Source organism: Eschrichtius robustus, chromosome X (genome assembly GCF_028021215.1).
Source record: "Eschrichtius robustus isolate mEscRob2 chromosome X, mEscRob2.pri, whole genome shotgun sequence".
Lineage (NCBI taxonomy): Eukaryota > Metazoa > Chordata > Mammalia > Artiodactyla > Eschrichtiidae > Eschrichtius > Eschrichtius robustus.
In genome coordinates, this window is record NC_090845.1 from 50,990,571 (window position 1) to 51,112,466 (window position 121,896).

At 37.0% G+C, this 121,896-nt stretch overlaps 1 protein-coding gene across 4 annotated transcripts; it reads left to right on the top strand.

Annotated features, from left to right (window-relative positions):
* Positions 1 to 58,705: 58,705 nt before the first annotated feature.
* Positions 58,706 to 117,279, top strand: RRAGB (Ras related GTP binding B). Of its 4 annotated transcripts, none has more exons than XM_068533954.1 (11): positions 58,706 to 59,429; positions 60,255 to 60,288; positions 62,995 to 63,094; positions 67,456 to 67,539; positions 69,466 to 69,532; positions 103,146 to 103,368; positions 105,834 to 105,929; positions 108,085 to 108,207; positions 114,605 to 114,696; positions 115,760 to 115,875; positions 116,788 to 117,279. In XM_068533954.1, the coding sequence occupies exons 1-11, from the start codon at positions 59,338 to 59,340 to the stop codon at positions 116,883 to 116,885; spliced, it is 1,125 nt and encodes a 374-aa protein (XP_068390055.1). In that variant the 5' UTR covers positions 58,706 to 59,337; the 3' UTR covers positions 116,886 to 117,279. The 4 variants fall into 4 exon arrangements, with proteins under 4 accessions (XP_068390055.1, XP_068390057.1, XP_068390058.1 ...); XM_068533956.1 differs by having other exon boundaries at positions 58,706 to 58,820; XM_068533957.1 differs by lacking the exon at positions 108,085 to 108,207.
* Positions 117,280 to 121,896: the final 4,617 nt, after the last annotated feature.

A 121,896-nucleotide genomic window follows, 5' to 3' on the forward strand; every position in this document is an offset into this window, starting at 1 on the left:
GATTGAGGAACCTATCTGACTGGTCAGGTACTTCAACAAGTCTGTGCTGTTTGGCCAGTCTTTACAACACTTTCACCTACTTACTACTCTCAATCATCTGGTTTAATTGAATGCAGTAACAGCATTTTTAAAACTCAATTGGAAAAATTGGTAGAGACCTTCCAAATACTTTGGCCAAAAGCATTGCCGTTGGTCTTTCTAAATCTTAGATCCATGCCTTTTGGAACTCATAAACTCTCACCCTTTGAGATAGTCACATGCTGCCCAATGCAGTTGCCTCCTGCCTCTTTTGACCCACAACTGATTAAAAGAGCTAGCCTCCAATATTGAAAAGGTACAATTACTTCTATTAAAAATAATCATGCTTTGGTAGATCAATCTTTTCACAGTACACTCTCAGGAGATGAAGACCTTTAGTATCATACCTTGTAAACTGGAGATATTGTTTATTGGAAAAGACACCTCCAGAAGGACTCTCTTCAACCTCACTGGAAAAACCTATATCAGGTACTTCTAACCAACCTCTGTGTCACCAAACTCCGGGGAATAGAGATGATACACCTAAAGATAGCACCAAACCTGATTATAACTTCCCGTCATCTGGTGACCTGAAAGTAAGTGTTTCCTGGAATTGAAGTAGATGACATCTGATTAGACAGCTTTCCTAAGATATCCAGCCAGGCCTGTTGGAAGTTTGTCACCAAATCTTTGATGATGACATAATGTTTCAGATGATCTCCAATGTCTATGATCTCGATAACATATGAGCTTTAGGTAAAAAGTGTCTGTGAGTTCTCCCTCCTACTCCTCCTTGTCACTCACATGTGACCTCAATAAGTTTCAATCTGTGCACTTTCCCTCTGCCATGGGACACTACACCCAGGGAAGTTCCTTCCTGGCATTGAGGGACAAAAAGCTGCTGAAACTGGAAAACCTGACTCTTGATCATTGATGCCTTCAGGGAACAACCTTGATCAGAGGGGGGAAATGTGAATATTAGTAAACAGAACTGTAATTAAAATAGAATCAGGAGGACAGAAGGGGGAGCTCTCACATCCTAGGACAATAGCAAAGTCCAACAGGAAGAAGAAGGATGTACTCTTCTTCCCTGGCAAGAGATTGTCATAACTCAACCAGTGAAAAGCCACTATACTTTGACCTCTCAATTCTTCCAATGGACTGTGTTTACTATAGTACTCTTTTCTCCCCCCAGTTCTTTAAAAGAGTTTTTCTCTCCTTGTCATGGCAAACTTTCACATGGCTAGCCATGGTTTCAGACTCTAAATTGTAATTCTTTGCTGATCCTGAATAAACCCATTTTTTGCTATAGAAATAACAGGCAGGCTCTTTGTTTTAGGTCAACAAAGTCCACTTTCTTTAGCTTGTTAAGGGATAAAATAGAGAGAAACAAGTTTAGCCCAATCATTATTCCTAAACATCTAGCAGAACTCTTACTATGTTCCCTTGAGTTCTTGCTTTTAAAGAGACTTGCTGAAGCAGTTAGTGGTTAACTGCCACAGTGGAACTTGCTTTCAAATGAGTGGGCTTCACCAAGGGAAAATTTTATATATATATACTTTTTATTTGTATTATTTTTGTTATAGTAAATCATACTAAATATATATTAAATTTATATAAATATATATAAATATTATATATACACACACATATATATGTGTGTGTATGTATGTATGAAGGTTTACTGGATTGGGGACAGAAACATTCTTTTGGCAATTATAATTTTTTTTAAATTCTGAAATGCTATCATTCGAACAGTAAATAGGCATATACAGTACAAAAATTCAAAAGGTCTGAAAGGATATATTAGTGAAAAGTTAGTTTTGAGCCATTTTTGATGGTTTATTTATAATTTATTCAATCTGTCAAAGGATAATTTTTGGAAAAAGGTAAAATCATGACTCTCATACAAATATAAAAATGAACAAGTGGTATTTTATTTTCCTCATTCAATGGGGAAACATGGCAGACGTTATAACCTGTTCAAAGGCAAAGTCAATATAACACAGATTCATATGGATTAAAGGAATGTTGAGGTGAATTATAAAAGGAGGCAAAGTGGTTTTCCAACTGGGAGGGGAGGTAGTTAAATCTGAACCTGAAGGTATTCAATTTACATATCTATTAGTTACCTACAATTTACAAAGATTTGCAAAATAGCTCAAAGGCAGCGAACATGGCTGGATTATAAACAACCCAAGGGCCTTCTATAAACAATGAATCATTTTTCACTGAAGCAGAAAATGTTTCTCAAAAGGTGTCACCCCTCTCTCTTTGATCAAAATAGTCTCAAAGAAAGATTATCTTTGCTCACAAAATAAGACTGATCTATCACATTAGATTTAGTCTAATTATTTACATAGCTGGAACAAGAATTGGTACTATACCACATAAGCTTTCTTAGATTTGCTTTGCTAAAATTACAGATTAGACTTTTTTAAAACTCTCCTGAGGCTAGAAAGCCAAACCAAGAACTCACTACAAGATTTCAACTGTAGTACCTATAAATTGGGGCAAATTCTTCTTTTCATGGTTCCCCAAATACTCTAAAACTTTCCTAGACTTGCCAGGAAGTGACCTTTCTTATGTGAAAAGCAGGGAACCATGTAAACCAGATGCCAGGCCAGTTTTCCAAAGAGAGCTTTGTAAGAATTGGCTCAATAAAGTCAACCTTAGATTCCTATAAGTATTTGATCATCTCTGATTATATAAACATCATTCTCAAATATGGCATTCTAGTCAATGTCTTGGTTACATAACCACTGTTTCCAATTATATACTAGTTACAAGGAAGACAGGTTCTTCTTGAACATAATATATATATATATATATATATATATATATATATATATATATATATATATATATATATATATATTATACATAATATACATAATATATACATATTATATATATAATATATATAATGTACATAATTATATTGCCATGAAAATAAGACTAGTCAATAATAATTTTCAAATTCTGGAGGAGTTAGGCAGAAAGAAAAAGATATCACTTACAAATGTTTTATTTCTGTTTATAAAAGTATAGTCTAATGAATTGCTATGGGTTATAAAAAGAAAAGGGAAAGGAGTTTCTTATATATCCAGAAGATAGAACATTAAATATCAACAATATTCCAAACAAAATCCAAAATTATTCCTCATCCCAATGTTAATTGAGTCCAATGCAGTAGATTATTCTTCTGATTGATCTTGGGTTTAGCATTCTCATGAACCCATCTGATTCTCTACTAGAATTCTGGAAATCCTGACATCCTCTGGAATAGTGTCAAAGTTACATAAGCAATGCTATCATAAGCCTGTGTTCTGAGACAGATTTTCTTTATTAAAGATAAAATACTCATCTGACTGGAAACATTTTTGGTGAAGCAACAGAATAATACAAAAACTTTTGTAGATGACAAAAAACTTGAAATGGCTGTGGTTAATTTATTACTGATAATTTTCAAAAATAAAAGGTCAGTTGCCAACTGAAATGGCAACTTGCTGTTTTCTTCAGAATGCAAAACAAAATAATAATGTCAATCCATAAGAAATTTAGTGAAATATCAAAAAACAAAATGAATTAACTTTTCAAAGAAAACAGTGGACATTCTTTTAATGTATAAAGATGGATGAACAATACAGACCATTCCACCCAATGATAGGACAGGACACATTTTTTTTCAAGTATCCATGGAACAGTCTCCAGAATAGACCATATGTTAGGCCACAGAACTAGTCTTAATGAATTTAAAAAGATTAACCTCATACAAAGTGTCTTTTGAGATTACAAGGGATTGCAACTAGAAATCAGTAGCAGAAGGAAAACTGAAAAACTCCACAATAAGTAGAAATTAATACATTCTTAAACAATCAATGGGGACTTCCCTGGTGGCGCAGTGGTTAAGAATCTGCCTGCCAATGCAGGGGACACGGGTTTGAGCCCTAGTCCAGGAAGATCCCACATGCTGCGGAGCAACTAAGCCTGTGCGCCACAACTACTGAGCCTGTGCCCTAGAGCTCATGAGCCACAACTACTGAGCCTGCATGCCACAACTACTGAAGCCCACACATATAGAGTCCGTGCTCCAGAACAAGAGAAGCCACCGCAATGAGAAGCCCATGCACCACAACAAAGAGTAGCCCCCACTCACCACAACTAGAGAAAAGCCTGTACACAGCAATGAAGAACCAACACAGCCAAAAACAAACAAACAAATAAACAAACAAATAAATAAATAAAACCAATCAATGGGTCAAAAAAGAAATCACAAGGGAATTTTAAAAATATATTGAAACAAATGAAAACAAAAGCACAACATACCAAAACCCATGGGATAGAGCAAAAGCAGTCTAAGAGGGGAATGTGCAGCTGTAAATGTTTATATAAAATAGAATAATAATCTCAAATTAATGATCAACATTTACACCTTAAGGAAATAAAGAAGAACAAGCTAAACTCAAAGCTAGAAAAAGAAAGGAAACAATAAAGATTATAGCAGAGACAAAATAGAGAATAGAAAAATATTAGAGAAAATAAACAAAACCCAAATACTTAACAAACTAAATATGGAAGGAAAATGCCTCAACATAATAAAAGCCATACACAAAAAGCTCACAGCTAACATCATACTCCATAGTGAAGGACTGAAATTTTCCCTCTAAGATAAAGAACAAGACAAGGATATCTGCTTTCACCACTTCTATTCAACATAGTACTGGAAGTCTTAGCCAGAGCAATTGGGCAAGCAAAAGAAATAAAAGTCATCCAAATTTGAAAGGAAGAAGTAAAAGTGTCTCTTTTCACACACTTGTATTACTTATATGGAGAAAACCCTAATGGCTCCACAAAAACAAATTTAAAAAATTGTTACAACTAACAAATGGATTTAGGAGAATTACAGGCCACAAAATCAACAAACAAAAATTATTGCATTTCTACACACTAACAATGAATAATCTGAAAAGGAAATTAAGGAAACTATTCCATTGAAAAAAAATCAAAAAGAATAAAAAACATAAAAATAAATTTAACCAGGGAGGCAAAAGACTTATACACTGAAAACTATAAAACATTGCTGAAAAACATTAAAGAAGATTCCAATATATAGAAGGATATCCTGTGTTCATGGACTGGAAGACATAATATTGTAAAGATAACATTACTATCTAATGCAATCTATGACTTCATTGTAAACCCTATCAAAATCCTAATGCTGTTCTTTCTGGAAATAGAAAATTTCATGCTAAAATTCATATGGAATCTCAAGGGAAACCAAATTACCAAAATAGTCTTGAAAAAGAAGAACAAAGATGGAAGTATCACACTTCCTGATTCCAACTCACTGCAAAGTTAAAGTAATCAAAATAGTGTAGTAGTGCCATAAAGAGAGGTACATAAGTCAACGTAACAGAGAGTCCATAAATAAACCCTGACATATATGGTCTAACGTTTTTTGACAAGGATGTGAAGAACATTCAATGAGGATTTTGTTCAAGATGGCAGAGTAGAAGGACATGCTCTCACTCCCTCCTGTGAGAGCACCGGAATCACAACTAACTGCTGAACAATCATTGACAGGAAGACACTGGACCTCACCAAAAAAGATACCCCACATCCAAAGACAAAGGAGAAGCCACAATGAGATGGTAGGAGGGGCTCAATCACAATAAAATCAAATCCCATAACTGCTGGGAGGGTGACGCTTAGACTGGAAAACACTTATACCACAGAAGTCCACCCACTGGAGAGAAGGTTCTGAACCCCATGTCAGGCTTCCCAACCTGGGGGTCCAGCAACTGGAATAGGAATTCCTAGAGAATCAGACTTTGAAGACTAGTGGAATTTGATTTCAGGACTTCAACAGGACTGGGGGAAACAGAGACTCCACGCTTGGAGGGCACACACAAAGTAGTTTGTGCATTGGGACCCAGGGGAAGGAGCAGTGACCCCATAGGAGACTGAACCAGACCTACTTGCTAGTGTTGGAAGGTCTTCTGCAGAGGCAGGGGGTGGCAGTGTCTCAGCATGAGGACAAGGACACTGGCAGCAGAAGCTCTGCAAAGTACTCCGTGGCGTGAGCACCCCCACAGTCCGCCACTAGCCCCACCAAAGAGCCAGGGTAGGCTCCAGTGTTGGGTCGCCTCAGGCAAAACAATCAACAGGGAGGGAATCCAGCCCTGCCCATCAGCAGACAAGCGGATTAAAGTTTTAGTGAGCTCTGCCCACCACAGCAACAGCCAGCTCAACCCACCACCAGTCCCTCCCATCAGGAAACTTGCTCAAGCCTCTTAGATAGACTCATCCACCAGAGGGCAGACAGCAGAAGCAAGAAGAACTACAATCCTGCAGCCTGTGGAACGAAAACCACATTCACAGAGAGATAGACAAAATGAAAAGGCAGAGGGCTATCTAGGAGATGAAGGAACAGGATAAAACCCCAGAAAAACAACTAAATGAAGTGGAGATAGGAAACCTTCCAGAAAAAGAATTCAGAATACTGATAGTGAAGATGATCCAGGACCTCGGAAAAAGAATGGAGGCAAAGATAGAGAAGATGCAAGAAATGTTTAACAAAGACCTAGAAGAACTAAAGAACAAACAAACAGAGATGAACAATACAATAACTGAAATGAAAAACACACTAGAAGGAATCACTACCAGAAAAACTGAGGCAGAAGAATGGATAAGTGACCTGGAAGACAGAATGGTGGAATTCTCTGCTGCAGAACTGAATAAAGAAAAAAGAATGAAAGAAATGAAGACAGCATAAGAGAACTCTGGAACAACATTAAAGGCAACAACATTTGCATTATAGGGGTCTCAGATGGAGAAGAGAGAGAGAAAGGACCTGAGAAAATATTTGAAAAGATTATAGTCGAAAACTTCCCTAACATGGGAAAGGAAAGAGCCACCAAGTCCAGGAAATGCAGAGTCCCATACAGGATAAACCCAAGGAGAAACACGCCGAGACACATAGAAATCAAATTGGCTAAAATTAAACACAAAGAAAAATTATTGAAAGCAGTAAGGGAAAAATGACAAATAACATACAAGGGAACTCCCATAAGGTTAACAGCTGATTTCTCAGCAGAAACTCTATGAGCCAGAAGGGAGTGGCATGACATACTTAAGTGATGTAAGGGAAGAACCTAAAACCAAGATTACTCTACCTGGCAAGGATCTTATTCAGATTCGATGGAGAAATCAAAAGCTTTACAGATAAACAAAAGCTAAGAGAATTCAGCACCACCAAACCAGCTCTACAACAAATGCTAAAGGAACTTCTCTAAGTAGGAAACACAAGAGAAGAAAAGGACCTACAAAAACAAACCCAAAACAATTAAGAAAATGGTCATAGGAATATACATATTGATAATTACCTTAAACGTGAATGAATTAAATGCTCCAACTAAAAGACACAGGCTTGCTGAATGGATACAAAAACAAGACACATATATATGCTGTCTACAAGAGACCCACGTCAGACCTAGGGACACATAAAGATGTAAAGTGAGGGGAAGGAAAAAGATATTCCCAGCAAATGGAAATCAAAAGAAAGCTGGAGTAGCAATACTCATATCAGATAAAATAGATTTCAAAATAAAGAATGTTACAAAAGACAAGGAAGGACACTACATAATGATCAAGGGATCAATCCAAGAAGAAGATATAACAGTTATAAATATATATGCACCCAACATAGGAACACCTCAATACATAAGGCAACTGCTAACAGCTATAAAAGAGGAAATCAACAGCAACAAATTATTAGTAGGGGATTTTAACACCTCACTTACACCAAGGGACAGATCATCCAAAAGGAAATACAAGCTTTAAATGACACAACAGACCAGATAGACTTAAGTGATATTTATAGGACATTCCATCCAAAAACAGCAGATTACACTTTCTTCTCAAGTGCACACAGAAAATTCTCCAGGATAGATCACATCTTGGGTCACAAATCAAGCCTCAGCAAATTTAAGAAAATTGAAATCATATGAAGCATCTTTTCTGACCACAATGCTATGAGATTAGAAATCAATTAGAGGGGAAAAAAACGTAAAAAACACAAACACATAGAGGCTAAACCTTACATTACTAAATAACCAAGAGATCACTGAAGAAATCAAAGAGGAAATCAAAAAATACCTAGAGACAAATGACAATGAAAACACGATGATCCAAAACCTATGGGATGCACCAAAAGCAGTTCTAAGCGGGAAGTTTATAGCAATACAATCCTACCTCAAAAAAAAAAAGAAAAATCTCAAATAAAAAATCTAAACTTACACCTAAAGGGACTAGAGAAAGAAGAACAAACAAAACCCAAAGTTAGTAGAAGAAAAGAAATAATAAAAATCAGAGCAGAAATAAATGAAATAGAAATGAAGAAAGCAATAGAAAAGATCAATAAAACTAAAAGTTGGTTTGTTGAGAAGATAAACAAAATTGATAAACCATTAGCCAGACTCATCTAGAAAAAGAGGGAAAGGACTCAAATCAATAAAATTAGAAATGAAAAAGGAGGTTATAGCAGACACCGCAGAAATAAAAAGCATCCTAAGAGACTACCACAAGCAACTCTATGCCAATAAAATGGACAACCTGGAAGAAATGGACAAATTCTCAGAATGGTATAGCTTTCCAAGACTGAACCAGAAAGAAATAGAAAATATGAACAGACCAATCACAAGTAATGAAATTGAAATTGTGATTAAAACATTCCAACAAACAAAAGTCCAGGACCAGATGGCTTCACAGGTGAATTCTATCAAACATTTAGAGAAGAGCTAACACCCATCCTTCTCAAAATCTTCCAAAAAATTGCAGAGGAAGGAACACTCCCAACCTCATTTTAAGAGGCCACCATCACCCTGAAAACAAAACCAGACAAAGACACTACAAATAAAGAAAATTACAGACCAATACCACTGATGAATATAGATGTAAATATCCTCAACAAAATTCTAGCAAACAGAATCCAAGAACACATTAAAAATATCATACACCATGATCAAGTGGGATTTATCCCAGGGATGCAAGGATTCTTCAATATATGCAAATAATCAATGTGATGCACCATCTTAACAAATGGAAGAATAAAAACCATAGGATCATCTCAATAGATGCAGGAAAAGCTTTTGACAAAATTCAACACCCATTTATGATAAAAACTCTCCAGAAAGTGGGCATAGAGGGAAAGCATTTCCCTCTAAGATCAGGAACAAGACAAGATGTCCACTCTCACCACTATTATTCAACATAGTTTTGAAAGTCATAGCCACAGCAATCAGAGATGGAAAAGAAGTAAAAGGAATACAAATTGGAAAAGAAGAAATAAAACGGTCACTGTTTGCAGATGACATGATATTATACATAGAGCATCCTAAAGATGCCACCAGAAAACTACTAGAGCTAATCAATGGATTTGGTAAAGTTGTAGGATACAAAATTAATGCACAGAAATCTCTTGCATTCCTATACACTAATGATGAAAAATCTGAAAGAGAAATTAAGGAAACACTCCCATTTAGCATTTCAAGAAAAGAATAAAATACCTAGGAATAAACCTACCTAAGGAGACAAAAGGTCTGTATGCAGAAAACTGTAAGACACTGATGAAAGAAATTAAAGATGATACAAACAGATGGAGAGATATACCATGTTCTTGGATTGGAAGAATCAATATTGTGAAAATGACTATACCATCCAAAGCAATCTACAGATTCAATGTAATCCCTATCAAATTACCAATGGCATTTTTTACAGAAATAGAACAAAAAATCTTAAAATTTGTATGGAGATACAAAAGACCGTGAACAGCCCAAACGGTCTTCAGGGAAAAACCAGAGCTGGAGGAATCAGACTCCCTGACTTCAGACTATACTACAAAGCTACAGTAACTGAGACAACATGGTACTGGCACAAAAACAGATATATAGATCAATGGAACAGGATAGAAAGCCCAGAGATAAACCCATGCACCTATGGTCAACTAATCTATGACAAAGGAGGCAAGGATATACAATGGAGAAAAGACAGTCTCTTCAATAAGTGGTGCTGGGAAAACTGGACAGCTACCTGTAAAAGAATGAAATTAGATCACTCCCTAACACCATACACAAAAATAAACTCAAGATGGATTAGAGACCTAAATGTAAGACTGGACACTGTGAAACGCTTAGAGGAAAACATAGGAAGAACACTCTTTGACATAAATCACAGCAAGATCTTTTTTGATCCACCTCCTAGAGTAATGGAAATAAAAACAATAATAAACAAATGGGACCTAATGAAACTTAAAAGCTTTTGCACAGCAAAGGAAACTACAAACAAGACGAAAAGACAACTCTCAGAATGGGAGAAAACATTTGCAAATGAATCAATGGACAAAGGATTAATCTCCAATATATATAAACAGCTCAGACAGCTCAGTATTTAAAAAAACAAACAACCCAATCCAAAAATGAGCAGAAGACCTAAATAGACATTTCTCCAAAGAAGACATACAGATGGCCAAGAAGCACATGAAAAGCTGCTCAACATCACTAATTATTAGAGAAATGCAAATCAAAGTTACAATGAGATACAACCTCACACCAGTTAGAATGAGCATCATCAGAAAATCTACAAACAACAAATGCTGGAGAGGGTGTGGAGAAAAGGGAACCCTCTTGCACTGTTGGTGGTAATGTAAATCGATACAGTCACTATGTTAAACAGTATGGAGTTTCCTTAAAAAACTAAAATAGAATTACCATATGACCCAGAAATCCCACTACTGGCCCTATGCCCAGAGAAAACCATAATTCAAAAAGACACATGCACCCCAATGTTCATTGCAGCACTATTTACAATAGCCAGGACATGGAAGCAAACTACATGCCCATCGACAGACAAATGGATAAAGATGTGTACACATATACAATGGAATATTACTCAGCCATAAAAAGGAACGACATTGGGTCATTTCTAGAGACATGGACGGATCTAGAGACTGTCATACAGAGTGAAGTAAGTCAGAAAGAGAAAATCAAATATTGTATATTAACGCATATATGTGGAACCTAGAAAAATGGTAGAGATGAACTGGTTTGCAGTGCAGAAATTGAGACACAGATGTAGAGAACAAACGTATGGACACCAAGGGGGGAAAGTGACGGGGGGTTGTTCGTGGTGTGATGAATTGGGAGATTGAATTGACATATATACACTAATATGTATAAAATGGATAATGAATAAGAACCTGCTATATAAAAAAATAAATTAAATAAAATTTAAAAGTTAAAATAAAATAAAGTCCAGGAGAAGAAAATTGGCTCTAGGTTGACCTTGAATGCTGATTGGCTGGGGAAGGCATCATGATGCACTAATAAAGCTAATTGAAATCTCTGGGGAAAAAAAAAAAAGCATTCAATGAGGAAAGAACAGTCTTTTCAACAAATGGTGATTGAAAAATTGGATATCCACATGCAAAAGAATGATGTTTTACCCTTACCTTACAACATATACAAAAATTAACTTCACCTAAGCATAAGACTTAAAATTGTAAAACTCTTAGAAGAAAACATAATGGAAATGTTTCATGGCATTGGATTTGTCAGTGATTTATTGGATATGACACCAAAAGCAAAGGCAAGAAGGAAAAAATTGATAAATTAGACTACATCAAAATTCAAAACTTTGGTACATCAAAGGGAACAATCAACACAGTGAAAAGGCACTCTATGGAATGAGAGAAAATATTTACACATCATATATCTGATTAAGGTTTAACATCAAGGATATATAAAGATCTTCTAGAACAACAACAAAAAAACTCAATTAAAAATGAGCAAAGGAGAGGGATATCAAGATGGCAAAGTAAAAGGATATAGAACTCGCCTCCCCCCACAAACACATCAAAAATACATCCATATGGGGAGCAATTCTCCCTGAAAACAAAATGGAGACTGGCAGAAAGATTCTTATACAACCAAGGCTACAGGAAAAATCCACATGTATCAGGGAAGGGAAGAGAAGTGATCAGGTCAGGACCTGTGCCCCTGGGAGGGGACACAGAAGAGGAGGGGGATTACATGGGCTCAGAGATCCTCCCTGGGGAGTGAGCAGTTTGAACCACATATTGGGTATCCCAGCCCTGGGATCACACCAGGAGGATGAGTTCCCTTAGCTAATTTGAAAACCAGTGGGACTGAAAACAGGGCTTTAAGAAACATAGACTCTGCTCATGAAGAGCACACACACGCTTGCTTACTCCTGAAACAAAGTAGAGAAAGCCAATTGAAATTGCCTGGGATTCTGGCTGGTTTCCTGCAAACACCCAAGCGTGCACCCCAGCCCCAGCCGAGCACCCACTCTGGCCCTGCTTCTTCCACAATGCAGCTCCACACTAGGTTGAGGGCTGTGGCAGCTAAAGAGAGTGAACAGTTGTAGGGCACAGAGATGGTTTGGACCTGGCATGACATCTGAACAGGGCAAGGGCAGCCATTGCTTGCACTCCTGAAGGCATCAGGTTGGGAGACATTCAGAAATCTGACTGGTGCAGGGACTAGAGCAGCCTGTGCATGACCCATGCCTAGTACCCACTCTGGCCTCTCTTACTATACAGTGCAACTCCACACTAGGGCAAGTGCTGTTGCAGCCAAGGGGAGTGCTCAGTTTGGGGGGACAGACTTGGGTTGGACATAGCAAGGCATCTGGATGGGGCAAGAGTGGTCATTGCTGGTGCTCATGGAGGCAGCAGATTAAGAGCAGTCCAGAACAATGAATGGTAATAGGAGAGCCACAGCCTGTGCCCCAACACATGACAAATGCCTGCTCCATTCCTGTTCACCTCTGGGGCAAGAGTGACATTGCTGGAAGCAGGGAGAGCAAACACTAAGGGGAATGGAGCCGGCTTGAACCCAAACTTCAAAGTTTCTACTCCAGCAACTTGGGAATGGCCCACACCACCAATATGGTGGTGTAGGTCACTGAGCAGAAGGGAGTGTCTAGCTCACACCTTGCTCTGGCTCTAGCCCCTTCACCTGCAGCCCCACCTCCTACCAAGGTGATAGCTGCCAGCACAAACTGGGAAAAGACATGACTCATACTTACATCAGATTCAGCTCTCTCACCAAGGCCACTGGGCACATGCAGACTGTATAGGGATGCTCCCACACAAGGACACCAATTCAAGATTTGGATAAGTAACTCTTTCACCTAATTTAACAGAGACAGAGAAAGTTAAGCAAAATAAGAAGACAGAGTAATTTGTTTCAAATGAAAGAACAAGAGAAAAACCCTGAAAAAACCACAAATGAAACAGAAACAATTAAACTGACAGAGCTCAAAACAATAGTAATAAGAGTGTTCACTTTTTTTAAATTTTATTTATTTATTTTTTATACAGCAGGTTCTTATTATTCATCCATTTTATACACATCAGTGTATACATGTCAATCCCAATCTCCCAATACATGACACCACCACTCCCCACCCCCACCGCTTTCCCCCCTTGGTGTCCATACGTTTTTTTCTCTACTTCTGTGTCTCAATTTCTGCTCTGCAAACCGGTTCATCTGTACCATGTTCTAGGTTCCACATATATGTGTTAATATACGATATTTGTTTTTCTCTTTCTGACTTACTTCACTCTGTATGACAGTCTCTAGATGCATCCACGTCTCAACAAATGACCCAATGTCGTTCCTTTATATGGCTGAGTAATATTCCATTGTATATATGTACCACATCTTCTTTAACCATTCGTCTGTTGATGGGCATTTAGGTTGCTTCCATGACCTGGCTATTGTAAACAGTGCTGCAATGAACATTGGGGTGCATGTGTCTTTTTGAGTAATGGTTTTCTCTGGGTATATGCCCAGTAGTGGGATTTCTGGGTCATATGGTAATTCTATTTTTAGTTTTTTAAGGAACCTCCATATGGTTCTCCATATTGGCTGTATCAGTTTACATTCCCACCAACAGTGCAAGAGGGTTCCCTTTTCCCCACACCCTCTCCACCATTTGTTGTTTGTAGATTTTCTGATGATACCCATTCTAACTGGTGTGAGGTGATACCTCACTGTAGTTTTGATTTGCATTTCTCTAACAATTGATGATGTTGAGCAGCTTTTCATGTGCCTCTTGGCCATCTGTATGTCTTCTTTGGAGAAATGTCTATTTAGGTGTTCTGCCCGTTTTTGGATTGGGTTGTTTGTTTTTTTAATTTTGAGCTGCATGTGCTTTATGTATTTTGGAGATTAATCCTTCATCCGTTGATTCATTTGCAAATATTTTCTCCCATTCTGAGGGTTGTCTTTTTGTCTTGTTTATGGTTTCCTTTGCTGTGACGAATGTTAACTTAATTAGGTAAGAGAATAGATGAACACAGTGAGAATATTAAAAAGGAACTAGAAAAAAATTATTTTAGCTTGCTTTTTCTGAGAATATATTTTACTTTTATACTAGGACAATCCAAACTGCAGGTTGATTGTCACTACTCTACTGAATGCTTTGACAGAACATTCCAGAACCACTCATACCAGGTACTGGTATTTTCCAGAGTAGTCAGTGGAAATAAACTTTGGATGTAAGCTTCCTTTTAACTTATTTAAATGATTTTAACATACCCACCCATAATATTACTAGATGAGAAAATGAAGATTTTGGTATTGTTTTATTTTCCTTAGTGGTTAAGAGCATTTAAAATAATAAATATTTGATTTGATATGAGTTTGAATTTCTAAACTTCTGAAAATCCTACTGTCTCAGAAGTTGAGACCTATTCAGTGTTCATATTATAGCTGGCTCTGAATAAAATGTTTAAAACCACCACAAAGTTCAGTTCAATATATATATTTCTGGAAAGGAAGCTTCAAAGCATTACTATTAATCCTAAAGAATACTCATTTATTCACTTTGCTGTGCAGCAGAAATTAACAAAACATTGTAAATCAACTATACTTCAATAAAATGTAAAAAAAAAAAACAACTAGAAAATATAAAAAAGAACCAGTCTGAACTGAAGAATATAACAGCTTAAATAAAAAACACAGTAGGAGAATTAACAGCAGACTATTTGATACAGAAGAACACATAAGTAACCTGAAAGAAAGATTGATAGAAATCACCTAATCAGAACAGCAAAAAGAAAAATAAATTTTAAAAAATGAGAAAAGTTAAAGCGACCTCTGAGACAACATCAAGCATAACAACATCTGTATAATAGGAGGCCCCAGAAGGAGAAGAGATAGAGAAAAGGGTTGAAAATGTATTAGATAAATTTATGGCTGAAACTTCCCAAACCTGAAGAAGGAAATGAATATCCAGGTACAGGAATTACAAAGAGTCCAAAAAAAGATGGCCACCAAGGCATATCATAATTAAAATAGCAAAAGTTAAATAGAGAATTCTAAAGGCAGCAAGAGGAAACCAAATAGGTATATTCAAGGGAACCCCCATAAGTTTATAAGTTGATTTTTCTGCAGAAACTTTGCAGACCGAAAGGTAGTGGTATGACATATTTAAGTACTGAAAGGGAAAACCCTACAATCTAGGTTATTGCACCCAGCAAGATTCTCATTTAGGATAGAAGGAGACATAAATCACCTCTCAGACAAGCACAAACTAAAAGAGTTAATCAATACTAAACCTACCAAAAAAAAAGAAATATTAAAGGGACTTCTCTAAATGGAAAAGAAAAGGCTACAACAAGAAGTAAGACTCCATAGAAAAGTTAAAATCCCAGTAGTAAAGGAAAAACATATAGTAAAAGCTGTGGATCAACTACTTAAATAAGAAAGTACAAGGATTATGAGACAAAAAATTATACAATCAACTATAACTACAATAAACAGTGAAGGGATAAACATGGAGTTGTAAAATATGACATTAAAAACACAAAACTGGGGAAAGGGAGTAAAAAATGTAGATGTTTTAGAATGTGTTTGAACTTGAATGACTACCAGTTTAAAATACATGAACCCCACGGTAACCAGAAATATAAAACCTAAAGTAGATACACAAAAACTACAGAGAAAGAAGGAAAATAATACCAATAAAAAAATCATTAAAACACAAGGGAAGAAACTAAAAGAAGAAGAAAAACACTGAAAAGATCTACAAAAACAACCAAAACACAAGTAACAAAATGAACCCCAATGTTCATTGCAGCACTATTTACAATAGCCAGGACATGGAAGCAACCTAAATATCCATTGACGGATGAATGTATAAAGAAGACATGGTACATATGTACAATGGAATATTACTCAGCCATAAAACAGAAAAAAAAATGCCACTTGCAGTGACATGGATGGACCTAGAGACTGTCATACTGAGTGAAGTTAAGTCAGACACAGAAAGACAAAACCATATAATATCACTTATATATGGAATCTAAAAACATGGTACAAATGAACTTATTTACAAAACAGAAATAGAGTCACAGATGTAGAAAACAAACTTATGGCTACCAAGGGGGAAGGGGGGAGGGATAAATTGGGAGATTGGGATTGACATATATACACTACTATATATAAAATAGATAACTAATAAGAACCTACAGTATAGCACAGGGAACTCTACTCAATACTCTGTAATGACCTATATGGGGAAAGAATATAAAAAAGAGTGGACATATGTATATGTATAACTGATTCACTTTCTGTATAGCAGAAACTAACACAACATTGTATATCCAATAAAAGTTAATTATACTCCAATAAAAATTAATATTTAAAAAAAGGCAATAAGTACATACCTATAAATAATCACTGTAAATTTCAATGGACTAAATGTTCCATTCAAAACACATAGGGTGGCAGATTAGATAAAAAATAAGATCCATCTACATATTGCTTACAAGAGACTCACTTCAGAGCTAAAAACACACACAGACTGAAAGTGAGGGGATGGAAAATGATATTTATGCAATTGGAAATGAAAAGAAGCTAGGGTAGCAATACTTAGACAAAATAGACTATAACAAAAGACAAAGAAAGGCATTATATAATGATGCAGTGATCAGTACAAGAAGAGGAAACAAAACTTGTTAATATATATGTACTGAATATAGGAGCACATAAATATATAAAATAAATATTAACAGACATAAAGGGAGAAATTGACAATAATACAATAATAGTAGGAAAAGTTAGCATCCCACTTACATAAATAGATCATAACAGACAGAAAATCAATTAGGAAACATTATCTTAAATGACATATTAGACCAGTTGAATTTAATAGATACTACTGGACATTCCATCCAAAAAACAGCAGAATATACATTCTTTTCAAGTGTCCATAGAACTTTCTCCAGGATAAATCACATGCAAGTCCACTAAACAAGTCTCAACAAATTTAAGAGAATAGAAATTAAATCAAGCTTGTTTTCTGCCCCCCAGTGTATGAAACTAGAAATCAATTACAGGAAGAAAACTGGGAAAAACACATACATGTGGAGACAAAGCAACATGTAACTAAAAAGCAATAAGTCACTGAAGAAATCAAAGAGAAAATCAGAAAATACCTGGGGACAAGTGAAAATGGAAACAAAACACACCAAAATCTATGAGAAGCAGCAAAAGCAGTTCTAAGAGGAAAAGCAGTTCTAAGAGGGAAGAGCAATACCGGCCTTCCTTAAGAAATAAGAAAAATCTCAAATAAACAACCTAAACTACCACCAAGAGTTAGAAAAAGAACAAACAAAGCCCAAAGTCAGCAGGAGAGAAACAATAAAGATCAGAGAGGAAATAAATAAAATAGAGATTTAAAAAATAGAAAATATCAATGAAACCAAAAACTGTTTTTTTGAAAAAATAAAAAATTGATAGGCCTTTAGCCAGGCTGATCAAGAAAAAGAGAGAAGAGAGCCCAATAAACAGAAAAGAATTGAAAGAGGAAAAATACCAATACCACAGAGATACAAAAAAATCATAAGAGAACACTACCAACAGTTATATGCCAACAAATTGTACAACCTAGAAGGAATGGATAAATTTGTAGGAAAATACAAACTTCCAAGACTGAATCAGGAAGAAATAGATAATTTGAACACACCTATCACTAGTAGCAAAATTGAATTTATAACCAAAAAAAAAGCTCCCATCAAACAAAATCCATGACTGGACAGCTTCACAGGGAAATTCTACCAAAAATATAAAGAAGAGACAATACTGCTCCTTTGCAAACTAATCCAAAAAATTGAAGAGGAGGGAACACTCTCAAATTTATTCTATGAAGCCACCATCACCCTGATACCAATACCATGCAAAGACACTACAAAAAAAAGAAAATTACAGACCAATATCTCTCATGAATATAGATAAAATATCCTCAGTAAAATATTAGTAAACCGAATTCAAAAATATGTGAAAAAAATCATACACCATAATCAAGTGTGCTTATTCCAGGGATACAAGGATTGGCCAATATCCAGAAATCAATCTGTGTGATAAACCACATTAACAAAAGGAAGGATAAAAATCACATGATCATCTCGGTAGACGTAAAAAAAAAATTGACAAAATTCAACATCCATTCATGATAAAAACGCTAATCAAAGATGATATAGTGTCCAGTCTCACATTTAGATCTTTGAGACTGGACACTATAAAACTCTTTGAAGAAAACATAGGTAGAACACTCTCTGACATAAATTGCAGCAATATATTTTTTGATCCATCTCCCAGAGTAATGTAAATAAAAACAAAAATAAACAAATTGGACTTAATTAAACTAAAAAATTTTTGCACAGCAAAGGAAACCATAAACCATACGAAAAGGCAACCCAGGAATTTACTGAGGAAATTACACAGCAACCTCCAGAGAACAAGCTGAGTTAAATTAAGATCTGAAATAATTAGGAATAAAACTTGTCCTACCTCTAGGTTCAGTCAATTCATTCCAGTTAAGTAAACATTTACAAATCAAGCATGACAAAAATTGTGTTAATTTCCAAAGGAGATTAATAATACCTGAAAGCTATTGAATGTTTATATATATTAATTCATTTAATCATTACTACAGCCCTATGAGAAAAGTTATATTCTCATTTTTTCTTTCTTCTTTGTCAAAATTTTAATAGTGGTAAAATACATATACATAAAATTTACCATCTTAACAATTTTAAAGTGTACAGTTCAGTAGAATTAAGTACATTTACATTGTGGTGCAACCATCACCACTGTCCATCTCTAGAACCATTTTTGCCTTGCAAAATTGAAACACTTTATCCATTAAATACTAACTCTCCAATAGCCCCACCCCTCAACCTGGCAACCACCATTTTACTTTCTGTATGAATATGGCTACTCTGGGTGCCTCATGTAAATGAAATAATAAGGTATTTGGTTTTTGTGACTGGCTTAATTCACTTGGCATACGTTCTCAAGTTTCACACATGTTGTAGTGTGTGTCAGAATTTCTTTCTTTTTTTAAAGGCTGAATAGTATTCCATTCTATGTATATACAATATTTTGTTTATCCATTCATTCATCAATGGACAATTGAGATGCTTCCATTTCTATATCTCTTCAAGACTGCTTTTAATTTTGGGGTGTAAGTACCCAGAAATCGAATTGCTAAATCATAAGACATTTCTATTTTTAATTTTTTAAAGAACCATAATACTGTTTTCCATAGTGGCTGCACCATTTTACATTCCTAATAAAAGTGCACAAGGTTTCCAATTTTTCCACATCCTCACCAATACCTGTTATTTCTGTCTCTCTCGTTTTTTGTTTTTTTTTTTTTTGATAGTAGCTTTCCTTATGAGTGTGAGGTAGTGTTTCAACTTGTTTTTTATTTACATTTTCCTAATGATTAGTGATGCTGAGCATCTTTTAATGTGCTTATTGTCCATTTGTATATCATCTTTGGGGAAATGTCTGTTCAAGTTCTTTCCCCTTTTTGTATGGGGGTGTTTTTTGTTGAGTTATATATTTTTGATATTAACTCTTTATCAGATATATGATTTGCACATATTTTCTCCCATTCCATGGGTTGCCTTTTTACTATGTTGATTGTCCCTTTTGATGCACAGAAGTTTTAAATCTTGAGGTAATTCAAGTTGCCTGTTTTTTTTTTTTTTCTTTTGTTGCCTGTGCTTCTGGTGTCATATCCAGTAAACAACTGTGAAATCCAATTTCATGAAGATTTCTCCTATGTTTTCTTCTAAAGGTTTTATAATTTTAGCTCTTACATATAGATGCTTGATCCATTTTTAGTTACCTTTTGCATATGGTGTAAGGTAAGGGTCCATGGTCATCATTTTGAATGTGGATACCCAGTTTTCCCAGCATCATTTGTTAAAAGGCTGTCTTTTCCCCTTTTAATACTCTTTGCATATGCTATGGGCTGAATTGTTTCCCCTCAAAATTCATATAAGTCCTAACACCCAGTACCTCAGAATGTGACTCTATTTGGAGATAGGGTCTTTAAAGAGGTAATTAAGTAAAATGAAGTCATTAAGGTGGTCCATAATCTAACAATGACAGATACCCTAATAAGAAGAGGAAATTAGGACACAGACAGACACAGAGGGAAGATATGTGGAGACACCAAAGGAAGACAGCCATCTACAAGTCAAGGAGAAAGACCTTACAAGAAAATAATCTTACTGGCATATTGATCTCAGACTTCTAGCCTCCAGAATTGCAAAAAAATAAATTTCTATTGCCTAAACCACCTAGTCTGTGGTACTTTGTAATGGCAGCTCTAGCAAGCTAATACAACACCCTTGTTGAGAATCATTTGATCGTATATCCAAGAGTTTATTTTCTGGGATGCCTATTGTATTCCATTGATCTATATGTTTGTTTTTCTGCCAATACAACACTATTTGAATAAATTTTGAAATCAGGAAGTGTGAAACCTACAACTTTGTTCTTCTTTTTCAAGATTATTTGGACTCTTCAAGGCTCCTTGAGATTCCATATAAATTTTAGGATAAATTTTTCTATTTCTGCAAAAATGCTTTTGGAATATTGTTAAGTATTTCATTGAACCAGTAGATCATTTGGGTAGGATTGATATCTTAACAATATTAAGTTTTCCAATCTGTAAATATGAGATGTCTTTCTATTTATTAGTTTTGTCTTTATTTTCTTTCAGCAACTTTTTGTAGTTTTTAGTGTACAAGTCTTTTACTTCCTTGCTTAAGTTTATTCCTAATAATTTTATTATTTTAATGCTATTATAAATGGAATTATTTTAACTTTTTTTTCAGATTGTTCACTGTTAGTATATACAAATGCAAATTTTTCTGAGTTAATTTTATATACTCCAACTTTGCTGAATTTGCTTATTAGTTCTAACAGTTTTTTGTGAAACTGTTCATGTTTTCTGCATATAAGATTATGTCATCTGTGAACGGAGATAACTTTACTTCATTCTTTCCAATTTGGAAGACTCAATTTATTTCTTTTCCTTGCCTAATTGCTCTGGATAGAACTTCCAGTAGTATGTTGGATAGGAGTGGTGAAAGCAGATATTCTCGCCTTGTTCCTGATCTTAGAGGAAAAGCTTTTAGTCTGTATTCTGTTATCTGTTGGATTTTTATATATGGCTTTTATTATGATGACATAGTTTCCTTCTATTCATAGTTTTAGTAGACTGCTTTTATTATGAAAGGGTGTTAAATTTTGTCAAATAGTTTTTCTACATCTATTAAGATGAATTTTCCCCTTCATTCTATTAATGTGGTATATTATATTGATTGACTTTCATGTGTTGAAACATTATTGCATTCCAGGAATAAATTGCATTTGGATATGAAGTATAATCCTTTTAATGTGCTGTTGAATTGTCTTTGCTAGTGTTTTGTTGAGGATTTTTGCATCAATATTCACCATAGATACTAGTTGGTAGTTTTCTTTTCTTGCAGTGTCTTTGTCTGGCTTAGGATCAGGGTAATTCTGGCCCCAAAGAATGAGTTTGGATTTTCAAAATTTTGAAAAAAATAACAATTTTTTTGGAAGAGGTTAGGAGAATTGGTGTTAATTCTTCTTTAACTATTTGGTAGAATTTACCAGTAAACCCATGTGGTTCTTGGCTTTTCTTTTTGGGGGAGGATTTTGATTACGGATTCAATGTCTTTACTAGTAATTGGTCTGTTCAGATTTTTCTATTTCTTCATGATTAAGTCTTGGTATGTTGTTGTTTCTAAAAATTTGACTATTTCATCTACATTATCTAATTTGCTTGCACACAATTATTCATAGCACTCTCTTATAATCATTTTTTGTTAAAATTGGTTGTAATGTTTACTCTTTCCTTGATGGTTTTAGTTATTTGTGTCTTGCCCCTTTGTTAGTCAATGCTGTTAAAGATTTGTCAATTTTATTGATCTTTTTGAAGAATCAACTCGATTTATTGATTTTCTTTATTGTTTTGTATTACTTATTTATTTATCACTGCTCTAATCTTTATTAATTCCTTCCTTCTGCTAATTTTGGGTGCAGTTTGTTCTTCTTTTCCTAGTTCCATAAGGTGTAAAGTTAGACTATTAATTTGAGATCTTTCTTTTCTTTTTTTTATAAATTTATTTTTTATTGATTTTTGGCTGTGTTGGGTCTTCATTGCTGTGCAGTCTTTCTCTAATTGTGGCAAGCGAGGGCTACTCTTCATTGTGGTGCATGGGCTTCTCATTGCAGTGGCTTCTCTTGTTGTGGAGCATGGGCTCTAGGTGTGCGGGCTTCAGTAGTTGTGGCACACGGGCTCAGTAGTTGTGGCTCATGGGCTCTAGAGCGCAGGCTCAGTAGTTGTGGTGCACAGGCTTAGTTGCTCCACGGCATGTGGGATCTTCCTGGACCAAGACTCTAACCCGTGTCCCCTGCATTGGCAGGCAGATTCTTAACCACTGCACCACCAGGGAAGCCTGAGATCTTTATTTTCTTAATGTAAACATTTGCAGCTATAAATTTCCCTCTTACCACTCTTTAGCTGCATTCCACAACTTTTGCTATATCTTGGTTTGGTTTTCATTTGTCTTAGAATATTTTCTAATTTCCTTGTGATTTCTTCTTTGGCCCATTGGTTGCTTAAGGGTATGTTAACATATTTGTGTATTTTCTAGTGTTCTTTTGCTATTGATTTCTAGTTTCATTCTATTATGAATGGAAAATATTATTTTTATGATTTTAATCTTTTAAAATTTATTAAACTTTTTTGTGGATGACCATATGGTCTATCCTGGAGAATGTTTCATATGTACTTGATTAAAATGTGCATTCTGTTCTTTTGGGGTGGAATGTTTTATATTTGTCTTCTATGTCCAAATGTCCTATTATAGTGTTGTTTCAGGCTGTAGTGTTTTTCATTGATTTTATTTCTGGTTCTTCTATACAATTTTGAAGGTGGAGTATGAAATCTCCTACTATCATTTGAGCTGTCTTTTTTTCCCCTTCAATCTATCAATCTTTGCCGTATATCATAGAGCCTCTGAAGCTGATGCATATATATTTATAATTGTTATATATTTGCTATTGTCTACATGTTTTCCCTACCACAAATTCATATGTTGAAATACTGACTCCCAAAGATGATGGTATTGGTAGTTAGGACCTTTAGGAGGTGCTTAAGTCATGAAGGTGAACCCATAACAAAAGGAATTATGTTTTTGCAAAAGAGACCCCACAGAACTCCCTAGCCCCTTCCATCATGTAAGGACACAGCTGGAGGAATCCATTTCTGTCCAGCAGCACAGATTTGTGAGGAGAGACGTCTGTGACTGGGGGAGAGAGAGGGAAGGGAAAGAAGTAGACAAGAATAACAAAGGTCATTGAAGGGACATGTTCCCTGCTGTCTGCGTTGGAATTTTAGCAGGAGGTTGGCCCATAGACCTCTGGGAGTACCCTCACTTGAGGATCCCCCTACCAGACTGTGGGAACCCACAAATCCCCAAATGCTAAGCCCACACCTCCCCCCACTCTGTCACCAGCATTTTCTATGCCAACTTTTTAATGTGCTTTCCTGAGTGTAGCCCCAGAGCAGGCACAGGAAAAGAGAAACCAAAACCTTGAGCTATAGCTCCACCTTCTGGAAAAAAGATAGGTTTCTAATTGCCATTTTGTTGAACTGTAAAATCAAAGTAAAAACTAAGAAAGGTGTGTGCTACAACAAATGTGATGTCAGAGGCACATCATATCAAACACTATGAAAAATCATGTTAATATGGTGTCACAAAAAGAAAATAATAATTCTCCAACAACCAAATCCAAAGATATGGAATATTTCAATCTAACTGATAAAGAATTCATAATACCTGTTGTGAAGTGATTCAACAATCTAAACAAAAACCCAGGAAGGCACTTAAAAAAAAACAACTTAGAAACAAAAGAAGGAGTTCTTAACCAAAAAGATTGAAATTTTTAAAATGAACCAGAGAAATTCTGGAACTGTAGAATTCAATGACTGAGATGAAAAATGCATGAGAGAGCTTAGGAAATAGGGCAGGTCAGATTGAAGAAAGAATTAGCAACTTGGAGGATAGGAATTTAGAAATTACTCAGATGAGGAGAGAGAACTAAGATTTTTTTTTTTAATGAAGAAGTCCTACAAGACCTATCAGATATGATGAGAAAAACAAATATAAGAATAATTGGTCTACCAGAAGAAGAGAAGGAGAAAGGAGCAGAGAGTGTATTTAGAGAAATAATAGCTGAAAACTTCCCAAACCTGGGGAAGGAATTGGACATACAAAGTTCAAGAAGCTAATAAAATGCCTATTACCTCAATGCAAAAAGACCTTCCCTAGATTGGTGATGTCAGCATGATGGAGGCATGAGTTGCTCCTTTTCCCTCCCATTTTATTTGCACCTAATTGGACATTTATAACTGAACAAAGGTGTTTCTGCACTGCATACTAGGACACAAGAGAGATCCATCCCTCCTTGCATCCAAATGTGAGTAGATTGGACCTTTAGGAGTCTGTGAAGCCAGTGGAGTTGCAGCAGCAACACTGGTGTGACAGTGATCACTCTAGCAGAAGAGGTAGAAAGTGAAAGGGGTCAGTGGAAGTATGTCCAGGCATAGGGGTTTCAACTGGAGGGTCCCACTGCTCTTCAGTAAAACCTGGATTTTTTGGGAGAGACATCCATGACTCAGGAGAGGGGAAAAAACGGGGGGAAAAGCAAAGAAAACTAAATTAACATATTTCCTGCTGTCTACCCATGATTCCAGTAAGACCTCTGGAACTCACCCACATGAGGATTCCCCTGCTGAGCTGTAGGCACACACAAAGCCTCAAGATCTAAGCACACACCTCATCCACTCTATTGCCAATCCTTTTTTGCTTCCCCTGCAAGCATATATGTGCACACTCCCTAATTTAGCAGCAAGTCAATTCCAGTAAGAGAAGCAAAAAACTTGAGCTCTAGCATCACCTTCTGCCAACTAATTGAATTGTTGGAAACTAAGATTTTTTAAAAGGCTTTAGATTTCGCATATAAGTGATATCATATGATATTTGTCTTTCTCTGTCTGACTTACTTCACTTCGTATGATAATGTCCAGGTCCATCCATGTTGCTGCAAATGGCATTATTTCATTCTTTTTAATGGCTGAGTAATATTCCATTGTGTATATGTACCACATCTTCTTTATCCATTCCTCTGTTGATGGACATTTAGGTTGCTCTCATGTCCTGGCTATTGTAAACAGAGCTGCAATGAACCTTGGGGTGCATATATCCTTTTGAACCATGCTTTTCTCTGGATATATGCCCAGGATAGGGATTGCTGGATCATGCAGTAGCACTATTTTTAGTTTCTTAAGGAACCTCCATATTGTTCTTTGTAGTGGCTCTATCAATTTACATTCCCACCAACAGTTTAGTAGGGTTCCTTTTTCTCCACACCCTCTCCAGCATTTATTGTTTGTAGACTTTTTGAAGATGGTCATTCTGACTGGTGAGAGGTGATATCTCATTTTAGTTTTGATTTGAATTTCTCTAATAATTAGTGATGTTGAGCATCTTTTCATGTGCCTCCTACCATCTGTATGTCTTGTTTGGAGAAATGTCTATTTAGGTTTTGTACCCATTCTTTGATTGAGTTGTTTGTTCTTTTGATATTGAGCAGCCTGAGCTGTTTGTAAATTTTGGAGACTAATTCCTTGTCTGCTACATCATTTGCAAAATTTTCTGTGATTCTGTGGGTTGTATTTTCGTTTTGTTTATGGTTTCCTTTGCTGTGTAAAAGCTTTTGAGTCCCATTTCTTTAAAATTTCCATTAATCTAAGAGATGGCTCAGGAAAGATATTGCTGCAGACATAGAGAATGGACTTGAGGGCACGGGGAGGGGGAAGGGTAAGCTGGGACGAAGTGAGAGAGTGGCATGGACATACATACACTACCAAATGTAAAATAGATAGCTAGTGGGAAGCAGCCACATAGCACAGGGAGATCAGCTCAGTGCTTTGTAACCACCTAGAGGGGTGGGATAGGGAGGGTGAGAGGGAGACGCAAGAGGGAGGAGATATTGGGATATATGCATATATATAGCTGATTCACTTTCTTATACAGCAGAGACTAACACACCATTGTAAAGCAATTATACTCCAATAAAGATGTTAAAAAAAAAAAAGATATTGCTGCAATTTATGTCAAAAAGTGTTCTGCCTGTGTTTTCCTCTAGGAGTCTTATAGTATCCGGTCTTACATTTAGGTCTTTAATACATTTTGAGTTTTAATTTTGTGTATGGTGTTAAAGAATGTTCTAATTTCATTTTCTTACATGTAGCTGTCCAGTCTTCCCAGCATCATTAATTGAAGAGGCATCTTTCCTCTATTGTATAGTTTTGCCTCCTTTGTTATAGATTAATTGACCATGGATGCGTGAGTTTACTTCTGGGCTTTCTATCCTATTCCATTCATCTATATTTCTGTTTTGTGCAAGTACCATACTGTTTTGATGACTGTAGCTTTGTAGTATAGTCTGAAGTCAGGGAACCTGATTCCTCCAGCTCCGTTTTTTTTTTTTTTTTTTTGTCTCAAGATTGTTTTGGCTATTCGGGGTCTTTTGTGTCTCCAGACAAATTTTAAGACTTTTTGTTCTAGTTCTGTGAAAAATGCCATTGGTAATTTGATAGGGTTCACACTGAATCTATAGATTGCCTTGGGCAGTATGGTCATTTTAACAATATTGATTTTTCCTACCCAAGAACATGCTATATCTTTCCATCAGTTTGTGTCATCTTCAATCTCTTTCATCAGCATCTTATAGTTTTTGGAATACAGGTCTTTTGTCTCCTTAGCTAGGTTTATTCCTAGGCATTTTGTTCTTTTCTTTTCTGGCTGCTGCACGTGGCTTGTGGGATCTTAGTTCCCAGACCTGGGATTGAACCCAGGCCCTCAGAAATGAAAGTGCAGGGTCTTAATCACTGGGCCACCAGGGAATTCCCTATTCTTTTTGATGCAATGGTAAATGGGATTGTTTCTTTAATTTCTCTTTCTGATTTTTTCATTGTTAGCATACAGAAATGCAACAGATTTCTGTGTATTAACTTTGTATCCTGCAACTTTACCCAATTCAATGATGAACTCTAACAGTTTTCTGGTAGCATCTTTAGGATTTTCTATGTATAGTATCATGTCATATGCAAACAGAGACTATTTTACTTCTTCTTTAGCAATTTGGATTCTTTTATTTCTTTTTCTTCTCTGATTGCCATGGCTAGGACTTCCAAAACTATTTTGAACAAAAGTGGTGAGATTGGACATCCTTGTCTTGTTCCTGATCTTAGAGGAAATGCTTTCCGTTTTTCACCATTGAGTATGATGTTAGCTGTAGGTTTGTTATATATGGCCTTTATTATGTTGAGGTATGTTCCCTCTATGCCCACTTTCTGGAGAGTTTTTATCATAAATGTGTGTTGAATTTTGTCAAAAGCTTTTTTCTGCATCTATTGAGATGATCATATGGTTTTTATTCTTCAATTTGCTGATGTGGTGTATCACACTGATTGATTTGGGGATATTGAAAAATCCTTACATCCCTGGGATAAATCCCTCTTGATCATGCTGTATGATCCTTTTAATGTATTGTTGGATTCATATTGCTAGTATTTTGTTGAGGATTTTTGTGTCTGTGTTCATCAGTGATATTGACTTGTAATTTTCTCTTTTTTGTGGTATCTTTGTCTGGTTTTGGTATCAGGGTGATGGTGGCCTCATAGAATTAATTTGGGAGTATTTCTTCCTCTGCAATTTTTTGGAATAATTTCAGAAGGATAGGTGTTAGCTCTTCTCTAAATGTTTGATTGAAGTTATTTACAAAACAGAAACAGACTCACAGACTTAGAGAACTTATGGTTGCGGGGGGGTGGGGTGGCGGAGGGGAAGGACAGATAGATTGGGAGTTTGGGGTTGACATGTACACACTGCTATATTTAAAATAGATAACCAACAAGGTCATAATATAGCACAGGGAATGCTGCTCAATATTCTGTAATAACCAAATGGGAAAAGAATTTGAAAAAGAATAGATACATGTACATGTATAATTGAATCACTTTGCTGTATGCCTGAAACTAACGCAACATTGTTAATCAATTATGCTCTGATAGAAAATAAAAATTAAAAAATGATAAAATAAAAAAAAAATTTTAAAGGCTTACCTAAATAAGAATGGCCTTTGTTACTTCAAATGCAGTGGGAGTGGCACAATGCATCAAACAGTATAAAAATCATCATAATACAGGTTCACAAAAAGAAAATGACAATTCTCTGGCAACCAAACCCAAATACACAGAATGTTACATATAACTAATAAGGAATTCAAATTACCTATCATGAAAAAATCCAGCGAGCTACAAGAAACATCAGAAAGGTAATTCAATAAACTCAGGAATAAAATTTATGAAGCGAAGGAATACCTTACCAAAGAGATTGAAATTCTAAATGAGAACCAAACAGAAATTCTGGAGCTGAAGAATTCAACAAATAATAAGACAAATGCATTAGAAAGTATTAGAAATAGAGCAGATCAAATGGAAGAGAAAATAGGTGAGCTCAAAAATAGGAACTTAGACATTACTCAGGTGGAAGAGGAGAGAGAACTAAGATTTTTAAAAAGTGAAAAAAAACTCTACAAGAGCTCTAAGACTCCATTTTAAAAAGGCCAAAATAAGATTAATGGGTAGACAGAAAGAGAAGAGAAGGAGAAGGGGTCAGAGAGTTTATTAAGAAATAATTGCTGAGAACTTCCCAAAACTGGGGAAGAAACTGGGTATAAAATTCATGAAACTAATAGAACTCCTTATTTTAGCAATGAAATAGACCTTCTGCAAGACAAAATATAATGAAACTGTCAAAATCAATGATAAAGAAAGATTTTTAAAGGTGACCAAGGTGGGGTGGGGGGAACCAGTAACCTACAAAGGAACCCCCATTAGGCTATAAGCAGATTTCTCAGCAGAAACTATACTAGCCAGGAGAGAGCAGAATGACACATTTCAAGTATTGAAAGATAAAAATTGTCAACCAAGAGCACTCTATCCAGCAAAGTTATTCTTCAGATATGAAGGAGAAATTAACGTTTTCCCAAACAAAGGAAGCCAAGGGAACTCACCACCACTAGAAATGACTTACAAGAAATGCAGAAAAGAGCTCTTTAAGCTGAAAAGTCAAAGGTATGCAAAACTCTGATTAAGGTGATAGACAGAATTAGAAAACTACCTCTAGTTTAGAATAGTATATTAAACAATTAATGCATAAAGGTTAAAGAGAAAGAACACACACATAACTATAACTACTACAATTTGGTAACAAATCCACAGCTTAAAAAGAGATAATTTGTGACATCAAAAACAAAGAGGGCAGTAGTAAAAGGGTGGAACATTTACAGGCAAATGAAGATAAATTGCTATCAGCATAAATAGAACTATTTTATCTATAAGATGTTTTATGTAAATCTCATGGTAACCACAAAGCAAAAATCTAGGACAGAGACACAAAATGTAAAAAAGAGGAGATTGAGCAATCCATCATGGAAAATTACCAACTTACAAAAATAGACAGAAGTAGAAGAAAAAAGTAATAATGGAGAGATAAAATAGCCAATCAAAAGGCACAGAGTGGCCTACTAGACTCAACTACATGCTGCCTACAGGAAGTGAGCTTCACTTCTAAAGATACATATAGGCTCAAATTGAAGGGATGAAAGATGATATTCCAAGCAAGTGGAAAGAAAAAGAGAGTGGGCATTGTCATACTTGTATAAGACAAAATAGACCTCAAGCCAAAAATGCTAATGAGTCAAAGAAGGACATTATATAATAATAAAGGGGTCAATCGTCAAGAAAATATAAATTCATAAATATATATGCTCCCAATACCTGAGCACCAAAATATACTAAGCTGATACAAACAGAACTTAAGGGAAATATAGACAACAGCATAATAATAGTAAGGGACTTTAATACTGCACTATTAGAAATGGATAGATCATCCAGAGAGAAAATCAACAAGAAAACATTGGAATTGTGTCATACTTTAGAACAAATATACTTAGCATATATGTACAGAACATTTCATCCAAATGAAGCAGAATTCACATTCTTCAAAAGTGCACACGGAACATACTCCAGGGTAGATTATATAATAGTGCATGCACACACACACACACACACACACACAGAGTTAGCAAATTTAAGAAGATGGAAATCATACCAACTATCTTTTCTGACCACAATGGTATGAAACTAGAAGTCAACATCAAGAGGAAAGTGACAAGGTCTATAAATATGTGGATACTAAACAACACACTTCAGAACTAATAATGGGTCAAAGAAAAAATCAAAAGGGAAATAAAAAGCTATTTTGAAATAAATTAAAATGTCAATATTACATATCAGATTATATGGGATGCAGAAAAACAGTTCTGGGAGGAGAATTTATAGAGATCAATGCTTATATTAAAACATTAGAAAGATATTAAGCCACCTAATTTTATACTTCAAGTAACTAGAAAAAAGAAGAACAAATTTGGCCCAAAGTTAGCAAAAGGAGGCAAATAATAAAGAACAGAACAGACATAAATGAAATAAAGACCAGAAAAAAATAGAAAGGATCAAAAAACTAAGAAGTGTTTCTGTAAAAAAAAATAATAATAAAATTGACAAATCTTTAGCTAGAATAACTAAGAAAATAAATAAATAAAATTAAAAATCAGGCAGAAGGCCTTATAACTGATATTACAGAAATACATAAGATGATAAGAGACCACTATGAACAATTATATGCCAAAAAATACAAAACCTAGAAGAAATGGATAGATTTGTAGAAACACACAACCTATCAAGACTGAATCAGGAAGAAATAGAAAACCTGAACAGACCAATAACAAGTAAAGAAATTGGATCAGTAATCAAAAACCCCCCAACACAGAAAACTCCAGGACCGGATGACTTCACTGGTGAATTCAACCAAACATTTAAAGAAAAATTAATACCAATCCTCCTCAAACTCTTCCAAAGTATCAAGGAGAAGGTAATATTTCCAAACTCACACTACAAAGCCAGCATTACATTGATACCAACACCAGATAAGGAAACCACAAGAAAAGAAAACTGTAGACCAATATACTTGATGAATATAGATGCAAAAATTCACAACAGACTATTAATCACCTGAATTCAAGAACTCATTAAAAGGATTATACACCATGACCAAGTGGGATTTATTCTTCAGATGCAAGGATAGTTCAACATATACAAATCAAAATGTAATATATCACATCAATAAATGTAAAGATTAAAATCACATGATAACCTCAATAGATGCATAAAAAGCATTTGACAAAATACAACATCCTTTCATGATAAAACCTTTAACAGATTGGGATAGAAGGAACATATCTCAACATAATAAAGACCATATATGACAAACCCACAGCTAACATGATACTCAATGGAGAAAAATTGAAAGCTTTACAACTAAGATCAGAAATAAGACAAGGATGCCCACTCTCACCACTCCTATTCAATATAGTGCCAAAATTATTAGCAAGAGCAATTAGGCAAGACAAAAGTATAAAGGCATCTAAACTGGAAAGGAAGAAGGAAAATTATCATTATTTGCTGATGATATGATCTTATATATATAAAAAAAACAAGAAGTTAATTTAAAAACTGTTGGAACTAATCAACAATTTCAGTAAATTGGCAGGGTACAAAATCAATATAGAGAAATCAGTTGCATTCTTTTATGCTAATGATGAACTATCTGAAAAGACCACCTACTGAATGGGAGAAGATATTTGCAAATGATATATCCGATAAGGTGTTAATATCCAAAATACACAAAGAATTCATACAACTCTACACAAAAAAACCAAACAACCTGATTGAAAAATGGGCAGAGGAGATGAATAGGCATTTTTCCAAGGAAGACATACAGATGGCCAACAGGTTTATTAAGATATACTCAACATCACAAATCATCAGGGAAATTCAAATCAAAACCACAATCAAATATCACCTCACCTGTCAGTATGGCTATTATCAAAAAGACAACAAATAATGAGTGTTGGCAAGGATGTGGGGAAAAGGGAACCCTCATGCGCTATGGTGGGAATGTAAATTGGTGTAGCCACCACGGAAAATGGTATAGAAATTCCTCAGAAATTAAAAACAGAACTACCATATGATCCAGCAATACCACTCCTGGGTATTTATCCGAAGAAAACAAAACGCTAATTAGAAAATATATGTGCACCCCAATGTTCATTACAGCATTATTTAAAATAACCAAAATATAGAAGCAACCTAAGTGCCCATCAATAGCTGAATGGATAAAGAAAATTATATGTGTGTGTGTGTGTGTGTGTGTGTGTGTGTGTGTGTGTGTATAATGGAATATTACTCAGCCATAAAAATAAATAAAATATTGACATTTGCAACAACATGAATGGGCCTAAATGGTATTTACGCTAAGTGAAATAAGTCAAGCAGAGAAAAACAAATGCTGTATAATTTCACTTATATTTGGAATCTAAAAATAACAAAACAAATGAACAAACATAACAAAACCATAAACAAGAGTCATAGATACAGAAAAGAAACAGGTGCTTGCCAGAGGGAATGGGGGTAGGGGGAGGAAAGGAATAGGTGAGAGAGATTAAGAACTACAAACTTCCAGTTGGAAATAAATGAATCACGGGTATGAAATGTACAGTGTGGGAAGATAGTCAATAACTAAGTAATATCTTTGCATAGTGACATATCATAACTAGACTTATCATGGTGATCAGTTTGAAATGTATAGAAATATCAAATCACTATTTTGTGTAACAGGAACTAACATAGTGCTGTAGGTCAATTATATTTCACAAACAAACTCATATAAAAAGAGATCAGAATTGTGGTTACCAGAGGCGAGAGAGGGAAGGGGGAATTGGATGAAGTCAGTCAAAAGGTACAAACTTCCATTTATAAGATAAATAAGTACTAACGATATAATGTACAACACGATAAATATAATTAACACTGTAGGTTATATGTGAAAGCTGTTAAGGGAATAAATCCTAAGAGTTCTCATCACAAGAAAAAAATTCTTTTCTATTTCTTTAAATTTGTACCTATATGAGATGATAGATGTTCACTAAACTTATTATGATAATTATTTCATGATGTATGTAAGTCAAATCATTATGCTGTACACCTTAAACTTATACAGTGTTTTATGTCAATTATATCTCAATAAAGCTGTAAGTAAAAAAAGTAACCCCTCCCCCCAAAAAAAACTTCATAGTGGTTGAAGACCCCATTTCTTCTTTAAGTCTGTGTTCTTTGGCCAGTTTTACAACACTTTCAGTCTGCTTACCACCCTCAAGCCTCTGGTTTAGTCAAACACACAGCATTATTAAGACTCAATTGGCAAAATTTGTAGAGGTCCTCCAAATACTTTGGCCAAAAGCATTGCCATTGGTCCTTCTAAATCTTAGATCCATGCATTTTGGAACTCATAAACTCTCACCCTTTGAAAGAGTCACATGATGCCCAATGCACTAGGCTCCTTCTTGTTTTGACCCACAACTGATAAAAGGAAAGCTACTCCAGTATTGCAAGGGCCTAATTGCTTCTATTAAAATTAACCATGTTTTGGTAGAGCAATCTTTTCACAGCATGCCGTTGGGAGATGAAGACCTTAAGCATCACATCTCGCAACTTGGAGATTTTATCTCCTGAAAAAGACACCTCCAGAACTTTCTTCTACCTCACTGGAGAGGTCCCTTTCAGGTATTGCTAATCAACCCTTGTGCTGCCAGTTCCAAGGAATGGACTCTTGGATTCATGTGACACATCTAAAGAAAGTACCAAACCCTGAATGGACATGCACATCATCTGGTGACCTGAAAGTAAAGATTTCCTGGAATTGAAGCAGAGGACATCTGATGAGACAGCTTTCCTAAGATATCTGGACCAAGCCTGTTGGAAGTTAGTCTGCCAAATCTTTGGTGATGACATATCACTACTGGTGATCTCCAATGTCTATGATCTTGCAAACATATGGACTTTAGATTAAAAGCGCCTGAAATTTCTCCCTCTTACCCCTCCTTGTTATTCGAATGTGATCTCTATAGATTTTCAATCTGTACTCATTCCTTCTGATGTGAGACACTGCACCCAGGAAAGGTCCTTTGCAGCACTGAGGGACAAAAAGCCACTGAAACTAGAAAACCTGACTCTTGATCAACAATGCTTTCAGAGAAAAATCTTGATCAAAAGGGAAAAATATAATAAACAGAAACCTCAATTGAACAGAGTCAGGAGACCAGAAGGGGGAGCTCTCTTGCCCTGCAACAATAGCAGAGGGCACAACAGAAAGAAGGAAAAACTCTTCTTTCCTGGCAAGGACTAAGCCAATGAAAAGCCAAGGACTTTTTGTTTACTAAAGCCCTCCCAACTTCCTTTCCCCCTCTATAAAAGCGTTCTCCTTCCCTTTCCATGGGGGGACCTGTACATGGCTCCTTATGTTGCAGACCCTGAATTACAATTCTCAGCTGATCCCAAATAAACCTATCTTTGTTGGAGAAATATCTGGCAGTCAACACTGCCAGTCCATTTCTTTTGATTGGGGAGTTTAATGCGCTTACAGGTAAAGTAATTACTGATAGGGAAGGACTTACTATTGCCATTTTGCTATTTCTTGAATTTCTTATAGCCTTTGTGTCCTTCATTTCCTCCCTTACTGCCTTCCTTTGCATTTAGTTGATTTTTGTAGTGACACATTTTGATTTTCTTTTCATTTCCTTTTCTGTATATTCTATAGATATTTTCTTTGTGGCTACCATGGAGATTACCGGAAATATCTTAAAATTACAATAATCCATTTTAAAGTGATAACAAGTTAATTTAAATCACATGAAAAATTCTACTTTTTATAGCTCTGTCCCCAACTTTATTTCATTGATGTATCAAGTTACATATTTATTTATTATATATCCTTTAACATAGATTTACAATTTTTTATGTTTTTGTCTTTTAATCCTATGAAGAATTAAAGGTGAAGTTACAAACCAAAATAATAATAATACAGGTTTCTATATTTTACATAAATTTACCTTTACCAGAGAACTTTATAGGTTCACATGGTTTCAATTTACTTTGTAATGTTCTTTTCTTCCACCTTGAAGGACTCTAGTTGTAGTGATCTCCCTCAACTTGGTTTACCTAAGAATGCTTTCATTTCTCCTTCACTTTTTTCCTCTTTTAAATAGATCTTTAGAACAGTTTTAGGTTCACAGCAAAATTGAGCAGAAGATATAGGGAGTTCCTATATACTCCCTCTCCCTACACATGTACAGCCACCCCCACTACCAACACCTCTCACCACTGTGGTGCATTTGTTAAAACTGATGAGCCAACATTGACACATCATTACCACCCAAAGTCCACAGTTTACATTAGGGTTCACTCTTGGTGTTGTGCATTCTACGAGTTTGGAAAAAATGTTTAATGACATGTTTCCACCACTATAGTATTACGCAGAATAGTTTCACTGCCCTAAAAGTCTTTTGTGCTCTGCCTATTCATCTCTCTGGCCCCCCAACTCCAGGAAACCACTGATCTTTTTACTGTTTTCATAGTTTTTACTTTTTCAGAGTTTCATATAGCTAGAATCATAAAATATGTAGCCTTTTAATAGACTTCTGTCGTTTAGTGATATGTATTTAAGATTTCTGTATGTTTTTTTCGTGGCTTGATAGCTCATTTCTTTTCAGTGTAGAATAACATTCTGTTATTTGGATGCACCACAGTTTATCTACTCACTTACTGAAGGACATCTTGGTTGCTTCTAAGTTTTGTCAGTCATGAAAAAGCTGCTATAAAAGTCTTTCTGCAGGTTTTTTGTGGACATAAGTTTTCAGCTCCACTGAGTGAATATCAACAAGTGCAATTGCTGGATCATATGGTAAGAGTATGTTTAGTGTTGTAAGAAACCACCAAATTGTCTTCCAGTGTGGCTGTACCATTCTGCATTCCTACCAGCAATGAATGAGAGTTCCTGTCATTCCAAATCTTTGTCAGCATTTACTGCTATACGTGACCTGGATATTGGTCTTTCTAATAGGTATGTAATGGTATCTCATTGTTTTAATTTGCATTTCTTTGATGACATATGGTGTGGAGAATCTTTTCACATGCTTATTTGCCATCTTTGTCTGTTTTCTGGTGAAGTGTTTCTTAAGGTCTTTGTCCCATTTTCTAATGAGGTTGTTTGTTATTGTTAAGTTTTAAGAGTTCTTTGTATATTTTGGGTAACAGTCCTTTATCAGATGTGTCTTTTGCAAATATTTGCTCCCAATCTGTGGTTTGTCTTCTAATTGCATTGACAATATAGTTTGCAGAAGGGAAGTTTTAAATTTTTAATGAAGTCCAGTTATCCATTATTTCTTTCATGGATCAAGTCATGTCATTGATACGTGTCTAAATACGTATCACCATACCCCAGGTCATCTAGGTTTTCTCTTATATTTTCTTCTAAGAGCTTTATAGTTTTCCGTTTTATATTAGGTTTATGATCAAACCATTCTGAGTTAATTTTTGTGAAGTGTTTAAGTGTTGTGTCTACATTTATTTTTCTGCTTCTGGATGTCCAATTTTCCAGCACCTTTTGTTGAAAAGACTGTCTTTGCCCCATGGTACAGCCTTTGCTCCTTTGTCAAAGATCAATTAACTATATATATGTGGGTCTTTTTCTGAGCTGTCTATTCTGTCCCATTGGTCTATTTGTCTCTTCTTTTTCTAATACCACACTCTCTTGATTACTGTGACTTTATAATCAGTCTTGAAGTTGGGTAGTGTCAGTGTTCCAACTTTGTTCTTCTCCAATATTATGCTTGTTATTATGGGTCTTTTATCTCTCCATGTTAACTTTAGAATCAGTTTGTTAATATCTGCAAAATAATTTGTTGGGATTTTGATTTGGATTGCATGGAATCTATAGATCAAGTTGGGAAGAACTGACATCTTGACAATACTGAGTTTTCTTATCTATGAACATGAAATATCTATACATGAATTTGGTTCTTTATCAGAATCTGAGGTTTTCCTCACATAGATATTGCACATTTTTAAAGATTTATACCTAAGTGTACAAAGTTTTTGGTGGTAATGTAAATAGTATTGTGTTTTTAATTTTTAAAAACACATTTGTTCATTGTTGGTATATTGGGAATCTATGGACTTTCTATATTACCCTTGTATCCTGCAACTTTGCTATAATTGCTTTTTAGTTCCAGTTGTTTTTCATTGATTCTTTCATATTTTCTACATAGATGATCAAGTCAACTGCAAACAAAGAAAGTTTTATTTATTCCTTCCAAATCTGTATGCATTGTATTTCCTTTTCTTGTCTTGTTGTATTAGCTAAGACTTCCATTATGATGGTAAAAAAGAGTAGTGAGAGGTGACATCCTTGCCTTGTTCCTGAACTTAGTAGGAAAGCTTGAAGTCTATCATCATTAAACTATTCTTAGTTTGCTTAGTTTTTATCATGAATCGGTGTTACATTTTGTCAAATGTTTTTTGTGCATTTATTGATGCTATCATGTGACTTTTCTTGTTTAGTCTGTTGATGTAATGGATTACTTTAATTAATTTCCAAATGTTGAACCAGACTTGTATACTGGGATGTATCACACTTGGTCATGCTGTATAATTCTTTTTATACATTATTGGATTTGATTTGGTAAATATTTGGGGGGGGATTTTTGCTCTGTGTTCATAAGAGCTATGGAAATAACAAAGAATAAGGTGGTATGGTATGATGGCTAAGAGCTCAGCACTGGTGTTAGGCCACCTGAGACAGAAACCTAACTTCTTCACCCACAAAAGAGGGGGGTAATCTATCTCACACTACAGATACCTAGATACAGCTTGTGTTAGTGCTGCTTAAACATGTCACATATTTAAGAGGGCATTTAACAATGACATAAAAGTCAGAGATCTTTATTCAATCAAGTGCCAGTTCTGAAGTAATTTCTATCTAATTTATCTATTACAAAAAATAGTTACTCTAGTGTATTCTCTGTGCTGATTATACTAGATGCCATGATTACTGCCATTTGTCTCACAAAAAAATTAAGCAGATGGTACTTACCCACCACAGTCCCACAGGTCCAATACCAACGCATTGGTCTATAGGTTTCTTTTCTTGTAATTTTTTATATGGTTTTGGTATTAAGGCAATGCTGGCCTCATAGAATAAACTAGGAAGTAGTCTCTCTTCTTTTATCTTCTGAGATTGTAGAAAATCGATACAATTTCTTTCTTAAATAATTGGTAGAATTCACCAGTGAATCCAACTGGGTCAGGTGCCTTCTCTTTTAGAAGTTAATTAAAATTCAATGTGTTTTATAGATATAGGCTATTTCAGGTTGTCTATTTCTTCTTGTGTGAGTTTTGGCAGATTTTGTCTTTCAAGGAATGGTCCCTTTCATCTAGGTTATCAAATATGTGGACATAGAGTTGTTCATAGTATTCCTGTATAATCTTTTTAATTTCCATGGAATCTGTAGTGATGTGCCTTCATTCATTTCTGATATTAGTAAATTTTTGTCATCTCTTTTTTTCTTAGTTAGCCTGGCTAGAAACTTATAATTTTATTGATCTTACAATTTTAAGATCAATAATTTTATTGACCAATTTTATTGGTTTTTTAAGAACCAGCTTTTCGTTTCATTGATTTTCTCTATTAATTTCCCATTTTAGATTTTATTGATTTCTGCTCTAATTTTCATTATTTCTTTTTTTGGCCTACTTAGGATTTAATTTACCATTCGTTTTTTAGTTTCCTAAGATGGAAGCTTATTAATTTTAGATCTTTCTTCTTTTGCAATATATGCATTTAACGTTACTATTTCCCTGTAAGCAATGCTTTCACTGCATTCATAAATTTTAGTAAACTATATTTTCATTTATTTAAAAGTATTTTAAAGTTTCTCTTAAAATTTATTTGACCCATATGTTATTTAGAAGTACATTGTTTAACCTCCAAGTATTTGGAGATTTTTCAAATATCTTTCTGCTATTGATTTCTATTTTGATTCCATTGTGGTCTCAGAGCATTCATTGTATGTTTTCAATTCCTTCAAATTTGTTAATGTGTGTTTTATGGACCCCAAAGTGGTCTATCGTAGCTTATGACCTATGTGCACTTGAGAAGAATGTGTACTCTGCTGTTGTTGGAGGTAGTCTATAGATGTTATGCCCAGTTGATTGGCACTGCTGTTGAGTTCAGCAATGTTCTCACTAATTTTCTGTCTGCTAGACCAATCCATTTCTGATAGAGCAGAGTTGAAGTTTCCAACTATAATAGTGGATTCATTTGTTTCTATTTGCACTTCTATCATTTTTTTTGCCTCACAGATTTTGATGCTCTGTAGTTAGGTGCATGCATATTAAGAATTGTTATGTATTCTTGGTGTATTGACGCTTTCATCATTATGTAATGCCTCTCTTTATCTCAGATAATTGTCCTTCCTCTGGAATCTGTCCTGTCTAAAATTAATATAGGTACTTTAGCTTTCTTTTTATTAATATTAGTATCTTATAACTTTCTCCATTCTTTACGATTAATCTATATGTGTCATTATATTTAAAGTGGGTGTCTTGTAAACAAGGTTCAGGACACGCTACCCCAAAATGAGGAACCTTGGAATATTGAATATTTTGACCTAAAGAAATTTGAGAAAACAAGAGAAGCAGGAATGTTACTCTATTATCAGAAAGACAACAAACAATAGGTGTTGGCAGAGACGTGGAAAACAGGAAACCCTCCTGCATTGTTGGTGGGAATGCAAATTGATTAGCCACTATGAAAACAGCATGTCTGTTCCTCAAAAATTAAAAATACAACTACCATATGATTCACCAATGCCACTTCTGGGTATTTCCCCAATGAAAACAGAAACACTAATTCAAAAAGATATATACAGCCATATGTTCATTGCAACATTATTTATAATAGCCAAGATATGGACACAACGTAAGTGTCCATCAAGAGATGAATGGATAAAGAACATGTGGCATATATGTACAATGGAATATTACTCAGCCATAGAAAAGAATGAACTTTCGCATTTGCAACAACATGGATGGATCTAGACTGTATTATGCTAAGTGAAATAATTCAGGCAAAGTCAAATACCATATGATTTCACCTATATGTAGAATCATAAAAAACAAAATAAATGAACAAACATAACAAAACAGAAATAGACTCATAGTTACAGAGAACAAACTGGTGGTTGCCAGAAAGGATGGGGTGGGGTATGAGTGAAATAGATGAAAGAGATTAAGAGGTACAAGCTTCTAGTTATAAAACAAACAAGTCATGGTAATGTACATCATAGGAAATGTAGTCAATAATATTGCAATAACTTTGTATAGTGACAGATATTTACTAGACTTATTGTGGTGATCATTCTGTAATGTTAAAAAGTATCAAATCGCTATGTTGTACTCATGAAACTAATACAATATTGTAAGTCAATTATGTTTCAATAAAAAAATTTAAAAATAAATAAGTAAATAAAAAATAAACAATTAATTAATTAAAATACTGAGGTCAAGACAGCAGAGGAGAAAGATGTGGAAATCACCTTCCTCCCCACAAATACATCAGAAATACATCTACATGTGGAACATCTCCTACAGAACACCTACTGAATGCTGGCAGAAGACCTCAGACTTCCCAAAAGGCAAGAAACTCCCCACGTACCTGGGTAGGGCAAAAGAAAAAAGGAAAAACAGAGACAAAAGAATAGGGACGGGACCAGCACCTCTGAGAGGGAGCTGTGAAGGAGGAAAAGTTTCCACACACTAGAAAGCTCCTTCACTGGCAGAGATGGTGGGGTGGGGGGGGAGATGGGGGGGTAGCAGGGGGGAAGCTTTGGAGTGACAGAAGAGAGCACAGCAACAGTGGTGCAGAGGGCAAATAAGAGAGATTCCCGCACAGAGGATCGTTGCCAACCAGCACTCACCACCCTGAGCGGCTTGTCTGCTCACCCACCGGGGCTGGTGGAGGATGAGAGCTGAGGCTCCGGCTTCAGAGGTCAGATTGCAGGGAGAAGACTGGGGCTGGCTGCGTGAACACAGCCTGAAGGGGGCTAGTGCACCACAGCTAGCTGGGAGGGAGTCTAGGAAAAAGTCTGGAACTGCCTAAGAGGCAAGAGACCATTGTTTTGGGGTGCCCGAGGAGAGGGGATTTGGAGCACCTCCTAAACGAGCTGCAGAGATGGGCGTGAGCTGCAGATATCAGGACGGAACCAGAGACGGGCATGAAACTCTAATGTGGCTGCTGCAGCCAACAAGAAGCCTGTGTGCAAGCACAGGTCACTATCCACACCTCTCCTCCTGGGAGCCTGTGCAGCCCGCCACTGCCAGGGTCCCGTGACCCAGGGACAACTTCCCCAGGAGAACACACAGCTTGCCTCAGGCTGGTGCAATGTCACACCAGTCTCTGCCGCCACAGGCTCACCACGCATTCCATACATCTCCACCTCCCCTCCCCGCCTCCCCTGAATTGAGTGAGCTAGAGCCCCCTAATCAGCTGCTACTTTAACCCCGTCCTGTGTGAGTGAAGAACAGATACCCTCAGGTGACTGACACGCAGAGGCAGGGCCAAATCGAAAGCTGAACCCCAGGAGCTGTGCCAACAAAGAAGAGAAAGGGAAATTACTCCCAGCAGCCTCAGGAGCAGCGGAATAAATCTCCACAATCAACTTGATGTACCCTGAATCTCTGGAATAAGAGAATAGAAAAAGAATCATCCCAAAATGAGGCGGTGGACTTTCTGTGATTTTTGTCTGTACAGCTTTGCTTTCACCACTTGTCCTAGGGTTCTGTCTGTACGTTTTTTTGTTTTTTGTTTTAATAGTTTTTAGAGCTTGTTATCATTGGTGGATTTGTTCTTTGGTTTGGTTGCTAGCTTCTTTCTTTTTCTTTTTTTTATTACTTCTTAATTTTTAATAATTTTTAATTTTTAAAAATAACTTTATTTTCTTTCTTTCTTTCTTTCCTTCTTTCTTTCTTTTATTCTCCCTTTTCTTCTCCGCTGTGTGGCTGACAGGGTCTTGATGCTCCGTCCGGGTGTCAAGCCTGTGCCTCTTAGGTGGGAGAGCTGAGTTCAGGACATTGGTCCACCAGCGACCTCCTGGCTCCCCATAATATCAGGCGTGAAAGCTCTCCCACAGATCTCCATCTCAACGCTAAGACCTAGCTCCACTCAATGACCAGCAAACTACAGTGCTGGACACCCTATGCCAAACAACTAGCAAGACAGGAACACAAACACACCCATTAGCAGAGAGGCTGCCTAAAATAATAATAAGGTCGCAGACACCCCAAAATACACCACCAGATGCAGTCCTGCCCACCAGAAAGACAAGACTCAGCCTCATCCACAAGAACACCTACACCAGTCCCCTCCCTCAGGAAGCCTACACAAAACACTGAAAAAACCTTGGCCACTTGGGGCAGAAACCAATAAAAACGGGGACTACAAACCAGCAGCATGTAAAAATAAGACCCCAAACACAGTAAGTGAAGCAAAATGAGAAGACAGAGAAATACACAACAGATGAAGGAGCAAGGTAAAAACCCACCAGACCAAACAAATGAGGAGGAAATATGCAGTCTACCTGAAAAATAATTCAGAGTAATGATAGTAAAGATGATCCAAAATCTTGGAAATAGAATGGAGAAAATACAAGAAACATTAAGCAAGGACATAGAAGAACTAAAGAGCAAACAAACAATGATGAACAACATGATAAATGAAATTAAAAATTCTCCAGAAGGAATCAATAGCAGAATAACTGAGTAAGAAGAAGGGATAAGTAACATGGAAGATAAAATAGTGGAAATAACTACCACAGAGTAGAATAAAGAAAAAAGAATGAAAAGAATTAAAAGAATTGAGGACAGTCTCAGAGCCCTCTGGGACAACATTAAACACACCAACATTCAAATTATAGAGGTCCCAGAAGAAGAGAAAATAAAGGAACTGAGAAAATATTTGAAGAGATTATAGTTGAAAACTTAACTAATATAGGAAAGGAAATGGTCAATCAAGTCCCGGAAGTGCAGAGAGTCCCATACAGGATAAATCCTAGGAGAAACACACCAAGACATATATTAATCAAACTATCAAAAATTAAACATAAAGGAAAAATATTAAAAGCAGCCAGGGAAAAGCAACAAATAACATACAAGGGAATCCCCATATGGTTAACAGCTGAATTTTCAGCAGAAGCTCTACAAGCCAGAAGGGAGTGGCTGGATATATTTAAAGTGATGAAAGGGAAAAACTGACAACCAAGATTACTCTACCCAGCAAGGATCTCATTCAGATTTGATGGAGAAATTAAAACCTTTACTGATAAACAAAAGCTAAGAGAATTCAGCACGACCAAACCAGCTTTACAACAAATGCTAAAGGAACTTCTCTAGGCAGGAAACACAAGAGAAGGAAAAGACCTACAAAAACGAAAAACAAATAAGAAAATGGTAATAGGAACATACATATCGATAACTACCTTAAATGTAAATGGATTAAATGCTGCAACCAAGAGACATAGAATGGCTGAATGTATACAAAAACAAGACCCATATATATGGTGTGTACAAGAGACCCACTTCAAACCTAGAGACACATACAGAGTGAATTGAGATGATGAAAAGATATTCCATGCAAATGGAAATCAAAAGAAAGCTGGAGTAGCAATTCTCATATCAGACGAAATAGACTTTAAAATAAAGATTATTACAAGAGACAAAGAAAGACACTACATAATGATAAAGGGATCAATCCAAGAAGAAGATGTAACAATTGTGAATATTGATGCACCCAATATAGGAGCACCTCAGTACATAAGGCAAATGCTAACAGCCATAAAAGGGGAAATCGACAGTAACACAATCATAGTAGGGGACTTTAACACCCCACTTTCACCAATGGACAGATCATCCAAAATTAAACTATATAAGGAAAAACAAGCTTTAAATGATACATTAAACAAGATGGACTTAATTGATATTTATAGGACATTCCAACCAAGAACAACAGAATACACTTCCTTCTCAAGTGCTCATGGAACATTCTCCAGGATAGATCATATCTTGGGTCACAAATCAACCCTTGGTAAATTTAACAAAATTGAAATTGTATCAAGTATCTTTTCTGACCACAACGCTATGAGACTAGATACCAATTACAGGAAAAAAATCTCTAAAAAATACAAACACATGGAATCTAAAGAATACACTACTAAATAAACAAAAGATCACTGAAGACAACAAAGAGGAGATTAAAGAATACCTAGAAAAAACGACAAGGCAAACATGATGACCCAAAACCTATGGGATGCAGCAAAAGCAGTTCTAAGAGGGAAGTTTATAGCAATAAAATCCTACCTCAAGAAACAAGAAACATCTCAAATAAACAACCTAAACTTACACCTAAAGCAATTAGAGAAAGAAGAACAAAAAAACCCCAAAGTTAGCAGAAGGGAAGAAATCATACAGGTCAGGTTAGAAATAAATGAAAAAGAAATGAAGGAAACAATAGCAAAGATCAATAAAACTAAAAGCTGCTTCTTTGAGAAGATAAAATTGATAAACCATTAGGCAGACTCATCTGGAAAAAAAAGGGAGAAGACTCAAATCAATAGAATTATAAACGAAAACTGAGAATTAACAACTGACACTGCAGAAATACAAAGGATCATGAGAGATTACTACAAGCAACTGTACGGCAATAAGATGGACAACCTTGAAGAAATGGACAAATTCTTAGAAAAGCACAACCTTCCGAGACTAAACCATGAAGAAACAGAAAATATAAACAGACCAATCACAAGCACTGAAATTGAAACTGTGATTAAAAATCTTCCAACAAAGACCCAGGGCCAGATGGCTTCCCAGGCTAATTCTATCAAACATTTAAAGAAGAGCAAACACCTATCCTTCTCAAACTCTTCCAAAATATAGCAGATGGAGCAACACTCCCCAACTCAATCTATGAAGACACCATCACCCTGATACCAAAACTAGACAACGATGTCACAAAGAAAGAAAATGACAGGCCAATATCACTGATGAACATAGATGCAAAATCCTGAACAAAATACTAGCAAACAGAATCCAACAGCACATTAAAAGGATCATATACCATGATCAAGTGGGGTTTATCCCAGGGATGCTAGGATTCTTTAATATACACAAATCAATCAATGTGATAAAACATATTGACAACTTGAAGGAGAAAAAACATATGATGACCTCAATAGATGCAGAAAAAGCTTTTGACAAAATTCAACACCCATTTAGCATAAAAACTCTCCAGAAAGTAGGAAAATAGAGAACTTACCTCAACATAATAAAGGCCATATATGACAAACCCACAGCCAACATCGTCCTCAATAGTGAAAAACTGAAGCCATTTCCACTAAGATCAGGAAAAACACAAGGTTGCCCACTGTCACCACTATTATTCAACATAGTTTTGGAAGTTCTAGCCACAGCAATCAGAGAAGAAAAAGAAATAAAATGAATACAAATTGGAAAAGAAGAAGTAAAACTGTCACTGTTTGCAGATGACCCGATACTATACATAGAGAATCCTAAAGATGCTACCAGAAAGCTGCTAGAGCTAATCAATGAATTTGGTAAAGTAGCAGGATACAAAATTAATGCACAGAAATCTCTTGCATTCCTATACACTAATGATGAAAAATCTGAAAGAGAAATTAAAGAAACACTCCCATTTACCATTGCAGCTAAAAGAATAAAATACCTAGGAATAAACCTACCTAAGGAGACAAAAGACCTGTATGCAGAAAACCACGACACTGATGAAAGAAATTAAAGATAATACAAATACTTGGAGAGATATAGCATGTTCTTGGATTGGAAGAATCAACATTGTGAAAATGACTATACTACCCAAAGCAATCTACAGATTCAATGCAATCACTATCAAATTACCAATGGCATTTTTCCTGGAACTAGAAAAAAATTTTTCACAATTTCTATGGAAACACAAAAGACCCCAAATAGTCAAAGAAATCTTGAGAAAGAAAAACAGAGCTGGAGGAATCAGGTTCCCAGACTTCAGACTATACTACAAAGCTACAGTAATCAAGACAGTATGGCACTAGCACTAAAACAGAAATATAGATCAATGCAACAAGACAGGAAGCCCAGAGATAAACCCACGCACATATGGTCACCTTATTTTTGAAAAAGGAGGCAAGAATATACAATGGAGAAAAGAGAGTCTCTTCAGTAAGTGGTCCTGGGAAAACTGGACAGCTACATGTAAAAGAATGAAATTAGAACACTCCCTAACACCATACACAAAAATAAACTCAAAATGGATTAAAGACCTAAATGTAAGGCCAGACACTATAAAACTCTTAGAGGAAAACATAGGCAGAACACTCTATGACATAAATCACAGCAAGATTCTTTTTGACCCACCTCCTGGAGAAATGGAACTAAAAACAAAAATAAACAAATTGGACCTAATGAAACTTAAAAGCTTTTGCACAGCAAAGGAAACCATAAAAAAGACGAAAATACAACCCTCAGAATGGGAGAAAATATTTCCAAATGAAACAAGTGACAAAGGATTAATCTGCAAAATATACAAGAGCTCATGCCCCTCAATATCAAAAAAACAAACAACCCAATCCAAGAATGGGCAGAAGACCTAAAGAGACATTTCTCCAAAGAAGATATACAGATTGCCAACAAACACATGAAAGGATGCTCAACATCACTAATCATTAGAGAAATGTAAATCAAAACTACAATGAGGTATCATGTCACACCAGTCAGAATGGCCGTCATCAAAAAATCTACAAACAATAAATGCTGGAGAGGGTGTGGAGAAAACGGAACTCTCTTGCACTGTTGTTGGGAATGTAAATTGATACAGCCACTATGGAGAACAGTATGAAAGTTCCTTAAAAACTAAAAATAGAGCTGCCAAAGGACCCAGCAATCCCACTACTGGGCATATACCCTGAGAAAACCATCATTCAAAAAGAGTCATGTACCACAGTGTTCATTGCAGCACTATTTACAATAGCTGGGACATGGAAGCAGCCTAAGTGTCCATTGAGAGATGAATGGATAAAGAAGGTGTGGCACATATATACAATGGCATATTACTCAGCCATAAGAAGAAATGAAATTGAGTTATTTGTAGTGAGGTGGATCGACCTAGTGTCTGTCATACAGAGTGAAGTAAGTCAGTAAGAGAAAAGCAAATACCGTATGGAATCTACAAAAAAAAACAAAAATAAAGTTCTGAAGAACCTAGGGGCAGGACAGGAATAAAGATGCAGAGATAGAGAATGGACTTGAGGACAAGGGGAGGGGGAATGGTAAGCTGGGACGAAGTGAGAGAGTGGCATGGATATATATACACTACCAAATGTAAAATAGATAGCTAGTGGGAAGCAGCCGCATAGCACAGGGAGATCAGCTCGGTGCTTTGTGACCACCTAGAGGGGTGGGATAGGGAGGGTGGGAGGGAGGGAGATGCAAGAGGGAAGAGATATGGGAACATATGTATATGTATAACTGATTCACTTTTTTATAAAGCAGAAACTAACACACCATTGTAAAGCAATATACTCCAATAAAGATATTAAGAAAAATAATGCTGAGGTCTAAGTGTTTCTTCGGGTACTTATTTCCTTATGAAATCTCCCGTGTCACATAAAACATATTAAATTTCATGCTTTTCCTTTGCTAGCCTGTAATTGTTAATTTAATATTCAGATCCAACCATGGTCCCTGAGAGGGTTAAGGAAAACCTTTTCCTCCCTATAACAACATGTACTTGGATCTTGTTTTTTGATCCATTCTGAAAACCTGTGTCTTCTTGCTTGATTTATATCATCAACTTTTATTTTTTTCAAAGGCACAAGAATGTATGAGATGTAACCTATTTATTTTAAATTGTGCAATTTTCTCTTTTTAAAATTTACTTATTTTATTTACTTTATTTTTAGCTGCATTGGGTCTTCGTTGTTGTACGCGGGCTTTCTCTAGTTGCAGTGAGCGGGGCTACTTTTTGTTGTGGTGCTCGGGCTTCTCATTGTGGTGGCTTCTTTTGTTGCGGAGCAGGGGCCCTAGGCATGCGGGCTTCAGTAGCTGTGGTGTGCAGGCTCAGTAGTTGTGGCTCACGGGCTCTAGAGTACAGACTCAGTAGTTGTGGTGCACAGGCTTAGTTGCTCCGTGGCATGTGGGATCTTCCCGGACCAGGGATCAAACCCATGTCCCCTGCATTGGCACGTGGATTATTAACCACTGCGCCACCAGGGAGGCCCTATGCCATCAACTTGAAAAATGATTATTGATTTACTGGATTAAGATCGACCATACTTTTTACTGTTTTCTACTTATTGTCCTTGTTCTTTTTTCCCATTTTTGTTTTCCACTCTTTTTCTGCCATTTGTGGTTTTAATTCATTCCATGTTCTCTCCTTTCTTTGCATATTAAGTTTATTTCTTTTAAAATGTATTTTAGTGGTGACCTAGATTTTGCAATATACTTTTACAACTAATCCAATTTCACTTTTAAATAACACTATACTACTTCACTGTATAGCAGTACAAGTAACTTATAATAACAAAATACTCCTAATTCTTTTCTTCCATTCTTTGTCTCATTGCTGTTATTCATTTCTTTTATATATGTTATAATCATCAAATATATTACTGCTATTATTATTTTGAAAAAAATGCTATCTAGCAAATCAGTTAGAGTAAGAAAAATAAACTCTCACTTATTCTATTTTTAATGTTCTTCCCTTCTTTATCTATATCTGAGTTCCTGAACTATATCATTTTCCTTCTCTTTGAAGATCTTCTTTTAACAATTCTTGCAAGGCAGATCTACTGGTCACAAATTTCCTCTGATTTTTGTTTGTCTCAAAAGTCTTTATTTCTCCTTCATTTTGAAGAATAATTTTGTAGGGTACAGAGTTCTAGGTTGGTAGGGTTTTTTCCCTCAACATTTGAACTATTTCACTCCACTCTCTTCTTGCTTGCAGGTTTCTGAGGAGATGTGAGTTGTAATTCTTATCAGTTATCTTCTATAGATAAGGTGTGGGGGGTTTCTTTGGCTTCTCTAGAGATTTCTTTCTTTATCCTTGATTTTTATGTAATTTTAAAATGATATACTTAGGAGTAGTCTTTTTTTTTTTTTTTCTTTTCTTGGCCTTTATCCTGCTTGGTGTTCTTTGAGCTTCCTGAATTTGTGAGTTGGTGTCTGACATGAAGTTAGGAAAAATTCTCAGTCGTTATTGCTTCAAATATTGCTTCCGCTTCTTTCTCTTTTTCTTCTCCTTCTGATATTCCCATTATGCATATATTACCCCTTTTGTAGTTATCCCACAGTCCTTGGATATTATTGTTATTCTTTTAGTCTTTTTTTCTCTTTGCTTTTCAGCTTTGGAAGTTTCTTTTTACATATCCTCCAGGTAAGAGATTCTTTCCTCAGCCATGTCTACTCTACTAATGAGTGCAAACAAGGCATTCTTCATTTCTGTTACAGTGCTTTTGATCTCAAGCATTTTTTTATTCTTCATTAAAAATTTCCATCTCTTTGCTTAGATCATGTATCTGTTATTGCATATTATCTATTTTTCCATTAGAGCTCTTAGTATACTAATCATAGTTATTTTAAATTCACAGTTGAGTAGTTCAAAAATTTCCCTCAGGTAGGCAAGGCACTGATAAAACTCCAGTAGGTTATGCTCCAGTAAAATAGATTCTCCTGATGAGAGGCCTTGTTAAGAAGAACATAAAGTTCTAGTTTATTTCAAAATGGTTACTTTTCCTCTCCCACTGCCAGTAGCAGGAGGTATTCACTGTGAGGACCTGGTAGAATTCCTGGGGATAAAACTCACAAAAATGTGGAGCCTCCCACTATGACTAGGCTGCTCTGGAGTTTTTAACTTTCAGATTTGTCCACACTGAGCCTCCAGCAAATTGTCAATTACAATTCAGGTTTTCCTACCTTGGTGGCAATTCCCACAGAGGTCTCTGTGTGGGTTTCTGCTCTGGAGAGTTATCATTCTCTGTATCCATCCATCTCTGTCTACAATTTTAATGGAAACAGTTTGCCCTGTGACTTCATTGTCTCTGATGAATCCAAGAAGTCTTGTAGGTTTTTCAGTTTGCTCAGCCTTTTACTTGTTGCTAGTATTGTGTAGCAATTCATAAGCTCCTTACATGCTGGGCAGGAAACCAGAAGTCCCTCCATTAGACTTTCATTCATCAAATATTTAAGTCTAGTTAACTGAAAGATTATTTCCTGATATTTCAAGCAAAGGAGTGGGAATGGGGAAGAAAGAGCTGCCCACAGGATGTAGGAATAAGCTCATGGGACTCTGGGCAGTAACAGTGAGCTATGGGAACAGAGGAAGAAGGGAAGGGTGGAGGAGAAGAAAGGCAGGGAAGTTATGAGGGACACTTTGGAATTGGAGACCCATGGGTGTGGTTGAGGATAAGGTGACTAGAATGAATTTAGGGAATAAAAGGAAACACATCTTATTGGATCTTAGGGGCTCTATATTACTTTTTCTTGCTGAGATGGATGGTTAAAAAAATATGGGGTGGTATCTGGACAGATGGAATGCTGATATGTTTGTATGTGTGTGTATAAGTGTGTATGAGTATAGTGAAGCTGAGGTGTTAGATATAAGCATCCGACAGATATAAGCATCCGACAGGCAGTGGTACCTGAAATAAAGGAATGTTTGTATCTCTAGTGTCTAACACAGTTTCTGGCACTGTTCAATAAATATTTGTTGCACGAACGCATGAATAACTCCACAGAGCTTAATCAACACCTTCGGAAAAGAACCTATAATAAAAAGTTTAAAAATTAACTTGACATAAATAAAAAGTAACTTTCATCTCCTATCTATGTAAGACTCTTTAATGAAAATGTAAAAATAAGCACCAATGATACCTGGGTGAAAACCAGAATCTTAACTTCTAGACCGTATAGGAATGCATTGTATCAACAGTCTTATTTATTCTCTGGAATCAACTCTTAATTTGGTTTAGTTCCTCAATCTTTTTCAAATCCCTTTCTTCCACTCCCATCCTCCTACGTCTATTCCTCTTCTTTCCTCTTCTCCTTTCTTCTCTCTTCCTTCCCTTTCCCCATCTCCCGACTTCTTCCCCTTTTCTTCTTCATCCCTTCTCCATTTCTTCACCTTTTCCACATGGAACTTGAGGGAGGTAGTGAGAAAGGGCAAAAGTGTGATGGTTTGGAGAAGGAAATGGAGACTAGCATCAGGGAGACAGTGACTTTCTATAAAAGAGTGGTTTAAGGGAGCAATGTGGCTGGTGAACCCTGGTGTTAGTAGGGGTTGAAGGATATATTGAAAGCTGCCTTTACATAACAAGCACATATTATTATATTGAATGCTTTTTGAAGGGTGAGATGACTGATGAAGATTATTCCACCCACTCCAAACTCCTTTGAAACTGCCACTGTAGGAAAATCACTTATGAGGCTATTGCAATTATCCAGGGCAGATATTATAACAGCTGGAACAAAAACAGCAGCAGTAAGTATAGGGAGGAGCATAGAGATTGTAGAAAATGGACTAACGAGAATTGCAGAAGTCTCAGCACATAACTCTGTCCAAACCCCTGCACCAAGAGACTTGCCAAGCCCCTAGGGTGACCCCCAATTCCCCATTGACCCCAACCCTACCCCCATTAAAAAGCCTGCTTGAGAAATCTCAACACTGCAAGGACAATTTACTGTTTGGTCCAGCCTGATGACAGGACCCTGACCTACTTTTTTTAGAGCATTTACTCAAAAGAGCTTACAACTGTGAATATGTATCCACTACAACTCAGAAGTGTCTTTCTCAAGGATCTGAGAGCCATTCCTTTGAAACGTAATCATCAGGAAGGATAGGTGAGGGAGATTAAGAGGTACAAACTTCCAGTTGCCAACAAATGAGTCATGGGTATGAAATGTACAGTGTGGGGAATATAGTCAATAACTATGTAAAATCTTTGTATGGTGACATACAAAGATTTGTATGGACTTCCCATGGAGATCATTTTAAAATGCATAGAAATAGCGAATCGCTATGTTGTGTAACAGAAACTAACATAGTGTTGTAGGTCAATTATACTTAAAAAACAGCAACCTAAATGTCCATTAATAGATGGATGGATAAAGAAGATGTGGTACATATATACAATGGAATATTACTCAGTCATTAAAAGGAATGAAATTGGGTCATTTATAGAGACGTGGATGGACCTGGAGACTGTCTTACAGAGTGAAGTAAGTCAGAAAGAGAAAAACAAATATCGTATATTAACGCATATATGTGGAATCTAGAAAAATGGCACAGATGAACCTATTTGCAAAGCAGAAATAGAGACACAGACGTAGAGAATAAACATATGGACACCAAGGGGGGAAAGGCAGGGTGGGATGAATTGGGAGATCAGGATTGACATATATACACTGCTATGTATAAAATAGATAACTAATGAGAACCTGCTGTATAGCACAGGGAACTCTACTCAGTGTTCTGTGGTGACCTAAATGGGAAGGAAATCCAAAAAGGAGGGGATATATGTATATGTATAGCTGATTCACTTCACTGTACAGCAGAAACTAACACAACATTGTAAAGCAACTATACCCCAACAAATAAATAAATAAAGTAAGTAAGTCAACTGATTAGGAATGGTAATTACATCTGCAAAACTCCCTTCAGAGCAACAACTGAAGATTCGTTTGACTGGGAGAAGCTGTGTGTGTGTGCACGCGTGCACACGTGCACACGGCTACTTTCATTCTTCAAACCATTGCAAAAGAATATTTTTTGAACTGTCCTTTATTCCCCATCCAGGCACATACTAGAAAGAATTCTTGGGAGCATAGTTTAGCCTAGAGAAATTGACACACTGCAAAGTCATTATCGACCCTCAATTTGGGATGTGTCTCTCCTATCTGTCCTGCATCTATCAATCTCCCTTCAGCTTCTGTTCTGAAGAGGATATACAGCCTCTTACTACCAAGTATATTTTGCTTCTTCCAGAGTACCAGCGATAGCAGGAATGTCATGAATTTGAAGGATAACAAGTGGTCAGAGATAGTAAGGAGCATACTGTGCATAGTTCTCAGTAATAAACAAAACAGAAAATGTTTAACATTTCATTTTGAGTGGGATCTTATATCTTACCTCTCTAAATTTATTCCCTGCCATGCTTGTTGCTTACTGTCTTGCTGCCAAACTGAAAGCACTTGTCTGTTTTCCACCTGTGGGAGGCCTTTGCCCATTCTATTCCCCTGGCCTGGCATGCTAGCTACAGAATTTCATAGGACTTTCTCCATTGGTTCATTCAGGTCTGATCTATGATCACATCCATGTTGGTCTCTCTTTATGCTTTCATACTACTTCATTGTTATTTATTTCTAGAACTAATTACTACTTTAAATTTCATTATATGTTGGCTTACTGCATTATTTTCTGCTCTCCCTCTACAATTAAAGCTCCTTGAAAGTGGGAGATGTCTCTCTTTAGTTCAACATTGTATGTCTAGCAATCAGAACTTTACTTAGCACTGTCAGTAGAATGTGCTTCATTCTGAGGTTTAGCTTAAATGAATGAGTGATTGAAAGTTCTCAAACATTAATGGAAGAATTCCTAGGCATTTATATATCTCAATATGGAATAGATAACTTAAAATTTTTCAATGAATAATATTTCACTAATGCTAATAAGACAACCAAAGGCAGTTTTTTTAATATTAAAAAGATGTTTCACAGCTCATTATATTTTGAGAAAGTTTTTTGAATATAGAATGATTATTTACTTATTATTGGGAATTTTTAGTATCCTAAATAGTAACTCTGAGTTGGAAAAATTCAGAGACCCAAGTTGGATCATAGTTCCATCACTTCTCAACTATGTGACTGTGAGCAAAATTAGCCTCAGGCTTTATTGTCTTTCAAGTGGGGATAATATTGGACACATTTTAATGAGGATTACTTGAGGTCCACATACAGTAAATCCTCAATGAATGCTATCTACCTATTCATTTCTTATCAATTGTAATATAGAAAATCTTCTAGATTTTCATAAAGAAGTTACATATAATCTTATTTAATAATTAGTATTTAGAACAGGCTGCCTATAAAATACGGATAACAGCATCCTTTCATTGCATTGAATATTTAATTTTAAATGATATGCCTAATTTTATTTTTTATTAAAACATTTTGCATGGCACAACCACGAGAATGGCTAAATTAAAAGAAATTTCAGAAAAAAAACAAGTGTCACTGCCAAATATCAAGAATATGAAGCTAACTAGATATTCACCCAGAGGCCATGTGTCCCATCTTGCTGTGATACTCTAGAGTGACACCTGTTGTTATGGTATAAGTAATAGCATCTCCTTTCATTCTCAAAAGTATATTGGTTTGGCTTGTGAATTTTATTGTTGCCTTAATTGAAATAAACAACATGAAGGTTGGGAAGAGAGACCTAACTATAGATATTTCAGAGATTAAAAAAAGATTAAAAGGATATTATGGACAATTGCATACCTGTGTATTAGAGAATTTAGATGAAATAGATATATTCATTTTAAAGCAATATGTTAAAATTGACAACTATATATATAAAACTTTATAAATGTAAGACCTATAACTATATATATAATGTATATTATATACACATATGTAATATATATAGTATATATATACAATTTGAATAGTTTTAAAAATCATTAGAGAAGTTGAATGTGTTAAACGTCTTCTGACAAAGAAAATACCTGAGATGGTAATATCCAAGAATAAATAATCCAATTTTAATATAATCCTCACAGAGAGAGAAAAAGAAATAATCTCTCAATCTTCATGAGGCAAACATAACTTTAATAATAACATTAGATAAGGATAATCTAAAACAACAAAAAAAGAGAAACTAAAAAAGCACCCTTACTTGAGAACATAGGTACAAAATCCTAAACAAAATATTGGCAAAGCAAATATAAATATTTTTCTTCATAAAAAATCCAAAGGGGTGATTTAATGGACATATATAACACATAACTCCCCCCAAATAGAAGAATACACATTGTTTTCAATAACAAATTGCTTATCTCCAGTCTAAGTCTTTCCTCTTAGATAAAATCTACAAATTAAACTCTTCATTAGAGTGATCTGATTAGATAAAACTGTAAGCCCATCAAATTCAAAATTTCCATAACTGCATTTATCAGACGATAATTAATAAATCTTTCTCACATCCTCTTTTTTCTTACATCAACCAGTTCACCAAGCAAGAACTCTTGAAGTCATCATAAAATACTTCTATCCCTAGGCCAGAGACTTCCAGTTGGTTACTGAGTCCTGCCAGTTCTATTGTTGACATGGCTCCATCTCCAGTGGTAATACCTCAGTAGGACCCTTGTTATTACCATGTAGACCAGCGTTCCCCAACCTTTTTGGCACCAGGCGTTGGGGACCCCTGATGTAGACCACTGCAGCCACCTTTGATGTCATCATCCTCTTACCCATTTTACCCAGTCTTGAAACTCCTGCAGATTTATCTCTTTAATATGTGAATCTGATCATTGCTGTCTACTTAAAACCTTTTTGTGTTTTTCTATCCCCTTCAGTATTAAAATCTAATGTCAACAGAATATTTAGTGGGTTTCTGGCCCCTGACTTCTAGATATGTTACCATATTCCTATACACTATGCTCTACTAATACTAAATTACTTGTAACACCTAAAAAATAGCATATTAATTTATGTTTCTTGCTTTTGCAAATGCTTCTTTTGCTTGTAATATTCTTTTTTCTTTCTTAAATGGTTGATCCATATTTTCTTCAAAGAAGCCAATCACAGGAATCATCTACTTCGAGATTCTTCCCAACTACTTTTTACGTTTCTCATGAAACCTCCTTTCCCCCTTTTCCATTCCTACTGTACTTATCACACTATAGTTTAATTTTCTTTTTATTTATTTTTTCCTATCTAGACTGAAAGCTCCTTGAAAGAAGGGATCATGGCTTGATCTCTGTGTTCACAGTGCCTAGCATATGCACTCAATGAAGATTTGTTGAATAAGTGACAAATGAATATAAAGAAGTAGAATATGAAAGCATATGTACTAGTATACATATGTACAGTCAAAATTTTGAAAGTGATTCTTTCTGTTTTGACTAAATATGAGATAATTTTTCCTTTTAGTACCCTCCTTAGTTTGTATTTTGAGAAATAATGTGTACATATGCAGTTCTTAAGGTGGAAAAATCATTAATATAAAAATTCACTGTTGAATGAGTTAAAACAAACAAACAAACTCAGCAAAAGAGATCAGATTTGTTGTTACAGAGACCAGGTGAGGCGGGAAGTGGGGGGGAGGAGGAATTGGATGAAGGCTGTCAAAACGTACAAACTTCCAGTTATAAGACAAGTAAGTACTAAGGATGTAATGTACAACATGATAAATATAATTAACACTGCTGTCATACTTGAAAGTTGTTAAGAGAGTAAATTTTAAGAGTTCTCATCAAAAGAAAATTTTTTTTCTATTTCTTTAATTTGGTATCTATATGAGATGAAGGATGTTCACTAAACTTATCGTGGTCATCATTTCATGCTGTATGTAAGTCAAATCATTACGCTGTACACCTTAAACTTATACAGTGTTGTGTGCCAATTACATCTAAATAAAACTGGAAGAAAAAAAAAAAATAAAATGACTTCCTGGTTTGGGACTCAGGGTCTTTCACCACACAGGGAAAATTAGAATAGGAGCTGGTTTGGGGTCGGGTGGTAGAGAGGAGAAAGAAGATTTAGCAAGTGATAGGGCTAAGGAATCATGGTCAGAATACAATGAATTTTTCTTGAGGCATATCAGTTGTGGTAAGAAAGGATCATATAGGAGGGTAAATGGGGACGTCTGGGGGCAAGACAGCACCCCATTTTTGTCCAGTTTCCCTTTCCTTCCTTCTTTCCTTCCTTCTCTCCCTCCAGTCCTTCTTTCCTTTCTTTTCAAGGAATATGTACATGTGGTTTAAATACATAAATATATGAATATATATATATCACATATATATGTGGTTTAAATATATATAAATATATATATATATATCACAAAAGGGAATAAGATGAAAAGCAACAGTCCCCTCACTTCCTATCTCCTGCCCCTCTCCAGAAGCAACCCCTTTAAACTACTTCAGCCGTTTTTTCTTGTAGTCTCTGTATCTAAATACAGTATGTATATGCCTACCAGTAGTCCTTCAATCATCAACTCTAGATTTTGTCTATTGACTTTTACTATGGTGTATGATAATTCATTTCCCTTTCAGTTTTTTTTTTTTTTAATTTATTTATTATTTATCTATTATTTATTTTTTTTGGCTGTGTTGGGTCTTCGTCTCTGTGCGAGGGCCTTCTCTAGTTGCGGCAAGTGGGGGCCACCCTTCATCACGGTGCGCGGGCCTCTCACTATCGCGGCCTCTCTTGCTGCGGAGCACAGGCTCCAGACACGCAGGCTCAGCAGCCGTGGCCCACGGGCCCAGCCGCTCCGCGGCATGCGGGATCCTCCCAGACCAGGGCTCGAACCCGCGTCCCCTGCACCAGCAGGCAGACTCTCAACCACTGCGCCACCAGGGAAGCCCTCCCTTTCAGTTTTAAAGTGGGGAGATAAGTCCTAAATTTCCTGATGAATCCCTGATTCCAGCAATAATTACTTTTATTGAGCACTACGTGAAAGACACAGTTGTAATCACTTTGGATGTATTAACTCATTTAATTACAAGCTCGGTTACAAGGACGGGGCTAATAACAAAAACAGGAAAACAAAGACTTAAAAAACAGCGAGAAAAAAAGACAATGCTAGGCCTTCCCCACTGAAAAACGTTAAGGGTGAATGAAATAGCAGTTAGAAAAAAAAAAAAAAAAAAAGGCCAGCTTTGAGGCACTAAAATTGCAACCGGCTCCTTTAATTCCCCGCGGCAGGCGGGGCGTGGCGCCAGATGGCCTACAATGAATGCCCCTTCAAACTGGCAGCGCCCTACCAAGCCTGTGGCTTTGTAAGAGCCCGGGCCACGTGACGGCGACAGGCGGCGCTCTGTCTTTCTCCGCGCAATCTCTATGGTATTCTTCTCAGCCCACCGCCCCTAGGGAAGCGGCAGTCACGTGACAAACTCCGGGTTTACGGCAGGTGTCCACGTGATTCTGGCCTGCAGTAGGGTGGCTGCGGTGAGGTACCTGCGCTCGTGAAGGGTGGGCGGTTAGGTTGTAGCCGCCGCAGCCTCCGGCGGACTCTCCCGAACGGCCAGGCTCGGGAAAAACGAGCCGACTGAGGCATTCATCGCTTAGTGCCTACGGCACGGGTCTGTTCTTTATGCCACCTCCGCCTTCCTCCTCCCCACCTCTTTGCGGGTGAAGTCCCCTTTGGGTTTCGAGACCTTGGGGCCTGAGGCCCAAACTCGAAACGAACCCCCCACCCATCCCTCTTTCCTTCTCATCCTCCATCTCTTCCTTTGCATCACCGAATCACTTAGCCGTTGAGCTGGCCAGCTCGGCGGTGCCTTGAGGCCAAGTTCGAGGCGGTAAAGGTAACGGTGGGGAAAGCAGCCCCCCAGTGGACAAAGGTGGAGGCAAGACTAGAGCAGGCCTAAGGGCCGCAGGCAACGAGAATAGGCGGCTGAGGGGGTGAACAGGAAAAAAAAAAAAAGAGTACTGCGGATTTAGAAGGGACTGGAAAGAACTTGTTGCACGATGGAAGAATCTGACTCTGAGAAAAAGATGGAGAAAGAGAATCTGGGGACGAGAATGGATCCTCCCATAGGGGAACCGGAAGGATCGCTTGGGTGGGTGAAGGGTATTAAGTCAAACCTGGAAGGGAGGGGGCAGGGGGGACGTTCTAACTGAAGAGAGTATTGTGAATTAGAATACCCCACCTATGATAAATTCTTTCGATTTACCAGTAAGGTTGCTTTTGGTGATTGGATAAACTAGCTAGAGGTCTGGTTGCTAACTGGGGAGAAACAATCCTTAGGACAGGCCTGATATCACTCCGGGGAGGGGGAAGTGTTCTAATTGAGGAGGCAGTTCTGAATTGGTTTGAATTGTCAATAAAGGAGATTTTACGTCATCATGTTGATGATAAGAAGACTAGGAAGAGGGTTGGCTTTTCCTGGGCAGAGATCAGTGGCTCAAGAGTGCTTTCTGTGCCAGTTTATACCTGAATTTGAGAATTTATATGCTTTGTGCCTGTGATGAGTGAAATATGACTTGGAAGGACAGCTGAAGGACTTAAGATTTTTAGAAATATGCTGACTTTGAAAAACAGGATATTCAAATATGACAATATTGTTTGATTTATTAAAGCATTTGTAAATATTGCTTTGGTAAATTTTTTAAGGTGATAAAAAATGGAATCTTGAATTTTAATGACTCATTTATATTCCTAAATAAAAATTCCTAGGAGCTATTTCCTGAGCACATAATTAGGGGAGAGGGAGCATAAACCCAGTTTTATAATTTAGGAAAATGAGGGCCTCTACCTAACTGAGGTCCCCCACACAGCTGTACTCAGCTGTTGTACTAAATGTGCTCTTTTGCACCTCTACGTTAATTCCAATTTCTAAGGCAACTGGATCATGGAAACTCTGTCTTTTGGTTTATATCTGCAGGTGGGTGCTACCAAATACAGCCATGAAGAAAAAGGTAAGACGTGTTAGGTACATCAAAAACATGAAGGTAAAGGTAAGAAGTTACTGTTCAGGAAGTATATTTGTGGTCATATATGCCATCTTTCCTTGACTGTTGTAGGAACCTTCTACATGCTCTCCCTGACTCTTGTCCCCTTCTTTGCTATCAGATTTAATTTTTCTAATATAGAAATCTAACTAAGTCATTCACATACTTAAGAACTTTTTGTAACTTCCTGAAGCCCATAGAATACAATCCAAAAGATTTCATCTCATAGAATGCCCTTTAAAAATCTATTCCTGACTAAACCATCAGCCATACCTTTGCACCCTATCATAGCCATGCAGAATCTGTTTTTCTCCAAGTTTACAAATTAATTTGCATTTTGTGCAAGCCATACACACACACTACACAGGCCTCTGCCTGCACATTTATGTTGAACCCAACTCAAATGTTATCACTATTAGGTTTCATGTGAGTTCTCCAAATGGAATTGAACACTCCTTCCCTTGTGCTCTTATGGTACCGTGCCCCACCTTGGGGTTTAAGAAGAATCGATAAGGGCACAGTTCTAGAGTAAGTTTCTGAATCTTTTGGGCTTTCAGTTTCTCCATTTATAAAATGGTGATAATAAGGTTACCTGTCTCATAGAATTATTATGAAGTTTTTAAACAAGCAAATGCAGGTAGAGCACTTAGATTAGTACTTAATACAGTTAGCCTTGATAAGTCTTTCATAAGCTATTAAAGTAAGATTTCTTAAACAACAAAAGCTCATAACAAAGAATGAAATATTGCCATTTGCAGCAATATGGATGGACCTAGAGAATATTATGCTCAGTCAAATAAGTCAGAGAAAGACAAATGCTATATGATATCACTTATATATGGAATCTAAAAAATAATACAAATGAATCTGTATACAAAATAGAAACAGACTCACAGACATAGAAAACAAACTAGTGGTTACAAAGGGGAGAGAGACAAATTAGAGGTATGAGAGTAACAGACACAAACTACTATACACAAAATACATAAGCAACAAAGATTTACTGTATAGCACAGGGAATTATACCCAGTATCTTGTAATAACCTATAATGGAATATAATCTGCAAAATGAATCACTGCTGTACATCTGAAACTAACACAATATTGTAAATCAACTATACTTCAATTAACAACAAAAAAAGAAATACACTGTATTTAGCCTTAACTTTATCTAATAAGTCAGTTATATAACTTCAGTTTGCTAAGGGAATGTTCTTGATGAGCTGGTCTAAAGTTGCTATCAACAAGGATGCCTAAAAATACCAGAAATTTGTAAATGATAAAGAATAAAAGCAAAACGTTTTTCTAACAACTTTAGACTATCTCCTCAGTAACGTTTCTTAGTGAGATAAAGTTATATAGCTAAATAGATTAAGCCTGAGGCAGTATACTTTTATTAATACTCCCTATATTTGTAATTAGAAATTTTTATAAAATATCTTGGAATTGAAGATAGAACATGTACCCTCTCATTTGAAAATCAAGGTAATTGGAATTATATTTCATAAATTTTGAGTTAGAAAAGACTCTTAAAAGTTACCTCACCCAATTTCCCCCCTAGTGCAAGAATCTACAGCATCTTTGGTAGGTGTTTTTCTGTCTTTTTTAAATGCTGTCATTGACAAGAAGGTGTTTACCTTCACCCTTTCCACTGTTAAAAAATTGCTTGTTTTATATCTTTGTTTTGATAGCTTGCTCATTCTTTTGATGAACATATTTTGAGCATCTGTTATATGTTAGGCACTGAAGACTCAAAGGGGATTTTCCCTGCCATTCAGGCGCTCAGAGTCTTGTGAGAGACCAAAAAAAAAAAAATTTGGATAACTGCAATGCATTATGGTCTTAGCAGTGTCATAAGAGTGTCATGGGAGGACAGAGGTGAAATACATCTAAGCCAGCCTAGGGCATTGGGATCAGAGAAGTTCTTGAGATGATTACTGAACCAAGAAGGGTAAGTGGAGCTTAGCTGAAGGAAGAAAAGGGAGTGGAAAGTTACTGGCAGAGAGTTCAGCATGAAAAAAAGACCTGGAGCAATCAAAGGGACTACAAGCAGTTCAGTTCAGTATGGCTGGACTCGACAAGTTCCAGGCTAGGAGGGTCAGAAGATGAAGGCAGAGGAGTAGATAAGCCAGATCAAGGAGGGTCTTATATGTAGTTTAAAGACTTGATCCTGTAGGTGATGGGATGCTCTTGAAAAGAAAAGAGTAATTAATGGAACAAAATCATGAAGGTAAGTAAAAGGGATGAAATTAAGGGCAGAGGTGGTAAGGTTGATCCTGAGGAGGAGAAAGAACTTTCAGTTATACTGAAATACCCTGCCAGATAGTTCAGTGCATAAAACATTACATTATGAGAGTTCCTCTCAAGTTGATATTTTGCTAACATAGTACTGAATACATGATAGTATATATTAATAGCATAATAAATTCACTGTGATTCTATCACCAAGAGAATGTGTGACTCATGACAGGTAAGTGGCTGGCCTCTGGAATTCTCGGTACCTCTGCATTCACCACTGGTCAGAGAACTAGTCAGTTACAAGTATCCACTCTAGGTTATTAGTACTGTCACTTCAGTGAAACATCAAGTTCAAGAGAGAAATAGATCCCTTTAGACTTGATTTGCTCTTGATCGCTGACTTCTTTCCTTTCTTTTTTCCCATTTTGTCCTTAGGTGCTGTTGATGGGTAAAAGTGGGTCTGGTAAGACCAGCATGAGGTCTATTATCTTTGCAAATTATATTGCAAGAGACACACGTCGCCTTGGTGCAACAAGTAAGATGTTTTATCTTATTGTAAAGTCAGGTGATCTTAATAATTCGCATAACACACTTGGTTGCAGTAACTTGGGGATGCAGAGCTTGACAGATTTGTTTTTGAGCATGTTTCCTTTTTTTTCATTCCTTCTCAGAAGGATGTGACCTAATTCTGGTTACTACTGCTTGCTCTCTTGGGGAGGTTCTTTCTTTTCTAGGTTGCTTACCAAATGGGATAACCTTGTCCAACTTCGTTTTTATCCTGCTCTTTCTCTACAAGCATAGGGGTCCTTTTGTTTGTTCATTTTTTAGGAGGGGGAGGGTGTTTGTTTTTAACAGTTATTATATAAACAGAAATTAATTTATAGGCATTAACAAGCATAACATTAAAATCTAAGATTTTATAAAGCAGTAGTCCTAGTCTTCATTAAAAGGTAAATTGTTGGGTTTGGGAGGCTGTCAGAGGTAGGTTACCCAGATCTGTACTCTGCTACTTCTCTTCCTGGATACATATAGATGTTTTCTTTGGAGTTATAGCTTTGACTTGAGAAATGTTTCCTTGCCCTTTATGGTTTGAATGTTAAATCTGGTTTCTTAGTATAGGCTAGCTGGGCTGCCATGGCTATGTGGATCTATATTCAGTGGATCTATGCTCCTGGGAGACCCTTTCTGTCTTTAGGCTATAACGCCATTTCGTTTTGTAGCACCTAAGGATTTCTGGATTCTTCCTTGGTCCTTGGCCTCTAGGTGACGAAACCATTGCTCTACCTGGCTTTCAAATTTTCCTGATCTGGGTTGCTAGCATCTTGGACACTTTTAGGGACAAGCCACCCACTACTGGTTTCAAGAACAACAAACATTTTTAAAATACCCTATGTTCCAGAACCTAGGATACAAAAGAGAAGGAAACCTCATTTCTGTTCTTAACGTGCTTGGAGTGTAGAATAGACTGTCATAATTAGGGAAGCTTTAATGATTAGAAAGTTATTTCTTAGAGCCCTGAATCTATTTCCATTTATTTCTGTTAGCTGGTACCCTTTCTGTTCTCTTGAGCCTCTCCAAATATTTTAGTATGATTAATGTCTCAATCTATCCTAGCCATTCCTTGCCTCCCAAATCTTATCTTCCTTAAGTTAAATATCTCCAGTTCCTTCATCTATTCCTCATTTGACATCATTTTGAAGCATTTTTAAGGACTTGTTAGAATATGTCTATATTTTTTTAGTGATGAGACTTAAATGAAGATGTGGTCTAATCAGAGCAGAGTAGGACTGTTAACATCTCTTGTTCTATAGGCATCACACTACTGTTAGCACAGTCTAGCCCTTACTCTCCTGTGGAGCAGCCTTCATCATACTGAGTCATACTAAAAAAAAAAAATCCTTTTCACATATATTTTTATTAAAACAACATATCCTCCTTCTGATTCTTGTGAAGTTAATATTTTGAACCTAAGAATAAATGCTTATCTCTGTTAAATTATTCAGTTTTGATTGTTTTAGCCCATGAAAGGTTAACTTAAGTCCAGAACAAGTTACTATCTCACTGGGCCTCAGTTTCCTTATCCACAGAAAAGGGGTTGGATCCTATTTTCATTTTAGCTACTTATTCTCTCATCTGATATGTTAGCTATCCTTCCTAGTTTTGTGCAGTTTGTACACTTGATAAGCATCTCATCTAGTTTTCATCTAAGTCATTTATCAAAAGTTTTGGTCAGGACAGGGTCCTATGGCCTGTTGTGCCTCAAGAGACTTCCTTCGAGAAAGTACCTGTCCAAACTTCTCCCTGTTTTGATTTGCTGTATTTTAGTTTTTTTCTATTTTTCCAAGTTTAATATCTAGACCTAGTAATCACATGGTTTCAGTAGATCAGAGGAAGCTAATGTTTATTGTATGGTGTTTTATTTACTTTAGTTCTCATATTAACTTCATTTTAATAGGTGAAGAAAATATGACTTAGAAGTTAAGGTCACGCAACTCATAAGTGTTAGAGCTAGAATGTCAATCTATGCTCCTGCTTTATTCATTGTTCTACAGCCACAATTCCTGGCAGACTTCTTTCTGTTTATGTTTTAAATTCTGCACATTTCATTGATGTACTTTTTTCTAGTCCAATTAATATTTTTGTTTTTAGCTAATCAGCAGAGTTGATTGACTACCTAAGTCTGGTGAATAGTCTTAAAACCCAAATTTCAGAGCTAGTCAAGCTATTTAATAGTTTTGAAATAATCTAGCAGATTCGTTAAAAAGTTATGAACAGAATGTTGCAAATTATATGAACCCTGTACATGAAGCAGGCCATTTATTTTAACAAGTGTTTTCTGGAGCTTCCTGTGGATGGGACAGGGCTCTTGACCTTAAGAATATCTCAAGTGAGACCTGTATCGATAATACTTTGTTAGTAAGTACTGTATTTCTTAAAGGTGATAAAAGTATACTTCAAAATATTATGTTGGCCTGATGCTTTAGTGTGTCACTAGCTAGTTTGTCATTGCTGAAGAAAGGTCTTGGTTCTACTTGCTAAACTTATAGACTAATTAAAAATACATATAGTGTATTGATTTTTACTTACTATTCCTTTTTGTGAAGTTGCTGATTTTCTTTAAAAGTAGTGAAAGAGTACTTATTCTAAAGTATTATATCACCTTGAATGTTTTAGTGTTTCTCTAGTTTGTCATTGCTGAAAAAAGTCCAGGTTCATTTTGTTAAACTTAGAGTGTACTGTGTTTTGAAATTTGAAGTAAGGATACAGAATGGTGGTATTTATTTATCAGGGGGCTGTTAAAATGTGTTTGTTGGAATAGTAAACTTGTCAATAAAAATGTGATTATGAAGTATCTTAGTCTCAAACACTGTTGACGGCTCCAAGATTTCCTGCCTTCTCAAAATTCTCTGATCCCTTGGCTTTTATTTAATGCTTTATTACCCTGGTTTTATTCCTTTATCTTTAACCATCCCTTCCTTTTAAAAAAATGGATATTTTCTTCTTTCTGCCCCATAAGTGTATGTGATTTCCCAAAGCTCTGTTCTTGGTTCTTTTCAGTTGCTGTTATGATAGCAGGACAGAAAGATTAGGAGAGCCAGAGGGCCCTATAGGAGACCTGAGACTAAAGAGGGAAGCAGAAAGTGGGCGTTAGATCATAAAATGCCCTATAAGCCAAGTCAGGTAGTTTAAACTGAGGGTAGAGGGCAACCCTTAGAGAGTTTCAAACAGAAAAGTAATATGATCAGATTTCAGTATTTTTAATTTTCAATTTTAATTAGAAAAGTAATACTTGTGAAAAATTCAAGCATTGCAGAAGTGTAGAAAGTCTACTCTGTCCCTCATTCTCAGGCCTACTTCCTAGGGACAACCACCATTAGTAATTTGAGGTTATCCTTTTGGCCTTATGTTTTCTGGGTATATACAGTCATACATAGACAGAGACATGTTATTTTTTTTCTTTTTAAAGAAGAATGAAATAAAATCTGCACTGTGGAGAGATCATTATACCTGTAATATAGAGGATAGACTGGAGGGAGGCAAGGGAAGAAACAGATTGACAGATTAGGGAACTGTTTTTAGTAGACCAGGTAAGAGATGATAGGGGCTTAACTTGGGTTAGGGTGGTAATAGTGGGTATGGTGAGAAGCAAATGGATTTGGGATATTTAAAAGGTAGAGTCAATATGACTTGCTGGTAGGTTTGGGGGGAATGGTGGGGGAAAGAGTGGACTCAAGGATGAAACTTAGTGTTTGGCTTAGGCAACTGGTTAAATTCACTGAGTTAAGGAGGACTGAAAGAGGAATAGATTTTGTGGGAAGAATGGGCAGATGATGAGTTATATTTGGATACATTGAGTTTGGGATACTTGTGGTTTATGCAAGTAAAGATGTCCAGTATATGATTCAGAAAGGGAAGAGAGAAATCTGTATTATAGATACATGTTTATGGATTATCAGTATCCAAATGGTAAATAAGATGATATGAATTGATTAGCTTGCCTGTGGGAAAGAATACATAGAGAGAAGAGTAGGTGGCCAAAGATGGAATCCTGAAGAACTCCAGCATTTAAGGGACAGAAAGAAGAATAGGAGCCTGCGAAAGAGGACCTGCCAGAGAGGTTATAGGTATGCTCTCAGAGGCCAGGAGAAGAGAATTTTTTGAGAAGAGAGTAGTCAACAGTGTCATGCTGCAGAAAGTAAGACAAGGACTAAAAAGGTCCATTGGATTTGGTAATGGGGCCATTGGTCACTTGATGAGAACAATTTCTATGACATGGGAGTAGAAACCAGATTTCTATCCCATGTGCTCCATATCTAAACAGTCGCTGAATCCTGTCACTTCTTTTATTATTGTCTTTCCCTTTCTCAGTAGCACTTCTTTCCATTTTTTTTTTAGTACTAGACCGTTTACATAGTCTTCAAATTAATAGCAGTTTGAGCACCTACTCTCTCGTAGACTCTGTTGGAAATACAAAGACATGTAAGATATGATTCCTTTTCCAAGGAGGGGGAAGTAAAGGGGAGAAGGGAAGTAGTTTGAGCACCTACTACGTGCCAGGCACTTGATGTATGATAACTCCTGTAATCCTCACAGTAATATGAGGTCAATAGTATGCCTCCCACCTTTTTTTTAACAGAAGAGGAAACTAATACTCAGAGGTTAAGTGACTTACCCAAGGTCACACAGAGAGGTAGAGCTGGTATTTGAACTAAGAACTGTTTGACTCCAATGCCCATGTTTTTTTTAAGTAATGCTTTGCTGCTTATGATCTAGTTAATGAGAAGACAAAATTGCACAAAAGTTAGATAGCAGTCAATTTAAGCAACAGCTTCAAGGTAGTCATAGAAGAAACACCACTGTGTGATGTTTAACTGTTACATAAATTGTAAAGATGATAATTGCTGGACTTTGAGAAATTTCCAGGATAAGAATTTTCATTATTGTTCCTTGTGATTTTTAGTGCCTGGCAGAGAGTAGATGCTTAATAAATGTTTAAATGAATTCAGAGGGAGTGATGATGATAAGTGGGGGTGGCCAGGTAGGGATTTTAGAGGAGGTGGGATTTAAGCTGGGTCGTAGAAGATGAATCTAACTTTGGAAGAAAGGTGGGGAGGACTTTCTAGGCAGATGGACAGAGTAGGCAAAGTAAAGGGCGGGGAGGGAATTGTAAGGCAGAGGTCGCAAACAGGCAGCCTGTATGCTGGATAAGGCCTGTAGATGTGTTTTGTTTGGCCTGTGTAATGTTTTAGAAAAATTGGAATTAGTTATCAATATGTAAAATTTCCATAAAAAATCTGGATTTTCTACTACTATTGAAAAATTTAAAGATCTGGTAATCCTGAGCCCACGTTCCTGCATGGCAAATGAGCTAGAGCTGTGTAACTGCTACCCACTCCATCGTCCCCTTGGGTGGATATTTACTCTCCATACATGATCAACTTCACTCTTGTACGTTTACCAGCCTGGCTCCTATTAGCAAGTTTGCGACCCCTGATGTATGTTGGAGGTTGGGGTGGTAGAGGGGTTTAGGAGGACTATGAATAAACCAAATTGGACTGGAGCAAAAGGCTTCATTAATGGGAATCATTGGGGAACATAAAGGTAGATTGGAAGCCAAATTCTGAAGGACCTTGAATGCCCCCCGTGTAGGTATGGAGGAGCCATTGAAAGTTTTTTGAATGGGGAGTGACATGTTCAAAGTAGTGTTAAGAAGATGAATCTGGCAGTAGCCTATAGGATGAAGTAAAGTGAGTAAGGCTTCCTGGTGGGAGGTAATTATGGAGCTACTGTAGTTGTATAGGCTTGAGAAGGTAAGGGCCTTCCTTAATGTTAGTAGCAGGTTGTAAAACAAAGAGTGGAATTGAGAGAGATTACAAAGGAATAGCAATGACTTGAATGTGGACAGAGGAGTCAAAAATGACCCCTTCAAAATGGGAAAATGGTAGGGTCATTAACCAAAATAAGGAAATCAATAGAGGGAGTGAGTTTGGTTATGTTTTATGTTTGTTTTGTATTTGGTTTTTGTTGTCTTTTTTTAATTTTTAAAGTTTAAAATTTTTTGTGGAGGGTGTTGATGGGTCAGAAAAGAGCTATTAAATGGTATATGTCTCTGTCTTACATGTTGAAATTTTAACAGTATTATAATTGGAGATTGTTTCTGCTCTAAGCACTAAAACAACTAAAAAGTAAAACGACTTACGTGAGAGCCAGTTCTGTAGCTCAGGGTAGTTTAGGTGCCCGCCTTGCCACTAAACCACACTACTAAGCTGAAAATCACCTTCTTGTTGTAGCTTTGAGCATTTCACTCCACTTTGGTCCTTCTAAATTCCATGGGTTAGCACGTTGCTTATTTTGAATTTCATCTCGCATGCTACAATTACTAGATTTGTCATGTTTGTCTTCCAGTTGATGTAGAACATTCTCATGTTCGATTTCTGGGAAACCTGGTATTGAACCTGTGGGACTGTGGTGGGTAAGTACCATCTGCTTAATTCTTCATGAGGCCAATGTCAATAATCATGGCATCTAGTATAATCAGCACAGAGAATACATTAAAGTAACTATCATTTGTAATAGCTACATTAGTTAGAAATTACTTCAGAATTGGCACTTGGTTAAATAAAGATCTCTGACTTTCATGTCATTGTGAAAATGCCCTCTGTATGTGACATGTTTAAGCAGCACTCACACAAGCCGTATCTAGGTATCTGTAGTATGGGATCAAACATTCTTCTCTTTTTCTGATGAAGAAATTAGGTTTCTATCTCAGGTGGCCTAACACCAGTCCTGAGCTCTTAACCATCACACCATACCGCCTCATTCTTTGTTATTTCAATAATTATCTCCAGGCAGTCTAAGCACTGTTGATTGGACCTCAGTTCTCCAGCTGAGTTTCCCACTGTTGGAGGAATAGGAGACAGTTTTTCCTCTCATGTCCAAGACACTTCCAGAATATCCTATCATAAATACACATTCACTGTGCATATGATGCTCCCTTGCATCTCTGTACTGAAGCAACATGTAGCAACATGTAGTGCACAGTGGTTAGGAGCCTAAGCTATGGAGTTAGATTGGGGTTTGTATCTCAGCTCTGTTAGCTGTGTTATCTTGGATAGATCATTTAAACTCTCTGAGCTACAGTTTCTTTATCTGTACAATAGGATTCATGATCGTACCAACTCGTATGGTTGTTTTGATGATTAAGATTATATATATGTATATATATGTGTGTGTATATATATTATATATACATAATATATATATATATATATATATATCTCAAGAGTACCTACAAAATAAATAAATGTTATAATTAGCTCAGTGTCTCCCAGCTCCTAGTATAGAGCCAGCCATGGAGTAGGTACTCAATGAATATTTGTTGAAAGAGTAACAAATAAGAAAATGACTTCCTTATTGCTAGCAGATGGATAACACCCTACTAGCTTTCTCCATGTAAATCCTTCCTCAGTATCATTGCTTCCAATTCTGTAATCTGTGTCAAGAGATTAGTTCAAGTCCTTTGCTTTTAGGCACTAACATGTTATTGTCATTTTTACAGATAAGGCACAGCTACTTAATAGCAAAGTGTAGGACTAGAAGCTAGGTTCGTGATTTTTTTTTAAAGAAACTGCTGTTTTTTGAGAGCATGCTGTATGCCAGGTTTCATGCTAGATTCTTTCCTGTAGGAAAGAAAATCTATAGATTTTCAGGATAGCCTCCAGAAATGTAGAAAATTAAATTCACCAGAAACCCCCACCCCAGTTCACTGATTATTCTTGTTTTCTAGAAATCTATTAAACATTCACTCAGCAAACATCTATTGATCACCTACCATTTACCACACAGTGAGCAAAGCATTGAAAGTTACACCATAGTAGATTAACATACACAGTATTTGGTGGCTATGACAAAAACCTTCAAAGTAAATATAATCTTTTTTCTTTCCTTTATTTATTTAGTTGTTTTATTTTTGTCTATTTTTTAAGATTTAATTTTTGTTGAGGTAACATTGGTTTAAACATAAGTTTCATGTGCACAACATTATATTTCTACTTCTGTATACCCTACAGCATGCTCACAACCAAAAATTTAGTTTCTATCCATCCATCAGCATACAGTTGACCCCCTTTACCCTTTCTGCCCTCCCCGCTGCCCCTTTCCCTCTGGTAACCACTACTCTGTTCTCTGTATATATGGGCTTGTTTTTGTTTTATTTGGTTTATTTATTGTTTGTTTGTTTTTTATATGATGGGTGAGATCGTATGGTATTTATCTTTGTCCATCTGACTTATTTCACTTAGCATAATACCCTCAAGATCCATCCGTGTTGTTGCAAATGGCAAGTTTTCATTTTTTTTATGGCTGAGTAGTAGTACGTTGTATATAGATACCACATCTTTTATTTTTTTCCTACTACTTTACTTCTTTAGAGCAGTTTTGGATTCACAGCAAAATTGAACAAAAAGTATAGATATTTCCCATTACCCCCTGTCTCCACACGTGCATAGCCTCCCCCATTATTAACATTCCCCATCAGAGTGATACATTTGTTACAAGTGATGGACCTACATTGACACATCATTATCACCCAAAGTCCATAGTTTACATTAGGGTTCATTCTTGGTATTGCACTTTCTATGTGTTTGGACAAATATATAATGACATGAATCCACCATCATAGTATCATAGAGTAATTTCACTGCCCTAAAAATCATATGTGCTCTGCCTATTCATCCCTCTCTCCACCCTAACTCCTGGCAACCATTAATCTTCTTACCATCTCCATAGTTTTAACTTTTTCATAATGCCATAAAGTTGGAATCACACAGTGTGTAGCCTTTTCACATTGGCTTCTTTTTTTTTTTTCCTTTTTTTTCTTTTTGGCTGCACCATGCAGCATGTGGGATCTTGGCTCTCTGACCAGGAATCGAACCCGTGCCCCCTGCATTGGAAGTACGGAGGCTTAACCACTGGACCACCAGGGAAATCCCCATATTGGCTTCTTTCACTTACTAATGTACATTTTTTTAACATGTTTATTGGAGTATAATTGCTTTACAATGGTGTGTCAGTTTCTGCTTTATAACACAGTGAATCAGTTATACATATACATATGTCCCCATATCTCTTGCCTCTTGAATCCCTCCCTCCCACCCTCCCTATCCCACCCCTCTAGGTGGTCACAGAGACCGAGCTGATCTCCCTGTGCTATGCGGCTGCTTCCCACTAGCTATCTATTTTACGTTTGGTAGTGTATATATATCCATGCCACTCTTTCACTTTGTCCCAGCTTACCCTTTCCTCTCCCCGTATCCTCAAGTCCATTCTCTAGTAGGTCTGTGTCTTTATTCCTGTCTTGCCCCTAGGTTCTTCATGACGATTTTTTTCCTCTTAGATTCCATATATATGTGTTAGCATACAGTATTTGTTTTTCTCTTTCTGAATACTTCACTCTGTATGACAGAATCTAGGTCCATCCACCTCACTACAAATAATTTCGTTTCTTTTTATGGCTGAGTAATATTCCATTGTATATATGTGCCACATCTTCTTTATCCATTCATCTGTCGATGGACGCTTAGGTTGCTTCCATGTCCTGGCTATTGTAAATAGAGCTTCAGTGAACATTTTGGTACATGACTCTTTTGAATTATGGTTTTCTCAGGGTATATGCCCAGTAGTAGTATTGCTGGGTAGTATGATACTTCTATTTTTAGTTTTTTAAGGAACATCCATACTCTTCTCCAGAGTGGCTGTACCAATTTACACTCGCACCAACAGTGCAAGAGGGTTCCCTTTTCTCCACACCCTCTCCAGCATTTATTGTTTCTAGATTTTTTGATGATGGCCATTCTTACCGGTGTGAGATGATATCTCATTGTAGTTTTGATTTGCATTTCTCTAATGATTAATGATGTTGAGCATTCTTTCATGTGTTTGTTGGCAATCTGTATATCTTCTTTGGAGAAATGTCTATTTAGGTCTTCTGTCCATTTTTGGATTGGGTTGTTTAATTTTTGATATTGAGGTGTATGAGCTGCTTGTAAATTTTGGAGATTAATCCTTTGTCAGTTGCTTCATTTGCAAATATTTTCTCCCATTCTGAGGGTTGTCTTTTCATCTTGTTTATGGTTTCCGTTGCTGTGCAAAAGCTTTTAAGTTTCATTAGGTCCCATTTCTTTATTTTTGTTTTTATTTCCATTTCTCTAGGAGGTGGGTCAAAAGCATCTTGATATGATTTATATCATAGATTGTTCTGCCTGTGTTTTCCTCTAAGAGTTTGGTAGTGTGTGGCCTTACATTTAGGTCTTTAATCCATTTTGAGTTTATTTTTGTGTATGGTGTTAGGGAGTGTTCTAATTTCATACTTTTACATATACCTGTCCAATTTTCATAGCACCACTTATTGAAGAGGCTGTTTTTTCTCCATTGTATATTCTTGCCTCCTTTATCAAAGATAAGGTGACCATATGTGTGTGGGTTTATCTCTGGGCTTTCTATCCTGTTCCATTGATCTATATTTCTGTTTTTGTGTCAGTACCATACTGTTTTGATTACTGTAGCTTTGTAGTATAGTCTGAAGTCTGGGAGCCTGATTCCTCCAGCTCTGTTTTTCTTTCCCAAGATTGCTTTGGCTATTCGGGGTCTTTTGTGTTTCCATATAAATTGTGAAATTCTTTGTTGTAGTTCTGTGAAAACTGCCACTAGTAGTTTGATACGGATTGCATGGAATCTGTAGATTGCTTTGGGTAGTATAGTCATTTTCACAATGTTGATTCTTCCCATCCAAGAACATGGTATATCTCTCCATCTATTTGTATCATCTTTAATTTCTTTCATCAGTGTCTTATAATTTTCTGCATACCGGACTTTTGCTTCCTTAGGTAGGTTCATTCCTAGATAATTTTTGTTGCAATGGTAAGTGGGAGTGTTTTCTTAATTTCACTTTCATATTTTTCATCATTAGTGTATAGGAATGCAAGAGATTTCTGTGCATTAATTTTGTATCCTGCTACTTTACCAAATTCATTGATTAGCTCTAGTAGTTTTCTGGTAGCAGTTTTAGGGTTCTCTATGTATAGTATCATGTCATCTGCAAACAGTGACGGCTTTACTTCTTCTTTTCCAATTTGGATTCCTTTTATTTCTTTTTCTTCTCTGATTGCTGTGGCTAAAACTTCCAAAACTATGTTGAATAATAGTGGTGAGAGTGGGCAACCTTGTCTTGTTCCTGACCTTAGTGGAAATGGTTTCAGTTTTTCACCATTGAGGACGATGTTGGCTCTGGGTTTGTCATATATGGCCTTTATTATGTTGAGGAAAGATCCCTCTATGCCTACTTTCTGGATGGTTTTTATCATAAATGGGTGTTGAATTTTGTCGAAAGCTTTCTCTGCCTCTATTGAGATGATCATATGGTTTTTCTCCTTCAATTTGTTAATATGGTGTATCACATTTATTGATTTGCATATATTGAAGAATCCTTGCATTCCTGGGATAAACCCCACTTGATCATGGTGTATGATCCTTTTAATATGCTTTTGGATTCTGTTTGCCAGTATTTTGTTGAGGATTTTTGCATCTATGTTCATCAGTGATATTGGCCTGTAGTATTCCTTTTTTGTGACATCTTTGTCTGGTTTTGGTATCAGGGTGATGGTGGCCTCGTAGAATGAGTTTGGGAGTGTTCCTCCATCTGTGGTATTTTGGAAGAGTTTGAGAAGGATAGGTTTTAGCTCTTCTCTAAATGTTTGATAGAATGCGCCTGTGAAGCCATCTAGTTCTGGGCTTTTGTTTGTTGGAAGATTTTTAATCACAGTTTCAATTTCAGTGCTTGTGATTGGTCTGTTCATTTTTTCTGTTTCTTCCTGGTTCAGTCTCGGAAGGTTTTGCATTTCTAAGAATTTGTCCATTTCTTCCAGGTAATCCATTTTATTGGCATATAGTTGCTTGCAGTAATCTCTCATGATCCTTTGTATTTCTGCAGTGTCAGTTGTTACTTCTCCTTTTTCATTTTTAATTCTGTTGGTATGAGTCTTCTCCCATCTTTTCCTTGATAAGTCTGGCTAATGGTTTATCAATTTTATCTTCTCAAAGAAACAGCTTTTAGTTTTATTGATCTTTGCTATCATTTCCTTCATTTCTTTTTCAATTATTTCTGAGCAGATCTTTATGATTTCTTTCCTTCTGCTAAGTTTGGGGGTTTTTGTTCTTCTTTCTCTAATTGCTTTAGCTGTAAGGTTAGGTTGTTTATTTGAGATGTTTCTTGTTTCTTAAGGTAGGATTGTATTGCTATAAACTTACCTCTTAGAACTGCTTCTGCTGCATCCCATAGGTTTTGGGTCGTCGTGTTTTCACTGTCATTTGTTTCTGGGTATTTTTTGATTTCCTGTTTGGTTTTTTTAGTGATCTCTTGGTTATGAAGTACTGTACTGTTTAGTCTCCATGTGTTTGTATTTTTTACAGATTTTTTCCTGTAATTGATATGTAGTCTCATAGTGTTGTGATTGGAAAAGATATTTGATACGATTTCAACTTTCATAAATTTACTAGGGCTTGATTTGTGACACAAGATATGATCTATCCTGGGGAATGTTCCATGAGCACTTCAGAAGAATGTGTATTCTGTTGTTTTTGGGTGGAATGTCCTATAAATATCAATTAACTCCATCTTGTTTAATGTATCATGTAAAGCTTGTGTTTCCTTATTTATTTTCATTTTGGATGATCTGTCCATTGGTGAAAGTGGGGTGTTAAAGTCCCCTACTATGATTGTATTACTGTCGATTTCCCCTTTTATGGCTTTTCATAGCTGCCTTATGTATTGAGGTGTTCCTATGTTGGGTGCATAAATATTTATAATTGTTATATCTTCTTCTTCGATTGATCCCTTGATCATTATGTAGTGTCTTTCTTTGTCTCTTGTAATAGTCTTTGTTTTAAAGTCTTTTTTTTTGATATGGGAATTGCTACTCCAGCTTTCTTTTGATGTCCATTTGCATGGAATATCATTTTCCATCTCCCCACTTTCAGTCTGTATGTGTCCCTATGTCTGACGTGGGTCTCTTGTAGACAGCATATATATGGGTCTTGTTTTGGTATCCATTCAGCCAGTCTATGTCTTTTGGTTGGAGCATTTAATTCATTTACATTTAAGGTAATTATCAATATGTATGTCCCTATTACCATTTTCTTAAATGTTGTGGGTTTGTTATTGTAGGTCTTTTCCTTCTCTTGTGTTTCTTGCCTAGAGAAGCTCCTTTAGCATTTGTTGTAAACCTGGTTTGGTGGTGCTGGATTCTCTTAGCTTTTGCTTGTCTGTAAAGCTTTTAATTTCTCCATCAAATCTGAATGAGATCCTTGCTGGGTAGAGTAATCTTGGTTGTAGGTTTTTCTCCTTCATTACTTTAAATGTGTCCTGCCACTCCCTTCTGGCTTGGAGAGTTTCTGCTGAAAGATCAGCTGTTAACCTTATGGGGATTCCTTTGTGTGCTACTTGTTGTTTTTCCCTTGTGGCTTTTATGGTGTTAGGGTCTAATTTCATTCTTTTACATGTAGCTGTCCAGTTTTCCTAGCACCACTTATTGAAGAGACTGTCTTTCTCCATTGTGTATCCTTGCCTCCTTTGTCATAGATTAATTGACCATAGGTGCGTGGGTTTATCTATGGCCTTTCTATCTTGTTCCATTTATCTATGTTTCTGTTTTTGTGCCAGTACCATATTGTCTTGATTACTTGTAGCTTTGTAGTATAGTCTGAAGTCAGGGACTCTGATTCTTCCACCTCTGTTTTTTTCCCTCAAGACTGCTTTGGCTATTCGGGGTCTTTTGTGTCTCCATAGAAATTTTAAGATTTTTTGTTCTAGTTCTGAAAAAAATGCCATTGGTAATTTGATAGGGATTGCATTGAATCTGTAGCTTGCTTTGAGTAGTATAGTCACTTTCACAATATTGATTCTTCCAATCCAAGAACATGGTATATCTCTCCATCTGTTGGTATCATCTCTAATTTCTTTCATCAGTGTCTATAGTTTTCTGCATACAGGTCTTTTTTCTCCCTAGGTGGGTTTATTCCTATGTATTTTATTCTTTTTTTTGCAATGGTAAATGGGAGTGTTTTCTTAATTTCACTTTCAGACTTTTCATCATTACTGTATAGGAATGCAAGAGATTTCTGTGCATTAATTTTGTATCCTGCAACTTTACCAGATTCATTGATTACCTCTAGTAGTTTTCTGGTGACATCTTTAGGATTCTCTGTGTATCGTATCATGTCATCTGCAAACAGTGACAGTTTTCCTTCTTCTTTTCCAATTTGTATTCCTTTTATTTCTTTTTCTTCTTTAATTGCCATGGCTAGGACTTCCAAAACTATGTTGAATAATAGTGGTGAGAGTGGACATACTTGTGTTATTCCTCATCTTAGAGGAAATGCTTTCAGTTTTTCACCATTGAGAATGATGTTTGCTGTGGGTTTGTCATATATGGCCTTTATTATGTTGAGGTAAGTTCTCTCTTTTCCTACTCTCTGGAGAGTTTTTATCATAAATGGGTGTTGAATTTTGTCAAAAGCTTTTTCTGCATCTATTGAGATGATTATATGGTTTTTCTTCTGCAATTTGTTAATATGGTGTATCACATTGATTGATTTGCATATAGTGAAAAATCCTTGCTCCCTGGGATAAATCCCAGTTGATCATGGTGTATGATCCTTTTAATATGTTGTTGGATTCTATTTGCTAGTATTTCGTTGAGGATTTTTGCATCTATATTCATCACTGATATTGGTCTGTAATTTTCATTTTTTGTAGTATCTTTGTCTGGTTTTGGTATCAGGGTGATGGTGGCCTCATAGAATGAGTTTGGGAGTGTTCCTTCCACCACAATTTTTTGGAAGTGTTTGAGAAGGATAGGTGTTAGCTCTTCTCTAAATGTTTGATAGAATTCACCTTTGAAGCCATCTGATCCTGGAGTTTTGTTTGTTGGAAGATTTTTAATCACAGTTTCAATTTCATTACTTGTGATTGGTTTGTTCATATTTACTATTTTTTCCTGGTTCGGTCTTGGAAGGTTATACCTTTCTAAGAATTTTTCCATTTCTTCCAGGTTGTCCATTTTATTTGCATAGGGTTGCTTTTAGTAGTCTCAGGATGCTTTGTATTTCTGTGGTGTCTGTTGTAACTTCTCCTTTTTCATTTCTAATTTTATTGATTTGTGTCCTCTCCCTCTTTTTCTTGATACGTCTGGCTAATGGTTTATCAATTTTGTTTATCTTCTTGAGGAACCAGCTTTTAGTTTTATTGATTCTTGCTATTGTTTTCTTTGTTTCTATTTCATTTATTTCTGCTCTGATATTCATGATTTCTTTTCTTCTGCTAACTTTGGGTTTTGTTAGTTCTTCTTTCTCTAGTTCCTTTAGGTGTAAGGTTAGATTGATTATTTGAGAATTTTTTTGTTTTTTGAGGTAGGCTTGTATAGCCATAAACTTCCCTCTTAGAACTGCTTTTGCTATATCCCATAGGATTTGCATCATCGTGTTTTCATTGTCATTTGTCTTTAGGTATTTTTTGATTGCCCCTTTGATATCTTCAGTGATCTCTTGGTTATTTAGTAACGTATTGTTTAGCCTCCATGTGTTTGTGTTTTTTATGTTTTTTTCCCCTGTAATTAATTTCTAATCTCATAGCGTTGTGGTCAGAAAAGATGCTTGATATGATTTCAGTTTTCTTAAATTTACTGTGGCTTGATTTGTAACCCAAATTGTGATCTGTCCTGGAGAATGTTCCATGCGCACTTGAGAAGAAATTATATTCTGCTGCTTCTGGATGGAATGTCCTATAAATATCAATTAAGTCTATCTGGTCTATTGTGCCATTTAAAGCTTCTCTTTCCTTATTTATTTTCATTTTGGATGATCTGTCCTTTGGTGTAAGTGAGGTGTTAAAGTCCCCCACTGTTATTGTGTTACTGTCGATTTCCTCTTTTATTGCTGTTAGCAGTTGCCTTATGTATTGATGTGCTCCTATGTTTGGTGCATATATATTTATAATTGTTATATCTTCTTCTTGGATTGATCCCTTGTTCATTATGTAGTGTCCTTCTTTGTCTCTTGTAACATTCTTTATTTTAAAGTCTATTTTATCTGATATGAGCATTGCTACTCCAGCTTTCTTTTGATGTCCATTTGCATGGAATATCTTTTTTCCATCTCCTCTCTTTCGGTCTGTATGTGTTCCTAGGTCTGAAGTGGGTCTCTTGTAGACAGCATATATACGGGTCTTGTTTTGGTATGCATTCAGCCAGTCTATGTCTTTTGGTCGGAGCATTTAATCCATTTACATTTAAGGTAATTATCGATATGTATGTTCCTATTACCATTTTCTTAATTGTTTTGGGTTTGTTATTGTAGGTCTTTTCCTTCTCTTGTGTTTCTTGCCTAGAGAAGTTGCTTTAGCATTTGTTGTAAAGCTGGTTTGATGTTGCTGAATTCTGTTAACTTTTGCTTGTCTGTAAAGGTTTTAATTTCAAATCTGAATGAGATCCTTGCTGGGTAGAGTAATCGTGGTTGTAGGATTTTCCCCTTCATCAGTTTAAATATGTCCTGCTGCTCCCTTCTGCCTTGGAGAGTTTCTGCTGAAAGATCAGCTGTTAACCTTTTGGGGATTCCCTTGTATGTTATTTGTTGTTTTTCCCTTACTGCTTTTGATATGTTTTCTTTGTATTTAATTTTTGATAGTTTGATTAATATGTGTCTTGGTGTGTTTCTCCTTGGATTTATCCTGTATGGGACTCTCTGTGCTTCCAGGACTTGATTAACTATTTCCTTTCCCATATTAGGGAAGTTTTCAACTATAATCTCTTCAAATATTTTCTCCGTCCCTTTCTTTTTCTCTTCTTCTGGGACCCCTATAATTCGAATGTTGGTACGTTTAATGGTGTTCCAGAAGTCTCTGAGACTGTCCTCAATTCTTTTCATTCTTTTTTCTTTATTCTGCTCTGCAGTAGTTATTTCCACTATTTTATCTTCCAGGTCACTTATCCATTCTTCTGCCTCAGTGATTCTGCTATTGATTCCTTCTAGAGAATTTTTAATTTCATTTATTGTGTGTTCATCACTGTTTGTTTGCTCTTTAGTTCTTCTAGGTCCTTTTTACACGTTTCTTTTATTTTCTCCTTTCTATTTCCAAGATTTTGGATCATCTTTACTATCATTATTCTGAATTCTTTTTCAGGTAGACTGTCTATTTCCTCTTCATTTGTTCAGTCTGGTGGGTTTTTGCCTTGCTCCTTCATCTGCTGTGTGTTTCTCTGTCTTCTCATTTTGCTTAACTTACTGTGTTTGGGGTCTCCTTTTCATAGGCTGCAGGTTCGTAATTCCCGTTGTTTTTGGTGTCTGTCCCCAGTGGCTAAGGTTGGTTCAGTGTGTTGTGTAGGCTTCCTTGTGGAGGGGACTAGTGACTGTGTTCTGGTGGATGAGGCTGGATCTTGTCTTTCTGGTGGGCAGGTCCACGTCTGGTGGTGTGTTTTGGGGTGTCTGTGTCCTTATTATTATTTTAGGCAGCCTCTCTGCTAATGGATGGGGTTGTGTTCCTGTCTTTCTAGTTGTTTGGCATAGGGTGTCCAGCACTGTAGCTTGCTGGTCGTTGAGTGGAGCTGGGTCTTGGCGTTGAGATGGAGATCTCTGGAGATTTTTGCTCTTTGATATTATGTGGAGCTGGGAGGTCTCTTGTGTACCAGTGTCCTGAACTTGGCTCTCCCACCTCAGAGGCACAGCCCTGACACCTGGCTGGAGCACCAAGAGCCTCTCATCCACACGGCTCAGAATAAAAGGGATAAAATGAAGAAAGAAAGATAGAAGAAGATAAAATAAAATAAAACAAAATAAAGTTATTAAAATAAAAGTAAAAAATTATTATTAAGAAAAATTTTTTGAAAAGTAATAAAAAAAATCAGACAGAATCCTAGGACAAATGGTAAAAGCCAAGCTCTATAGACAAAATCACATGCAGAAGCATACACATACACACTCACAAAAAGAGAATAAGGGAAAAAAATATATACATCGTTGATCCCAGAGTCCACCTCCTCAATTTGGGGTGATTCGTTGTCTATTCAGGTATTCCACAGATGCAGTGTACATCACGTTGATTGTGCAGATTTAATCTGCTGCTCCTGAGGCTGCTGGGAATAATTTCCCTTTCTCTTCTTTGTTCGCACAGCTCCCAGGGTTCAGCTTTGGCTTTAGATCTGCCTCTGCTTGTAGGTCGCCTGAGGGCCTCTGTTCTTCACTCAGACAGGACGGGGTTAAAGGAGCAGCTGATTCGGGGGCTCTGGCTCACTGAGGCTGGGGGGAGTGATGGGTACGGAGTGCTGGTCGAGCCTGCGGCGGCAGAGGCCACCATGATGTTGCACCAGCCTAAGGCGCGCCTTGTGTTCTCCCGGGGTAGTTGTCCCTGCATCACGGGACCCTGGCAGTGGTGGGCTGCACAGGCTCCCGGGAGGGGAGGTGTGGATAGTGACCTGTGCTTTCACACAGGCTTCTTGGTGGCTGCAGCAGCAGCGTTAGCGTCCCATGCCCTTTTCTGGGGTCCGCGCTGATAGCCGCGGCTCGTGCCCATCTCAGGAGCTCCTTTAAGCAGCGCTCTTAATCCCCTCTCACACACCAGGAAACAAAGAGCCAAGAAAATGTCTCTTCCCTCTTCGGCAGCTCCAGACTTTTTCCTGGACTCTCTCCTGGCTAGCTGTGGCACACTAGCCGCTTCAGGCTGTGTTCATGCAGCCAACCCGAGTCTTCTCCCTGGGATCCGACCTCTGAAGCCCAAGCCTCAGCTCCCAGCCCCCTACCATCTCAGCGGGTGAGCAGACAAGCGTCTCAGGCTGGTGAGTGCTGCTCGGCACCGATCCTCTGTGCGGGAATCTCTCCGCTTTGCCCTCCGCACCCCTGTTGCTGCGCTCTCCTCTGTGGCTCCGAAGCTTCCTCCCTCCGCCACCCACAGTCTCCGCCCACGAAGGGGCTTCCTAGTGTGTGGAAACCTTTCCTCCTTCACAGCTCCCTCCCACTTGTGCAAGTCCCGTCCCTATTCTTTTGTCTCTGTTTTTTCTTTTTTTTTTTTTGCCCTACCCGTGTACGTGGCGAGTTTCTTGCCTTTTGGGAGGTCTGAGGTCTTCTGCCAGCGTTCAGTAGGTGTTCTGTAGGAGTTGTTCCACATGTAGATGTATTTCTGATGTATTTGTGGGGAGGAAGGTGATCTCCGCATCTTACTCTTCCGCCATCTTGAAGCTCCTCCTCCCATACCATATCTTTTTCATCCGTTCATCTTTTGATGGGCACTTAGGTGGTTTCCATATCTTGGCTCTTATAAATAATGCCACAGTGAACATAGGGGTGCATGTATCTTTTCAAATTAGTGTTTTCATATTCTTTGGGTAAATACCCGGAAGTGGGATAGTTGGATCATATGGTAGTTATATTCTTGATGTATTTTTACATTTTATTTATATATTTATGTATTTATTTTGGGCTTTGTTGCTGCACACGGGCTTTCTCTAGTTGCATCGAGTGGGGGCTACTCTTCTTTGCCATGCGCAGACTTCTCGTTCCTGTAGCTTCTCTTGTTGCGGAGCACGGGCTCTAGGCGCGCGGGCTTCAGTAGTTGTGGCTCACAGGCTCTAGAGCGCAGGCTCAGTAGTTGTGGCACACGAGCTTAGTTGCTCCATGACATGTGGGATCTTCCTGTACCAGGGATCAAACCTATGTCTCCTCCATTAGCAGGCAGATTCCTCACCACTGCACCGACAGGGAAGTCCATATTTTTTATTTTTGAGGACTCTCCATATTTCTTCCATAGTCGTTGCACCAATTTACATTCCCACAAACAGCATATGAAGGTTCCCCTTTTACACTTGTTATTTCTACACTTGTTATTTCTTGCCTTTTTGATAATAGGCAATCTAAGGGGCGTAAGTCAGTATATTATTGTGGTTTAGATTTACATTTCCATACTAATCAGTGACATTGAACATTTTTTCATGTGCCTGTTGGCCATCTGTATATCTTTGGAAAAATGTCTATTCAGCTGCTCTTCCCATTTTTTTTTAACTCATCTTTTTTTTTATTTATTTATTTTTAGCTGTGTTGGGTCTTCGTTTCTGTCCGAGGGCTTTCTCTAGTTGCGGCAAGCGGGGGCCACTCTTCATTGTGGTGTGCAGGCCTCTCACTATCGTGGCCTCTGTTTTTGCGGAGCACAGGCTCCAGACGCGCAGGCTCAGTAGTTGTGGCTCACGGGCCTAGTTGCTCCGTGGCATGTGGGATCTTTCCAGACCAGGGCTCGAACCCGTGTCCCCTGCATTGGCAGGCAGATTCTCAACCACTGCACCACCAGGGAAGCCCCTCTTCCCATTTTTTATATGGTTGCTTGTTTTGTTTTTGATGAGTTTGTATGAATTCTTTATGTATTTTGGATATTAACTGCTTATCAGATATATGATTTTCAAATATCTTTTTCCATTCAGTAGGTTGCCTTTTTGTTCTGTTGATGGTTTCTTTTGCTATGCAGAAGCTTTTTAGTTTGATGTAGTCCCATTTGTTAATTTTTGCTTTTGTTTCCTTTGTCTGAGGAGACATATCTAGAAAGACATTGCTAAGACTGATGTCAAAGAGAGTACTGCCTATGTTTTCTTCTAGGAGTTTTATGGTTTCAAATCTTGTGTTGAAGTCCTTAAACCATTTTCAGTTATTTTTTCTGTATGGTGTGAGGTATTGGTCTAGTTTCACGTTTTTGCATGTCACTCTTCATTTTCTCCAACACCATTTATTGAAGAGACTATTCTTTCTCCACTGTGTATTCTTGCTCCTTTGTTGTAAATTAATTGTTCATATATGCATGGGTTTATTTCTAGGCTCTCAGTTCTACTCCTTGCTCTGTGTGGTTTTTCTGCCAATACCATGCAGTTTTGATTACTGTGGCTTTGTAGTATATTTTGAAGTCAGGGAGTGATGTACCTCCAGCTTTGTTCTTTTTTTCAGGATTGCTTTGGCTATTTGGGATCTTCTATGGTTCCATACAAATTTCAAATTTTAGGATTATTTGATCTATTTCCATGAAAAATGTTAGAATTTTGATAGGGATTGCATTCAGTTTTTATGTTGCTTTGAGTAATAGAGACAGTTTAACGATACTAATTCTTCTAATCCAAGAACAGAGAATATCTTCCCATTTATTTGTTTCTTCAATTCCTTTCATCATTGATTTATAGATTTCAGTGTACAGTTCTTTTTTACTTCCTTGGTTAAATTTATTCCTAGGTATTTTATTCTTTTTGTCACAATTATAAATGGTATTGTTCACTTAATCTCTCTTTCTACTAGCTCATTATTGGTGTATAGAAACACAACAGATTTTTGTATATTGATTTCATATCCTGCGAATTTAATGTCTTTGTTTCTTATTTCTAATAGTTTTTTTTGGTGGAGACTTCAGGATTTTCTATAAATAAAATTATGTCATCTACAAATAGTAACCGTTTTACTTCTTTCTTTCCAATTTTTATGTCTTTTATTTCCTTTTCTTGCCTAATTGCTCTGGCTAGGACTTCCAATACTATGTTGAATAAAAGTGGCTAGGGTGGGCATTCTTGTCTTGTTCCTGATTTTAGAGGAATAGCTTTCAGGTTTTCAGCATTGAGTATGATGTTAGCTCTGGGTTTTTCATATATGGCCTTTATTATGTTGAGGTACATTCCTTTTATACCTACTTTATTGAGAGTTTTATCATAAATGTGTGTTGAATCTTGTCAAATGCTTTTTCTGCAGTTACTCAGATAATCATATGATTTTTATACTTTATTTTGTTAATGTGGTATATCACACGGATTGATTTGCAGGTGTTGAACCATCCTTGTATAACTGGAGTAAATCCCACCTGATCATGGTGCATGATCCTTTTAATGCATTGTATTTGGTTTGCTATTATTTTATTGAGGATTTTTGCATCTATGTGCATCAGAGATACTGGCTTGTAATTTTCTTTTTGTGTGTGTTGGCTTTGTCTGGTTTTGGTATCATGGTAATGTTGGCCTCATAAAATGAATTAGGAAGTGTTCCCTTCTCTTCAGTCTTTTGGAGTAGTTTGGGAAGGATAGGTATTAAATCTTCTGTGAATGTTTGGTAGAATTCATCTGTGAAGCCATGTGGTCCTGGACTTTTGTTTTTTGGTAGCTTTTTGATTACTGTTTCAATCTCTGTACTAGTGATCAGTCTATTCAAACTATTTCTTCATGGTTCTGTCATAGAAGGTTGTATGATTCTAAGAATTTGTCCATTTCTTCTAGGTTGTCCAATTTGTTGGAATATAGCTGTTCATAGTATTCTCTTATAATCCTTTGTATTTCTGTGGTATCTTTTGTTATTCTCCTCTTTTGTTTCTGATTTTTTAATCAGGATTTTCTCTCTTTTCTTCTTTGTGAGTCTAGCTAAAGGTTTGTCAGTTTTTTTAATCCTTCAAAAGAACCCACTGTTAATTTCATTGACCTTTTCTCTTGTCCTTTTAGTCTCTATTTCATTTATATCTGCTCTGATCTTTGTTATTTACTTTCTTCTACTGATCTTGGGCTTTGTTTGTTCTTCTTTTTCTAGTTCCTTTAGGTATAAAGTTATTTATTTGAGATTTTTCTTGTTTCTTGAGCTAGGCCTGTATTACTATAAACTTCCCTATTTGTGCCACTTTGCTGGATCACATAGATTTTGGTATGTCATATTTTCATTTGCCTTCAGGTAGTTTTCGATTTCTCCTTTGATTTCTTCATTGACCCAATATTGTTCAGTAACATGTTGTTCAGTCTCCACATATTTGTTATTCTTCCAGCTTTATTCTTGTAGTTGATTTTAGTTTCATACCATTGTCAGAAAAGATGCTTGATATGATTTCAGTCTTCTTAAATTTATTGAGCCTTGTTTTGTGTTACAACATATGGTCTATCTCTCAGAAAGTTCCATGTGCAGAAGAATTTGTATTCTGCTGCATTTGGATGGAATGTTCTGTACAAATCTATCAAATCCATCTGGTCCGATATTTCATTTAAGGCCAGTGTTTCCTTCATTTAAGGCCATCTGTCTGGATGATCTATCCATTGATGTAAGTGGGGTATCGGTGTTAAAGTTCCCTACTGTTATCATATTGCTGTCAATTTGTTTTCTTACTTCTGTTAATAATTGCTTTATATATTTTCATGCTCCCATATTAATCACTGTTATGTCATTTTTATCTCTTACTACCCTTTTTCGGCTTGAAGTCCATTTTGTGTGATATGAGTATGGCTACACCCACTTTCTTTTCACTGACATTTGCTTAGACTATCATCTTCTGTCTGTTTACTTTTAGCCTATAGAGCTGAGGTGAATCTCATGGAGGCAGCACAGAGTTGAGTATTGTTTTATAACCTCTCCAGCTACTCTGTGTCTTTTGATTGGTGAATTCAGTTCATTTACATTTTGGGTGATTATTGATGGATGAGTACTTAGTACTGCCATTTTATCTTCTGATTTCTGCTTCATCTATATTATCATTGTTTCTTTTTTTTAAACAACTTTATTGGAGTATAATTGCTTTATAATGTTGTGTTAGTTTCTGCTGTACAACATTTGGTAGTGTATATATGTCAGTGCTACTCTCTCACTTCGTTCCAGCTTACCCACCACCCTCCCCATGTCCTCAAGTCCATTCTCTACGTCTGCATCTTTATTCCTGTCCTGCCCCTAGGTTCATCAGAACAATTTTATTTTAAGATCCTATATATATGTGTTAGCATACGGTATTTGTTTTTCTCTTTCTGACTTCACTCTGTATGACAGACTGTAGGTCCATCCAGCTCACTAAAAATAACTCAATTTCGTTTCTTTTTATGGCTGAGTAATATTCCATTGTATATATATGCCACATCTACTCTATCCGTTAATCTGTTGATGGACACTTAGGTTGCTTCCATGTCCTGGTTATTGTAAATAGAGCACCAAAGAACATTGTGGTGCATGACTATTTTTGAATTACAGTTTTCTCAGGGTTTATGCCCAGTAGTAGTATTGCTGGGTAGTATGATACTTCTATTTTTAGTTTTTTAAGGAACATCCATACTCTTCTCCAGAGTGGCTGTATCTATTTACATTCCCACCAACAGTGCAAGAGGGTTCCCTTTCCTCCACACACTTTCCAGCATTTATTGTTGTAGATTTTTTGATGATGGCCATTCTGACTGGTGTGAGGTGATACCTCATTGTAGATTTGATTTGCATTTCTCTAATGATTAGTGATGTTGAGCATCCTTTCATGTGTTTGTTGGCAATCTGTATATCTTCTTTGGAGAAATGTCTATTTAGGTCTTCTGCCCATTTTTGGATTGGGTTGCTTCTTTTTTTGATATGGAGCTGCATGAGCTGCTTGTAAATTTTGGAGATTAAACCTTTGTCAGTTGCTTCATTTGCAAGTATTTTCTCCCATTCTGACTGTTGTCTTTTCGTCTCATTTATGGTTTCCTTTCCTGTTCAAAAGCTTTTAAGTTTCATTAGGTCACATTTGTTTATTTTTCTTTTCATTTCCATTTGTCTAGAAGGTGGGTCAAAAAGGATCTTGTTGACTATTGTAAATAGTGCTGCAGTAAACATTGTGGTACATGTCTCTTTCTGAATTATGGTTTTCTCAGGGTATATGCCCAGTAGTGGTATTGCTGGGTCATATGGTAGTTCTATTTTTAGCTTTTTAAGGAACCTCCATACTGTTCTCCACAGTGGCTGTGTTAATTTACATTCCCACCACCAGTGCAAGAGGATTCCCTTTTCTCCACACCCTCTCCAGCATTTATTGTTTGTATATTTTTTGATGTTGGCCATTCTGACTGATATGACGTGATACCTCATTGTGGTTTTGATTTGCATTTCTCTAATGATTAGTGATGTAGAGCATCCTTCCATGTGTATTTTGAAAATCTGTATATCTTCTTTGGAGAAATGTCTATTTAGGTCTTCTGCCTATTTTTGCATTAGGTTGTTTGTTTTTTCAATATTGAGCTGCATGAGCTACTTCTATATCTTGGAGATTAAACCTTGGTCAGCTGCTTCGTTTGCAAATATTTTCTCCCATTCGGAGGATTGTCTTTTCGTCTTGTGTATAGTTTGCTTTGATGTGCAAAAGCTTTTAAGTTTCATTAGGTCTCATTTGTTTATTTTTGTTTTTACTTCCACTTCTCTAGGAGGTGGGTCAAAAAGGATCTTGCTGTGTTTTATGCCATAGAGTATTCTGCCTATGTTTTCCTCTAAGAGTTTTATAGTGTCTGGCCTTACATTTAGGTCTTTAATCCATTTTGAGTCTACTTTTGTGTTCGGTGTTAGGAAGTGTTCTAATTTCATTCTTTTACATGTAGCTGTCCAGTTTTCACAGCACCATGTATTGAAGAGACTGTTTTCTCCATTGTATGTTCGTGACTCCCTTATCAAGGATAAGGTGACCATATGTGTGTGGGTTTATCTCTGGGCTTTCTATCCTGTTCCATTGATCAGTATTTCTGTTTTTGTGCCAGTACCATACGTCTTGATTACTGTAGCTTTGTAGTATAGTCTGAAGTCAGGGAGCCTGATTCCTCCAGCTCCATTTTTCTTTCTCAAGAGTGCTTTGGCTATTCAGGGTCTTTTGTGTTTCCATACAAATTGTGAAATTTTTTGTTCTAGCTCTGTGAGAGATGCCATTGGTAGTTTGATAGAGATTGCATTGAATTGTAGATTGCTTTGGGTAGTTAAGTCATTTTAATAGAGTTGATTATTCCAATCCAAGAACATGGTATATCTCTCCATCTTTTTGCATTGTATTTAATTTCTTTCATCATTGTCTTATATTTTTTTGTGTACAGGTCTTTTGTCTCCTTAGGTTTATTCCTAGGTATTTTATTCTTTTTGTTGCAGTGGTAAATGGGAGTGTTTTTGTAATTTCGCTTTAAGATTTTTCATCCTTAGTGTATAGGAATGCCAGAGATTTCAGTGCATTAATTTTGCATCCTGCAACTTGGCCAAATTCATTGATGAGCTCCAGTAGTTTTCTGGTAGCATCTTTAAGATTCTCTATGTATAGTATCATGCCATCTGCAAACAGTGGCAGTTTTTCTTCTTCTTTTCTGATTTGGATTCCTTTTATTTCCTTTTCTTCTGTGATTGCCATGGCTAAAACTTCCAAAACAATGTTGAATAACAGTGGTGCAGGTGGGGAACCTTGTCTTGCTGCTGACCTTAGAGGAAATGGTTTCAGTTCTTCACCATTGAGAACGATGTTGGCTGTGGGTTTGTCATGTATGGCCTTTATTATGTTGAGGTAAGTTCCCTCTATGCCTGCTTTCTGGAGAGCTTTTATAATAAATGGGTGTTGAATTTTGTTGAAAGCTTTTTCTGCATCTATTGAGATTATCATATGGTTTTTCTCCTTCAGTTTCTTAATATGGTGTATCACATTGATTGACTTGCATATATTGATGAATCCTTGCATTCCTGGGATAAACCCCACTTGATTATGGTGTATGATGCTTTTAATGTGCTGTTGGATTCTTTTTGCCACTATTTTGTTGAGAATTTTTGCATCGATGTTCATCGGTGATATTTGCCTGTAGATTTCTTTTGTTGTGACATCTTTGTCTGGTTTTGATATCAGGGTGATGGTGGCCTCGTAGAATGAGTTTGGGAGTATTCCTCCCTCTGCTATATTTTGGAAGAGTTTGAGAACGATAGGTGTTAGCTCTTCTCTAAATGTTTGGTAGAATTCACCTGTGAAGCCATCTGGTCCTGGACTTTTGTTTGTTGGAAGATTTTTAATCACAGTTTCAATTTCAGTGCTTGTGATTGGTCTGTTCATATTTTCTATTTCTTCCTGGTTCCATCTTGAAAGGTTGTGCTTTTCTAAGAATTTGTCCATTTCTTCCAGGTTGTCCATTTTATTGGCATATAGTTGCTTGTAGTAATCTCTCATGATCCTTTGTCTTTCTGCAGTGTCAGTTGTTACTTCTTCTTTTTCATTTCTAGTCATGTTGATTTGTGTCTGCTCCCTTTTTTCCTTGATGAGTCTGGCTAACGGTTTATCAATTTTGTTTATCTTCTCAAAGAACCAGCCTTTAGTTTTATTGATCTTTGCTATCGTTTCCTTCATTTCTTTTTCATTTATTTCTGAGCTGATCTTTATGATTTCTTTCCTTCTGCTCACTTTGGGGTTTTTGTGTTCTTCTTTCTCTAATTGCTTTAGGTGTAACATTAGGTTGTTTACTTGAGATGTTTCTTGTTTCTTGAGCTAGGGTTGTATTGCTATAAACTTCCCTCTTAAAACTGCTTTTGCTGCATCCCATAGGTTTTGGATCGTCATGTTTTCATTGTCATTTGTTTCTAGGTATTTTTTGATTTCCTCTTTAATTTTTTTCAGTGATCTCTTAGTTATGAAGTAGTGTATTGTTTAGCCTCCATGTGTTTGTATTTTTTACAGTTTTTTTTTACTGTAATTGATACCTAGTCTCATAGCGTTGTGGTTGGAAAAGATACTTGACACGATTTCAATTTTTTTTAATTTACCAAGGCTTGATTTTACCAAAGATATGAATCTGTCCTGGAGAATGTTCCATGAGCACTTGAGAACAAAATGTATTCTGTTGTTTTTCGATGGAATGTCCTATAAATATCAATTAGGTCCATCTTATCTAATGTGTTATTTAAGGCTTGTGTTTCCTTATTTATTTTCATTTTGCATGATCTGTTCATTGGTGAAAGTGAGGTGTTAAAGCCCCCTCCTATTGCTGTGTTACTGTCGATTTCCCCTTTTATGGCTGTTAGTATTTGCCTTATGTATTGAGGTGCTCTTATGTTGGGTACAGAAATATTTTCAATTGTTTTCTCTTCTTCTTGGATTGATCCCTTGATCGTCATGTAGTGTCCTTCTTTGTCTCTTGTCTGTATTTTAAAGTCTATTTTGTCTGATATGAGAATTCCTGCTCCAGCTTTCTTTTGATTTCCATTTGCGTGGAATATCTTTTTCCACCCGTTCAGTTTCAGTCTTTATGTGTCCCTTGGTCTGAAGTGGGTCTCTTGTAGGCAGCATACATAGGGGTCTTGTTTTTGAATCCGTTCGGCCAGTCTTTGTGTTTTGGTTGGAGCATTGAATCCATTTACATTTAAGGTAGCTATTGATATGTATGTTCCTATTACCATTTTCTTAATTGTTTTGGGTTTGTTATTGTAGGGCTTTTCCTTCTCTTGTGTTTCCTGCCTAGAGAAGTTCCTTTAGCATTTGTTGTAAAGCTGTTTTGGTGGTGCTGAATTCCCTTAGCTTTTGCTTGTCAGTAAAGATTTTAATTTCTTCGTCGAATCTGAATGAGGTCCTTACTGTGTAGAGTAATCTTGGTTGTAAGTTTTTCCCTTTCATCACTTTAAATATGTCCTGCCACTCCCTTCTGGCTTGCAGAGTTTCTGCTGATAGATCAGCTGTTAACCTTTTGGGGATTCCCTTGTATGTTTTTTGTTGCTTTTCCCTTGCTGCTTTTAATATTTTTTCTTTGTATTTAATTTTTGATAGTTTGATTAATATGTGTCTTGGCATGTTTCTCCTTGGATTTATCCTGTATGGGATTCTCTGCGCTTCCTGTACTTGATTGACTATTTCTTTTCCCATGTTAGAGAAGTTTTCAACTATAATCCCTTCAAATATTTTCTTAGACCCTTACTTTTTCTCTTCTTCTTCTTGGACTCCTATAATTCGAATGTTTGTGTGTTTAATGTTGTCTCAGAGGTCTGTGAACCTGTCCTCAATTCTTTTCATTCTTTTTTCTTTATTCTGCTCTGTGGCAGTTATTTCCACTCTTTAATCTTCCAGGTCACTTATCCATTCTTCTGCCTCAGTTATTCTGCTGTTGATTCTTTCTAAAGAATTTTTAATTTCATTTATTCTGTTGTTCATCATTGTTTGTTTGCTCTTTAGTTCTTCTAGGTCCTTGTGAAACGTTTTTTGTATTTTCTCCCTTCTATTTCCAAGATTTTGGGTCATCTTTACTCTCATTACTCTGAATTGTTTTTCAGGTAGACTGCCTATTTCCTCTTCATTTGTTTGGTCTGGTGGGTTTTTACATTGCTCCTTCATCTCCTGCATTTTTCTCTTTCTTCTCATTTTTTTTAACTTACTGTGTTTGGGTTCTCCTTTTCGCAGGCTGCAGGTTCGTAGTTCCCGTTGTTTTTGGTGTCTGCCCCCAGTGGGTGAGGTTGGTTCAGTGGCTTCTGTAGGCTTCCTGGTGGAGGGGACTGGTACCTGTGTTCTCGTGGGTGTGACTGGATCTTGTCTTTCTGCTGGGCAGGGCCATGTCCGGTGGTGTGCTTTGGGTTGTCTGTGAACTTAGTATGATTTTAGGCAGCCTCTCTGCTAATGGGTGTTTTTGTGTTCCTGACTTGCTAGTTGTTTGCATAGGGTGTCCAGCACTGTAGCTTGCTGGTTGTTCAGTGGAGCTGGGTCTTTGCATTGAGATGGAGATCTCTGTGAGAGCTTTCACCATTTGATATTAAGTCGGGCTGGGAGGTCTCTGGTGGTCCAATGCCCTGGACTTGGCTCTCCCACCTCTGAGTCTCAGGCCTGACACCTGGCTGGAACAGCAAGACCCTGTCAGCCACACGGTCATTTCTGCACTGCTGCCCTGCCAGGAGCGTCCCAATGTGGCGACCAACTCAGTCTCCAGCTTCCCTTTCCTCAGGACGGGCTCATTGTTTCTTTCTCCTTGTGTTTCTGGCTTCCATTTTTGTTTGGTGGTTTTCTATGATATTTTTCTCAGTTTCCTCATTTAGTTTTGTGTCTCCATTCTAGATTTATGTTTTGTAATTAACATGAAGTTTGTATCAAATGTCACATAGATAAATAGTTTTTTTTGCTGATAGCATCTTATCTTCATTTAACTGTATGGTTTTCCTCTTCCCCTTTTGTGTTTTTGTTGTCTCAAACTTTCCCTTTTTATGTTGTAAGTTTATTACCAAATTGAAGTAGCTATAGTTATTTTTTCTGCATTTTGTCCCTTTTTTAACCTTTATACTGTAATAAAGTGTTTAAGAACCTTTTCTGATAAATAGTTGCAATTTTCTGATTCTGTCTGTCTATCACCTTACTTACTCCAAGTTTTGTGTACTTTTGTCTTTGTTTCTGGTATACGACCTCTGTTCAGCATCTCTTGTAAGGCATGTCTAGTGTTGATGAACTCCCTCACCTTTTGTTTGTCTTGGAAAGTCTTTATTTCTCCTTCATATCTGAATGATAACTTTGGTGGATACAGTATCCTTGGGTGACAACTTTTATCTTTTAGTATTTTGATAATGTCATTCCATTCCCACCTGACCTGTAGAGTTTCTGCTTAGAAATCTGCTGATAGCCTAATTTGGGTTCCTTTGTAGTTTACCATTTTTTTCTCCCTGGCTGCCTACAAAATTGTTTCTTTGTCATAGACTTTTGACAGTTTTACTATGTGTCTTAGAGAAGGTCTTTTTGCACAGGTAATTACGTGTTCTCTTAGCTTCATGGACTTGTATATCCAGTTCCTTCCACAGTTTAGGAAATTCTCAGCTATTATTTATTTAAATAAACTCTGTGCTCCCTTCTCCCTCTTTTCTCCTTCTGTGATGTCCATTATCCTAATGTTGCCCTACCTAAAAGAGTCAGATAGCTCTTGTAGAATTTCCTCATTTTTTTGCATCTTATTTTTCTTTCCTCTTCTACTTCTATCTTTTCTAGATTTCTATCTTCACACTCACTAATTCTCTCTTCCATATGGTCTGCTTTATTTCCAGTGCTTTTTAATGCATTCCTTTTTTTAAACATCTTTATTAAAGTATAATTGCTTTACAATGGTGTGTTAGTTTCTGCTTTATAACAAAGTGAATCAGTTATACATATACATATGTTCCCATATCTCTTCCCTCTTGCATCTCCCTCCCTCCCACCCTCCCCATCCCACCCCTCTAGGTGGTCACAAAGCACCGAGCTGATCTCCCAGTGCTATGCGGCTGCTTCCCGCTAGCTATCTATTTTACATTTGGTAGTGTATATATGTCCATGACACTCTCTCACCCTGTCACATCTCACCCCTCCCCCTCCCCATATCCTCAAGTCCATTCTCTAGTAGGACTGTGTCTTTATTCCCATCTTGCCACTAGGTTCTTCATGGCCTTTTTTTTTTTTCCTTAGATTCCATATATATGTGTTAGCATACTGTATTTGTTTTTCTCTTTCTGACTTACTTCACTCTGAATGACAGACTCTAACTCCATCCACCTCATTACAAATACCTCCATTTCATTTTTTTTATGGCTGAGTAATATTCCATTTTATATATGTGCCACATCTTCTTTATCCATTCATCCGATGATGGACACTTAGGTTGCTTCCATATCCTGGCTATTGTAAATACAGCTGCAATGAACATTTTGGTACATGATTCTTTTTGAACTATGGTTTTCTCAGAGTATATGCCCAGTAGTGGGATTGCTGGGTCGTATGGTAGTTCTATTTGTAGTTTTTTAAGGAACCTCCATACTGTTCCCCATAGTGGCTGTATCAATTTACATTCCCACCAACAGTGCAAGAGGGTTCCCTTTTCTCCACACCCTCTCCAGCATTTATTGTTTCTAGATTTTTTGATGATGGCCATTCTGACTGGTGTGAGATGATATCTCATTGTAGTTTTGATTTGCATTTCTCTAATGATTAATGATGTTGAGCATTCTTTCAACTGTCTGTTGGCAATCAGTATATCTTCTTTGGAGAAATGTCTATTTAGGTCTTCTGCCCATTTTTGGATTGGGTTGTTTGTTTTTTTGTTATTGAGCTGCATGAGCTGCTTGTAAATCTTGGAGATTAATCCTTTGTCAGTTGCTTCATTTGCAAATATTTTCTCCCATTCTGATGGTTGTCTTCTGGTCTTGTTTATGGTTTCCTTTGCTGTGCAAAAGCTTTTAAGTTTCATTAGGTCCCATTTGTTTATTTGTGTTTTTATTTCCGTTTCTCTAGGAGCTGGGTCAAAAAGAATATTGCTGTGATGTATGTCATAGAGTGTCCTGCCTATGTTTTCCTCTAAGAGTTTGATAGTGTCTGGCCTTACACTTAGGTCTTTAATCCATTTTGAGTTTATTTTTGTGCATGGTGTCAGGGAGTGTTCTAATTTCATACTTTTACATGTATCTGTCCAATTTTCCCAGCACCACTTATTGAAGAGGCTGTCTTTTCTCCACTGTATATGCTTGCCTCCTTTATCAAAGATAAGGTGACCATATGTGCGTGGGTTTATCTCTGGGCTTTCTATCCTGTTCCATTGATCTATATTTCTGTTTTTGTGCCAGTACCAAACTGTTTTGATTACTCTAGCTTTGTAATATAGTCTGAAGTCAGGGAGCCTGATTGCCCCAGCTCCATTTTTCGTTCTCAAGATTGCTTTGGCTATTCGGGGTCTTTTGTGTTTCCATCCAAATTGTGAAATTTTTTGTTCTAGTTCTGTGAAAAATGCCAGTGGTAGTTTGATAGGGATTGCATTGAATCTGTAGATTGCTTTGGGTAGTAGAGTCATTTTCACAATGTTGATTCTTCCAATCCAGGAACATGGTATATCTCTCCATCTATTTGTATCATCTTTAATTTCTTTCATCAGTGTCTTATAATTTTCTGCATACAGGTCTTTTGTCTCCTTAGGTAGGTTTATTCCTAGATATTTTATTCTTTTTGTTGCAATGGTAAACGGGAGTGTTTTCTTAATTTCACTTTCAGATTTTACGTCATTAGTGTATAGAAATGCAAGAGATTTCTGTGCATTAATTTTGTATCCTGCTACTTTACCGAATTCATTGATTAGCTCTAGTAGTTTTCTGTAGCATCTTTAGGATTCTCTATGTATAGTATCATGTCATCTGCAAACAGTGACAGCTTTACTTCTTCTTTTCCGATTTGGATTCCTTTTATTTCTTTTTCTTCTCTGATTGCTGTGGCTAACACTTCCAAAACTATGTTGAATAATAATGGTGAGATTGGGCAACCTTGTCTTGTTCCTGATCTTAGTGGAAATGGTTTCAGTTTGTCACCATTGAGGACAATGTTGGCTGTGGGTTTGTCATATATGGCCTTTATTATGTTGAGGAAAGTTCCCTCTATGCCTACTTTCTGCAGGACTTTTATCATAAATGGGTGTTGAATTTTTTCGAAAGCTTTCTCTGCATCTATTGATATGATCATATGGTTTTTCTCCTTCAATTTGTTAATATGGTGTATCACGTTGATTGATTTGCGTATATTGAGGAATCCTTGCATTCCTGGGATAAATCCCACTTGATCATGGTGTATGATCCTTTTAATGTGCTGTTGGATTCTGTTTGCTAGTATTTTGTTGAGGATTTTTGCATCTATGTTCACCACTGATATTGGCCTGTAGTTTTCTTTCTTTGTGACATCTTTGTCTGGTTTTGGTATCAGGGTGATGGTGGCCTCGTAGAATGAGTTTGGGAGTGTTCCTCCCTCTGCTATATTTTGGAAGAGTTTGAGAAGGATAGGTGTTAGCTCTTCTCTAGATGTTTGATAGAATTCACCTGTGAAGCCATCTGGTCTTGGGCTTTTTTTTGTTGGAAGATTTTTAATCACAGTTTCAATTTCAGTGCTTGTGATTGGTCTGTTCATATTTTCTATTTCTTCCTGGTTCAGTCTCGGCAGGTTGTGCATTTCTAAGAATCTGTCCATTTCTTCCAGGTTGTCCATTTTATTGGCATAGCGTTGCTTCTGGTAATCTCTTATGATCTTTTGTATTTCTGCAGCGTCAGTGGTTATTTCTCCTTTTTCATTTCTAATTCTATTGATTTGAGTCTTCTCCCTTTTTCTCTTGATGAGTCTGGCTAATGGTTTATCAATTTTGTTTATCTTCTCAAAGAACCAGCTTTTAGTTTCATTGATTTTTGCTATTGTTTCCTTCATTTCTTTTTCATTTATTTCTGATCTGATCTTTATAATTTCTTTCCTTCTGCTGGCTTTGGGGTTTCTTTGTTCTTCTTTCTCTAATTGCTTCAGGTGCAAGGTTAGGTTGTTTATTCGAGATGTTTCCTGTTTCTTGAGGTAGGCTTGTATTGCTATAAACTTCCCTCTTAGCACTGCTTTTGCTGCGTCCCATAGGTTTTGGGTCGTCGTGTCTCCATTGTCATTTGTTTGTAGGTATTTTTTGATTTCCCCTTTGATTTCTTCAGTGATCACTTCGTTATTAAGAAGTGTATTGTGTAGCCTCCATGTGTTTCTGGTTTTTACAGATCTTTTCCTGTAATTGATATCTAGTCTCATAGCGTTTTGGTCGGAAAAGATACTTGATACGATTTCAATTTTCTTAAATTTACCAAGGCTTGATTTGTGACCCAAGATATGATCTATCTTGGAGAATGTTCCATGAGCACTTGAGAAAAATGTGTATTCTGTTGTTTTTGGGTGGAATGTCCTATAAATATCAATTAAGTCCATCTTGGTTAACGTATCATTTAAAGCTTGTGTTTCCTTATTTATTTTCATTTTGGATGATCTGTCCGTTGGTGAAAGTGGGGTGTTAAAGTCCCCTACTATGATTGTGTTGCTGTCGATTTCCCCTTTTATGGCTGTTAGTATTTGCCTTATGTATTGAGGTGCTCCTATGTTGGGTGCATAAATATTTACAATTGTTATAGCTTCCTCTTGGATCGATCCCTTGATCATTATATAGTGTCCTTCTTTGTCTCTTGTAATAGTCTTTATTTTAAAGTCTATTTTGTCTGATATGAGAATTGCTACTCCAGCTTTCTTTTGATTTCCATTTGCATGGAATATCTTTTTCCATCCCCTCACTTTCAGTCTGTAAGTGTCTCTAGGTCTGAAGTGGGTCTCTTGTAGACAGCATATATGTGGGTTTTGTTTTTGTATCCATTCAGCCAGTCTGTGTCTTTTGGTGGGAGCATTTAATCCATTTACATTTAAGGTAATTATCGATATGTATGTTCCTATTCCCATTTTCTTAAATATTGTGGGTTTGTTATTGTAGGTGTTTTCCTTCTGTTGTGGTTCTTGCCTAGAGAAGTTCCTTTAGCATTTGTTGTAAAGCTGGTTTGGTGGTGCTGAACTCTCTCAGCTTTTGCTTGTCTGTAAGTGTTTTAATTTCTCCATGAAATCTGAATGTTATCCTTGCTGGGTAGATTAGTCTTGGTGTTGTAGGTTTTTCTCCTTCATCACTTTAAGTATATCCTGCCACTCCCTTCTGGCTTGCAGGGTTTCTGCTGAAAGATCAGCTGTTAACCTTATGGGGATTCCCTTATGTGTTATTTGTTGTTTTTCCCTTGCTGCTTTTAATATGTTTTCTTTATATTTAATTTTTGACAGTTTGATTAATATGTGTCTTGGCGTGTTTCTCCTTGGATTTATCCTGTATGGGACTCTCTGTGCTTCCAGGACTTGATTAACTATTTCCTTTCCCATATTAGGGAAGTTTTCAACTATAATCTCTTCAAATATTTCCTCAGTCCCTTTCTTTTTCTCTTCTTCTTCTGGGACCCCTATAACTCGAATGTTGGTGCGTTTAATGTTGTCCCAGAGGTCTCTGAGACTGTCCTCAGTTCTTTTCATTCTTTTTTCTTTATCCTGCTCTGCAGTAGTTATTTCCACCATTTTATCTTCCAGGTCACTTATCCTTTCTTCTGCCTCAGTTATTCTGCTATTGATCCCATCTAGAGTATTTTTAATTTCATTTATTGTGTTTTTCATCATTGCTTGGTTCCTGTTTAGTTCTTCTACGTCCTTGTTAAATGTTTCTTGCATTTTGTCTATTCTATTTCCAAGATTTTGGATCATCTTTACTCTCATTATTCTGAATTCTTTTTCAGGTAGGCTGCCTATTTCCTCTTCATTTGTTAGGTCTGGTGGGTTTTTACCTTGCTCCTTCACCTGCTGTGTGTTTTTCTGTCCTCTCATTTTGCTTATCTTACTGTGTTTGGGGTCTCCTTTTCACAGGCTGCAGGTTCGTAGTTCCCATTGTTTTTGGTATCTGTCCCCAGTGGCTAAGGTTGCTTCAGTGGGTTGTGTAGGCTTCCTGGTGGAGGGAAGTAATGCCTGTGTTCTGGTGGATGAGGCTGGATCTTGTCTTTCTGGTGGGCACGTCCACGTCTGGTGGTGTATTTTGGGGTGTCTGTGGCCTTATTATGATTTTAGGCAGCCTCTCTGCTAATGGATGGGGCTGTGTTCCTGTCTTGCTAGTTGTTTGGCATAGGGTGTCCAGCACTGTAGCTTGCTGGTCGTTGAGTGAAGCTGGGTCTTGATGTTGAGATGGAGATCTCTGAGAGATTTTCGCCGTTTGGTATTACGTGGAGCTGGGAGGTCTCTTGTGGACCAGTGTCCTGAACTTGGCTCTCCCACCTCAGAGGCACAGCCCTGATGCCTGGCTGGAGCACCAAGAGCCTTTCATCCACACAGCTCAGAGTAAAAGGGAGAAAAAATAGAAAGAAAGAAAGAGGATATAATATAGTGAAGTAAAATAAAGCTATTATAAAGCAAAGCTATACAGACAAAATCTCACCCAGAAGCATATAGATATACACTCACAAAAAAAGGAAAAGGCGAAAAATTAATATATCCTGCTCCCAAAGTCCACCTCCTGAATTTGGGATGATTCGTTTTCTATTCAGGTATTCAACAGATGCAGGCACATCAAGTTGTTTGTGGAGTTTTAATCCGCTGCTTCTGAGGCTGCTGGGAGAGATTTCCCTTTCTCTTCTTTGTTCGCACAGCTCCCCGGGTTCAGCTTTGGATTTGGACCCGCCTCTGCGTGTAGGTTGCCTGACGGCGTCTGTTCCCCGCCCAGACAGAACAGGGTTAAAGGAGCAGCTGCTTTGGGGGCTCTGGCTCACTCACGCCGAGGGGAGGGAGGGGTACGGAGGAGGCGGTGCAAGTCTGCAGCGGCAGAAGCCGGCGTGACGTTGCACTAGCCTGAGGCGCGCCGTGTGTTCTCCCGGGGAAGTTGTCCCTGGATCACGGGACCGTGGCAGTGGCCGGCTGCACTGGCTCCCGGGAGGGGTGGTGTGGAGAGTGACCTGTGCTCGCACACAGGCTTTTTGGTGGCGGCAGCAGCAGCCTTAGCGTCTCATGCCCGTCTCTGGGGCCCGCGCTGATCGCCGCGGCTCGCGCCCGTCTCTGGAGTTCGTTTAGGCGGTGCTCTGAATCCCCTCTCCTTGTGTGCCGCGAAACAAAGAGGCAAGAAAAAGTCTCTTGCTTCTTCAGCAGCTGCAGACTTTTTCCCCGGACTCCCTCCCGGCTAGCTGTGGTGCGCTAACCCCTTCAGGCTGTGTTCATGCTGCCAACCCCAGTCCTCTCCCTGCAATCCGACTGAAGCCCGAGCCTCAGCTCCCAGCCCCCGCCCGCCCCGGCAGGTGAGCAGACAAGCCTCTCGGGCTGGTGAGTGCTGCTTGTTGCCGAGCCTCTGTGCGGGAATCTCTCCGTTTTTCCCTCTGTGCCCCTGTTGCTGTGGGATCTTCGCTGATAGCCACGGCTCGCGCCAGTCTCTGGAGCTCGTTTAGGCGGTGCTCTGAATCCCCTCTCCTCGCGCACCAGGAAACAAAGAGGGAAGAAAAAGTCTCTTGCCTCTTCGGCAGCTGCAGACTTTTTCCCGGACTCCCTCCCGGCTAGCTGTGGTGCACTAACCCCTTCAGGCTGTATTCAAGCCGCCAACCCCAGTCCTCTCCCTGCAATCCCACTGAAGCCGGAGCCTCAGCTCCCAGCCCCGCCCGCCCCGGCGGGTGAACAGACAAGCCTCTTGGGCTGGTGAGTGCTGCTCGTTGCCGTACCTCTGTGCGGGAGTCTCTCCGCTTTGCCCTCCGCACCCCTGTGGCTGTGCTCTCCTCCGTGGCTCCGAAGCTTCCTCCCTCTGCCACCCGCAGTCTCCGCCCACGAAGGGGCTTCCTAGTGCGTGGAAAGCTTTCCTCCTTCATGGCTCCCTCCCACTGGTGCAGGTCCCGTCCCTATTCTTTTGTCTCTGTTATTTCTTTTTTCTTTTGCCCTACCCAAGTACATGGGGAGTTTCTTGCCTTTTGGGAGGTCTGACGTTTTCTGCCAGCATTCAGTGGGTGTTCTGTAGGAGAAGTTCCACGTGTAGATGTATTTCTAATGTATCTGTGGGCAGGAAGGTGATCTCCGCATCTTACTCTTCCTCCATCTTCTCTACCTCACCCCTTAATGCATTCTTTATCTCATTTATTGAGTTTTTCAGCTCCAGAATTTTAGTTCTTTTTTTTTAGTTTCAACGTTTTTGGTAAAGCATTCCTGTTTATTAATTTTATTCCTGAGCTAATTGATGTGCCTTTCTGAGTTTTCATGTAGCTTGTTGAATTTCTTCATGACAGCTATTTTAAATTCTCTATCAGATCATATTATTCTGTGACTTTGGTTTCTGGGGAATTGTCATTTTCTTTTTGTGGTGCGGTGTTACTGTGCTTCTTCATGGTACTTCCTTCTGCCAGAGCATGTGAAGTGAGACAAGTTAGAAATTAGGGGTCTTTTCTTTTTTCATAGGTGGCACTGTAGCACAAGTTTTTGGTTTCTCTTACCTGAGCTGCCTCTGTCAGAGCTGTGCCCCCTGTCCCAGCTCTCATTATCACTTCTGGTGTTTTCAGGATCATTGGCACCTTGCTTCTGCCTATGTCACTGGCAGAAGCTGCCTGGTTCACCTGGATGGTGGGTTCTTCCCTAGCTTCCAGGATCCTCTGAGTCTCAGGCTCAGCCACCGTGGGGGAAGGGGTGGGGGGAGCCAGGGTCATACCAGTGCCTCTTCCCTATCTGGTTTTCTAAGTTTCTCAGGCTCTGCCACTGCTGGTGGGAGAGCAGAGGGGCTGGAGGCTTGGGCACCTCAGTGGCTGGAGGGACAGGGCTGCAGGCCCCATTCCCACTGCTGTACAGTTAGATGTGTCCATGGTTGCCACTGCAGCCAGGAGGCTGGTGTTGTGTGTGCTGTCTGCTCTGCTGCTACCAGGTTCTCTGGGGCTGCAGGCTTATCTGCCATGGCCAGAGGGCCAGGATTATAGGCACTACCTCTACTGTTCCTTCAGTTCTGCCTCCTCTATCTGTTCCAGTCCATCCACCTTTAGATGTACAGGTGTGTGGAATTCTCTAGCATCCTGGTGTGTTGGACAAAAGTACCTTTGTTGAGTTGTAAATGTTTTACTGGTTGTAGATTGAAGGGGAGAGACAGAGGTAGCTTTTCATCCCATCATGTTGTTGATGCCACTCCTTGATTTTTTTGTTCAGGATAGAACACTACTATATTCTTCTAGCCAGCTGGCAATTGAGAATTTCTTGGGAAGCTGCACACAGCCTACGGAGCAAAGAGCAACATTCTGCTAAAAAGTTAACTTGGAGCCATTTTCATATAGTTTAGAGTGTTTGACTAGTTATTCATTCAGTAAATATTCATTGAGCAAGTACTCTGTGGCAAGCTCTGTGCTAAAAGCTGGGAAACAATGTCAAACTGTAACAGACATGGTCCTTACCTTCATGGAGCTTGCCGTCTAGGGGATTGAATGCCATTAATTAAAAACTCACACAAATATGTATAATATCACACTTGTGGTGAGTGTTAAAAATAAAACCAATGTGTTAGTATAATTGCCTATGGTGACTAGATTTGCCCAAGTCAGTGAGGTCAGGGATAGTTTCTGTGAGGAAGTATGGATTGAACTGAAATCCAGTGGAACAAGTAGGAGTTAATTAGGTATAAAAGTAAGGGGATAGCATGTGAGACAGAGTGAAAAGCATGTGTAAAGGCCCCTCGGCGGATAGACCATGGGCCACTAGAACTGAGGGAAGGTCAAAGTATATTTGGAACACAAGGAGGGGAGCAAAAGGTGGCACAAGATGTGGCTTAAGAAGTAAGAAAGTGAGGCCATCCTAATTTGCTATCATTTTCCCTTTAATTTGAAGCTTTAGGATTATCTTTCACACTGATTAAGCCAACAAAAATAGATCGTAAATAGGAGTGATTAAGTGATGACTTGCTTATTACCTAGATTTTTTTTCCTACTAGACAGGACACCTTCATGGAAAATTATTTCACCAGCCAACGAGACAACATCTTCCGTAATGTGGAGGTTCTGATTTATGTCTTTGATGTGGAAAGCCGCGAACTGGAAAAGGACATGCACTATTACCAGTCGTGCCTGGAGGCCATTCTGCAGAATTCTCCAGATGCCAAAATCTTTTGCTTGGTGCATAAAATGGATCTGGTACAGGAGGATCAACGAGACCTGGTAAGAAATAGAAGGGGTGGTGCACCAAATAATTGACATCCTTTGTAGACTTCTTCTGTAGAGATATAGGTAAACTTGTACCATTCTTTTTTAGGAAAAAAAAAATCTCAACATAAGCTTTCAAAATAAAGTTGACATTTGTTTTTAAAAACACTTATAAACAAATGTTCCATGGTAAGGGAAATATAGTGTTCATTTAGCAAATAATTTTCAAATTTAGGAAAGGATCCTGGCCATGTGATATCACTAAGCAGCTTTATGTATTTTAAAGATATATTTGCTACCACTGTTTTACTGTCCTTCAGAGCAGGCAGTTATTGTCAAGGCTAGAAGACCCACCAGGGGTGAGATAAAGAAAGGTGATAGCTGTCACTAGGTTGACCTAGGAAACTGGTATGCACCAATTCAAATGCCAACTATACTGTGTTAGGCACAATGCCAAGGCCCTCATAATTGCACTGATATGGTATATTTATCTTCTTTTCTAGCATGGGAGTTAGTACACATAAATTTAAACCAGAAAAGACACAGTAGAAAGGGCAAACTCCTAGCTAGCTATGAGACCCCAGGACTGGCAAGTCACAAATATAGTCTAGCGTTAGTTTGCTCCATATAAAATAAGAGGATTGGATTTTAAAGTCTAAGCTGAGAGAGAAGATCCTCTGTTTCCAAGGGTAAAGTTGAGGAAAGCAGTTTTAGAATATGCTGGTGATGTAGAAGAACACAGTTCCTCTTTGGGTTGGAACCTAGGAGTCTAAGGATCCCCTTTAACTTAAGAATTTTTTGGTAATAGCTGTGGTCAGGAATACTTTTTTTTTCCATAATTAGTTACAGGATTGGCTTCAGTGTTCCAGTATTTGAGTATGTTTTGGTGTTTCTAGATTAGCTTACAGGCTTTCAGAAACCACTTGACAGGTTTCCGTATTTGACTCTGAAAAGGACTTTTGAGTATTCTTTTTAATTCCTTCTCCCTCTCACTAAGTATCAATTCTGTTTTAATTCAGCAGAAAATTCTGTATGTAGCTTGATCTTGAGATTGTGAGGGGTTTGTTATTATTACTGTTCTTTGTTTTGTTTCCCTGGCCCAATTTGCAGCAGAAAAACCTAGAGCATTCCAATAAATGACCTCCTTATGGATTTTTTAATTACTTGTAATTTTTAGTGATCAACATATTGTTTTCTAAATGCTTATGTAAATATCCCCAAAGATACATTCATGTTCTTTGTGGGATTTTAAGCTTAATTAAGAAAAGTATACTCTATTTCATTAAAGATTCAGACTTGGAGGTTTTGAAATAAAATGGCTAGGGTGCTTCCCTGAATATCAGTTTCAAGCAAGATAGGTGTTTCCCTCTATGTGTGTGTATTAGTCAGGGTTCCTCAGAGAAACAGAACCAATAAGAAGTGTGTGTGTGTGTGTGTGTGTGTGTGTGTGTATGTGTGTGTAGAGAGAGAGAGAGAGTGAGAATAAGAGAGAGACTGATTAATTTTAAGGAATTGACTCATATGATTGTGGAGGCTAGCAAGTCCGAAATCTGCAGGGCAGACTGATAGGCTGGAGACCCTTGTTGCAGCTTGAGTCAGAAGGCAGTCTGGAAGGCAGAATTCCCTCTTCCTGGGGAATGGCAGTCTTTTTCTCTTAAGGCCTTCAACTGGTTATATAAAGCTTACCCATATTATGGAAGGGGATCTGCTTTACTAAAAGTCCACTGATTTAAATATTAATCTCATCTAAAAAATACCTTCATAGCAACATCTAAATTGGTGTTTAACCAAATGTCTGGGTATTGTGGCCTAACCTAGTTGTTGCATAAAATTATCCATCACAGTGTGAACAGTGCACTCACTATAAGCCCACCCAGTCCTGGAAAATATCTGTGTATGTGTTTATATTTGTATAAATAGATATTTTCCCATGTATATATGGGCATATATATAGATAGGTAGATACATAGCCAAGAAGAATAGATATTTGTGTGTAAGGGGTTGTTATATCTATGTAGCCAAATAAATACAGTCCATACAGAAATAATATATAAGTGTATGCATGTGTGTATGAGAGAAAGATATCTACAAAAGTTGAAGTATTTTGATTTATAAAATCTTGATATTGGTATGGATATCTTAAAAATGACCCAGATTGGATTATTTGGAATGTTAGATATATTTTATTAAGATTCCTCTGTATGGTAAATTTTATTTTCCAGCATAGTGTTCTCAGTGAGTACTCAGAACAAGCAGCACAGTCCTGAAGAATTGTAGTAGCCGTTGCACTTTGTAGACCTGACCTGAAATCATTTCTGCCATCCTAGTCTGTAAAGTAACGTACACATTTAAAAATTCCTCTGAGGAAAAACGAAATGCCCCTGTTTAAAATATGCTAAAATATTACACCTCAGATTTTGCAGTGAGAGAGGAGAGCTGTTAGTTATATGCTAATCAGTATGTTGGTCTATTTACTTCAGATTTTTAAAGAGCGAGAAGAAGATCTGAGGCGTTTGTCTCGCCCATTGGAATGTTCTTGCTTCCGAACATCTATCTGGGATGAAACTCTCTATAAGGTGTGTATGTTTCCCTGAGTTCTCTCATTTAAAGAGCATGAAAAAAAAGCTAGAAGGGTATTATCAAAACTAAAAGATTTTAAACTCTTTCATAGCCATCTAGATGTGTTGAACTAAAAGAAAAAATAATCTACATAAATTGTTTGAAAAATACCCAATTTAACCTTAAGAAATTTTGCTTTTGATCTTAGATTGGGTCGACATACCTACCAGATCACACTGAATTAACCCAGTTTGGTCCTGATTAATTTGATACAGATCTTCATGACAGTAGAGGTTTCACTGGCCATCATCCATTTTGACCTGTTGTGGTCTCAATGCTGATTGGAGTTGTATCTAATATTCAGGTACCTCTACAGGATATAAGCTAGTCTGCCTAAGTTTGGATGGCAATAGAAGAACAATATTTAGGGGAGAGATTGGAGAACGGAATCTTAGAATGGGATATGTTATTTCTAGAGTATGATAGCTTCAACTTTCATGCCAAATTAGAGACTAGCATTCTTTCAACCAGAGAGATTGTTCCCATTGGTGGAATGGATGCCACACTGCTTGTAGTAGTTGTAGAGGTTACAAACAATAGCTGTGTTATGGATGAAGCTGAAATTACCTTATTGGCACATAGGCTCCTTATCCTGCTTCCTCCCTTTCTCCCACTGATTTAGTGATTTGAAAGACTGGCTCCTTTTGGGTCCTGCTGTGGTCAGACTGCTTCTGGTATCCATTGACAAGTCTGGGTAGGAAAGCATCCTTCTCTGTGACTCGTAGCTACAGCCTCAGTATCAACTCCATCTGACAAGTATCTACAACCAAAAGCACAGAAACCTGATTTGCCAAGGAGAAAAACAATTGGACTTTAAACATAGCCACTGATTTATTTTTTTAACTAATTCATTTTTTTCCCCAATATGTTGACCCAGCCTCGCTCTAATAACAGATCATTTTGAGATACCTATCTAGGAAATACTGTTCTAGATTAATTTGGGCCGAATTTCTCTCAAAGCCTTATTCCCATAGAACAGGTAACCGTGAATAAGGATGGACATGACGCACTGATAAGAACCAGCTGCGGTGTGAAGGATGGCAATACATAACACGACCAAAGACAATTGGCTAATCACAACACTGCTGTGAGTGACAATGTCTCTGCTGTGGTTAGCTTTGGTGCCTTCTCCAAGGTAAATTCAGCAGTGACATTAACACCGACCTGGGAACTTGGAACCTGAACCCCCATGCCTAAGTAATAAAACTAATTGGAACAAAGACATGGCTCTACTCTCTCTTACATCAATGTTGCATAGAGCTGACATAAATTTTTATATTAAGTTTTATTCTACAAGCACTCATTGCAATATGCTTGATGCTGTTGGACACACAGATGACTAAGACCAGGTTCCTGCCCTCTAGTAGGGGAGAGAAGAACATTGTACACCTTACCAGACAAATTGGAGCAAAATTGAAAGAAATATTATAATGAAAATTCAAATAAAAGAGCCTTAAGAGAATAGAGGGAGGGTGTGGTTAATTTCAACTCCTTATTTTACTCATACTCCTCTGGATGAAGTCAGTTTTAGGCAAACACGCAGTGGACTGTTTTTAATTCAATTGGATCAATAGTTTATACAGCTGACAATAAGCCTTTTGGAATGATAATGCCACTAATTTCTATTGTATGTTATCCCATTGAGGGGAGGGGCCATTTTTCTACGTGGCTCTGATATTTTCATAAAATTGATTCTTAGATATATGTTAAATATAGCATTATTAGGTTCTGATCTTTAGAGCAATCTACACTATTGGACTTAATATCTGTTTGAATGGCTGTATTAGAAGTTCTTTAGCCCAGTATATCAGAGTTTTCAACTTCCCTAAGGCAATGTGATGGAATTAAATATTTGTTTATTTTTAGTTATCAATGGAAAGAAGTATTTTACAGAAGTGTTTGAAACTTTAAACAATCCAACTGAAGGATAAAAATCAAATATCTTCATTTTCTCACTTTGTTTGTGTTATATCATACTTCTTGCCAGAATTTGTTTGGGACTCAATTATCACCATATTTTGCTGTCTGTATATTATAGTATACTTACTCATTTGCAAAGATCTGGGACTGGCTACCTGTTAGTAATATTACACTGTGCTTCTGTTCTGTTAGGCTTGGTCCAGCATTGTTTATCAGCTGATTCCCAATGTTCAGCAGCTGGAAATGAACCTAAGGAATTTTGCTGAAATTATTGAGGCTGATGAAGTGCTTCTATTTGAGAGAGCCACTTTTCTGGTGAGAACTTTCTGCTCTGCAGATGTACTTCACACTCACCTTCTTCTATTCAGCAATGGAGAATATGTTGCCACTTTCAGGAAGAACCTTTTTCCCTCTTGTCATTACTTCACCATGCATAGCCTTATTTATAAAGTAGTATTGTCAGCAAGTAACTTGAAAGAAGTTCTTTGGTGCGTGGATCTTTAGTAATTAGTAAAACTTAGCTGTTTGCAGGTAAGCCTTACTATAGAGTTTAGATTATTTTTGTGAATAATTGTTCATTTGTGTTAAAGAATTCCTATTTCCTATTGACTTTTATTATGAAATGATGGGTATTTTTCTTTGAGTTTAAAGCTTTTAACATGGAAGAGATGTAATGGTCAACTCAGTGACGTAGCTAAGAGTTCAGATGGGGAGGTGAAAGGGCAAAGAGGTATGTTGGTATTTTTATTTTTCTTATAAATTCGGCTTAACAATGATATTAGCACTTACTGTGTACTTGGCCATGAGGGGATATGCAAAACCCAATATTATATTTATAAGTAAAATTTTTAAATAACTAATAAAAATTGACTTGAGATGTCACAAAGCACTGCTTAAGTAATTGCTGATCAGCTTAATAAATATATCTCTAAGAGCAGCTCACAGTAAATAATTGGTTTCTGAGCTCTACCAGTGCTTGGTGATTTTAGACACATTTCTTGCTTTTTTGGTTTTTACATAGACACGTATCCTTTTTCAAATTCTTTTCTCATTTAGGTTATTACAGAATATTGAGCAGAGTTCCCCATGCCATACAGTAGGTCCCCGTTGGCCATCTATTCTAAATATAGAAGTGTGTACATCTCAATCCCAAACTCCCAATCTATCCCTACCCCCACCCTTCACCCCTGGCAACCACAAGTTCCTTCTCTAAGTCTGTGAGTCTGTTTCTGTCTTGTAAACAAGTCCATTTGTATCATTTCTCTTGGATTCCACATATAAGCAATATCATATGATATTTGTCTTTCTCTGTCTGACTTACTTCACTTAGTATGATAATCTCCAGGTCCATCCATGTTTCTGCAAATGGCATTATTTCATTCTTTTTAATGGCTGAGTAATATTCCATTGTATATATGTACCACATTTTCTTTATCCATTCATCTGTTGATGGACATTTAGGTTGCTTCCATGTCTTGGCTATTGTAAACAGGGCTGAAATGAACATTGGGGTGCATGTATCCTTTCAAACCATGTTTTTCTCCGGATATATGCCCAGGAGTGGGATTCCTGGATCATATGGTAGCTCTAATTTTAGTTTTTTAAGGCACCTCCATACTGTTCTCCATGGTGGCTGTACCAATTTACATTCCCACCAACAGTGCAAGAGGGTTCCCTTTTCTCCACACCCTCTCCAGCATTTATTGTTTGTAGACTTTTTGATGATGGCCATTCTGACTGGTGTGAGGTGGTACCTCATTGTAGTTTTGATTTGTATTTCTATAATAATTACTGATGTTGGGCATCTTTTCATATACCTCCTGGCCATCTGTATGTCTTCTTTGGATAAATGTCTATTTAGGTCTTCTGCCCATTTTTTTATTGGGTTGTTTGTTTTTTTTTCATACTGAGCCACATGAGTTGTTTGTAAATTTTGGAGATTAATCCCTTGTCTGCTACATCATTTGCAAATATTTTCTCCAATTTTATGGGTTGTCTTTGTGCTTTCTTTATGGTTTTCTTTGCTGTGCAAAAGCTTTTGAGTTTAATTAAGTCCCATTTGTTTTTTGTTTTTTGTTTTTTAATTTCCATTACTCTAGATGTGGATTGAAAAAGATCTTGCTGCAATTTATGTCAGAGTGTTCTGCCTATGTTTTCCTCTAAGAATTTTAGAGTATCCAGTCTTACATTTAGGTCTTTAATCCATTTTGAGTTTATTTTTGTGTATGGTATTAAAGAATGTTCTAATTTCATTTTTCTTACATGTAGCTGTCCAGTTTTCCCAGCAGTATTTATTGAAGAGACTGTCTTTTCTCCATCATATAGTCTTGCCTTCATTGTCATAGGTTAATTGACCATGGTGCGTGGGTTTATTTCTGGGCTTTCTATCCTATTCCATTGATCTATATTTCTGTTTTTGTGCCAGTTCCATACTGTCTTGATGACTTTAGCTTTGTAGTATAGTCTGAAGTCAGGGAGCCTGATTCCTCCAGCTCTGTTTTTCTTTCTCAAGATTGCCTTGGCTATTCGGAGTCTTTTGTGTCTCCATACAAATTTTAAGATTTTTTGTTCTAGTTCTGTGAAAAATGCCCTTGGTAATTTGATAGGGATTGCATTGAATATGTAGATTGTCTTGGGTAGTATAGTCATTTTGACAATATTGATTCCTCTAATCCAAGAACATGGTATGTCTTTCCATCTGTTTCTGTCATCTTTGATTTCATTCATCAGTATCTTATAATTTTTTGAAGTACAGGTCTTTTTCCTCCTTAGGTAGGTTTATTTCTAGGTATTTTATTCTTTCTGCTGCACTGGTAAATGGGATTGTTTCTTTAATTTCTCTTTCTGATCTTTCATTGTTAGTGTATAGAAATGCAAGAGATGTCTGTGTATTAATTTTGTATCCTACAACTTTACCAAATTCATTGAGCTCTAGTAGTTTTCTAGTAGCATCTTTAGGATTTTCTATGTATAGTATCATGTCATCTGCAGACAGAGACTGTTTTACTTCTTTTCCAATTTGGATTCCTTTTATTTCTTTTTCTTTTCTGACTGCCATGGCTAGGACTTCCAAAACTGTGTTCAGTAAAAGTGGCGAGAGTGGACATCCTTGTCTTGTTCCTGATCTTAGAGGAGATGCTTTCAGCTTTTCACCATTGAGTATGATGTTAGGTGTAGGTTTGTCATATATGGCCTTTATTATGTTGAGGTAAGTTCTCTCTGTGCCCACTTTCTGGAGAGCTTTTATCATACATGGGTGTTGAATTTTGTTAAGAGCTTTTTCTGCATCTATTGAGATGATCATATGGTTTCTATTCTTCAGTTTGTTGCTGTGGTGTATCACACCGATTGATTTGGCGATATTGAAAAGTCCTTTCATCCCTGGGATAAATCCCACTTGATCATTGGGTCTGATCCTTTTAATGTATTGTTGGATTCGGTTTGCTAGTGTTCTGTTGAGGACTGTTTTTGCATCTATGTTCGCCAGTGACATTGGCCTGTAATTTTCTTTTTTGGTGGTATCTTTGTCTGGTTTTGGTTATCAGGGTGATGGTGACCTCATAGAATGAGTTTGCAAGTGTTCCTTCCTCTGCAATTTTTTGGAATAGTTTCAGAAGGATAGGTGTTAACTCATCTCTAAATGTTTGATAGAATTCACGTGTGAAGCCATCAGGTCCTGGACTTTGGTTTGTTGGGAGTTTTTTAATCCCAGTTTCAATTTCATTCTTGTAATTGATCTGTTCATATTTTCTGTTTCTTCCTGGTTCAGTCTTGGGAGATTGTACCTTTCTAAGAATTTGTCCGTTTCTTCTAGGTTGTCCATTTTATTGGCATAGAGTTGCTTGTAGTAATCTCTCATGATCCTTTGTATTTCTGTGGTGTCTGTTGTAGCTTCTCCTTTTTCATTCCTAATTGTATTGATTTGAGTCCTCTCCCTTTTTTCCTTGATGAGTCTGTCTAAAGGTTTATCCATTTTGTTTATCTTTTCTAAGGACCAGCTTTTAGTTTCATTCATCCTTTCTATTGTTTTCTTTCTCTCTATTTCATTTATTTCTGCTCTGATCTTTATGGTTTCTTTCCCTCTATTAACTTTGTGTTTTGTTTGTTCTTCTTTCTCTAGTTTCTTTAGGTGTAAGGTTAGGTTGTTTATTTGAGATTTTTATTGTTTCCTGAGGCAAGATTGTGTTGCTATAAATTTCCCTCCTAGAACTGCTTTTGGGGTGTCACATAGGTTTTGGATCCTCATGCTTTCATTTTCATTTGTCTCTATATACTTTTTGATTTCTTTGATTTCTTCAGTGATCCATTGGTTATTAAGTAGCATATTGTTTAGCCTCCATGTGTTTGTGTATTTTACAGCTTTTTCCTTATAGTTGATTTCTAATCTCATAGCGTAGTGTTTGGGAAAGATGCTTGATATGATTTCAGTTTTCTTAAATTTACCGAGGCTTGCTATATGGCCCAGCATGTGATCAATTCTGGAGAATGTTCCATGTGTACTTGAGAAGAATGTGTATTCTGCTGCTTTTGGATGGAATGCTCTAAATATCAATTAAGTCCATCTAGTCTAATGTGTCATTTAAGGCCTGTGTTTCCTTATTGATTTTCTGTCTGAATGATCTTTCCATTGATGAACATGGGGTGTTAAAGTCCCCCACTATGATTGTGTTACTGTCGACTTTTCTTTCTATGGCTGTTAGTATTTGCCTTATATATTGTAGTGCTCCTATGTTGAGTTCATATATATTTACAATTGTTATGTCTTCTTCTTGGACTGATCCCTTGATTATTATGTAGTGTCCTTCTTTGTCTCTTGTAACATTCTTTATTTTAAACTCTGTTTTGTCTAATATGAGTATTGCTATTCTAGCTTTCTTTTGATTGCTGTTTGCATGGAATGCATTTTTCCATCCTCTTACTTTCAGTCTGCATGTGTCCCTAGATCTGAAGTGGGTCTCTTGTAGACAGCATATATATGGTAGACATATATCTTAATCTCTCTGAGTTTGGTTCCCCTTTTATAAAATGGAGATAATAATATCTATATCATAGGTTTATTGTGTGGATTAATATGGGACAAGGTAACATTAAGCCCTAGCACAAAGTTTAGCATACAGTTGGCAAACTGTTAAACGTTGATTTCTTTTGCTATTGCAGCCAACAGAGGGCAGAGAATGCAAAGTGAAATTTTTTCTCCTTCCTTTGTGGAAACATTATTTTTAACGGTAGCATATTTGGGAGTCATCCTTCCTGCTAACTGGTATAGCTGAGGCAAGGAATCCTAACTAGAGTGTCTTTCTGCCTCAGCCCATAGGCAGGGATCACTTCCTTGGAAGTTCACTACCCTGAGCCCTGTCTTTCCTGCTAGTGGTAATAGCAACAAGCAGGTGAGCTCTTCTGTCTATCTTGAGACACGTGGCATGGTAGAATCCTGCTTCAGCAGTATTCTTCTGCCACATCTACCACACATGATCATAGAGGTTAACCTAATATAAACTCTGTTTTTCACTGGCAGTAACAAGTAGCTTTTGCTTTCTCTTGAGGACTAAGTTTAGGTGTGATTGACCATTTTCACTATAGCTCTTGAAGTCAAGCAACAGGAACCTATTCCACCGTTGGACTAAGAATTATGTTTTGAAAATTTCACATGGTTTCAGGGAATTGCCCTGTGAATTTTCTTCTGGCAAATGAGTCAGTTTTGCTTCCTACTAGAAAGTTTACATCAGCCTATGGGAAATACTTGTGTGGTTTTATTAATCTGAAAGTGTTAGGGGAAGTATTTTCAGCTGGCATTGGTGTCCATCATGAATAGGTTCATTTATAAATAGTAAATCCTCAGAGGTTAGAATCGTTCAGTTAAGATTTTTAAATATGATACCAAAAACCACTTGGTTATAGCCTTCATTAAAATTAAATACATTAAGTACACCTCAACAACAGCTAAGAGGGACTTCCCTGGTGGTTCAGTGGTAAAGAATCCACCTTCCAGTGCAGGGGATGCAGGTTCAGTCCCTGGTCAGGGAACTAAGATCCCACATGCCGCGGGACAACTAAGCCTGTGCACCACAACTACTGAGCTTGCACACCTCAACTAGAGAGCCCGCATGCTGCAAACTACAGAGCCCACACACCCTGGAGCCCACGTGCCACAAATAGAGAGAAGCCTGAGTGCCGCAACGAAGAGCCTGCACGCCACAGCCAAAAGATCCCACATGCCTCAACGAAGATCCTGTGTGCCTGCAATTAAGACTCAATGCAACCAAAATAAATAAATAAATAAATAAATAAATAAATAAATAAATAAATAAATAAATAAAATACTAAAAAAAGAACAGCTAAGAATTTTTATTTATTTTTCCTTTTTGATTTGTACTTTTTTTGAATCAAAGACATCCTATTGAAATAAGATGAATATTTAATGATTAAAGTAAGTGAGAAAGGACAGCAATGAACCAAAATAGATAATACAATACTTAAATGATCTAATAAAATTATAACCAAACAATACTGGATGGGTCATCCTTAGGGATGTTGAAATTATGCAGATGTTGACAGGATATGGGACAGAGGAATAGAGGCAGTAAAGCCAGGTGCCAAGTCTACCCTGAAAATCAGGGTGACCAAGAGACTGAAAAATGTATTGCCTTGAGGAGTAGTAGAGGGTGATATGACAACACTGCATGGATTTAAAGGGCATTGCTCTTTTTCGTAGGTGATTTCTCACTACCAATGTAAAGAACAGCGTGATGTCCACAGATTTGAGAAAATCAGCAACATTATTAAGCAATTTAAGCTGAGCTGTAGGTAAGAGATCTTATGTGATGTATTTATCTCTGGAACAAATTGTCATTTTTTGAGAGGTTCAAATAACTATAGTAGACTGCACTTCTATATTCAGCATACTTTATATTAAAAATAAAGCTAAACTCTAAGGGAGCCTACAGTTGACTGAAGTGAAAGACATCTTTAATGCAAAGTCAACTGATGCAGAAGAAGCATATGAAAAATACCTAAGCAGAGTACCCCTTCAAGATGTTTGATACTATTTGGGAAAAAATAAACAGAAAATGTCCAAGAGAGTTTTGAAAAACAAGAAAGGAGAATTTACCCTACCAAATACCAAGATTTACTATAAAACTACAGTAATTAAAATAGTGAGGTACTGATTCAAGAATGGTACAAAGTAGAGAGTCTAGAAATGTCTGATCATATTGTCTCAGCTTTGTTTAAATACAATTTGAATCTTAGCATTGTGAATATAGGAAGAAGGAATGGCTGAACATCATAATCTAGTAAAGATTTAATAATCATATCCTGGTAAAACTTTGATGCCCAGTGCCCAGACAATAGAATAAGTGTAAGTTTTTCCCTTTTATGCCGTAGCACACTTTGAGACTTTCTGGCATGTTTATTCTAACATTTTTAAGAAGAAATAGCAAATGGCATATAAATATCATTACCCTTTTTGTTTTCAAAGAAATGGGATCATTTCTAGAATTTCAGCATAACTAACGTTCAAAAGATACAGTTATTTATCTCAATGATAGGGAAATTTCAACTGAATAAACTTCTTAAATATTAGAGAAATCTTTGGTAACATGATTTTTAATATGAATCTAGGTCTAAGCCCACTTTTCATTTCACAGTCACTATCAATTCCTAATCCACTTTCTAAGTCACTTTCCAGCACGTGTTAAATTTGTCATTAGAGTTTCCTTGGAAAACAAAGTGGGATTAGTGATTAACTGTGTTAATGTGGTGGTGGATTGAGATATAATGCTATGAAAATGTTTAACATGAAAGATAAGAATATCTTATGTTGCTATTATTTTATGTTCTTTACTCACTTTTCTCCTTTCTCCTATAGCAAGCTGGCTGCCTCTTTCCAGAGCATGGAAGTCAGGAACTCTAACTTTGCTGCTTTCATTGACATCTTTACATCCAACACTTATGTGATGGTCGTGATGTCCGATCCATCCATTCGTAAGTTTAAACTTAGCTGACATAGGTTCAAAGCCACATATTCTTTAAACTAATTTCCCTAGAGGTAGTATATTATTAAAGATACTGAAAAGCTATTTTGTAGTGCATAACACTGTGAATGTACTTAATGCCACTGACCTGTACATTTAAAAATGGTTAAAATGGTAAATTTCATTTTATGTGCATTTTACCACAATGAAAAAAAAATTTTTAGTACTAGTGGTAAATACTTTTTATTTAATAGACTTATATTTTGAAACTTAAAGATAATTTAGACTCTAGGGTATTATATCTTCTTCATGGGAACTTTAAAAATTACTTATGTATAGTTACTATATCTAAGGATTTTAAAGAAAAAGAACCCAAATGTATGACTTATGCTCCATGTGGGGTAGATTTTTAAAAGACTAGTCAGTCTAAGCTCTGAACTGTTAAATGTTGAACAATTTTATATGTCATTGTATATTCCTAAGTACCATACCCCCATATTTCTGTTATGGGCATAAAGAGAGATATTTAGTGCTTCCATGCCATAATAGCCATATCCATGACAACCATTGAAATAAAGGTTCTAGCAATATTTCCAGGATGCTCCCAGAAGTTTAAATTATCTCTTAAGTTATCTATCTTAGGTTAATATTAGAATACAACATAAGACAATGTTTCTTTTTTTTTACTATTAGCCCCAAACCAAAAGAGTTTGAAAATTTATTTTGAAAATACTATGTTTAGAATATAAACAAATCTTTTATTTATTCAGAAAAATTAAACTCTGGTTAACTTGGGACTTATGTTCTCTGTGACATACATTGAGGGATTTGGCTCTCTTTTGTTTATTTGTTTTTACTAGTCAATTATTCCTTTGGCTGCTTGTACTTAGTCTGTTGGTTATCTTCCCTACCACACCCTCAGCTTCTGCAGCTACTCTGATCAATATCCGCAATGCCAGGAAACACTTTGAAAAGCTGGAAAGAGTGGATGGACCAAAGCAGTGTCTTCTCATGCGGTAAAACATTGCCAAATGCTGTTTCAGAAAAAAATTGGAATACTGTTTCTTAATCTTAATGTTGTATTAGTATATATAGGCTCTGAAATGTTGTGATGCTTATCACTTCTGTATTTCTTCCGTACTCCCCAGTCTTAACGTTTAACCTTGAATGCTGTTTACTCAAATAGCCAGTGAGGAGTTAGAAGATGAGCTGTTTATGAAGTTGGTGTGACATATAAAGTAGGTGATATATAAGTGTTCTGATAACAACGTTCTAATAGTGCAAGTGTTCTGTTAACCTGGTTCCAGTTGTTGTGTATGCCAAAGCCTTTCCCAACGTCATCTTGTATTCCTTACCAGAGAGTAACCTATACGTTTGGAATATTACTGTTTTCTCAGCATGCATTAAAACTATTCCTTAACTACAATTGTAAATAAACTTTTGCTGTTAGAGATTTCAGTGTCTGTTTTTCTTTTCCTTGTTTCTTCAACTTTTCCCTAAGAAAGAGCAAATGAATTTCAGTTATCCTAGGGGAAGGGGACCTGCTGTTTGGGAAATAGTACAAAATAAAGTTGGATAGGAAGGATGAGCCAAATGATAGCCTTAAAGCTAGGCAGAAGAGTTTTGGTACAATGTGATAGGAAATGACAAAGGAATTTTGAAAGAAAGTTAACCTATAGGCTGACTGATGGCAGTCAGAGAAGCTGTGGTAGTAATCCAGGCCTGAGGTGTGCTGAAAGTCTATTTCAGGATGCAGCTGGAGAAGGAATGAATAAAAAGTTGAGGGAAAATAGTGTTTATGAGATGTAAGTCTTCTTTCTGTGAGGTCCAGGAATGGTTAATTTTATATATTCTGTAACACCTGGTGGGATGTGCCTTCATTATACTAGTTAAGTAGTATTAAAACCTCTTTCAGGCTGGGAGTTTATTTGACTTCATCCCGTAAGGAAAAGATGAGGCATTGTGAACTGGGAGAAATGGAGCTTGACAACACTGACTAGAACTACTCAAAGCCCTTTTTCAGTTTCCATAGAACTGAAACAAAACACAAAAGCATTTAGGGAATCTACAGCAGAGTAGACTCATCTCAATTTTCTTGTCTCTATGTCATGAAGAAACTTCTTCCAGACTGCCAGAACCTCACCTTTCCCCATCTTATTGTCCCCAATTGAGATAGAGTTTTTACTGAGCAGCAAAGAACATGTTGTTTTTTAGGCAGTTTAACATTATGTAGACTAAAACTATCAGTTCTTAAAAGAATCTCATTGGACTAATTTTATCAACAGTTGTATTAATCTTCTACAGAAGGAGAGTTTTTTAAGTAGGTGTTCCAGATTCTTTATCCTAGTAACATCTAGGAAAATGAAAAGAGCAAATGAACCGAGTGGGTAGGGGGTGTCTGTTCTGTGACTAATGATTTGGCAAGTTCTCCTTATCCTCTATCTGGGGTGAGGTTTGAAGGAAAACACCCGAAAGTGTTTTTTTTGTATTTTGGAAGGTGGATAGATATAGATAATATATTCAATTAGATGAGCACAAAAAAATAAAACAGTTATATAATTACTCTGTTCACTCCTGGTTCAGCCCTTTCTCAGATTCTAGTTATAACTTGGACTTAGAGGATGTATAAAAGTATGAAAGGTTAGAAAAATAAGGTTATTATTTGACTTAATCCTTATGGTAATGAGCAGCCAGTCGTCTTTGTCACTGAAGAAAAAAAAAAAAGGTTTTGAGATAGATATTTGTCCAAAGATGGAGCCGCTTAGAAACTGAAGTAAACACAAGTGGACAGTGAAGGCATGTACACGGAAAGAGTTGGAGAGAAGAAATCAAAACCAGAGGTGCAGAAATTATGAGATCAGTGATACAATGAACTGATTCTTTTTACGGGTCATGTTAGCTATGTCAGTAGGATAGGGCAATGGTTCTCAAACTTGAGCATGCATAAGAACCACTTGGAGGGTTATTGTTAAAACACACACTGCTGTCCCACCCGCTACCACTGAGAGTTTCAGATTCAGTAGGTCTCGGGTGGGGTCCATGAATCTACATTTCTAACAAGTTCCCAGGTGTTGCTGATACTGATCCTGCTGGTCCACAGACTATATTTTGGGGACCACTGCTTTAAGGAAAAGAAGAGGAAATGTAGACCTGGAAGCAGGAGTGGGAAAACATGTGCTCACCAGGTTTGTAAGGATAAGTTGAAGGCATTATACCAAATAAGGTATATGTAGTTTATACCAAATGTAAAATAGATAGTTAGTGGGAAGCAGCCGCATAACACAGGGAGATCAGTTCATGCTTTGTGACCACCTAGAGGGGTGGGATAGGGAGGGTGGGAGGGAGACGCAAGAGGGAGGAGATATGGGGATATGTGTATATGTATAACTGATTCACTTTGTTATAAAGCAGAAACTAACACCATTGTAAAGCAATTATATTCCAATAAAGATGTTAAAAAAATAAACACATGTTAAGAGGTTAAAAAAAAGATATATATAAAAAAAGAGATAAAAAAAGATACATATAAATCAGACCACTGATTCTCAAAGTAATCTAAAAGTTTGTAAAGCACTGTCTTAGATAAAAGCAATGACTAGGAAGCTTCTATTTCATAAGTAATGTGTTGCAAATGGAAACCATTGCTAGCATAGAGTATGGGTAGTGATTTGTGTAGGGACCTTTTTCCAGTTTCAACCAGCTTTATTTGCTAACTTAATAGGATATCATGAAAATGTAGGTGGGTTGCAAATGAAAACAGTGCTACCTTTTGTTCAGTATTTACTAAGTGTCATGTTGTAAATGCTTTATAAGGATTGTCTCATTAGTCTTCACAAGAACCCCATGAGGTAAGTACTATCACTATCCCACTTTTTAGATGGGGGAATTGGGCCCAGAGAAGTAAGAAACTTGCCCACATTTAAACAGTAGTGGGTAGTAGAGCTGGGATTTGAATTCAGGTATTCTAACTCCAGAGCTTGTGCACTTAACCTTAACCTTGAAATTGTATGGCCTTCCTGAATTTAAGGGCCTTCTCAGGATGGAGAGTTTGAGGTGCATCCAGGTATGGTACCTAGCTTTGAGACTACCACTGTGTTGGCTACTATGGAAATAGTAAGCCAAATGCTTGTGAACCTGTATTACTCTTGTTTTCATTGGGGCTTTGCCACATGGAATAAGAAGCTTTACCACAGTTGGCAGTGAAAAGCAGAGTCGAATAGGAGGGGGGAAAAAAATCTCTAGCTTGAAGGATTTAGGTCAAATCTAAGCAGTTTTTCAGTATTTGTGGGTTTTCCCCAAGAATTGGACTACTGTGAGCAGTTAGTTATAGCCTCTACTTCTCTGGGGCCTTTTAAAAATAGGAGGGAAAAAGTTTATAACTCTTTTGGATCTCCCACAGCAATATTTTGCAAAGGCCAGCTTATGATTTCCCACTTAAATTCCTGACTTCCTTTTAAAGCAGGCAAACAGTCAGGGTCTTCCTGCAGTCTTCACTAACAAGATTTCCAGCCTCATTGCTTATAAATGTCCTCACTGCATGTGATTTAGTGGCACATAATCAGCATTTTTTTCCAGCTTTATTGAAGTATGATTGACAAATAATAATTGTATATGTGTAGGTTGTACAATGTGATGTATTTTTTAAGGTGTACAACATTATGATTTAATATGCAAATACATTGTGAAACGATTACCACAATCAAGTTAATTAACACATCCATCACCCTACACAGTTACCTTTTATTTTTCAGGTAAAGAACACTTAAGATCTACTCTCTTAGCAAATTTTAAGTATACAATACAGTATTCTTAACTATAGTCACCATGCTGTAATTAGATCCCGAGAACTTATTCATCTTATCACTGGATATTTGTTCTATTTGACTAAAATCTCCCCATTTCCCACACCCCTCAGGCCCTGGCAACCATCATGCTATTCTGCTTCTATGAGTTCGACATTTTTAGATTCCACATATAAGTGAGATGATACAGAATTTGTCTTTCTCTAACATCTTGCATAGCATTATGTCCTCAAGGTCAGTCTGTGTTGTTAAAAATGTTTACATTGGAGTGAAGGAGGCAGAAACCATACTCAGTGGGCCTGAAGAGTATGTGGACGGTGATGAAGCAAAGAAGTGACAACTGCTTCAAGAAGTATAGTTATGTAGGGAAGAAAAGAGGATGGCAGCAATGTCCAGGGAAGTATTTTTTCATAACTCCTGAAGAACTTCTTCCTTAGGCTGGTCTCAACCCAAAAGAAATTTCTCAAAGTCTGACCAGCAGCTTCTGAGTGAAAGACTGCCTCATTTATAATCTATTTTCAACACCACACATATGTTCCTCTTGAGCACTTCTTGAAACTGGAAAGACAAAACTCAGTGTAGAGGAGAAAGTAGCCAAATTCTCACCCCATAAAAAATAGGAAACTGAATTTCTTTGGAGTAGCTCAATTGAAAACAACTAACTTTTGGTAGCTCCCTTCATTGTAGCTCCAGAACAACAATTATTATTTCCAACATTTATTGATTGCTTACCATATATTATGCACTCTTCTAAATATTTATATTAATTATTTAATCAATTATTTAAGTATATTAATTATATTGTTAATATATATTAATTCATTTTGTCCTTAAAATTACATTAATTAGGTACTGTTGTATATGATAAAACTGAGACACAGAGAGGTTAGGTTACTGGCCCACAGCTCACATGGTTTGTAAGTGACAGAGCCGGGACTTGAATCTAGGCTTCTAGTGTGTGCCACTAACCTCTCCTGCTGTACTGCGTGAGTAGCAGAAAAGATTTTAGAGAAGGAGATGTCTGCACCTACTTCAGAATAAGGTAGATAGAACTGGACAGACACACTATCTCTAGATGAGATTTAATCTAAATTAGCCCCATAGGGTATCAATTCCAATTTCCCTTCATATGCTAGTAAGCATTGACTGAGAAGCCCTGTATATTCAGCTGTTTTAGGCGTTGTGGTTAAGAAGACAAAAAGACAGTCTGCTTGCAAAAAAAGGTTTTC

Coding starts and splice junctions, on each gene's coding strand:
- RRAGB (XM_068533954.1), top strand. CDS start 59,338: ATGGAAGAATCTGACTCTGAGAAAAAGATGGAGAAAGAGAATCTGGGG. Junction 59,430..60,254: donor GAACCGGAAGGATCGCTTGG/GTGGGTGAAGGG, acceptor TTATATCTGCAG/GTGGGTGCTACCAAATACAG. Junction 108,208..114,604: donor TTGAGAGAGCCACTTTTCTG/GTGAGAACTTTC, acceptor TCTTTTTCGTAG/GTGATTTCTCACTACCAATG.